General features: G+C 43.0%; 1 protein-coding gene across 5 annotated transcripts; it reads left to right on the top strand.

The window, feature by feature from the left end:
• Window positions 1–22,201: 22,201 nt before the first annotated feature.
• Window positions 22,202–105,495, top strand: PROX1 (prospero homeobox 1). Of its 5 annotated transcripts, none has more exons than XM_053383196.1 (6): window positions 22,202–22,294; window positions 35,250–37,043; window positions 46,999–47,104; window positions 49,107–49,244; window positions 54,563–54,757; window positions 95,704–105,495. In XM_053383196.1, the coding sequence occupies exons 2-6, from the start codon at window positions 35,317–35,319 to the stop codon at window positions 95,890–95,892; spliced, it is 2,355 nt and encodes a 784-aa protein (XP_053239171.1). In that variant the 5' UTR covers window positions 22,202–22,294; window positions 35,250–35,316; the 3' UTR covers window positions 95,893–105,495. The 5 variants fall into 5 exon arrangements, with proteins under 5 accessions (XP_053239171.1, XP_053239170.1, XP_053239173.1 ...); XM_053383195.1 differs by lacking the exon at window positions 22,202–22,294 and adding an exon at window positions 25,720–26,158; XM_053383197.1 differs by lacking the exon at window positions 22,202–22,294 and adding an exon at window positions 25,721–26,158 and having other exon boundaries at window positions 95,707–105,495.
• The last annotated feature ends 16,836 nt before the right edge of the window (window positions 105,496–122,331 follow it).

The raw sequence follows: 122,331 nt of genomic DNA, 5'->3' as shown, positions 1-122,331 counted from the left end.
GTCCCCTTCTCCTTGTGCCCTCCATCTTTCCCAACATCAGGATCTTTTCCAGGGAGTCTTCTCTTCTCATGAGGTGGCCAAAGTATTACTACTACTACTCCTAATCATCATCATCATCATTTTATTTATACCTCACCCATCTGGCTGGGTTGCCCCAGCCACTCTGGGTTGCCTCAGACACAAAGAGAATAATACTTTTGGACTTTTCTTCAGGTAGCAAAGTGTCTTTGAACTGCAGTGCCATGCTATAAATGTGAATGAGAAAGATAAAGGAAAAGAAACCTATATCTTACCAGTTTGGGCTTTCACAACACAAAGAGGAGCAGTTTTTATTATTAAATATATGTCTTTCTTTCTATGGTAGGGGAGGAAAACCACAGTGGAAAATGGGCTGGAAAATGGGCTTTTCATCTGGCTCTCAGGACACTCCTGAAGCCACGCACTAACTCTGTCTCTGTTCTACGCTCTCCTAGCTAGAACGCATTATTGAACCCTGATAACGCCTTTGGCTGCCTGGATCAAAATAGGTGTTTGTATAAGCTCTAAATTTTGTGTCTCTGGAATATAGCCTGTTGTACAAAGGTAAGATTTGCATGCATTGTTCTTCCCACTTTCCCTTCTGGCTCCACCCACCCCTACAAGGGAATATAGCCCTCAGGAGGAAAAGGTGTACCAACCCCTGGTCTAGGGAAATAGCACAATAGCAACCACAACTTCTGGAGGGTGCGGGAGGGAAGCAGACTTTTCAATGCAACCATTATGGGTGCCTCCTTTCCTCAGCTTCTAGTGGCTGAATATGAGGAAGCAGGCAGTGCAGTAGAAGACATCAGACCAGCAATGAAGGCCTGACTCCACTGAGGAACGGTTCAGATGTGCTGAGACCACAAAGTTGTTACTATAAACCTGGAGGTCACAGCTTCCATCCCAGTCTCTCAAACACACATGCGTACGCTTGTCCCACCTGGGAAATGGGAATTGTGGTGGTCTACCTTTTTATGGTTATTTTAGGACAAACAAGTAAATGGCAGAAGAGTAATTTGCAAAATTAAAAGTGATTTACAAATGACTGATGACAACAGTAAAGGAAATGATGGAGCAATGGAACTGATTGAGCCTTGACATACCGCCGAGTGACTTAAAGTGAAATATCACAACTATTAGGCCGTAACAGGAGAGTTCAAGATTAAGCTGAGGTTTGAAGGCATGTCACAGAGTTGACATGCAAAGACTGCCGGGCTTGGGTGGTCACTGCTCTTACTAAAACCGGCTGCGGGCCAATCCTTGGAGTGTCACTTACATCAGCTCCAAAGTAATCTGCTAGCCTGCCCTTCAAGCCACAGATAAGATGTCACCATCAGTTAATAGGAAGTGGCAAGAAGGAATAACAATAGATTGGGTGGGGAGGGGGGTTTAAATGTACCTTTTTTTTCTCCCTTGACAGCCATGCTGCTAGCTATGGCCTTTCAACAACATCCCCTCATTTCTCCACAAAATTGTTTACGTGCTGACTAGCTCAGATATGGTGAAAATAGCTAGTGGTTTGTGCCTAAAATAATAATAATTACCCTTGAACAGAAAATAACTTTTGTCTAAAAAGACTTCAAGATGACTCCATAGAGTCAGGCTGCACCTTGTTCCATAATAACATGAAAATAATCTGATGGCTGGATCAGGCCAAAGGTCTCTTTAGACCAGCATCCTGTTCTCACAGGGGTTGGCATGCAGAACCCCTCCCGCCCATTACCAACAGTAGTAGTAGTAAGTATTAGTATTAGTAGTATTATTTTATTATTTGTACCCCAGCCATCGAACTGGGTTGCCCCAGCCACTCTGGGCAGCTTCCAACCAATTGTGAAACCGCACATCATACATTAAAAACTTCCCTATACAGTGGTACCTCAGGTTACAGACACTTCAGGTTATAAACTCCACTAACCCAGAAATAGTACCTCAGGTTAAGAACTTTGCTTCAGGATGAGAACAGAAATCGTGCTCCGGCGGTGGGGCAGCAGTGGGAGGCCCCATTAGTTAAAGTGGTGCTTCAGGTTAAGAACAGTTTCAGGTTAAGAACGGACCGCCAGAACGAATTAAGGTCTTAACCCGAGGTACCACTGTACAGTCGTATGTCAGAAGTTGAACAGAATCCGTTCCAGAAGTTTGTTGAACTTCCGAAATGTTTGAAAACCCAAACGCAGCTTCTGATTGGCTGCAGAAATCTCCTGCAGCCAATCAGAAGCCGCAAAAGCCCCATCGGACATTCACCTTCCATAACAACATTCGAAAACCGGAACACTCCCGGTTTTCAATCGTTCGGGAACTGGAACGTTTGACTCCCAAGGCGTTCTGGAGCCGAGGTATGATTGCACAGGGATGCCTTCAGGTGTCTTCTAAAAGTTGTATAGTGCTTTTTCTCCTTGATGTCTGATAGGACGGCGTTCCACAGGATGGGTGCCACTACGGAGAAGGCCTCTATCTGGTTCCCTGTAACTTCACTTCTCACAGTCAGGGAACCGCCAGAAGGCCATCAGAGGAGGACCTCAGTGTCCAGGCTGAATGATGGGGATGGAGATGCTCCTTCAGGTATACTGGGCCGAAGCTGTTTAGGGCTTTACAGGTGTACTAAGAGGTGTATTCTGAATAGTGCTCAGAAACATACTGGGAGCCAGTGTAGTTCCTTATGAGCAGTGTTATATGGTGCCGGCAGCTGTTCCCAGTCACCGGTCTGGCAGCCACATTCTGGATTAGTTGTAGTTTCTGAGTCACCTTCAAAGGAAGCCAGCCCCATGTAGTGGCTTCGGTTTCTTTCAGTTTCTTGAAATAAATTAAAAAAATTAAAAAAATTGTCCAGTAGCACCTTAGAGACCAACTACCGGTAAGTTTGTTCTGGGTATAAGCTTTTGTGTGCATGCACACTTCTTCAGATACACTGAAACAGTTTCTCCTTTTTTCAATCTTAAATTCAGTTCTCCTCATTTCCATATCAGTTAAAAAATCCTTTAAAATCAATATCCTAAAAATAAAAAAGTCCTATTGACAATTCATCAGCTTTTTGCTGCAACTTTCTCCTAACATACACCTATTTGCATGCAATTTTACCTAATATGATGCATTTGTGTGTTTCATAGTCACACTTTACCTCAGTATATGCATTTTCAAATACTTTATTTGGCTGAGAATTGCATTTCAAAGGATGGCTGTGTTTCGGTTTTGTGTCTCATTTTGGAAAGTTCAAATCAAACTTTAAATGCAAACGGAATGGACTTTATGCCCCATCCCTAGCGGCTTTCCTCATACATGCAGCTAGCTGCACACTCCCAGTGGTATACAAAGGGGACATTACTGAATTTGGCGTAAAGCATTTGAATAGTTTGTCCATTTTAGTCTTGTCTGTTTTGCTTAGGCTTCACGAAGACTGGGGGTGGGTTGGTTGTGGGGAGGCAATGAAACAGAAGTGGCCCATAGGTTTTAGACAAAGTGCTTGAGAGCCCTTAAAAATAATTATTAGAAACCACAACCAAAGTAATATATAACACAACCATTCTTGACTGCTTATATTAAAGAAGACGCTATCAACCAAGAATCTAAAAACAGGGAAATTAGCATCATGTCAAAGTATGAATGCCTAATTAAAAGTACTCGGATAAAAGAGAATAAAGTTCAAATCAAGGTTACAAAGGGAACTGATTGAGGAAAGCTGTCATTTTTTGCTCGCAATGCGGAGCTGTTTTAGTGACACCGTTTCCTCTGAATCAGAACCTCACAATGAAAAATTACACTACCGGGGTTAATAAAGAGGGTGCACATTTGCTAATGCGAACATCTCAATTAAAATGAAAATGGCTAACGTCTTGCTCCAAGGTGAAATGAATGAAAGGAAAATAAACAAACTCTCAAATCGCTGATAATTTATGGGCCAAATTCAGTCCCGCCGTTCCAAACGCAGTGTCTGTTTTAGATCTTCCCCTAGGGAAATCTCACTTTCTTCCTGGGAAGGGCAGTTAGAAATTCCAGACCGAGATCCACAGAAGCGTTGCCAGAAAGGCTGTGTGAAAGAAAGAAAGAAAGAAAGAAAGAAAGAAAGAAAGAAGACAATATGGGAAGGAATCGTGGTTCTAATTGTTTCCTTTTAATGAGGGTGAAAGAGGAGAGCACAAAATATGGTCTGAAGCTCAACATCAAAAAAACGAAGATCATGGCCACTGGTCCCATCACCTCCTGGCAAATAGAAGGGGAAGAAATGGAGGCAGTGAGAGATTTTACTTTCCTGGGCTCCATGATCACTGCAGATGATGACAGCAGTCACGAAATTAAAAGACGCCTGCTCCTTGGGAGAAAGGCGATGGCAAACCTAGACAGCATCTTAAAAAGCAGAGACATCACCTTACCAACAAAGGTCCATATAGTTAAAGCCATGGTTTTCCCAGTAGTGATGTATGGAAGTGAGAGCTGGACCATAAAGAAGGCTGATCGCCGAAGAATTGATGCTTTTGAATTATGGTGCTGGAGGAGACTCTTGAGAGTCCCATGGACTGCAAGAAGATCAAACGTATCCATTCTTAAGGAAATCAGCCCTGAGTGCTCACTGGAAGGACAGATTGTGAAGCTGAGGCTCCAATACTTTGGCCACCTCATGAGAAGACAAGCCTCCCTGGAAAAGACCCTGATGTTGGGAAAGATGGAGGGCACAAGGAGAAGGGGACAACAAAGGACAAGATGGTTGGACAGAGTTCTCGAAGCTACAAACATGAGTCTGACCAAACTGCGGGAGGCAGTGGAAGACAGGAGTGCCTGGCGTGCTCTGGTCCATGGGGTCACGAAGAGTTGGACACGACTAAACGACTAAACAACAACAAGAAACTTCCCTCTACAGGCTTAGATTCTATCCAAGCACAGAAACGGAACGTCTTCACCAGAAGAAATGGTTTCCTATCTTACATAAAAAAATGTGTTCCTAATACACTAGCATTACCTTTGATGAATAGCCAATGTGGTGCCATCCAAATGTTACTGAACTACAACTCCCATCAGCCTCAGCAAACACAACCAATGGTCAGCGGATGATGAGAATCATAGTCCAGCAACATTTCGAGGGGGGCATGTTGGCTACACCTGGATTAAAGCATCTATACATTAGCAGATAATGTTTGGTTAGAACCTTCCCTTATCCCAGATTATAGAAACCGGGGGTAGGGGTGGGGAACAGGATCTGCAACAAAACATTGCAGCGTGGAGAGTTTCTGGTCAGCCAGCAGTGCCTCCTCTAGAATATCACGTTCTATTAGCCCTGCCATTTTTCTGCTACACACACTGGGCATCCACAGCCACTGAGCATGCGCAGTTCTCGTTTGGCTACTTGGAAGTGGTTAAATTGGCTACTTCTGGTGGTTAAATACTTTCTGTACTCTTGCAAACCTTGGGTTTCCCTTGGTCCATGTGCTATTTCCCTCTTATTTCTCAGTAGCTCCTTTTTGGCTATGACTCTATCAGCATGCACCAGAGGGAATAATATATGTAAAAGGAGGGCAACAGAGTATATAAAAAAGGAGAGCATTTTGAGAAGAAAAAGTGGTGATGAAATAGTTAAACAAAGCCGGCCTCCCCATTCCAAGGAAGCTCCTTTTCATTCATATATATATATATATATATATATATATATATATATACACATATACATTCATCGTGGCTCCTTTAAATGCATTTCAGTGTAAAAGTACAGTTTGCCTCTTATTTAGGCCTGGCTTAATTCTATTATTGGAAAAGAGAAACAAAATGGCCGCTGCAGCAGCAGCAAGGTCCCTTCCCGGACCTGGATTCCTCCTTCACTCAGCCAGTGGAAGTGCGCCCCCTGCTGGCCCATGTGGCAAATCTTAAAGAGACAGGACACATTATATTACACAAGGGATATATTGTACTGTAATCGATTTTAACACAGGAGTAAAATCCTGTGCGGCCCATCAAATTGGGCATGGCCAGGCATTGCAAGATCCTGCCCCCAGTAATAATTGCACAGTGTGTGTTTGTGTTTGTGTGTGTGTAATATATGTGTGTGTGTGTGTGTGTGTGTGTGTGTATATATATATATAATCAAGTAGGAAAAAAGTGTGAAGGCAGGACTTCTCTTGCATCCTCTCTGGACATAATTAAAAACTGATAAGAAAGGGAGAGGAAAGTGAAAGCAACTGCTTTGCCCCTAAGGCCATATCAGTATAACAATACAATCCAGTGAGGGAACATCCCCCAATCCCCAAATGACCACATGAGATAAGCTAAAGGGGGGGGGAGTTTTATTGAGGCCTTGCGAGCCACCAGTGATAAAGAGTGGAATATATGGTGCTGAAAGCATTGTTTGCTGCATCCCCTTCAGCATCAGGCGGGCAGGGGCATTTTATAAACAAGCCTTCTTCAAACTCTACTGCCCTCTGCATCCTGTATTCAAAACAGAAACTTTGTACAAACTTATAAAATAATACCAAACAAAAACAGAGAAGCCTAACAATAAAATTGCTTGTCACTTGTATCATACAATGAAACACCAAGAAGAGAGAACAAAAACTGTAAGTTTGCGTCTTCTGTTTTTTAAAGGTCCCTGGTGAGTTTTACATGCAGCAGCAAAATATTTAATAAAATATTTAGAGGTAGATGCCTTCTTCTAATCTGAAAGTTTTAAACAGCCTAGAATGCACCCAATTGTCCCAAGAATTTCCATAAACGGGGTTCAGTAAAAATCTGATGTCTATCACTATAAAAGGAGCAATATATAAGGACATGAGTTATTGATTCTATGTCTCCAGATTCACAGGGACCTTTATGTTGACAATAGGATTAGTAGTAGTAGTAGTAGTAGTAGTAGTATTTTGAATGCACCAAATGCAATGTTTTTGAACAGAGAGCACGGAGAACCATCTGCAGAGGGGAGCTTGCCCTTAACTGTGCAGTGCTCCCCTGTAATGGGAGTAAGCCAATAGGGAAGTGATGTGGGAGGTGTGAGGGCAATGCCCAGACAGGGATACCTTCATACAGAGAAACGTCCTCAAAAGCTTCACACTAGTCAATCTGAAGTGTTGTGGGATATTGTTTTGGTTTCTCTTTCTGGAGGGCGACGGACTGAATCAGCATCTGAGTTATATACTCAACGTTTGCTGGGCAACAAAATTGCTTTCTATGTGCCTTGGAGGCCTCTTCCTCCTTTTTCATTTCTGCATTCATTTTATTATTATTATTCTATTTATTTATTTATACCCCTCCCTCCACGCCCAGGGCCGGGCTCAGGGTGGCTAACACCAAATATGAATTACAATACAACATAATAGAAAACAAAAACAAACAAACAAACAGTTAATTAAAATACGGCTTAAAATACAGCTTAAAATTTCTCTCGTTCTTTCCTCCATCAGCCTCATGGTCCTCAGGTTTTGCAGGTCTGCTCTTCAGAGCGGCCACTTAAGCTGAAAGATGAATGTGGAGTAAAGACAGATTTGCATACAATTTTATATATATAATTTTTATTGGTTTTTGCACATGTTTTCCAAACATAACATCCCATCTTATACAATATAACAAACCTTTGGCTATCACAGCCTAGGACTTCCGTCAACCTCGACTAATGGTTTTTTTAACTTTCTGATTTTGCATTTTATTTTAATAGTTATTGCTATAAAATCCAAATCCTAAATAAACTCCTTCTTAGTCCTTTTTCGCAATAATTCATATAGTTCTCCTTACAAAACTTCTTGCAACCCTACAAGCGATGTCAATTGATTACAATTGTCTTTCAAATATATCAAAAATTTCTTCCAATCTTTCAGGAAACTCTGGTCTTGCTGATTCTGAATTTTTCCAGTTAATTTTTCCAACTCAGCATAGTCCATCAGTTTCATCTGCCACTCTTCTTTTGTTGGTAGTTCTTCTTGCTTCCATCGTTGTCGCATATAAAAACAATTTTTTATCATGCTTGTAAATTTCTTTGCCTACTATACCAAGTAAAAGGGCTTCTGGGTTTTTTTTGCAAATGTCTATTTCAACATTTTTAAAATCTCATTATAAATCATTTCCCAGAAGTCCTTTACTTTCTTGCATTCCCACCACATATGATAAAAGGTACCTTCTTTTTCCTTACATTCCCAGCATTTGTTATTTGTCTTTTACATTTTAGCTAATTTCACTGGTGTTATATACCATCTGTACATCATTTTCATTATATTTCCCTTTAAAGCGGGATTTGCAGACAATTTGTATGTGCCATTTCACATAAATAGCTGCAAACTGAGAGATAACCACTGTAATCTAAATAGTAATACAATACAGCTCTTTATGGGTAATGTCAAAGTCTCTGCTCTCCCTTCTTACAGTTCTTTATCTTTAAACCAGGCTTGAAATGGACAGTCTTTCAAATAGAGGACTTCCTTCAAATAAATGGACCATCCTCTGCCAGGCCTTAACATACAAGACGCTATGAAATAGAGGACTGTCCTCTGATAGCCCTTCAAGTAGAGGACACCTTCAAATAGAGGACTGTCCTCTATTAGTCCTTCAAATAAAGGACTAACCTCTGTCAAGCCGAGTACAGGATGCCTTGAAACAGAGGACTGCTCTCTGAAAGCCCTTCAAACACAGGACTGTCCTCTGACAACCCGGCAAAGAGGCCAAACCTCTGTAAAGTAGCACACATGGTCAGCCCTACTCCTCTGTAGTATCATTGTTTCTCTTTCCAATCACCGTAACCTGGTTGTATTTCTAGACTCCTTTAAGGTACAAACGCAGCGTGTGTGTGTTGAAAAAAGAAATGCACACCTAATTTATCTTCCTACACTCCTAGCTCTCCAGATTGGAAGAAAATGCTTCCATTGTGAGCAAGGGGGTGTGAAATGAGACCCGTTGCTAAGCCAATGCTTGGAGGGTTGGCGAACCTAACGGCCACCAGTCACCTCAGTCATTCTTTTCCCACGAAGAGCCCGAACCTTTAGGAAAGCAACTTGATGTGTTAAGGAACTATTAATTGGCTGACAGTTAATTATTGACAGATTTGGACGACTTTATCTCTCAATCAAAAGCTGGACCTGGACCAAACAGTAGGCAATTTACAGCCAGGAAAGTCAACCTACCCACGTGCCCCTCTATATATTTTTTTAGCCTGAGTTATAAGGCTTCTGTTCCTTTGCCCACCTTCTACTGCAAACCCCCAACTCTCTCACACACAATTCGCATGGCCTGGTATATTTCTCTGAGGCAGAACCGAGCAGAGTGTCAGCTCTTCCGCTGCCGTATAGAGCATCCGAACCCTGGCAACAATTGGTGTGCAAAAGGCTCCGTTGCAGGCAATCCCCTCAGATGAAAGGGGAAAACATGACCAAGAAGGGAAAAGAAAGCAAACAGCCAATTCTCTCTGAAGGAGAGTCCCTGATCTCTTGGCAAACTCCAGGCCGCGTCGAGGTGGCTACCCTGCTTAACCCCACTTGGCAAGGAGCAGGAATTACCAAGGGGGGGATCCATCTGGAGCTGCCTGAGATAAGAGGTGTCCAGTGTTAATAAACAGGCTTCCTCTACACCTCAGCAGGTCCTTCCTTTTCTAAACAGTCCTCCTTTAATGTTGTAAAATGTTTTTTTCCATCTATTCAACAATCACGCCTTTGGTGGTAGAAGAGGAGGAAGGAGGGGGTTTGGACAAGGAGCGGGGAATATTTAAAAGAGCAGTGTGCGAGCCTCATCTGCACTTTACATTTAAAGCAGAACTTTAAAACAGTCCGGGTTCCCCACAAATAATCCTGAGAGTTCTCAGAAGACCCCTCTTCCCCTCACAAGGCTACAGATCCCAGAGCCCTTCTTCCCAGGGAACTCTGGAAATTGTAGTTCTGTGAGGGGAACAGGAGTCTCCTAACAACTTTCAGCACCCTTAACAAATCAGTTCCCAGGATTCTTTGCAGGAAGCCACAACTGTTTCAAGCCCTTTCCATATTTAAAGCCACTCAAATAGTTCTGGGAACTGTGGTTTGTAAAGGATGCTGAGAACTGTAGCTCTGTGAGGGGTCTCTTGGCAACTCCCAGCAGTCTTAACAAACTATGGTCCCCAAGATTCTTTGGCAGAAAGCCATGGCTGTTGAACTTTTATAAAGGTAAAGGGACCCCTGACCATTAGGTCCAGTTGTGGCCGACTGGGGTTGCAGCACTCATCTCGCTTTATTGGCTGAGGGAGCCGGTGCGCAGCTTCCGGGTCATGTGACCAACATGACTAAGCCACTTCTGGCGAACCAGAGCAGCGCACGGAAACACCGTTTACCTTCCCACCGGAGCGGTACCTATTTATCTACTTGCACTTCATGCTTTCGAACTGCTAGGTTGGCAGGAGCAGGGATTGCGCAACAGGAGCTCACCCGACAGGGGGATTCGAACCGCCAACCTTCTGATCAGCAAGTCCTAGGCTCTGTGGTTTAACCCACAGTGCCACCCGCATCCCTGTTGAACTTTTATAAGAGTGTTTTAACTATATGGTGTGGACTTGACACATGTTTCCAAAGCTGGTGTTTGCCTGCTGGTTCCTTCCAAATACATTTCAGTTCTCCTCAGCATGCTGATATGCATGCTGATGCTGATGCTCCTCCACCGCCCACCTCAGTTCCCACTGCCATCCAACACCCAGCGAGGCAAGAAAGGAATCCGAGAAGCACTGTCAACTCTCCGTGCAATATGTGGAAGGACGTACATTTCACGTCCCACCAAAGGGACGCAGCATCCAGCTCCGGTTAATGAATGAGCGAGGTGCCCTTGAAGGTTGCATGTGCCCAACCGAAAGGTCAAGGGACATCTTCAAAACAAAATATTGATTAAAGCAAGTTAAATGTTTTGACTCGAAGGAGACACGAAGGATTAAACAGAGAAGGAGAAGCCCGAAATGAAGTTGCCCAGATAAGAAAGGGACAGGAAAGGGGGGAGGAATCCACCCACAGACACAAAGGAAATGGTAGAAAACATATCTGAATCAGCTAGTCATCTACTAACAAGCTGTAAAGATTTCCAATGACAAGTTGTCACATTAGTTTAGTGAAACTGAAGCAACACTTATCCCTTTTCCTGTGCTTAATCTCTCCCTGCGGTCCACAGAAACATGCTACTGCGTTTAATAGGATTAGGAGAGTTCACTTTCCCTTCTCCTGAGCTCTTGCCTCTCTTCCACCGCCTCCCCTCCTGCTTTCCATTGGTAATTGTATTTTCACCAGAGCAAGAGTCTTGGATTAAACTGCCTCCTGATAAGCCCCTCCTCTAATTAATCTGTTTCACGATGCATGCATCCACCTGTAAATTTATGGGAAGGGAACAATAAAAAAACAGATTTTTTTTGTTAAAAAAAATAAAATCCACAACTTTGGGAGCACAGGAGTTTTACAATCAAGACTAGGTTACATGAAAAGTCACCTGCCCCTGCAGAGATCTGGTAGATCATCCAGCAAAATTTCACTCAAGACCCTACAGAATTTTACAGGGCGGTAACCTGAAAATTGACATTTTCTGCCACCGCCCACACACTGTGGAATGTCCTTCCCCCTGCCATACATAAAGCATCATCTATCACTTGCTTTAGATGTCCTGTGAATATATTGTGGTTGTTTTGTTTTTCCCATGAGAATGAACCCTGTTATTTCTCAATTCCTGTTTTTACCTGTGTTTTTTATTTAATAATTCTGTTTTACTACTTTTATTACTGTTTTACTGTGTTTACATTGTTTTTGTATACTCACTTAGGGATGTTTGTGTGTGTGTCTAGAAATTATTTTAAATAAATAAAGAATATGTATTTTTTTCAACATTAAGGCTGATGATTTGTGCTTGATTCATCATTTGCCTTTTTTTTTTTAACTTCTTTTTATTAAGTTTCATATAAATAACCAAAAAGAAAAATACTCATGGCTTGCATTCACACACACAGCTCAACCCAGCATTATTGATCGTCAGCCACTCAAGAAATTCGGGGAATGATGGCGATACCAAACTTAACTGTGTGATCTGAGGCTGTAGGTTATCTTCCTTTGTAGGTGGCAAGCTTTCATGTGGCTACTGAATCCATCCTTTGCGTCCACCTAATGGCAACCCAACCTTATCTTGCCTGGGGCAACCCAAAGCGACTTACAACCAACCAACCAACCAACCAACCAACCAATCAAACAATAAATGCCAGATAGATACATTAAAACCAAGAGGAAAGAAAAATACATTAAAGACATCCCACCCACTTCTAAAAGACCACAAATAATTAAAGGCCAAAGGACTAGTTAAAGAAGAAAGTTTTCGCCTAAAGACATTTAGTGAAGGCACCAAGCGAGCCTACCTGAGAACATTCATAAGGTTGCCATATTTCAAAAAGTAAATACCAGAACACACAAAAAGTTGTTGAACTTTTTTTTCTAGAAAACCACCAAAACTATTGAGCTCGTTGAGCAGCCCCAGAAAAGGCCCGTTCTCGTGTCACAGCCTCCAGGCTTCTCACAAAAAAGAGGTACACAAAGAAGGGCCTCAGATTATGACCACAGGGGCCATGTCCGTTCATACAGGAAACTGACCTGAAGGTATTGTAGTCCTGAGCCATTTAAGGCTTTATAGGCCAAACCAGCACTTTGAATTAGGGCACAGATACTAATTGGCAGCCAGTGCGGTGGGACCAAGCTTGGCGTTATATGCTCAAACTGATGTCTATTGTCATTGCAGAAGAAGACAGCTGTTTTGCTACCACATTGCCTCTTGCTCTCTTTTGCCTGCTTCCCCTCTCTTTCCCTCCAATGAGAGAGAGACGGAGAGGATAAGTCTGTGGGTTGGGCTAGTCTGATATGTGAGAGTGAGAGAATCTGTTAAAAGGAGTCAGTCAAACAGTTGAGATAATCAGTCAGAAGGTATTAAGAAGGTATAGGCTGGTAAAGAAACTAAAGTTAAGAAACTGACAAGAATATAATCTGAGAAACCATAAACTTGTTAACGCTTATAAAATAAGGTTCAATTTTAATAACTGTCTGGACTCAGTGTGTACCCTAGAGAAACGGGTTGGTGGCAGCGGGGAAGCGAGCACAGTGGTGGCACAGGGATCAATAGACCGTCAAACGTCCGGGGACCCTGTGTGATCGCCACACCGGTTCTCTGTGATGGCCCTGCCCAGGCCACCTCTTCTGTGCTCAGACATTGCAGTGGTGGTGATGGTGGGGCATTGCTGCAGAGAGGTCGCTCCCAGTCCATTGCAAAAGCACCGCAATCTCAAAGCTTCTCCAGAGTGTCCTTGAAAGGCTGGGCGGCTGAGCAGGGGTAGCAGCCACACACGGAAGGAATTCAAGTGTCTCTCAGCTGCTCAAGCTTCCCCGTACACTTCGGCACCCTCATACCTCAGCCCCTGTTAGCACTCCAAGCAATAAGAGGAGACAAAACATGTCATCTCTATGCAGTCTGAGTAGGTGTTTTGAAACGAAACTTCTCTTTGGCTCCCCGGCTGCAGTTGTTCTTTTGCATTGCAGCAGTCTATTTTGCAAGGATCCAAACCCCAAGGGCAAGGCTGGGTGATTCTGTCAATTTTGCTTTTCTTTCAGTTTCTCATTTCCCCAATGGTAAATTCAGTTCACCTCATTAGTTTGAGGGGTAGGGGTGGGGAATTCAGATCCCCGTGAAAAGTCATCAGTGTTTTAGCACAAATTTCTCATACACATTTTGGTTATTATTATTATTATTATTATTATTATTATTATTATTTATACCCTGCCCATCTGGCTGGGTTTCCCCAGCTACTCTGAGTGGCTTCCAACAAAATATGAAAGTAAAATAATTCATCAAATATAAAACACTTCCCTAAACATGCAAAATTGCATGGTATGCAATTTTCTCCGATATAATCCATTTCTGCATGCTCTTTTCATGAACATATGTGTTTATATGCACATTTTACCCAACTGTATGTATTTCTGTACATGTGACTTGGCCGGAGAACTGACTTGCAGAATTCATTTCAAAGGGCAGCTGTGTTTTCGTTTACACGGTGTTTCATAATGTGCGAATTAGGTCAGTTCGCCTTTAAGTGCGAAATGGATCAAATTTCTCCCCCATACATTCGGCAGGGAAGCATTTGTGTTAATGGTAATGAATAACATCTACCTGAGCAACATAATTATTCATTAGACTGTTATGATATACCATTTCCCACCTGTTTTAACACAGGCTTCGGGGGACAATGAATCTGGAATAAGCTTATGTTCCTGTCTATTTACAGAAATAGGCCTCTCATTCTTAAAACAAACAAATAAATAAAGTGTCCTGGATTTTGCTTCAGGATACTTACATACAGGATAGCGAACCCTCAGTTCAGAGAGGTCTGATCCAGTTCCCCCTAAGCATTTTTTTCTGCACCCCTCCCCATGAGTCAACCAATTTTGGTAGCAATGACAAAAATTTAAATAACATTACATATACACATAGTACTGTGTTGAGTAGAGCAATCCACTTGCATCTTGGTCATCAGATTGCTCATTTGATGAGCAGAAAGGGTGTGATAAGCCTCTCCTCTGTTGATCTGCATAGATCAGCTGAGAAGGGGGCGGCTCTCTGTCCTGGGGGTGGGCCTGCCTCTGCATATGTGTTTGTGTGCACATATGTGTTTGTGCACACATGCATGCATGAGTATCTGCAAAATGAGGCCTGCTTCATAAGCCACCATAGGCTAAAAGAGTGACAGTCCAGAAAGTTGGAGTCAGTTGAGTGACACCATATTGTCCTGCAGTGACTGTTCAGTGTGGCACTTTCTGGATATACTGGTGCCTGTGTTTACTTCTGATTCAGCATGTGAAGTCAAGAAACTGGACAGGTTTGAGCCGTAACATCAAATCACAGCTGCAAATCCATCATCCTATGAAGACAATTGATTGCCATAAAAACCAAAGAGGTCCAAAGAGGAAAAGAGGTGGGGACATTAACATTTTTCCTTTGGTCTGTTTTTGCAATCAGAATTGGCTCTGACCCACCCACAAGTGTTGTTGTTGTTGTTAGTTAGTTAGTTGTTGGTTGTTATGTTAAATTTATATAGCCATTTGATTTCTCACAAAATGATTGGGTTGAATACAACCTGCCCATTTTGTCTCCTAACTTTTCCTCCTATGGAGGATAAGGGAATGGGGGAAGAACTTGATTTAGTCAACTTTGCCTGTCGTTGACGGGCTGTTCTTTGCTCCGGCTCCACCTAGTGGTGGCCTCCCGGTCTTCTTCCCTACCAGTTCCAACACACACTAAGAAGTACCGCCGGGTGGGTTTCAGGTTATGAGGTCCCACGGGGTTCCATCTTATCTCCCATGCTTTTCAAACATCATCATGAAACTGCTGAGTGAGATTATTCAGAGGCTTGGGGTGAGTTGCAATTAGTACACTGATGATGCCCAGTTCTCAATTTCCTCAGATTCGAGTCAGAAAGAGAAAGTTCTGTTGAGTAATGGACTGTATAAAGGCCAAGAAAGTCATACCTCAGGTTACAGCCGCTTCAGGTTCCGTTTTTTCGGGTTACAGACCGCCGAAACCCAGAAGTACTAGAACAGGTTACTTCCGGGTTTTGGCGGTCGCTCATGCACAGAAGCGCTAAATCACACTTTGTGCATGCGCAGAAGCGCAGAATTGCAATCCGCACGTGCACAGACACACAGACGCGGGTTGCGAATGTGCATCCTGCATGGATCACGTTCGCAACCCGAGCGTCCACTGTAACCTGAAGCTCAGTTCAGAAAAGCTGGTGGTTCTGGATGCCCAAGCAGGAATTATTAAATATATAATAATTAATATTTTTATTTCTGGTGTATTTTATTAATTTTATATGTAAGCAACCCTGAGAGCTTTAGCAGAAGGGTGGCAAACATTTTTTCCTAAATAAGTAATAGAAAATGAAAGGTGCTTCGTTGTAATGAGAGACAGGAACTGCTTAACTGTGTATGTGTGTTTGTGTTTAATTTAAACAATCTAAAGTCTTAGTACTATGTTGGTTCCCCCAGAACTTTGGAAAATTTACTAAGAATTTGATTATTTATTCTATGGAACTCGAGAGAGTTATGCTAAAGCCCTTCAAATGACTTACCCTCAAGTAATTTTATTGAAGTTACTGATACTACTCTAGAAGAAAGAAATATGACACTTGCAGGCTGAACCCATTTTGGGTGACACTCTAAACAAACTTACCTTGTTTAAACCTTTACTTTCAAAGAGGTTGGAAACCAACAGTGGCTTCAGGACTCGAAAACCTTGCCCAGGTATCCTAGCATGCTGCTCGGTAGTTGCCCATTGCACAAAGTTATTTTAAATCATTTATTCAATGAGCTGGCAGCTTGCCATTCCTAAACAGCCTCTTTCTGTACCATGTGAAACCCAATTGGCAGGGAGATTCAGGTTGCGGTGGACAACTGCGTACGTACTGTACCTGCTGCAATTCTTTTCAAGAAGTAATGTGGGATTCAATACAGCACAACCTTGCTTTAAATACTTTATTTTAGAAGGCAATCTCTCAACTGAATCATGGCTAGCTTGGGGAAAGCCTAGGCAGACAGACAGGTAGATACTTTCAAGCCGTTGCTACTTTGGGGTGGACTCAATAGGTAAAGGTAAAGGGACCCTGACAGTTAAGTCCAGTCACGAACGATTCTGGGGTTGTGGCGCTCATCTTGCTTTACAGGCTGAGGGAGCCAGCATTTGTCTGCTTCCACAGACTGCTTTTTCGGGTCATGTGGCCAGCATGACTAAGCCAGAGCAGTGCACGGAAATGCTGTTTACCTTCCTGCCAGAGTGGTACCTATTTATCTACTTGCACTGCATGCTTTCGAACTGCTAGGAAGGGAGCAGCTGGGACCGAACAACTGGAGCTCACCCCATCATTGGGCCTCGAACCATCGACCTTCTGATTGGCAAGTCCAAGTGGCACAGTGGTTTAAACCACAGTGCCACCCATGTCCCATAACATACCTGCAATTTCAGGTTGTTCAATTGAAGTTTTATTTGGCACTCTTTCACAACAACCCCACCCCCAAAATCAGACTTTTTCAGTAAGAAATGTAACCGGGAAATGCACTGTAAAGTGTAAGCTATCAATTGCTTGATAACAACATTGTATAACCTCACCTGAAACTAGTCTGAATGAATACTCAAGAAAAAGCTGGCATCGTCTAACCTCCCCACAAACTTTGTGCAGAGAGATCAATATTTGGAAATGACAATGGAGAGATAGAGAGACCGAGTCCACCAGACCCAAGTTTAAATCTGTTGTAAAGAGGCATTTCAATAATGGCTTCTGGGAAAGAACATCTGCTACCACAGAATATTCAGCAATACCATATTTGCCTCTATCTAACATGATGAAGAGAACAGAAGACTTGGCCAAATGATGCACAACAGAGTGCCAGTCAATACCCGTAACCATTACATTTCTCCGGAGAATCTACCTTTCTATGAATGACAGCCTTCAGATTGTGTTGCTGCTTTGCTACAGCAGACAAAGCAGATCCCCTCCGATTCTATTAGGAAATCAGGTCTCTCCTCCACCCTCAGAAAAATCAGGGTCAGCGGGTGGAGGGAGAGAGAAGTGTGTGGGATTAAATCCGATCGAGAAGCTGAGTCCTGCTACTTATGTTATTAATATGGCACAAATCACACTAGAAATATCTCCACAGAGAGCTTTTTTAAGGCAGGGAGCAGGTATACCAGTAAAAGATGTTTGGGTCACAAGTCAATTGCACCCCATATTTAAGTTCCTTGGGCTCATATTGAGGATCACAGTATAGGTATATTTGTGAAATCTTAGATTTACTTCCTGGACGCACCAGCAAAAGAACCGACCTGTACTCTTTCTTCTTCCTCCCTCTCCTCCTCTTCTTCTTCGACATAGTTCACACTTCTTTGATACATGAGATAATCAGAAAGTAGAATGGAAGATCAAGAAGTCTTTTGAGGGAAGATTGGCATTCTTCTTTTCAAATGTGGGGGAAGGGGACAAGCATAGGGTAGCCATTAGCACATTCCCCCCACCCCTGGCCAGGAAATAAATAGGCAAAACAGAGAGCAGAAGAGGGTGCCAAATTATATTTGCATATGCGAATGTATATGCAGAGGTGCACATTTGGAAATAACTTATCATTTCAGTACAAATTCAGTGCAGTTCACCATAATGGGAAGAGTGTGTCCAGGTGACTTGTGCATCTTTTCAGTCTGCTGTCCAGTGCTATCTGCAGATGGGCAATTAATTTCAAGTCATATTTGAGAAGCCAACTTATAAGGGTTATTGTTCTGGGTTTTCTTGTTTGTAACTGGTTTTTATTGCTTTATTGGTGTTTTGGCCATTTTGACCAGCATGTGTTCTGAGGTGATTGTCCTAAAGAGTAGTATACAAGCTTTTTAAATAATAATAAAAGAATAAGAATCTCAAGACCCCTGCTCTTACTTCTTGGGGTTCGTTGACTTTAAACTAGACTTGATCCAGACTGATCATCAGTGGTAGATGGGAACCCCTCTTCAGTCAAGCAAAGCTAAAACGTTGCAGCCCTCCCTATTTCAAAGTTTTTCCTGTTTCAGACTTGTTAGTTCATAGAATCATAGAATTGTAGAGTTGGAAGAGACCCTGAGGATCATCTAGTCCAACCCTCTGCAATGCAGGAATATGCAGCTGCCCCATATGGGGATTGAACCTGCAACCTTAGTATTCTCAGCCCTGTGCTCCAACCAACTGAGCTATCCAGTCATTCCCCTTTTGGTTCAATTCCCAGATGTCCCCTTCTCCTATAGCAGCGGTTCTCAACCTGTGGGTCCCCAGATGTTGTTGGACTACAACTCCTATCATCCCTGAGCTCTGGCCTCGCTAGCTAGGGGTGATGGGAGTTGTAGTTCAACAACATCTGGGGACCCACAGGTTGAGAAAGGCTGTCCTATAGGGACCATACACAGGAACACAAGACAAGCTGTGCTGGATTAGGCCAATGGCCATCTACTCCAGCCTTCTCTTCTCACAGTGGCCAGTGCAACAGTACTCAGCCCACATGATTTCCAGCAATGGGTATTCATTCAGAGGCATAGGGCCTCTGACAGTGGAGGTAGGACATAATCATCATGTCTAGTAGCTTTTAGGGAAACTCAATGCACATTCCCCCCCACTACAGAAGGTAGGCTCAGTCTTTAGCATCTCCAGTTAAAAGGATCAGGGTACCAGAGGATGTGAAGGACCTCTGCCTGAGACCCTGGATAGCTGTGTCCAGGTATTTACTAGATGGGCAGTCTGACTTGACATGTGGAAGCTTCCTATGTTCCTTATAATTGCCATAGAGAAGCCAAAGAGCCAAAGATTACCCCCATACTTCTCTATCAGAACTCTCCTCAAACTGCACCCAGCCACACCTGCTCTCCCCAGACCACATCTTTCTCTCTTTCTCTCACTAACCCCTCTTTGAGAATGCAAGTGGTGTGTGACCACCCCCATGCCACACATGTCCGCATGGGACTCTTCACTAGGCAGAAAAGAAAACTGAAGTGATTCATTCACAGAACATTAGAAAGCGAAAGCTGGTCTCAGGTACCAACAGAGAGCGAGCTATTTGCAATGTTCTCCCTAAGCTGTATATCCACAGCAAAGCCTTAAATTAGTGTAATAGTCATTCTTTCCGCGCCTACCAAAAGGCTCATGGCAAACCGTAGTTCTGAAAAGGGGTTAGCAGCAATCCCAATGAGAAATTTCTTTGCACCTTTACAAAAATCTAGTTTCTTGGATTCTCTGGGGGAAATCACAACTGCAAAATTGGTCTACAGGTAAAATTCTATTGGTATAGCACTACTAGATTAGGCGTTAGCCTGCTGGGCAGTACCAATATCTAGTCAGTTTAGTGCCTTTTATATACATTACAGTAAAACTGTGAACTTTTAACAACTTCCCAGGTCATCATTTAAAGTTACCCTACAGGTAGTTTTCCTTTTAGGAAGTCTTTTTTTATTCTTCCTTATTCCAGGTGATAATGAAACATGAGAAATAATTTCAATAGAGAAATCAAGATCGGCTTTATTATTCCAATCCCAAAAGCTTTTCCAGATATGAGCTCCGAGGTTCACGATCAGAAGGAATAATGAACTAGATGCAGATCAGGTTCAAGCATTTTTAACAAATTACATTGCATGCAAAAGTTTGCAAATCATAGATTTGAGGGGTGGTTTTTAAAAAAAATTTCCTTAGGATGCAGCACTTCTGTCCCAGTTCCCAGGCAATATTATTAGAAATAGTATCTATTCATTTCCTGGCCTTTTCCACAGAAGATCCATTTTTTTCTTTTTTCTTTTTTTAAAAAAGGCATTGCTTTTTATGTATGTAGAAGAAGAAGAGAAGAAGAGTTTGGATTTGATATCCTGCCTTTCACTCCCTTTAAGGAGTTTCAAAGCGGCTAACAATCTCCTTTCCCTTCCTCCCCCACAACAAACACTCTGTGAGGTGAGTGGGGCTGAGAGACTTCAGAGAAGTGTGACTAGCCCAAGGTTACCCAGCAGCTGCATGTGGGGGAGCGGAGACGCGAACCTGGTTCCCCACATTATGAGTCTACCGCTCTTAACCACTACACCACACTGTAGATAGACCTTTTCTTTTGGTAAAATAAACCGAGATCATTGAGTGTCCTTAATGCCACACAAACACTTGGTGGGCCATCATCCCTCTCAGGAAGCTCCCTCCCCCCCCAATATTTTTTTAATTTCTCCAAAAAGAAAAAGATCACGAAGCTGATGAAACAGGAGCAGAAGGGAGATGGATAAGGATGGGCCAAGTGCAGAACTCTTCAGAATACACGGTGTCCTTCTGGGATTCACTCTTTATCGGCTTGAGTGAAATGACTAGATTCTCTCTAAGCAACATCATCTCTCCATGTGGTTGCCACCATCTGTTAATGTCTTGATTTTTGGAAAGTTTGGTTGCCTGAGGCGAAGCCAGTACTGGCGATATCTCGGGTACCAGTCAATTGTGAATTGCTGTTGCATTGTCATGCTCAAAAACATGCTTCTCCTTCCACATACACGACCCCACCCAAAGGGCAATGTGTGGCATGGGGACAAGACCTAGGTTCAAACTGCACTTCAACCAAGGATGTTCTTTGCCATTTATCCCTTAACCAGCCCTCCTTCTTCTCCCCACCCAGCATAGCTCCTGCACCTTTAAAAACTACACAGCAGGCAGAAATCCAACAAATCCAGCCCAAAGTAAAGAATTTCCTAGCAAAGATAGAAAAAAGCTGCACCTGTTGAATGTCAAACAATCATCCCCTGCCATGGGACTGAGTGGGAGAGGTGGTCACTCCAGCATGACCTTGGGCAACTCATTCTTTCTCAGTTTTCCCCATCTGTAAAATGGGCAGTACTAATAAACTTAAGTTTGTTGAAGGATCATGGGAGAATTATTACTGGGGACCAGATAATGCCCAGAACGATACTGTGGGGTGGGGGAATATCTTTTCCCCTGTTGTTTAAAAAGGAACAATTGCTACAGAAGTAGAAATGTTGCAATTTTGTCCCATAGGAATGAGAAGTGGGCAGCTGCGTCCGGAAGACAAGTGGAGAATTTGCACGGATTTATGTTTGGGGTTTTTTTTTAAGTGCGCGCGCGTGGGTATCTTATTTACCGGCTATTGTGAGTTATTGTGGTTTTATTCGGTGGGGAAACGACAGGAGTTCGGGGGTGGGGAGGGGGGGTCCGAGGAGAAGCAGCGCAAACTTTTGGTGCGCGGCGCGCAGCGCGGAGGAGCCGAACTTGGCTCGGGAGAAGCGCTCGTTTTATTTCTGTTTAGACTGGAGCCGTCGGTTAAACAAACAGCGCACTTCAGAGGGGTCACAGCAAAGCAGCCGGGTTCCCGTCAGGGAATTCCTCCTCGCAGCTGCCGCTTTTGCATCGCTTCGCCGCGTGGTCTCCATAATTCCGCCGAGGGGGCGAGGGATGCCCCGAGCCGGTCCTCGGTGGGGCAACCGTCGAGTTTGAGGCGGGGGTGGAGGGAGAGAAAAAGAGGGGAAAAGGAAAATAAACTCTGACAGGCTGCGCGTTAAACCAGGACTGATCGCTTCTCAGTTTGACACAAAGGCCATCAAGCAGCCGCGGGAGTTGGCGCTGACTTTTATGTTGTTTTACAAATAGGATATCTTAAAAAAAAATTTAAAAAATTAAACCATCGGGGGTGGGGGTGGCGAGGGGAGACAAAGGGAGCACCTCGAAGCCGTCGCAAGTTATAAAACCGGCGAGGCGCTCATGGGGTCTCCATTACCTGGAGCCACAAGTCCAGGAAGAACTCGAGAGCCAAAGGTAAGGGAATTTTTATTTCATTTATTTATTTATTTTAAGTGGAGAAGCAGAAGTTGCCCTGAGAAGAACTGGCTGCTTGGAGTTCAAGGACTCGGGCCTGTTTTTCCCACCGCAGTTTTATGGTTATGACAGGCTCTCCAAGAGGCACTAAAAACGGTAGTTTCCTCTTTTCTGCAGAAGATAAGGAGACGGGAGGGGCGCGCGGGAGACGCCTCGATGGAAAGAAAAAAAAGGGCGCCTTGCTTCTCCTTCCGCAACCGAGCGGGTTTTCTCCCCCTCGCCTCCTGACTCTTCTGCCTCACCTAACAGATTAGGAAACAGATGGGAGAGTCGCATCAGATATTCAGGAGTTTTTCTCCAGGGAGAAGGGGAGAGAGAGAGAGATTTGAACAAGTAGATGCAAAGGGCTTTTTGGGGGTGGGGGGAGGTGGGGGGGAGGACACTTTCCGGGTTTCACTCCAGCTGCAACCCCTGCGTCCCAGATCGAGCTTGCTGTGAGAAATCTTGGGGAAAGAGGGGGGTTAGCCCCCTGGATGAAGGGCCGCGAAATGATAGCCTCCCCCCCCCCCGTGGACTACAGCCCAGAAGTCCGCAGTAGGAAGGAAGGAAGGAAGGAAGGAAGGGGGCGTGGACCGTTTCTAAGGGAGAGTTTTTCTTTCTCGCTCACCCCGCCCCCAAATTTCGCTTCCCTCCCGAATTAAGTGCAGGGGACCCCGGGCGATGGGGCCACGACCCAGCCAGTCCTTCTCCCCGAGAGCGTTGCCTTCAAGAACGACTATTGCACCCCCTCTAACCCGGCTCCACAGTTTTCCCAAGCGAGAGATGTATAACAACACAATCTCTCCCTGTTTTCCCCGTCACGCAGTTGCTCTCTGTCATTTTTCCTTCTCTCGTGTTCTTTCCTTGTTTATTTCTTTTTTAAAAAAATGTGTTCTCAGATTTGAGTTTCTGATAAGTTTTGGGGGTGTTGTTATTGTTTTGAATTGTTCCCCCGCTGTTTTCTTTGGGCGCCCGTCTCTTATCCACAGCAGTTTGCTAGTATTTCTGGAGCTGAAATGAGAGAGTGGAAGGGATGGAGAAGGGAATGTTGCACGTGCACGAGAGAGCATATATGCAGAATAAACCCCATGCGCCCTAAAGAAATCCCGGAATTAAAAGTTAGAAAGCGACCAGAAAGAGAGCGCCAAAATCCTCGCACGCTGCGAGCCATTCAAGCAGACTCGGATCTGTGGGCGCGCCAGATTCCTGCGTGTTCTCTCTCTCTGTGTGTTTTAAAAAAAGATTACCTGTGCATCGGCATGGGTTTTTTCCCCGGGTGCCGTAACTAATGCAGATAAGGTTAGGATTTTAAAATTATGTGTTTAAAATATTTTGCACAGATACCTGTCCGAAAGAAAGACAGGGGTGGGATTTTATTTTTCCCCCGCGTATAGGATAAGCAGCGCGCCGTCTTTTCTCAAAGCGGTTTAACTTGCCTGCTCTGATTTTTTTTAAAAAAAATCCCGATAAAGTTAATTTTTTTGCTTTCCTTGTGGTACCAGGTATAGACATACCTTCAGTATTAATAGTAGTAGCAACAACAATAAGGCAACCTTTGGAAGAGGGAGCTGGATGAGTTGAATAAACTATCAAGAAAAGTGTGGTTTGAGTTCGCGGTGGACATACAGATCGTAAATCTGAACTACGATAGGAGTTTTCAAACAAACTCGGTGATCTGATTGTGTTCCAGAGTTATTGGAAAGAGTTAGTGGTCCCCACCCCACCCCACCTTCCAGTACTTAAAGTAGGATTTAATTTAAAGCTCTTGAGTTCATGACCTACACATCATGGATACAGGGAGGCTGGTCCGAACTTTGGGTGAACGCTTTTTGTTGCGTCTGCGCTAAGGAGCCTCTTCACGACCAACAGAAGATTGTATAGCTACAAGATAGGTTAGGAGCAACCGCCAGGTTTACTTCAAGGCTTCAACGCGACTTCCCTTTCCACTTATTTTGTTGAATCACTCCTGGGAGCGGGAGAGAGAGAGAAACATCGATGAACTTCTTTAAATCAGGAGAAAGTGAATTCGTATTGAAGGCTTTGAAGAGGTTTGCAAAAGGGGGAAAAAAGGGAGCGTTGTCCAATTGTTTTAAGTTAGTCACTTGCGCCTTCTGAGTTTTTACGCAGTGCATAGGTTGCTTACACTGGTATTTTGTCTAGATCTAAAGGGCTGTGTGTGTGTGTGTGTGTGTGTGTGTGTGAGAGAGAGAGAGAGAGAGAGAGAGAGAGAGAGAGAGTTAGTTTATATATACCGTGATTAAAACTGACCTTTTTGATGCCCCTACTTCTATAGTTTTAAGAGTCTGTCAAAGACCGAGAACCATTTCCTGGCCATTGACAACCGTGATTGCCTGGAATGGATGGAATGAGGGCACCTTGGCTTCGTTCAGTGCAGCTTATCCAATGCCACCCCCCCTCCCTCTCTCCCCGTGCCTAAGCAATGACACACAGTCCAACCCACCACCAACTAAACCGAAGTACTGGCAGTCGAAGGAAAGCTTTACTTTTAACGATTTCGCCTTGGCTGGTTTTGGCTGTCCACCTACCACAGAGTTGCTCAAAAGGCGACGAAAGCCCCACCAACTTGAAATCTTAACGAGGCTGTAAAGTTTCTTGGGGTGGTGGAGGGTGGGGGGTTGGTATCCTCGCTGCACGTTGACATGCCACCTTTCCGCTACGCGAGCGCGTCTTTACGCGCGCACCTGCTTTCTGTGCGCGGATGGATGGCTTAATTGTAATTAGTCCGCAATCCTGAGCACTCTTACGTGGGAATGCCCTACAACCCTGCGTGGGACTCCGAGGACTAGCGTCGGGTGCGGGGCTACACCGATTGCACTCCCTACACACCCCGGTTATCTCTGCCCACCCGCTATAGAAACGCGCGTGGATATTTCCTCGCACCCACCCCTTCCTTTTGAGTCAGGCGCACCTTTCCACGTTCCTTTCTGCAATGTTGTAACCATACCCAAAACTAAACTGAACAACCAAAGCCAGTTACGTCCAGTAACTGATCTCTGCACCCGGCAAGGCTGAACTCCGCGCCGGGCACAGACGGCTCGTCCGATGCGCCCTCCTCCAAATTTGGGACGAAAGTCTCCTTCCCATCAGCGACGATGGGGGCCAAGGGGTGGAGAAAGGGGACGGCGAGGTGGGGGCAGCAAGTGGGGGAGACCGATCCCATCCTGTTCCTCCTCCTCCTCCCCCAGCACCCCCCCCCCCACGTCTCGCTCTCTTTCCTCCCAAGTTCTCCGCTCGCTATCCCCCTTGAATCCGAAGGAGCCTCCCGATTGGGCGCTGGGCCTGGCGCACGTCACTCAGAGCGTGACGTGTAGTCTTCCTGTTTCCTTCAGCTGTGTCTTAAAGTAAATCTTGTTGTGGTGCGGAGCCCTCAGCTGAGCGAGGCTGCTCTGCTGCCTGCAGAAATAAGAGACAATTACAGGCTGGGAGAGGAGAGCGGCGCAGAAGAGCAGGGTGCTCCTCCTCCCTCCCTCTCTCTGTTCTCCCTCTTGCTTTCTCTCTCTCTCTCTTTCTCTCCTGCACCCTCGCTCATTCTCTCTCTCTCTTTCACACACGCACACTCACGCGCATCTACATACACCCTGGCACGCTCACTCTCACCCTCCCTGGGCCAATTACAATATTCATCAGCGGCAAGATAGCAAGGCTGTGTATTTGTGCGGAGCGTGTGCGCGTTCCCTTCTTGCTCGCTCGCTCGCTCTCCGTCTCTCTCTCTCTCTTTCTCTCCATCTATCTAACCGGCAGGGGGAAAAGAGAGAGAGAGAGAGAGAGAGGAGGGGGGCTCAGTTTCATCGCCTTTGCAACTGAGTAAGTATCTGTCTCCCTTCACTTCTTTTCTCTCTTTTTAAATGGGGGGGGGGGTGGCGGGTAAGAGAGATGGTCTTCTTCGACACTGGCACGGGTTTGCTCCAAATGCTGGATCAAGTTGGGGGCAGGGGGTGTGCGCGGTTATTTACTTATTTATCCTCCTTAGGGGAACCTCCCCCCCAAAAAAACCCTATCATTCTTGCTGATTTCTTCTCCTCGTCCCCCAGTATGAGGTTAATGACGTTAGAGACTAATAAAACCACACTGATAACGGGTTTTTTTTTTTTGCTTTTGCTATGCCCAAAACTCTAAAAGCTTCAGTACAGTCATCGCAATAGTTTGCCCAGTTGGAAAGGATAAGGTTTGATGTTGGAAATGTCTTTTCCCCCTTTCCTGATTGTCTCTCTTCCGTTCTTTCTCCTCTCGACTTTTTTTTATCGATGTTTCGTATAAAGGTTTTTACTTTTTTAAAAAAGGTTGGGAGTGGGGAATGATTCGGCTTTGTATGAGTGTCTTTCCTGAGGCTTCCTTCCTTCCTTCTTCCACCCCCCCCCCATCGCCCCGCCACCCCTTTCTCTCTCTCCAACTCCTGGTCTGGTCTTTCTTCTTTGTCTTGTTTATTAATCGCTGCCTTTCTTTTTGTCTCCTTCGATTTGCTTATCATTTGCATGCCCCTGACTTCTCATATCTCCCACCCCCCACCTGCTGTATTTATAAATACGCGGAGAGAGGATTTGAGCAGGAGGGGTGGGGGAAATGTATGGGTGTTTGAATACTTCTTTTTTGCGGGGGAGGGAGGACTGAGAAGGACGGGCTGGTGGACGGGAAAGGATGAGCTGGAAGGGTGCTTTAAAAAAAAACAAAACCAAAAAACCAGGGGTCAGGTTCTTAGGGCTAGGTTGCAGTCAGACTCACTTTTCCTTGGAGCTCCCGGCTGGGCGTTTTAAGTTAGTTCCGAGGAAATCTATGAAAGGGCTTAATGGGTGGTGGGAAGTTTGATAGGGAGGAGATCCAGAAACGATCAGCGGCACGGTTGCGATCTCCTCCGTGTCTGCTCAAGAGTTCTTGCCTTGCTTGGTTTCTTTTCTCCCTTTCTCTCTCTCGGTGCTGCAAGTTGATCGGCTTGGCTTTGCCCTGCGCGCGTGTGACTTTTCTTTTCGAAAGAACGCTTCATTCTCGAGGAGAATCTCGCCTCTCCGGAGCGCGCTTTCGCTCTTCCTCTCTCCGCTCCCGGCCGGCTTCCTCTAGAGGCGTCGCTCCGCAGCACTTGAGCCGAAGTGCTTCCAAAGTCGCGGGTGGCGGCGGACTGGGGGTTTTTTGGGGGGTGCGCGCGCGCGATTTGGAGAGGTGGGGTGCGGAAGGAGGAGAAATATTTGCCCCCGTAGCGGGACACTTTTCCCTTCCTCGTTTTTTTATTTATTCCTAGCTAGTTGGTGGGATTAGCTTAACTTGGCGCACAAACTCAATATGGCAAAGCTCCTCTACCCCTACCGCACCCCCTTCCCCCCTGCCGTGGTAGCGAAGATCTGGCTGCAAACGGTGCCTGTCGGACGACTGTGCAAGTGTGTGCCTGGGTAGGGGGTGTGCGCGCGCGTGGAGGGGGGTACACGTGTATGTCTGGGTGCTTACGTTTCAGCATGCGCAAATAAAGGGGAAAGAGGCAAAGAGTTGCAAAGAAAAGTGCCCTCCAGCTTGGGAGGCCGTGTCTTAAGAAGAAATAATGCCCGGCAGGTGGAGGGGGCGAGGGGGGTGTCTGGCGATCTGGAGACGGTGGGGTTGGGGGGGGGAGCGAAGGGAGTCCCCAGTTGCAAAGCAGCGACCGAGCAGCAGTTTTGGCTCGCAAGCGGTTGTAACAGCCCCCGGTGGCCTCTTCTAACAAGGGCGGGCTGGCGGCGGCGGGAGAGGCTGCTGGTGCGCTTCTCTTTCTTTGCCTCCGCTTTGGCAAAGCTCTTGAAATTGTCCAAGGGGCGCTTGGCTCCAAGTGCGCATGGGCAGTGCCAGACAGGTGTGTTGTGTCAAGAAAGACAGGTGCAAGTTTCTCTCTCCCTCTCCCCCTCTGTTGAGCCTCAGCACAACGACTGTTGATGAATTTATGGCGCTTTGTTAGAAGATAGGTCTCGCTGAGTAAGGGAGGGCGGGGGGGGGGAGAGACTTGGACCTCTCCTGACACGCTTGGAGGAGCATGGAAGGGGGAAAGTTGGCATTTGTTTTCATGAACTGGCAGGCTGATGCCATGCTTCTCATCTGCCTGGTTACTTGGAGATTTTATGAGATCACTTGATGGTGCTCCCCGTGGAAACAGAAAGGTCTTCAGTTAGGGAAAGTGCTTGTGAACAGTTTGATCCTGCACATGTCTATTCAGGAGTAAATCCCAATGTTTTCAGTGGTAAGTGCGTGTAGGATTGCGGCCTAAGATCAGACATCCTTGATCAGACAGAACCTTTCTAACATATATAGGGAACTTGTAAGTTCCCTAACAACCCATTTCTGGCAATGTTTGCTCAGAAACTAGCCCCACGAAAGTCAGTGAGGCTTACTTGAAAAGCAACTGAAGAACTCCCTTTTAAAGTACGTGGGGCTCACTTCTGAGTGAACACGTTTAAGATCTGGCAGTAGGTCTCAAATCTTGAGGATACCTTTCCCATCTCCATCTGAGGACAGATTAGGTGTCGTTTTGAGTCCAGAGCATGGATAAGGAAGGACTGAGCAGGCTTAGAATTCAAATAAAATAGATGGAAGGTAGTTTGAGTATTGGAAGAAGAATTGTGAACAGGCTATTGGATATTACTTTCTAGTACATCAAGTATGAAATGCCCCATATTTGACTTTTATCATTCCTCCCCTAATCTTCCCACAAATGCATGCCTCTAAAGCTGTAGGTTTGTACCCTGCATTTGAATATACACGTACAAAGGATGGAAGTCTGTATGCATCCATATGAGAGCCTGTAATTTCTTCCAAGTTAATGTTGTCTGCTAGGTTAGCGGAGGGCCATGTGGAATGAACTGTTAGATTAAAAATGGAGCATGTTGTTTGGTTCTTGTTTCCATTGCCTTGACAGGTCTTACCACTTTTGAAATGGATCTAGTTGCATTTGTATGTGTCTTTGATTATCATTTCTTTTGCTTAATCTGCTATCATGTATTTCATAGGTTACAACCCTGCAAGGCCCTTGTCATTATCCATTTCACCTGCTTTTCCTTCCAAAGCTCATCTCTGGCAAATAAAAAAGTTGCCATTTGAGTCCCACTATTGAAGGACTTGAACTTTTTAAAATGTTGCTCGTAAGCCCATGTGCTTCACAGATTGCTGACAATGGAGATTGCAGACCACACATTCAAAGCAATGATCTAATACAAAACTTTGAACTGCAGTTCAAAATTGAAAGAAGGCCTCTCTGTCACCATTGGGGATTTATTTTAATGATCAGCTTAAAATTAAATTTGGTATATTTCAGATGGTTGGATGTTGCTATTGGTGCTTTTTTTTGCAGCACACTTTCCAAGTGCACGAAAGTGTCAGGTGATGGATAACTTAATTGTGCTCCGTTACAAAAGGCTTGAGTGATTTTTCTGAGTATGTTTGGTGGGTGATTTGAGTCAGTGTTCTGATTGGAGGTTCTATACCTTGATATAACTGAGAAAATCTGGGGGGAAACTACGGTAGGAATAAATGTGCAAGTTTTGATTTCGCTGGAGTGCTATTTTTTTCTAGTGATTCTTTGAAGCACTGGCTTGTATGGAGAATATGCTGGCATGGCTTTGGCTTTTGTATATTGCTTACCCAAATAGTTTATTCATAGGGAATAACCTTTAGATGCATTCGTATAGGATGGCTCCCTCCCCCCTCAAAAAAGATTTCTAACGCCAACAAAGCAATAAGATAGCAACTCCTTTTCATCACCAGGACACTTTGTACTTTCTATATTATGTAGGAGTGAAAATGCTAAGCACCTCACAGCAGCTTCTTAATACCTTGCCAGATTGGTCCCCAGTTTTCCTTCCTTCCTTTAACTAAAGATGGGTCCTTAATTTGGTCCTTAATTATTATTTTTTTAACATAATGCCTTAATTTAAATGAAGCAGAAAAGAAGTAATTGATGCTAGAAATAACCATTACTTCTACTCCTAAATTCCTTCACAACATTTTAAAAAGATGGAGTATTTGACAGGAATGTGTCATCTATCTTACAAGTACTGAAAACATTGCCATTGGAAAAATGTCAATGTTGTATATCTCCCTCCGCCTTTTGTACTTCTCAGAAGTACAGTAAGGTGACTTAAAGTGGATCTGTACATTATAATGTTCTGTCGACATTTAACAACTTGCGTGTACCGCTGTCATTGTCTTATGCTCCTTAAACTATTATACCTAAACCCAGTGCAGTAAGGACACTTTCATTATCACATATTTCCCCCTTCAAAACATTTTTTAGTTACATATGGAATATAATATTTATGGACCGTGGAAGAGAGACAATAACTGAGTTCTGTAAAAAGAACAGAAAATACAGTTTCGAACTTTACAGAATGATTTTTTTCCCTTTCAAATTTCTCATTCTCCAGTCTTCACCATCGGCAGCTTTGATTGAGAAATTGCACCAGATAATTCTGCGCTTCTTAAAGCAATTGATTTCTTTTACCAAAGTAAAAATGTTATTCAACTTTTCGCTGTACCTGCTATTTAAATCATTCCCTTTCCCCCAAATAACCCACTTTAGCCATTTGGGAAAGCAGTTTAGTCTACACTATCTAAGACGATTACTTTGCAGGCAAGTCCATCGACGTTTGTATTTGAGCCGTTCTAAACATTTCTGGATTGCACATCTAAGCAAGCTAATGTTTAGGGCTAAGGACTGGGATGCCTTAAGGTTGTATAGTTGACATGGTTTTGGGAAAAAATTGTGTCGCACCTTGTGGGCACCTAATCATCTCAAGGGGGGGTTTGTAAACTAAACGCCATGTATTTGCTACACTACGCATAATTTCTCAGTATAGCATATCTGAGTGTTTGAGATGATGGTGAAGTGCAGGAGAGGACAGATTATAGATCAGCAAGGTGTGAGCTGCAGCATGGGACCTCGCTAGAAGAGAACTAAGTCCGGTTTATGATACAGGCCATGGAATTGAGAAAAGGCGCTCTTTGCTTTCCATCTGCGAAAAACAGAGCTCACAATCAAGCCCTACATAATTTGAAGGTTCAGATAACAGAAGCCACACCAGGTCACCGGGTGAAGGGTCACTTGTAATGTATATTGAATTCAAAGTATCGTACTGAGCAACAGCATTTGTGTACATCGCAATCAAATTTAGGATTTCACTGATTTCTAGAAGTCTAGAATTGATCATGTATTCCAGAACAGAAATCTGTGAAAATCAAAGCAGTTTCCTTCCTCCCCTTAAAAATGAGAAAGGAGTACAGTCTATAAGTTGACCATCAGTTTGTCCTTCCATATATATATATATATATATATATATATGCATGCGCGTCTTAATAGGAAAGACTTCATCATATCAAATGTGTGCGCTCTTGCTGACTCAGAATCTCACATTCTGCTGTATGCGGTATTCTGTTTCTCTCAGGATGTCAATTCACGTTGGCAATTTTTTTTTGAAACTAAGAGGTTGAGCCACTGGCATTCTTTGGCTGCAGGAAAACGCATTTCTCGTCATTTGGGCTGAAAGTTCAAAGCCGGAAATTCTGCTGTCTAAAAGCAGTTGTAGTAAGAGATGGCATCAGCTCAGAGGGTCAATGGGAGCAGAGGGTAGAGCCCCAGGGAGAGTGGAGGGGGGCTTTGAGGAGAGGACTAATTGTGTCATTCATGAGCAGTCGCTCCTCAGGCTTGCTGTCTATTGAGCCAATGTGGTCTTCCCTCCTGGTGGCAGAACTGTAGGACAGAGCACTAGTCAGTATGCATACAGGAGACGAAAATGGATAGTGGATTCGTGACAGTGACCTTATGATAGCATTTCCTCGGTCAGTGCCATACACATGCACCAGGCCTGTCTGTCTGCCGGCCTCTCTCTCTCACACAAATTATCATAGGATGCTGCAGTATACCAATTCAGACCATCAATTCATGGTCTGAATTATCTCCACACGCTAGTAATGGCTGCCCAGGGTTTCAGGCAAGGTTCCTTCTCAGCGCTACCTGGAAATGCCAGGGATAAAACCTGGAACCTTTGGCATGCAAAATGTGTCTTCTGCCACCATGGAACCATGGCTCTTCCCCTTGTCCTTAGCTTCTTTCCCTTCTCACCGCACTGCAGCCAAGGAAAGCTGTTTTTTTCAAAAGGCATATATGTGGAACCCTGTGGTTGGGTTTGTGGGTCAGTAGGAATGGACGGGAATAAAAATATACAAAGTAAAGAAAGACAGAAACCCTCAAATGGCTGCCAATTGGTTTGATTTCAGAGTCAAATGCCATTGCCTTCTTTACAGGCAAAGGTAACGACTCTCCCCCTCCTGTTGCTGCTACCTTAAGTGAAAACACTTGCAGCAACGTTGCAAATGCTCAGCCCCATTTTACACCTCATAGTATATTTCCTATAGCGAAACCTCTCTTTCATTACAGTGAAGCTCATGTTGATGAAACACTTGGAGGGTAGTCAGCAGCAGCCAGGCATTTTGTATCTGGTGATGCAAATGAGCTGCGGATCCAGTCCCTTCAAAGGACTATTTCAGCGCTGCACATTTTTGCCCTTTACCTTCATGGAAGTGGTCATTCAGTTATACTTAACCTAAGGAGCAAAGGAGGTGTTGAGCTATTCAGCTGAATTCCTGCCCGCCCGCCCCCATTAGAATAAACGGAATAGTGAATAAATGAGAGAGAGAGAAATAACACTTGCCAACTCCACAAAAGATTTGACTCTGCTCCATGGTCACACGAAGTAAGCCGAATAATAAGACCATTGCCACCTATTATTCCCTGACTTATACGAATTCACAGCGAACTTCCTACATAGAAATAATAACTCTATGTAAACAAGCCTCCTGATTGATACCTGAACTTCTGATTATCCCAAGCTAAGCTTTGCTTCTTAGGCCTTCAGATAAATCCAGTTCTACCATGCCATCAAATATTAATTTATTTTCTCTCACTGGAGAGAGAGAGAAAAGAAAAAGAGAGACTACTTTTTACTTTTGTTGTGTATAAAATGATTGTGGAAAAATAGACTTATTGGTTCACATTCATCCAGCTATGCCAGGTCAATTGTTTATTTAGTTATTATTATTATTTTTACAGTATTCTGCATCCCTTGTATGTGTATGTTTAAGAAGAAATTTTGACTAAAATACTAACAATTGTGATTGATTCTAGCTTCACAATTTATCTGAAAGAGAGTCTATATACTATTATGCTCTTTTGGGTGCAAAATGCAAGGAATGCAGATGAGCATCCTGCAGTTCGTGTGAAAGCAAAAATCTTTTAAAGAGTTATTTTAGTAGGTGCAGAATATTTGGGTTGGGGGCTCAGCCTTCAGATGATTAAAAACAAGAGCCATGGTTTTCATTCTTTCAAAAAGATTTTTCATTTTGCTGCTGCTGCTGCTGCTGCTGCACTTACAAGCACTGGCTACACACTTGATTGTACAGATTATTTCATGCTGAAATTATGCTTATTTGCATGGGTAGTCATTCTTTAAAAACTAGCCACAGATGCAGTCCTAGGGAGCACGTAGATGTTTTTACAGGTGAACCGAAACAGATGGGAGCAGCTCCAAAAAGTCTGCGTGCTGCCTTTGGCAAGAGACCCTGTTATTGTGAAGATTGTGCTCTGTTAAGCAAACGTGAACTTTAATATTAGATAAACACAGTATGGGGGGTGGGGGGTGGGAATTAATTTTAACTTGGTATAGCTTTCAACATGAAGGCACCGGAAGAAGTCTGTAATGCCTCACGTGCAATGTGAGTTTAGCATCACTAGTTAATAAGTCAAGAGACTTATATATATATATATAATGCAAGGAAATGTGTTATCTGTCTCCTTTTTTATTCTGTATTCCTAGGAAACAATGGTGGTTCCTATAAAAGAGAAGATATCTTCCTTTCTCACGCTGTTGATTGATGTTGTTTTCTTTCATGTCTCTATATTTTTCTTTCAGTCTTCCTCTCTCTCTGTGTGTGTTACAGGAAATAAGGTTCTGTGTATGCAAAATGTTGTATGTAAGAATGATTTCACTAGGCACCTGAGATATTATCTTTGGAAGCTGTTCTAAGGGACAGTGTCACAGTGCTGAAAATGCCCTGTTTCTGCTTATGCAAACACCTTGGTGCCATGTATCATAGTTTATGAAATGTGAAAATACTCCAGTCGTCAAGGGTGACAGGTTCTTTCCCCCTCCCCATTTAGAACAACACATTGGGGTGTTTTAAAAAATGACACAATTTCGGTAACTTGTATAGACTAGGAAATATAGCAACCATTTTCTTTATATTAGTAATAGATCTTTTTTTTTTTAAAAAAAAGAGCATTAAAAGCAAAATGTATTTCTCCCCTAAATTGTAGTTCCTATAACCATTTCTGAAATTTTGTGCAACCCAATCGCTGTTTACATGCATCAAAATCCTCGTAAAAAAAAATTCCAGTTTTTTCTTCAGCCTGAAAACTGCTTTCACCTTCTTGCAATGAAATTGATTTTCCTTTAGTTCAAATTTGATATGGCTGTCTTGTTTAACAATAAGACCTACTTTCATCTTCTTTTGTAACATGTATCTCAATACCCTAAATTTAATCAATTGGTTGTCAGAGCCTGTGTTCTTCTAATCTACTGTTTCTTCTGAAGATAAACAGTATCATTTTAGGCATTTGTGCAAGGGAATCCTATATTACTGGTGCTTAAGCAATACCCCCCCCCATCCCTCTCTTTCTCTCTCTCTCTTTTAAAAAAATCTTAATCCATCTTAAACCAGTGGAGCAGAAATATTTAAAATGTTTCATTTCAAGCAGAGTGCATAATAAATTGCAATAATTGTAATGTGCCATAAATCCCAGAGCCTATGCATTTTGCATTTGATTCAGGATTGAGGTCAGGAAATTTGGAGAAATTTAAAGAAAATGATTCATCAGTCCTTTTGTTCTGTTGGCCAGGGTCCCAGGATTCTTGAGCTGTGCCCAGCTGACAAGCTTTTGAAGATGGCACAATAACAGTCCAGTGATGCCTGACCATGACAGCACAGCCCTCTTAAGCAGGCAAACCAAGAGAAGAAGAGTTGACATTGGAGTGAAAAGGACGGTAGGGACAGCATCTGCATTTTTTGCAAAGGCGAGAGCGTCGTTTTTTAGTGCCATGAATCCCCAAGGTTCAGAGCAGGATGTTGAGTATTCAGTGGTGCAGCATGCAGATGGGGAGAAGTCAAATGTGCTCCGCAAGCTGCTGAAGAGGGCGAACTCCTATGAAGATGCCATGATGCCTTTTCCAGGAGCAACCATAATTTCCCAGCTGTTGAAAAATAACATGAACAAAAATGGTGGCACGGAGCCCAGTTTTCAAGCCAGTGGTCTCTCCAGCACAGGCTCAGAAGTGCATCAGGAGGATGTGTGCAGCAACTCTTCAAGAGACAGCCCCCAAGAGTGTCTTTCCCCTTTTGGCAGGCCTACCATGAGCCAGTTTGATATGGATCGGTTATGCGACGAGCACCTGAGAGCTAAGCGTGCCCGGGTTGAGAATATCATTCGGGGGATGAGCCATTCCCCCAGCGTGGCATTACGGGGCAATGAAAATGAAAGAGAGATGGCTCCGCAGTCTGTGAGTCCCCGGGAAAGTTACCGGGAGAATAAACGCAAGCAAAAGCTGCCTCAGCAGCAGCAGCAGAGCTTCCAGCAGCTGGTTTCGGCTCGGAAAGAACAGAAGCGAGAGGAGCGCAGACAGCTGAAACAGCAGCTGGAGGACATGCAGAAACAGCTGCGCCAGCTGCAGGAGAAGTTCTACCAAATCTACGACAGCACAGATTCGGAAAACGACGAAGACGCCGGCAATCTGTCCGAAGACAGCCTGCGCTCGGAAATGCTGGACGCCCGGGCCAGAGATTCGGTGGGCAGGTCAGATCATGAGATGTGCGAGCTGGACCCGGGGCAATTCATCGACCGCGCCCGAGCCCTGATCAGGGAGCAAGAGATAGCAGACAACAAGCCCAGAAAGGAAGGCCCCAAAGAGAAAGAGCACGGGCACCACTCTTTCCACCCAGAAGGCAAGCACCTTGCCGAGACCCTCAAGCAGGAGCTGAACACTGCCATGTCTCAGGTGGTGGACACTGTGGTCAAGGTTTTCTCATCCAAGCCCGCCCGCCAACTTCCTCAGGTCTTCCCGCCTCTCCAGATCCCCCAGGCCAGATTTGCTGTGAATGGGGAGAACCACAACTTCCACACAGCCAACCAGCGCCTCCAGTGCTTTGGTGATGTCATCATTCCAAACCCGCTAGACACCTTTGGCAATGTGCCGCTGCCTAATTCCACAGACCAAACGGAAGCGCTGCCCCTAGTTGTCCGCAAGAATTCATCGGACCAGTCGGCCTCTGCCCCTCCTCCCGGCAGCCACCACCCGGCTCTCCATCAATCTCCACTGGCGGCTACCGCAGGCTTCACTTCCTCCTCTTTCCGCCACCCCTTTCCGCTACCCCTTATGGCCTACCCATTTCAGAATCCCTTAGGCGCTCCTTCGGCCTCCTTTCCAGGGAAAGACAGAGCTTCCCCAGAATCTTTAGATTTAACAAGGGAGACCACAAGTCTGAGGACCAAGATGTCATCGCACCACATGAACCACCACCCTTGCTCACCAGCACACCCTCCCAGCACCGCTGAAAGCCTCTCTATATCTCTCATCAAGTCCGAGTGTGGTGACCTACAAGATATTTCCGAAATCTCACCTTACTCGGGGAGTGCGATATCCTTTACGACGCAAAGCCCACATTTTGCATGATGGGGTTTCTTTCGTTTGGTGGTAAGGGGTTAACTGATGGGCGGGGACAAGGGAAATGACATATGCATAAGGCCCTCTTGTCCTAAATTTCTCACAAAGTGGTGAAAAGGTAAACTATGCTTGTTCCGTTGTGGATCCAATCTGCGCAGTTCCTCACTGGCACAGTTTTAGGAGATAATTTTAATTCAGGTGTGGGGAACCTCCAGATGGTACTGAACTACGACTCCCATCAGCCTTAGCATGCCCGGTCAGGGATGATGGGAATTGTAGCTCAGGAGAATCTGGAGTCTCAAAGGTTCCCCATGCCTGGTTTAAATGGGTTGTCTTCTAATGTTTATCCATTAATCCTGATATAGAGAATGATAGATTTATGGATGTGAACATCTTGGTGATGTATATTGGGGGGAAAACCTCATTATAACTATAACTGAAGCCATAAAAAAGACCCAAGTTTGGAAGAGAGAGGGCAAGTAGCCCCACTTCACATTCTTCAATTCCTGACCTGTCAAACTGTACACATAATATCTGAGGCAGATCAGAGGCAGCTTAAAAAAAAATATGCAATTTTGTAGGCACTCCCAACCACAGCATTTCGGGCCTAAATTTGACATCTGCATAAGGGAACAAATGCAGGTGGCAGGTGGGGAGGGAGTCGCATTATTAGCTCATGACGAAGCAGAGCATCTACTTGGCTGTGATGTTCAAGGCAGCTTCATTGCTGTCTTTCCCCAACCTGACAAAACTCAGAAGGCAGCAACTGGCTTTTATCACTTTCCTGGGTAGAAGTTTCCCCTCGCGTGAATTCAACTGCTGTCAAAGGGAGGCAAGTTTTCCTGCTGAATAAGCCCAAGCTTTTGGTACCCATGTCAGCTGCCTGTTTGAATTGTCCAGCAGTGTGGAGCTTTTATTTGCGAGTGGTTCTATAGATATCTAAGTAACCCCTGCGCTAGTTAAAAGTCGTCACCAAAGGCAGTGATGAACTGGTAGGGAATTTTCCATAAGACCTGCTACTGTATTGTCCTGTTACCTTACTATTATTTTATCTTAAAATTCAATAAATAAATAATTAAACAATAGCCACCACCTTACAATATAGTTCTGGAAGGGTTTTTCCCCCAGTTCCCTTCCTTTCCTATGCCTGTATCAAAATATCCTAGCTGCACTGACAGGGATGTTCCTTCTCAAACTATTTCCAAAGCTCCAGTGTTCACTAGCAGACAAATAACGTCGCTTATGTGTTTATTTTATTGGCTGGAGTTCTGCAGGCATAGATATGTCATTCCACCCTATACATACTTAGCTGGGAGCTGGCCCCATCCAACACAACAAACCTTTCTTCTGAGCAGTAATGTGTAGGATTGCGCTGAGAGGGATGGAGTTTCTTTTCCTGATAAAACTTCCACATTAAAGCCGAAACGATATTTCCCAATTTCGGGAGGGGAAAAAACCTGGGGAAAATTTCAAATTTGGATGCCAAAACGAGAAAGAAAGAAACAGAAAGGAATTGACTTGTGATATTCAAAACCAGAAGGCTTCTGAGAATCTGATGTGGGGTGGGGGAAATAATTTCCGATCAAATCCAAACATCTTATTTTCTTAAGCAATCCTAGTGAGTCTGCATGTGAACAGTGCCTTTGCTGCATCTCTCCCAAAGGACAAGTGATGCATTTGTAGATCTCCTAACTTATTTTCTCAAGTGGGTAAACAAAGCAAGCACAAAAGAAGATAAAGATATACAGGTACTGCTGTATTTAAGCTAAATCAAGTCCTTCCCCACCCCCCCTTCCTTCTGATCGGAGTCCCGTTCTCGGCTCTTGTGCAGCTGCCGGGTATGCATGGTTAACCTCTGCTCAGCCATACACAGAAATCTTTTGTCCTAACATACAAAAAGCAAATCATTTGGCAAAGCTTGAGAGTATAATTAGATATAAGACTTCAGCTGGATTAATCTTTTAGGGCATGTCTTCTTCTTTTCCTCCATCCTTAAAAGAAAAAAGAAAAGAATCCTCCACAATTTTGAAGCCTTAAATAATATTTAGTTGAGGGGAATGACACTGTTTTCTCTCTTTCCTTTTTAATCTAAGAAAGATGATTATATTTTCATAATGGCTTTCAGTCACTGGCCTACCAATCCTATGCACTTAGAAGGAAGATATTTCGAGTTCACTGGAATTTGCTTTCCAGGAACTATGCTAGGATTGTGACTCTAGTTCTATTTAGTTTTTTTATAAAATTGCCCAGTCCCTACCATCAAATGTCTACCTCAGGGTATATAGGGATGTCTTCAGATAAACTGAAATGGGCCATTTTATTGAAGGCCACATAAAATCTGCCCTGTCTTCAACAGAGGACTTGAAATAAAGGATAAACTGATCATCTGAAATTAGATAGTCCATTGCAGAATATGGCTGACCTAAGTAGGCTTAGCTTCACCTACTTGGAAAGGAAGCTATTGTAAATGGATAACTGTCTTCACCCTTGTGCAATAATAGCAGCACTGGTACAGTTACTGTCAACTGCCCAAGATGGTGGTGGGATCTGCTGAAAGTCTATACATGTTTTTCTTAAATATACACAAGGTTTTTTTTATATAATTATTATTGCAGAATCATTTGCTTCAGCCAGAATAATTCTGAACGTATTTTGCTTCCAAATTGGTTTAAGCGAAAGTTTTAATGGTCATGGAGAAAATGCTTTTTAAAATGTTTTGTTCTAGGCAATTGATAGAAGGGATTGAGATCCTGTCTCTACAAACCCTTTCACAAGCCCCACTCACTTAATGTTTCTTCAGCATTGTAGGATTTGGTCTGTGGAAGCTTTCGGCATTAGTTCACTGGCTAAGACTGAACTTTGGATGGCAGTTAAGTGTCTTTGAATGTTACCCTTGGGTAGAGGGGTATGAAGATTGAGCTGGGCTTATTCTGCATTAAGCCTCAAGGGATATGAAGAGAACTGGACTGGGAGACTGAATCAGTTTCTGATGTTAATTGTGGAGACGGAATAGGAATGTTTAGAATGGCCTTGCCCAACCTGGTCGTTGAGTGAACTGTGTATAGCCCATGCACTGTTCACACAACACGTTTCCCTGCATTGCTAGTCATAGGGACCCATTCATGGAAGTCATTCCGCTCTGGGAATCAGCCATGCTAAAGGGAAAGAGCCATTGTAGGGAAGGAAGGGAACAGAACCTGAGTGGAAAGAGGGGCTTAGTGGAAAAGAAACCCAGAACACGAGGAGTGATGGATTCGGTTCCAACCTCTTTCTCCTGGCTGTTGTAAAATTGCAAAGTGTAGATCATAAGCAAGCATAGCAGGAGCCCATGAAGCAGGTGTCAAAAATAAGAAACAAAATCAAAACTGTGAAAATATAGCTAAAATGGGTGGGAGGCTCAGGCCCTTGGGCCAACTGTGGCCCTCCAGTCATCTCTGTTCGGCCCTTGGAAAAAAAACCAGGCCACACCCACAACCAGGCTGTTCCACATCTCCTTAAGTGCTTTTGCTTGGCTGGGATGTGTTGAACTGTGAGAATGTCTCTGGCTTGCCTGGATGGAGAAGTGTGTGAGGAAAACCCACCTTCTCTGCTGTGGACATACCCCGCTCCTGCCATGCCCATGGCAGCAGTGGTGTGTGCCCATGACAGAGGAGGCAGGGACATGGTTGCTGTGGGGTTATGACAGTGGTGTGAGTGGTGCACCCCTCAGGCCCAGGTCTGCCGCCTGAGGTGGCTGCGCCACATCACCCCATGGGCCCTGCATGTGAGAATGTAGAAATCTCTGTCTTTTGGATAGACTGCTGTACAAGGTAAGAGCTGTGTCCTTTGCCATGCCTGCTTTTCTTTCTGGAAGGAAAGTTTCCCACCCATGGTCTAAAATATAGCATTCTGCGACTCTGCCTTGATGCAGTTCTGCTCATAGTTACTGAGGGTATCTCTTTAATTTACTACTACCAGTTGCTTTCAGTGGGACTCTCCTGAAATATGTAGCCCCTTAATTGATTTCTTCATATTTCTGAAGCTACTGTTGCATGTGATTTTTGTTTGGTTTTAATCTTTCCTCCTTTCCTATTATCATCATCATCATTATTATTATTATTATTATTATTATTATTATTTTATCATTCCTACATTTGTATAGTGCTTTCAAGCATTCAGATCACTTCACATGTATTTTCTAGTTGCAGTCCTCACAACAGCCCTGTGAATTAAGCCAGTATTATTGTTCCCAAACCCGTAAAATGGGGGATGAGGCAGAGACTTGCCTAAACCCAACTATCAAGATCACAGGCAAATGCAAACTGAGATCTTTCTGATTCATAGCTTCTCTTATCCACTGTGCTCCGGACAGTCTTGACTAGGTTCTTTGTCCTTCTCACATTTTCATAGCTTGGAACTTTTGGAGAAATTGAGATCTTCAGACCCCCTTCCGCATGTCACTGTTACAGCTCGGGGAGTTAATTTGTGAAATCAGATTTTAACTGGGGATTATCCTTTTCTCCATTGATTGCATCTTTTTTTAGACATCACAGAAAAACGTCCCATTCACATGATACATCTGGGGATATATCAGATTTGAATCTCTGAAGAGAGTCTGCATGCAGGCAAGTTGTCCAAGCATAAGCTCTGGCCATACGTTAAATTCTGTTTCCTCCACCCCACCCCATCCATGTGCTCATATCCTCAGATATGTCCCACGGACAACCATAGAGATTCCTTGACTACCCTGCTGCTATTCCAGTCCTAAAGATGTTACTCAAAATGCAGGAGACTTTGTGCACTTGGCTATGAAATTGCAAAGCTGTACAGCAGGCCTTCATCATAATGCTCACCTGGGCCTAGATACCTTCCTCTTTTTGCTGCCTGCCTGGGTGTGCCAAAACAGGGCATTTGACACCTAGTAGACCCAACATGCAGCTGATGGACCATATTCATCATGGCAGGTCACCAACAGTGTAGGCTTGCTTGGCGGCTGCTCCCTGTCAGCCTGACGGCCTCCATGCATTATGGACTACAATTCCCATCAGCCCCAGCTAGCACATCCAATGGGAGGTTGGCAAAGTGTTTCTACTTTCTGTGGTCCCCAGTGGAGGATTCAGTTGGAGCTGCTTACATGGGACTCCCACTTCACCATGATCACAGGAATTGGCACCACCCAGACCATTAATTGGGCCTGTATGTAAGAGGTATGCCAATCAAACAAACAAACAAACATGTCAGAAGCAGCCCACAGCCCTTGTTCAGTAGAGCATCTTGCGCGCGCACACACACACACACACACACACCCTGTTGGTGCTGGCTGCAAGTATATTTCAAAAGCTATTGTATTTCCACTGGGAGCCACCACTACATCTAGAATTTGCTGCTCTTCTTATTTTCTCACAGCTGCCTGTTTGTCTATGTTATCTGGAATCCATCGTAGGCAAAACCAAACGGGGGAGAGAGAGAGAGGCATGTGAAGGTCTGTTTGTTCTCGACCAGGTTTTTGTTTTTGTTCCTCTTTATTTCACATGGCTGAATATTCCGATATAAAGAATCTTAAGAGCAGCCGTTCTTCTTCCCTTTGGAACAGAAAGCAACATCTGTTTCCTTGGAGAATCCATCCAGGATAAGAACACAAGCCTTGCAGATAACAGCCAAGTTCAGGTTTTGGTAGCGAAAGCTCTTCCTGGTATTTTTGTTTTGTTTTTGCTTTAGTTCCCAAATACGTCTCGCTGTTCCCGTAAAAGGCGTCTAACCATTATCCTCCTTGTTTGAGGGCGAAAGGAGAGAGTTAATGTTTGTATGCTGCATTAAACAAGATGAGAAGATGCACCTGCACCCAGAGTTCCTGCCTTGTTCGCGAGTGTATTGTATATCTTTGCAAACTAAATACGTTTAATCAAATATTTTTTCAAGTTTTTATTCAAATTGCAAAAGAAACAGACAGCCAATTGTTTTGCTGCCTGATCTTCCTTGTCAGGCCACCCTCTTTGCATCTCAAGAAAAATAGCCTTGTGCAGCCTCGGGCCATTTGCATAGAGAATATTGAAACACAACATTAGATTGTGGGTTTTGTTTTGTTTCTTGTTGTAATGCATGAAGATTATCTTCCCAGGTGAAGGCTGTAATCTTTTTCTCTTCAGAAGGGTTGTCTTCTATAAAATTCACAAGGAGAGGGGGGAAAAACTTTTTTTGAAGTAAGACAGACAGTTCTTGTCCAAGCTGTGCAAGGATGCAGTATGGACAAACAATGCTTTATGAATGACAGCATTTTGAGTTATTTTCTCTGGCCAAAATAAAAACACTTGCAGCAAATCCAAGCCTTCTCTCTCTCTCTCTCTCTCTCTCTCTCTCTCTCTCACACACACACACACACACACACACACACAGCTGTTTGATTAAACTGGGGGTAGCTTGAGTTCAATATGGTGTCGCATTATTAAACCCAATAAATATATGCAGCACAATTTCTATTAATCTGGGGATATATGACTGAAAGCAGGAAAGGTGTTGGAAGCACCAATCTGCCCATAAGATATATATTCTTTTCACTTGGCAGGTACCCTCGGTTATGGCACCGAAAAAACACAACAAAACCACACAAGAGGCCATAAGAGGATTTCAAAGAGGAAGGGATAAAAATAAAGGCATCTTCATATAATAATTCTGACAATGATGCTTCCAGACCTGATACAATCCAGATGCCAGTCCCCCCTGCTCCCCCACCCCCCAAAAAGTATCTCAAATCAAGAGCAACAATCCATATTGTATACCTACAAGGAAAACATGAGCTGGAAAACTGCATACAACAATACGTCTCTTCCTTTATCCTCTCTCCACTTCCTGCTCCTTACATCTCCTCTTCTGCTGTTGTGTTAAGCAGGGCTGCGTTGTGCTTTGTAAATAGATAACACTCGGATTCTCACGTTGTTTGAACACTGTTTTAGGTTCAGCTGCAGTACACAGTTTCTCTGATCTTTTATGTTCCTGAGCAGATGTCTTTCATTAATTTATGGATTTATCATCTTTTCTTTTCTTTTTGCCCCCCTCCTTCTCTTCTCTCTTCTCTCTCTCTCTTTCTCTCTCTCTCTCTCTCTTTTACACCTGGCAGCTGGCTCAAGTTTCAGCAGTTATTGTCTATTTTGCATTACACATAGAACTGAATGTCATCTGTCTTCACAAAGCTATGGCAAAGAGTACGGAGGCAAGCCACATCAGCTGCTGGGGCAGAGCCTGTTTGCGTTTTTATTTGCCGTCTCCTCCTCCTCCCCCCCCTTCTACCTCCCCCTCCCCTTTTTACCTCCTTAATATTTATTTGTGCTCATTTTCTTTCCTGGCCTTGAATGGAGCTTAGCTCGTGTTCAGTACAGCTGTATGTTTACTGAATCTATTCCATCATGAGTCATTGTGCGTGTGTAAGTATCCTGGAAACAGCCAGTGCTTTCTTGGAAGAACAGTTGCTTTTCAACACAAGCACTTAAAAAGAAAATTAACCAATTGGTCAGCTCAGATTTAGCAAGGGGGTCATCTCACTATTGGCCCTTTTAGCATTTTGTTGGCTCTTTTTTTAATAGTCACTATTAGGGATGCTTTTCAGCAATAATCTAATCTGTTTGAAACAAAATGGAAACGGTGTATGAGGACTGTATTGTGAACGACAGGCAAGGTTTAGGGGAACAGAAGAAGGGGCTTCTGAAGATTTACATTTGAAATAATCAAGCCATACGTGTAAACGGATATTTCTGCCTTGTAAGTACTGAGAAGTGGAGGTGGTCTTGTGAACATGTGTTGCGTGTCTGAGTTCAAATATACCCTCCCAAGGCAGAATGAAGTGCACTACCTGACCTTGCGTAACTCATCATCTCTCTACCTAACCTACCTTATGTGTTCGTTGTTGAGGATAAAATAGGGAGAGGACTGATGCCCCATTGTGAACTCATTGGGAGAACTGCAGCACACAAACCTAATAAAAAATAACAATGCAATAAGCATGATTATAATTGGGGTCCTTTCCTAGCAATGCTCTTCTAAAATAGAATGAGAGCTCTGCTTTTTCATGTGTCACTTGTTTCAATGGGACCTGCCTAGGAGAAGTTCCCAAGAAATTGTGTCTTGGGTTAACCACTTTAGAATTATCCATTACTTAGGGCTTTAATACAGGTTTTTTTTTAAAGTGTTGATATATTTGTGTGTGTGTGTGTGTGTGTGTGTGTGTGTGTGTGTGTGTGCAGGCTTCCTCAGGACAATTGCATAATGAAACAGATTTCTATTGGAGAAGTTTTGACTTGTCTGAAACTCTTATTGCTAAGCAATAGGTGACAGCTTGCTACTATTATTTCACTTATGCATTTTGACAGATGGCGGTTCCTAGCGCAATGCTCTTTTAGACTTCTCTATCAGTCTAATGGAGGTAGCTGTAGGTTCTTTCAACTCTTCTCTTGGCACAAGAAGTATGTCAGTCATAAATTATCTTCTTTGTAATCATTAAGCATCTGAAGCTAAAAAAAAAAAAACCTAGTTCAGCCAAGCATGTTGCAGTGCGTGTCACATAAAATTAAGAGCTTTAAACCACAACATTTTCTATATATCCTTTTAGAATTAAAACAAAGGGTTTTTTGGGGTTTTTTGGCAACATCTTGTGTTTTTAAAATAATAATAAACCTTCCTCCATTCTCCTGCGCATCCAGGAGTAAAATTTTAAAACCTACTGTTAGATGCAAGGGCTCTATTTAAAAAGAGGCTTATTAAAAAAAACAAAAAACCATAAACCCTCCAAGAGCAGTATATAATGTGTGTTGTATCAGTGAACCTCATGTGTCTTGTCTCCCCATTATGCTGTTAGGAGAAGGTGCTTCAGTTTCTAGATCACGTTGAACTTGTTTGACCTTTCTCTGCCGTAACGCATGTTATATTTAATAAGTGACATTTGTGTGCATGTGTGTGTGGTGATTGTCTTTAAAGGAAACAGCCCTCCAAGAAGCTACTGGGAGCATTCTTAATTGATCTTGTGGGGGCCACATTGATTTTGTCACGTGCATCTTCATTTCTGATAAATTATAAAGCCATTAATTTGCAGAGGAAATGGCAGGGCCAGCCTGCCGCACAGATGTGACCAAAACTGTCCTAGCAAACAGTACACAAAAGAGTGCCAAGAAGCCCCGAGAAGGAGGGGTGGCGGAAAAACCCGTCCCGAAAGCCTAGATTGTTATGGTTAGTTTCACATTCCCTTGGGAATGCTTTTGGTTATTTCTGTTTACAGGCCTGAAAGGTAAAGATGTTTGAAGAATAAATAGATATCCTTGCAGGGTAAGCAGCCATGGATCAATTGGCAGTTTTCCACTTCTCGATATTTGCTGGCCCCCAAACACATTTCTGTGCACCTTTAAGGAAAACTCTTATTTATTTCTAATTGGGAGAAGGGTTCTCTAAACATTTCCCTGCCCCCTGCCCCATTCTTGAGGAGCTAGAGCATCAGAGATATTGGAAAACATGGTGTATACCCAGCGAAAACATTTCTATTTTTACTCTTAGCATAATTTGATGTGAGTGATGTGGTACTCAGGGAAGAAAAATGCATCAAAAGGTAACTGCAAAAAGGGAGAGGGGAGTCTTCTTCTTGGAAACATATGCATTGTGTGTTTGTTTCCTTAGCAACAGGTGAGCGCACACCTGGCGTTCAACCTTGCACCCACAAAATTTCCACCACCATCTCCTAAGAAACAAATGAGGCCCAGTTCAAGATTTGCATGGAAGTAAGTTCTGTTGTTTTCTACAAGAATGGTTCCCAAGAAAGCATGTAGGTTTTCTCCAATTCCAGTTTTGACCCTTCTGAGGTGTGTTGCAACTTGAACGTTAATTTGTCGGTCAGTTCCAGGTACAACTCTTCTCCCAAAAGGTCTTATCAGTTTCCAAGCAAAGCGTTTTTCCTTAACTAATTTCATCCTACATGCAGGAAGGTCTGTCTCCCAACCACTTGAAAAAGGCCAAGCTCATGTTCTTTTATACCCGCTACCCAAGTTCCAACATGCTGAAAACGTACTTTTCAGATGTAAAGGTAGGAAAAATCCTTTTATTCATTTATTTTTATTTCCTCTTGCTTTTGGTTGCATGTTTTAACCCCCTGAATGCTCTTTTATTAATTTAAATTTGATTTCGCTAATAATATATCTTGGCAAACTGTCGTTATTTTTTCTGATGTTGTTATTATTTTGCTGCTAAGTCATTCTTAAGGTCTGTGTTTATGCTCTCCCTGCTCTGTTTATCTCCTTTACCCTGTGGACATTAAAAAAAATATCACAGTAAATTTGTAATTTTTTTAAGCACCATTGGACAGCACACTTTTGCATCTGTGAAATGTCTACTGGTGGCATTAGCCTACTACACAAGAGCATTTTGAAAGTGCTCCTTTAATTGTTCCATTGCAGCCGGGTTCCTCCTATTCCGCTTAGATTAGTGCCCGCTGCAGAGACCCGTTTTTCTTTCCGTCAAAAAAGAAAAGCGGGAAAAAAAGAGAAATACTACATTGAAATTCTCCGTGCAGTAGCTGCTTAAAAACAAAAGTGATGATTGTCTCTTATTTACAACTTAATTTGTTGTTGATGCAGAGTACACTGAGCATAAGGAGGATGAATAAACTGACAGATTCAGGCCACATTATTCAAATGAGGATATGAAAGCTGTCGACGTACAGCTGCATCCTCCCTTCATTTTACAGAATATTAGGACCTCCTGGTTTTTTTTTAAAGTAATTGTTCTTTCACATCAACTTGATTTTTTTGTGTTATAATCATCTACTTTTTTTGCGGGGGAAGAACCAAGTTTGGGTTCCAATTATTATAATGATACACATGGTATCATTTTGTAAGCCTTTAAAAATAAACATCACATTAGTTTAAATTTGCCGTGTTAAAATTCTTCTCTTCTTGCCTCCTCCCCCCCCCCAAATTCTACAAAAACTTTAGCCATGATCACCACCTCTCCTCCACTTTTGCAAATTTGCCTTCTCTGTTCCAGGGATGTTCTTAAACTGGCCTCCTGTGAAACTGGCCTGCTGTTCACTTTTTTAAAAAAACAAACCAAAAAGAAAAAGCTGGTATTTTGTATTTTGTTAACTACCTTTCACTTTTTTCTTACTTTTTTTTTTAAAAAAAAAAGAAACTTGGTCTATCTTGTTTAGTTAATTGGCTTCTATTTAATCAATTTAAGAATCGGGGTGTTTTGAATTGCACACCCTTCCTCCCATTGGGTGCAGCATTTTACTTAGAAATATTTGTGCTTTGTGGGCTGTTTTTAATGGGTTCTTCTTTCATTTTTATTTTTGCATGGCATCCATGTATACGTACATTCAACATATTCTGCCCTGCTAGAGTTTCGGGTGAAACTGGTTTTCTAGGCTTTTTCTTACTTCTGCTTTTTTTTTAATTTAAGAAGTGCTTTGAAAACCGTTTTTGTCCAGAAAGTCAAGTAGGGTGTTGGCGAAGAAAACTGAATGTGTGTATTGCTGTTAACGACTGCTCTGTCATAGGCTTTTGCTTTAATAATAATAATAATAATAATAATAATGCATCATCCATACAGTGCCTATGCCTGGTTAATAACCTGCCATGACTCATCCAATGGGCCAATGAAAATGCTTCTGTGGCAGTATTACCTGCAATGCAACAATGTAAAGAATTCTTGCTCTGGAGATGTTGGAGCCATTGGTGCAGCTTGACTGCAGTATGGCTCGAGGGAATCCTCCTAAAGGCTCTCTCTGATGTTCTCTCTGCTCCAGGGTTTCCGACTGTTTTTGGACTACAACTCCCATCGTCCCTAGCTAGCAGGACCAGTGATCAGGGATGATGGAAATTGTAGTCCAAAAAGAGCTAGAGGCCCAAGTTTGAGAAGCCCTGCTTTGGTGGATGCCGATGTAGGCAGCCCTACAGAAAAGAAAAAGTCTCGCTAGTATGTAGTGCCTGTTGTCTTTTTTCAGCATGTGACAGCCGAAGTCGGTCTTCTTGCGATGTTGCCGAGTGATATGAAATATTTTGATGTTATGCCACCTTATATTTATATAGCATCATTCATCCAGAAGAAGCCCAAAGTGCTTTACAAACAGCCAATATAGGGATCATTCACCCACCACTGAAAGGCAGCCACTTCCGTGGTGGAAGGCAACAGCCATTCGGGGTCAGCAACACCACACACCAGTAGATGTAAATATTAGATACATTCCTCTTTTCTTGGGGGAGCGGGGTTGGAGGGTGGGTTTCCACGTTTAATATTTTTGGAATGTTTTATTTCATGGTAACAGTTTGTGGGTAAAGTCAGCCTCTCCTTTAACCTGCTCTGTAAATTTGGTTGGGCTGAATGTGTGATCCGGGCTGGGTTAATGTTTATTTTAGGAAAGCTGCGAAGTAGACGCTTGTGGGAATTGTGCACATAATTTTCTCTCTCTCTTTTTGCATTGAGCTCCTTAAAAAAAAAAATGTCAGGAGATGGGAAAGGGTTACTTATCTCAAGAAAGGAGATTGATGTCTTCAGTCTTAGCCAGACAGAATACTGGTACAGTAGTCTGGTGGAATAAGACCAGTACTACTGCTTACTGCAAATAGGGTGTAAGAAGGCAGTACCCAACCTGGTTCCTTCCAGATGTTTTGGATTGCAATCCTTTCATTCCTGACCGTTGACCAGGCTGACTGGGTCTTTCTGATGAGTCTAGAACATCTGGAGGACACCAGGTTGGGGAAGGCTAGTGAAAAATATTGACCATTGGCCTTTCTCAGTCAGGCTTGTTCACGTTGACTAGCAACAACACTATAAGCTCATCACAGCCCTTCTGCCTGATGTTCTTCAAATGGCTATTCCAGGAATTGAACCTGGAGCATTCTGTGGGCTAGCCATTCAAAGGTGTCATGCACAGGTCAGGAAAATGTGGGTGGGAATGAGGAGAGGCTTTTGTGTGGAGGAGGGAGGCCTGCAGGCTCCTTTTGAGTAGATTCTTTCCATGTGTATGGAGGTAGTTTTATTTATAAAAGAAGAGAGAGACCCTGTGATAATGGCATGCTTTGGGAGGCATGTTTACTTTCATCTGGATTTGCAAAGGGGCATGGTGTCACCCATAAACTTGTGTCTGGACAGTTGACCCAACTTACTTTAAACCAGTTCTTCTATTTTTTAAAAAAATCAGTGTATCCTCCATCTCAAGTCACCTTTATATAGTATTTAATTAACCAAACCATGCTAGGCAACAGTAATTCAAAATCAGCTTGGCTAAACTTTAGTGTCAAACTTTTCATTGGTATTCAACCAACTCTTACTCAGAGTGGGTCCAGTGCTATTAATGCATGTGGCTATTAGCTTCAATAGATCTACCCTAAGACATAGTTGAACACCACCCTTTAAAAAAGAAAGCTTTAAAAAGATTGCAAACAAACTTTAAACAAACAAACAACCTCTCATGCCAGCAGATACAGAACAACATGTATGAATCACTACTTCAGCAAAACATTATAGATCACAATATGTCAGTCTTACCAGATATCCCTGCTGGAACAATAGGTTGGGGTTTTAGTCCCACTGAACTCCTTGGTGTAAATGATCAATAAATTGACCTCCTAAGTATTTGCTATGTACACAGGCCGATAGTTAAGACAGGTGAAAGAGAAACCCAATGCAACTTAATGCATGAATTTAAATAATGTATTATAGCCAAAAAATCTAGACACAATTAGACTAACATGAGATACCCTGGTCTAACTTAGCTGCATGAAAATGTTGCCCGTACTCTCAAAGACCAAAACCAATGGGTTCAGGAGTGCCAACTTAGCCCCGTGACTGTGGGTGTCCAGGGCCGTGGGTGCCATGCCAGCGCTCATGGCCCTGGCACTGAAATTTGTGGGTGCTTGGGCACCCAGGGCCTCATGGAGTTGGCACCTATGGTGGGTTTGATAGTGTAGCTATTCATGTTTCTAGATAAGAAAGAGGTCTTGAAGAAATTTCTGGGTCAGATGCTTTTAGTTAATGTGAAGGAAGAACCAGTGGAAGGACTTCATAATGTACGGTGGCAGAATAGGAACTCTTTCTGTTGTATTAGCAGTGCCTATAAAAAACCTCAAGGAACACGCTAACACTAATGCAATCAGGGAAGAAAGGATGGATGGAGCCCATCCTCCAGGGTCCTTCTTTCCACCACAACCCCATGTGCCCCATTAAAAATCCATTCCAAAAAATCAAGAGATCATTCAGAGTGGCCTCCAGTGCGGCATGTGAATCTATAGTTGGAACAGAATCCCTGGAAAACACACAAGGGCTCTTTGGAACCCAGCCCATGCACTGCAATCTATCCTAATACGTTGTACAATAAATATACAAAGTCCAGTTTAGTGCTCTGTGCTGGTCTTGTACTCAAGGGAGCTTACTCCCCCCCCCCAAGAAAATGCCAATTTAACCAATTTGAAAAGAATAAAATATTTTTCATACGCAGATAAGCCCCCAAAATCTTTTGTTTGTAAATAAATCCAAACTGATTTCTGTGGATCCATCTTGCTTACTTAGTTTATTTGAAATTGTCCCATTGATTTTTTATTTTTCCAATCACTTATGCATGAATCACTGTACCCAAATTTCACCCTTGATTTTTCTGCTGCTTTACTTAAGGAGCTGCCATTAGTGAGGCTGAATAAGATGCAACCATCTTATAATTTTGTCCCTAAACTGGGGGAAAGGGGAAATCTCCTGAGTCGGTATTGTGGGAACAAAAAAGGATTCTCCTTGTATCATCTTCTTTCGCTCCACTTGATGCCGATTTTAATGTATAAGCTAATAATTCTAAGACTACTAAATACAACAGATTCAGTGTCATTTTAGCTTTGAAGAACAGGCGCTTCCAGGCTTTTCAACCCAGCAGTGTTAAATGATGTATCTCATTCCCTCCACCCCTTGAGTCAACTGCTGCCTAGCCAGATTAAGGTGTCAGATTGATTTGTTTTATACATCTTTTGACCATGCTCATTGAATATTTAGGAAGTTTCTTCAGCCCATATTGAGGCTGAGGTATCCCGTGGGAAGCATTAATCAAAGTCACAGAGACTCTTACACTGTGGAAACACAGACTCTTTATTGTAGCGATTAGTTTTTGCAGTAACACATTAACACACTACAGAGCTTTTCTTTTATAGAACAATTGATCCTTTTCTTGTACTCCACTAGAGAAGGGCGGGGGGAATAATTAACTCTTTAAAGTTTAGCAATTTTAAAAAGACTGATTTATCTACACCAGAATGTTGAGGCGAGAGAGGGCATTTGTCTCTGTGTTTGTGTGTGTGTGTTGCGCACACATTCATATGTATGCACAATTAACTCACTCTCTGAATGTTTCTATACTATTCGAGCTGATTAGTTTTGTTCCTTAAGCGCTTATGTCTGTAATTTTTGCATGTCTTACTCTTTTTTTGTCCACACTAAAACTTTCTCTGATGTTTCCATGCTGCAGCAATAAGCATTAAATCTCTCTTTCTGTCCTATTGCTAAATAATGACATGAGCACCTACTTTTTGTTGTTGTTGTTGTTGTTGTCCACATTAGGTCATTCATGACCATTCTAGAAAAAGAATCCCCTTTCTATTTTCCTCCCCTTCTACAGTACTCTTGCCCATATGAGACAATGTCTTGTAACAATGCCGGGGCCTAATCTCCATGTCAAAGCAATTTTCATTCCCCAGTGCACACCCTGCTATCATTTTGTAATGTTTTGTTTCTTATTCTAAAAGAATTAAAAAGGAACAGTAAGCCGTCACGGGGGCCTGTAGTCCTTATCTCAGTGTCTGGAAATTTGGACAGTGTATTTTACTGCTGAGATAAAATGGAAAGAACTCCAAGTTCAGCAAATCGTAATGGGTTTAAGTTCTATTGAAATCGGTAACCAGAAGATCAGATAACGGGGGTCCTTCAGTTGTCTTTTTAATCAGGTTCCCCGCAAGGGCTGAATAGAGACAGAGCAGACACACAGAGTGAAAATATAATTCTTGGATAGGTTAAGTACATGTTTGAACTCTTGCAAGCAGAAGCGATTTGATGATGACTTAATCATTTTCTGGTCAATTATCTGTAAGGACCCTTGCAACTGCATGGCAATTATGATGCAAGTTGGCCTTTTGGGAGAAACACCAGTCTCCCTGCTTCTGTTTCCTTGTTACTTAGATTCCCTGCCATAAATTTTCATTCGTTTATTATCTTTGCTAGCATGGAAACAACTTTCTGTGTAGTAATTACAGCCCCAATGCACACTTTAGCTGTCATCTTGTTGGAGGCCTGGATGTTCTCATGGCCAGCATTTGATAAGTGTTCTTTGTTGATTTTTGATTAATGCACATCTCTTTCTGGGGGCCGGGGGAAGTGAATGCCTGTGATGACAAAAGGCAGGGGGTAGTATATCAGCCTGCCAGATATATAGCTATGGATTTATTGGTTTTAACTTGGCAAGTTAAGTTGCATCTGTCCTTTACACGTAGGAAGGGCTGTCAATAAGAAGGGATCAGCTGCAACGCAGCTTAGGTGACATCTTCAGTTCAAAGGTCAGAGGAACAGTAAGGAAACTTGTCCTGAGAGATGTGGGCACTTTTAACCTTGACCTTCTGACTTCTAATAAAGGGATCCAGTGCATTTTCCTCCATCTTACGGATGAGCTCGAAAACTTTAAATTTGCTGGATGGAATGCCTAGGGATTAAAGGAGGATTTGCGGATTTCGATACTCAGGATATGATAAGCATCTACAAGTCACATGCAAATTTTTAAATTTATTTTTTGCAAAGTGAGAGCAACCCTATAGGAAGGCCCCATTTTTGTTTAGAGTGTGTGCAATAAAGAGAGAGGGGAATTCTTTTTAGCTTGACATAGAACGAGAAAGGAATTTTGCATCAGATCTATGTGACACACTGAAATGTAACCAACCTCAAGTTACTTATGTCCGTTACACCACCTGCCCATAAATATTTTCTAAATTGATTTCACACTTTTATTTGTGGGGAATAACTGCTACATAACAGGAAACACATTGCAACCCCACCCATCTTATATGTGGCTCCATAAATAATTGCCTTCAATGGGCAAGACATAGTCACATTTTACTGTTTTGGCCACTCATCTCTTATATCGGACAAAATACATCAGCACAAACCTGGAAAGTCCTGGACATCTCCTCCTGTAAGAGCCTAGAAGTTTGCTAGTGGTGACTCAAAATTTGAAAGTGCTTTCTATGCGTGATACATAACTTGATAGAACAGCAGTGCTCTTTAGCAACCTTAGGAACGAGATCCAATCCTTTCCCGTTAAAAAAATTGGTGCAGCATTTTTCTATCATTTGACTCGACCACTCAAGCCTCTTTACCCCTTGGGTTTAAAAAAGGCTTTTGAAGCTTGGCTATGGGGCGGGTGGAAGAGAAGGGGTGGATGTAAGAAAGGATGTTGTGAAATGGGGAGGAAAGAGAGAACGTGTCAACGCTCTAATCCTTCTTGCTCTTCTGATTTCCACAGTTCAACAGATGTATTACCTCTCAGCTCATCAAGTGGTTTAGCAATTTCCGTGAGTTCTACTACATTCAGATGGAGAAGTATGCACGTCAAGCCATCAACGACGGGGTAACAAGCACTGAAGAGCTGTCCATAACCAGAGACTGTGAGCTGTACAGAGCCCTCAACATGCACTACAATAAGGCAAATGACTTTGAGGTACGCTGTGACCTTTCTGGGTTTCTTCCTCTTCTATGCATGCATATAATTGAAATTTTCCCCCTCCCTTTTTTATGCATTTTCGCTTATTTTGGAAACTGTTTCTTTTACAGTGCCCACCTTGCGAATGATGTCAGTGTGTTTTCTTCTATGTTTTGTTAAAAAGGAAAAAGGGGAGAAGGTCATTTTTGCCTGCCTTATCAGAAAGCAGGAAACTTTTCTGTCTCGACAGCAGAGCGCTGCATTTGGGTCGCTTGCATTTTCGAGAGCTATTTTCTTGAAAAAGCCACCCTACTCGAGATCTTTTGACTGTAGCTAATCGTTTTGCAACCCGGACAGAAAACGCAGCTCGCGAGCGAAACAAAAACAAACAAAAGCGTGACTTAGTTGTGTCTCGGTTCCATTGAAATCAACGGGGACTAGGCCTATCTAAATGTCTCTGGATTATACCCCATGGATTGGCAGCTTTGATTGAAACTCTTCCTTACAGGCCAACAATGAGCGGGTATGAGCCAATCACCGAGGCCTTGGCTCAGCAAGCGATTGTTGCTAACCTGCTGACCTTCCGTAAGCCCCACGGTGGCAAATTCCTCCGTGCTGATGATAAGCGTTTTGCACTGTCAGATGCAGGGATGAGGCGAGAGGGGCTTCTGGGAGTTGTCACTCTGTGGCATTGAAGCCTTGTGGCAGTGCGTTGGTATTATCTGCTCAAAGGATGGGCCACATTGTTTGGTATAAGCTGCACAGTGGCGTGGTCAGAAGGGGTGGCAAGGGCTTTTGTTTCTTTCCCTATGGAAGTAGTATTGCGCTAGGTACAAAAACGTGCTCTGAAGCATTTCTAAAGTGATTGCCATCACCATCATCACCACATCTAAGTGATTCAGTTGGAAAGGGACACAGAAGGTTAGGATGCAGATTTCACTTCTACTCTTACTCATTCACCAGAGCTTTTTATTTCAGTATGTGTTGCCAAAACAAAACAGCCATGGCCCATCAGGCTTATTCTTTATCAAATGTGTGCCCTACCTTGCGGTCCTGGCTACTGAAGATCCCTCTAGATCAGGGTTTCCCAGACTCGGGTCTCCAGTTGTTTTCGGACTACAACTCCCATCATTCCTAGCTAGCAAGACCAGTGGTCAGGGATGATTGGAATTGTAGTCCAAAAGCAGCTGGAGACCCAAGTTTGGGAAACCCTGTTCTAGATGCTGCTGGACTGTAGCTCCAATCGTCCCTGGCCTTTTATGGGCCATGCTGACTGGGGCTGATGGGAGTTGGAGTCCAGCAACCTCTGGTGGGCCAATGACTACACTACTCTTGGATGGAGCTTCTTCTGAAGAAACCAAGAACCAAAACAAAAGGAAAGTGCATTTGACACCCTCCTAATAACAATTTAGCAGAAGATGAATAAGGGTTATATGTACAATTTCACAATATGAGCCTCTTCTCATAAATCACGTCTCTGTCTGAAAATGTAAAAGCATTAATATGCATTTTTATATTGTGTTGCCCTCTTTCTGTCTTTGAGCTACCCATGTGAGTCTTTCTATGTTGCACAGCTTAAAGCATGGAGGAAATGGCTTTTAATTGGAGCAGCCTGAGGCTGCAACATAACACCTATGGTATATTGTTCCCAGTAGTTTGCAATTATCTGATCTGGAGATTGCAGCATAAGTTTTGCCCCCCCAATAAGTTAATTTCTTATAACACAGAACCCCTTTCACTTGTGTTCAAATGCATGGCTATGAAATTCCTAATTCATACAAACAGCTGGATGGCAGCTTTAAGACTGCTACCCACTAGGCTGAAAACCTGGACCTGAACAGGCCATCACTGCATATCGTATAATCTGAAGGTATGCATTATTGCCTGATCAGCGGCCAGCCCAGGTGACTAGCACTGAAGCAAAAATGACATGTACTGTGGTGTTGAAATTGGATCTGAAGTCCTTGAGCAAATGGAGCGTTTTCCATATTTAGCATCATCAGAGTTCCTCCCCTTCATACTTTTATTGCTGATCCTTTAATATAATTGAAGCCTGATATGCCTTTCATCTTAAATAATTTAAATGGATTTTCCTAAACCTTTTCTGCTCGCTTCCTCTTACGGAGTTAACATTCATAACGTATTGAAGAAATGGGGATAAAATCTCATAGAAAAAGGGGGCTCTGGGTGAATTATGGAACCTGTTTTCCTTAAGATCTGTTACTCAACATACACCTGCCAGAGCCACATCACACATTGTGCAAGCGGCGTCCCTGTGGACAACACACATGCTTTTTAGACTCATGAATGTCCTTCAGCAGTTCATACGAAACACATCCTCAATCCACTGTGGAGCTGCTGGGGCCTGCCTTTGCTCTAACATATGAGCTGGCTTTTCTGACTTCCTTTCACAATGCCTTGGAGCCGCCAGCAGCTGTTAACAGAACTCAAATAAGATCCTTAACAATCCTCATGCCTCCTTACTTTAGATTTGTCACAATCGCCTCAGGCTCATAGCCAGAGGTAGCTGAAACACCTTGCCGAAGGATTTGGTGACTGAACAAGTAATCTCTCTCTGTTTGCGAGAAGTGTACCAATTTGTTTCTGTGCTTCTGTGTGCTGTCATTGGAGGTCAGTTGAAATTGTGAAGACATTAGGCTCAGCTGCAACACAAAACTGAACCAAATCATCTTTAGAAGTAAGCAAAACTTACATTTTGATGAATTAAAGATACGCGTGCTGGGGAAGGAGGATTTTCATATGTCCATCCTTGCGCGTTACTGTTTATCACAAATGGTAACTTATAGAGAGCATCCTATACCACCCTAATTCATTTATGTTTTCAGCACACATTAAATAGAAGCTCTCCCTTCTAAATAAACAAAACAAAAAACACCTCAGCAGCTATGTGTGCTGTTTGTGTAATCTCTAGTATGTTTTAAACTCAAGCATCTAAAGACTGCAATTCTAGACACACTTAGAACAAAGCTCCATTGAACTTGCAAGTAGACATCTAGACATGCACTCCAAATGCGATAGAAACATACTTATCCTGGATGGTTTGCAGAGGATATTTTAAAGGGAATCAGAACATGAAAGAGACAGCAGCTTTCTATGGGTTTCTTACATAAGTCACACACGCACACATATTATTTGGTTTTAATATTTAATTGTTAGGGTGGATTTATTTAGCTCTTTGTTCTCCCACCAGCTTTCCCCCAGTCATCTAGTGGTAGCACTGGACCAGTTCCAGTTTATCTTCAACTTCCTTGCCCACCTAAAGATTAGGTAGGCTAGCATATCAAACTTGTGAATGGCCACTGAACATTTTGGGATTTTGCAGAAATCTAATTGCTTGTAGGCTGCGAGTGGCAGATCAACTCAACCTAGATGAGGAGCACTTGTTCAAATTACACTTTGTTCCAATTGCACTTAGATGCAGCTTTCCCCATTGCATTTCATACTTGGGCAAATTTATCTGAGGATAAAAGAAGTGATTGTGAAATGTACTGGTGGGATTCAACTGAGTTGTTATGTGCATGGAATGAGGTCCACTTGTGAATGAGACCTTTCCCGCTTTTTTACCCATACTCTTTAAATCTGTTCCAGAGGTTGGGGTGTAAGAGGTGGAAGTCCCATTGCACAAGCAGACCTCGTTCTGTGCTGGCATAGCCCACTTGGCACTATGTTGAATTCCACCCTATGTACCTGTGTAAATTGCTGTTTCCCCCCTTTAAAATATACAGAATTGGCATTTGGGAAGCAAATTAGCTGCAACCCCCCCCCCATCAACATGCATTCCACACCAGTTGTGGTTCACTGTGAGCTCCTAGATATAAAATAGATACATTGCATAAATACTCATACATGGATGCTTCTGCTTTGCAACTAAAAGTAGCTTTGGGAAGTTGATTTGCATTTGGGAACTGGCATTGAAAACAAGAGTTAAACTCTCCATCCTGCCTTACAAATATCAGGGCCTTCTGCAACTGCTTTGAGGAAAGAGGAGGAAGTTGTCTGGAAATCCAATAACAGAACTCCCATGTCATGTGGCCCTCAGTTATCACGTGCCTTGAGAAGCATGTAGTTATGCCCATGGTGGGATACAGGAGCGAGACTCACGGCCTTCCCCTTATGCATATGTTCTGTGTAAATTGGACTTGCTCATGTCAGTCACTCAGCCCTTTTCCATGGTGTGGACCACATCTCCAGAGCCAACCTGCATAGGCACTCTTGCCTGTATACCTGATTAAAGGCTATAACATGCAGTATGGAAGATGAGCCAAAGGCTGACTCATACACCATACAGAGTGTGGAACCTACATATCTGGTCCACATGTCTCTGCCTTGTTGTATTTAATTGTTTTGTGGATTAAACGGTATTGGGGATCAACCTGCTAAATACTGTAGCAAGCTCTATGCTTACAGTGAAGGAAAACAAGGTGAGTGAGGAGAGGCCTTCACCCGGACATCGATGCATACAGTGCTGTGCAAACATTTGAAGGAAGGGAACCTTTGCAATCTGGATCCCTGGTTGCTCAGGGTTCCAGATCATGTTCTATATCCCTATAGGTGTCTGTGCAGATTTGGCGTGGCCCCACTTCCCCACTTGTGTATGTATTAACTGTATGTAAAACCCCTGAACAAGGCTTGCAGTGTTAATTTTATGGGAAGAGACAGCTGAAAGGTCTTGTGAGACATGCTGGGAGGATCCTTGGAGCCAAAAGGTAGGCAGCTAAGGATGCTAGTTGTGCAAGCATCACCTTGTTGCAGTGACTGCCAGTGTGTGCAGGTATTCCTTGCAAAGTCTACCCTCCCCTATTCAATGGAAGTGTCTGCTACATGAGCCCTTAGAAGCTGACAGTTGCATTGAAGCGAGTGGTGGAAGGCTTTCAATGGAGGGGCTTGCTGGTACACTACTGCACACATGGTGTTTGAAATTAGAAATAAATATATACAATAAGAATGCACGAAATAAAAAGTGGACAGTATAGCCAGTAATATATGCACCTGTTTTACGAGCACTGTTGTTTATAATACGGACATTCATAGTATATTTAAATACAATAAATTGGGATATACTTTCATAAATGGTGTTTCAGTCACTGTCATCTCTGACAAGTGGGTAGTCTCTGTTTGCCTTTCATAAGCAATTACTTAGAAATGTAAGCTGAAAAGTCCTAAATTCCACAGTGATGGATGTATGAACCTGCCTTTTACTAAGTTAGATCATTGGTTCATCCATTTCTGTGGGAGAGGTCTTTCCCAGCCTTGCCTCCTGTGATATTTTTAACTGGGAATGTCAGGGATTGAACCGGGCATCTTATGTATACCAAAAAGGTGCTCTACCTGTTGATGTAAAAATCAAAACTCTGCCAATGCACTATTGTGAAATCTTATGGCTGAGTTTTTATTTTGAAGGGCATAGTAATGAGATCTGGGATTTCCGGAAAAGCAGAGAGGTTGTCAGGAAGAGGGAGGAGTAGATTCATAATGGGGACATGTACATTCCCGTCCACTAGAATTCTCCTGTCAAATGGCCTGGTTTGCCCATAACACTAAGCCATGGTTTGTTTAACAGATCATGGGTTCCTACAGACAATCAAATAAACCTATGGCTTGTTTCTCCAAAGTCTTTTTTCATCTGCTCTTGCCTTGTACTTTTGTAGTCAGGTGAGTGTCTGGGTAAAAGTGGCCAAACAAGCCATAGTTAAGAAAGAGTGCTGGGTTTGCATGTAACATCAATCCATAGTTAAAATCAAGATTTGCAAGCCAACAGCAAATCATGGATTCAGTGGGTAGATTGTTTGGTAACCCAACTATAGTTCAGCCTCTTGGCATGAGTCAGACAAGCAAATAACCCATCATTTAATAAATGATGGCTTGGTGTTATGTGCAAACTATGCCTCTATCCATAACTTCATTGTCATACCTAGTTCCATTTCCTTAAGAGGTTGTAATTTAGGATTTTAGCCTAGCAGTTGACACATTCCTAGGTGTACTTATTTGCTACATTTGTTTTTAAATGTTGTGGGCCAGAAACTTGCACTCACATGTGAACTTGTGTTCTCTCAAATATAAGCTAGAGAGTTGCAGTAGCCTGACTAGTAAACAGTGGTTGTCATGTATAAACCTTTGCATCCTGGATACCTTTGTAAGCTTATAACCACCCAAGGGGTTCTTGTGGGCACAATACCATCTTTGAGGACTTTTCTAGGTATTCACAAAATCTCTGAGGCCTCCCCCTTCCTCATTGCTCCCTGTGTCTTGTGATGGGGGCAGAGGTTCACCCCCCTCCAAAAAAGGGAACTTAAGGAGGAGGTTGAAAAAGGGCCACACTTTTCCACTTCATTTTCTAGTTGTGTGTGTTTTCCAGTGTTCAGATTAGTAGCTGAAAAGGAAGTTGAATGGCCAAGAGAAGAGAAGAGAAATGGGAGCAATATTGGATGCTCAGGCAGGAAAATGGAATAACTAAGGGAGAACCAGAGAGAGAAAAAGTGAGATCTGTAGGGGATGAGGAGAAAGAAATAGAGTGTGTGTGTGTGTGCGCGCGCGCACACACACACACATTAGCTGCAGTAAAACAGAGTCTCTTAAATTGTGTTTTTTTTTTCATCCTCTCAATATCATATAACAGAAACATCTGTATCCATTGACTGAAATGGAAAAAAAAACCCCAATGACTGGTGTTTTCCAGCACTGCCATGACTCAAAAACATGAATACAAGGCATGTATCCTCATAACTTTTACAAGGGTTATGCTGAAAACTACCACCAAATCATTGGTTACCTCTGCATTCAGAGGTGTAATTTCTTGGTGCTTTGGTTTTCATCATGTGTAAATTTTGTGAAGAGCCGTGACAATCTTTGCCTGTAACTTCATCAGTGTTTTGGTAGCGCTGGTAAGCACCAGCTCTGTGACTTTTACTGTGTACTGTACCAACGCAGACCTTCAGAGCCGACAGGAAAGCCCAGTGTGCGTGCACTTGCTCTCTCCGTCAGGAAGGGGTGTGTCTGTGTGGAATTACCAAAGGGAGGGGGAAGAGAAGGAAGAGGCTGTGGCACCCGTGGCACCCTCTCAAAACTTCAAATCTGTCATGGGCCCCCAAAGATTGGAAACTTAGGTGTAAAAGAATAGATGTAACATTGTGGGCTGGTCATTGTCTAACCAACTACAGTGCGCTATTGTTTCTCGGATCTCTCACAATTCTATAATCTTTCAAGTGTATCATTTTCTAAAGTCATGTCTATCGATGCTGATTTAAAATCTTCAAACACCCCCCCCCAATACAATACATGCAACTTAGCATTAACTAAAATGCCAAACTGCTGATTGTTCTACCCATTATATAACGTACGTACTATTTTGCTTTAAGTCTGAAAGTTAACAACAATCCACATACAGACTGTAGAGCATTTCATACCCCCCCCCCGGCTTTTAGTTTGCTTGGTTAAAGCCTCAGACATATCCCTGTGACATATGTAAGCGACTTTCACCCTAATGAAACAACGGGTCAAAATTAGCTGAAGTTGATTAATTGGTTGTGGTTCTGACTTCTAACATCCACGGCATGTTTACCAGCAATACTGTTGCAAACATTCTGAAAGCAGGCTGCAAAAACTATGTGGCACTGTGCATTTAACCGCTGGTACCACCTAGGCTGAGTGCCTGTGCAAAGGATGCCTTAAAGCTAGGCTTCACATTTTGAGTGAGAAAGTTCTAACAGGATGCAGTCTCCCACACCTCCTACCAGGGCTAAAAATATTATTTTAAAGTATGCAACAAAAAAGTGAGAGGCATCAGTTTTAAAGATGCATCAGTTTGATGCAACAATGATAGGACATTAGTTTCCACTTTGCAATAGGAGTAATAGGACTTCATTTGTTATATATTGAAAACGCCTGGCTACATGTATTCTTCAGACATTTGATAGCAGTCTTATTTCCCCATGCACATTTATTATTATTATTATTATTTCATTATGAGCTCTAATTCCTCTGATGTGCAACAGAATAATTTGAAACTTAAACATTGGGGTTTGAAAATAATTAAAATATTCCTGCTGGGCTGATTAATTATATCCGAAATCAATGAATGGGAAGATTGCAGAATGGGATTTGTGGTAGAACTCTTTTCCTCTATTTTCCATTAAAAATATAGAGACGTTGTAGCTATCTCATTGCATCTTAAACAATGTTGATTTTTATTTCTTTAAAAAGTATGAAAACATCCTTCAGGAAGACAGTTTCCCTCAGCTCAGCCAGTATATCTCATTTTATTAAATTCATTTGCAAAAGTTATGCAAGTATAAAGTGGGCTGTAACAATATTGTAAATGCCACTTTTAATTGTTAATGAACCTGGTGTGGACCCCTAATAATAATTATACATTCAATTGTTGTTCCTGGTTCAGGAAGTATTTAATCAGCTGAACCAGGCATGGCAATTGAGGGTATATGTAGTTTTTGAGTCAGGAAACTCTCATTTTGATATTTATCCCCCTTGGATTCAAGGTGTTTGCTACGACAATGAGATAGGCCCGAAATGATGTGCGGGCTATTTGATTTAATGTCATTAGATTTTATAGCTCCCTCTGACCATTTTCCCCCATTGGGTTACATTTAAGCACAGCAAGATGAAGTTTTTAAACCTCCTTACTCAACAGCTCTATTAGTTATAATGTACCGTGACCTCTCTCAACATTCTTAAAGAAAAAGATACAGTGTAATGTCACTTTACTTTCCTTATTGTTCTTTGTTGAGGTGAACAAAGCATTTTCTACAGTGGTTATAGCACATAATTATACAGCTTTCAATAGTGGTGTCTTGGCACATATCAAAGTTCAGAAGAGCCTTTAGGAGAGAAAAAAAAGATGTTTTGTGGCAGCCTAGTGAGGGTCTCATCTTTCCTTCAGAAAATAGTTCAAGGCTCTTCTGTCAGGCTTCCTTACTTAGAGCTTTTTCCCCTCCTGCTTCATAAAGTTTAAAGGGGATTCAGTGGAGTTCTGTGATCTGTTTCCTTTGAAAGATTGTTCCTTTGCACAGAGAGGTCCTTTGACTTCAAGAGTTCACAGATTCATGTCTTTAGGTATCATATGTCTGACCTTATCAGTTACTCTATTTAATGTCGGAGAAAAAGTCTCAAACTCTTTTGTGTTTGTCTGTTTTTCTGCCTCTGTGAAGTGATTTGGCGGAGAGAAGGGGTGGGGGAGAGAGAGAAAGGACCATCCTTTTTAACGCACCACGGCGAGGACGTTTTTTCCTGACTCCAACCTACCCTGTGGCTTTTTGGCGGGGAAGACGGGGCGCAATTGCCCTTGCCTGCTTTGTGTGTGTGTGCATAATTCCACGGCGGTAATAGAATGATACAGGGCCAAGCTCACGCACACTATATCTAGCTAGGAATCGTCCGCTTTCCTAGCCACCCACCCCTAGATGCAATCTATTGCCTTGTTTCTGGTGGCTGCTACTTTAGCTTTCCAACAGGCTGGGCCATTTAGCAAACACAGAGAGCGAAACGGCTGGAGTGCTGGGCCAGCAGTAGGCTTTCCCTTTGCTTCGACCTGCCCCAAAGGCTTTGATAATTAATTGTCCTTCAGAGATGAGGAAAGTTCAGAGACAGTGTGTGCAGCAACGTCTATTGTCTGACCTTCAGTTCTCCTCCGTTCGGCTCTTTTCCCTCTCCCCTTCACACCACAAAGGGTTATCAATGGGAGCAGAGAGCAGCCGCTCCTTCTAAGGTCCGTAGGTGGCAGTTGTGGCGCTCTGACAAGAGCCCGATCATTGTGCTTCCGCCGGCGACAGATGAAATGGGCTCGGAAAAGTTCTGACAAGCCTTTTCAGAACCCTTTCTCTCTCTTCTTTAATGCCATATACATTCTAGCAGAGCTATTCTGCTAATTCTTTGGGAAATTTAATAGGGTTTCTCCCCGCCTCCCGTTCCCCACCCGCCTGCCTGCCTGTCAAAGCGCATGAAAAAAGTTATCATTATGCACATCGGCTGCAATCTTGTATGGCGGCCTAGGCCAACCCGGAGCCCTCCAAGTGTGATTGGACTACAACTCCCATCAGGCACAGCGGGAACTGTAGTCCAACAACATCTAGAAGGCATCAGGTTGGTGTAGACTGGTGTAGCCATTTAATGCAGGAGGGATTTTTGTTGAATTCAGCATGGCTCCCTTCTGAGCAAGCTTGCATAGGTTTGCATCACGGCTTTCATTTTTTTAGCCATGCACAGTTTTAAAAAGGAAGACAGCTATGGATCCATATGCAGAAAACGTGGGTTCATTAGCTGGCTGCGGGGGGAATTGCTAGGTACTTGAACAACTCAGGGCACATGCATGGAAGTTGTGTACAGTGGTACCTATGGTTGCGAATGGGATCCGTTCTGGAGGCCCGTTCGCAACATGAAAAGAGCGCAACCCGCAGCGGTGCGTCTGCGCACACGAGGGTTGCGATTCACTGCTTCTGCCCATGACGTCATTTTGCGCTTCTGCGCATGCATGAGCGGCGAAACCCAGAAGTAACCCTTTACGGTAGTTCTGGGTCGCCGCGGGACGTAACCTGAAAGAACGTAACATGAAGCGGACTTAACATGAGGTATGACTGTATGCTAATTTAGGTGCAGATTTAGGTCTCTGAGCAAATTAAGATGGTGGGTGGTGCCTCAACGGCACTGTGCTTTGCTCACAGGTCTGTTGGGTGTTGTTTCTTGAAAAAAAAATAAGTTGGGGAGAAAAGGGTAGAATAGACAGGAGACATGGGACTCAGTGAAAAAGGTCCTGTGGAACACCCTCCCATCTGATGTGAAAGAGATAAAGAACTATACAGCTTTTAGAAGACATCTGAAGGCAGCCCTGTATCGGGAATTTTTAAACTTTTATTATGTTTTTATGTGTGTTGGAAGCCATCCAGCCATCATAAGATGATGATATGATGGTGATTTGGGCTCGGGGGCCCTGATCCACCCCTGCCCGCCAATAATGCCCCTGTCATTAGGTTGAAGTAAGGGTTGCAGTTACCTATAGGGGGGAAAAACTTTTAAGACCCTGCACTGACAAATACGAGAATATTTCCAGTTTAAATTATTTTTTATCTCCACCATAACAGCCAGCAACACACGAAGGGGAAATGTTTAAGGAAAATACTGACGGAATAGTATTGAAAATGTCTAGTTTTTTAAATAATAATAAAATGTTTGTTTCTGTCTGTGGCAAACCGTTGTCCTATATTAAAGATACGTAAACACACACAGGGAACATCTTTTGCTAGCCTTTCAAAATTTGGGTATCCTCAAAATTCTTCAGGTATTTCACCTGAGGAAGAATTCATCATTCAGTGGTGCAACATCTGTTTTGCTTGCAGAACGTTCAATCCACAGCATCTGCAGGTAGGGCCAGCAAAGTCACCAGTCTGAAGCGTTGGAGAATTGTTGCCGGTCAGTGTCAGCAATACTGAGCTAGATGGACTAATGACCTGACCCGATATAAAGCAGCATCCTATTTTCCTAGCTCCGAATTCATCACAAATTTGCTTTTGTGAACCTGTAAATGTTATGGTCCTCCATTGAGTTGGCTAGTTGGGAATGTTAAGTGCCTTGGTCAAACCTCATTACTAAGCTAACTTGCATGGAGATGGTGAGTGGAGATGGAAAATCATTTGCTCAATCCATTGCTGTTGTAAATAAGTAAACAAATATGGCCTGTCAGTTTTTGGTGTCAAAATAACTAAGGCTATGTTAACTCTGGTATTTAATTAAGGCAGGGAATGCAGTGTGGTTCTCACTAGATGGTGTTGGACTACAACTCCCATCTGCCCCAGCCACTAGTCAGGGATGATGGGAATTGTAGTTCAACATCTAGAGGGAACTACACTGGCTGCAGCTGCCTTAATGATATGGTTTACATAGCTTTATGGTAAATGGTGTGCCACTTCAGGCTCCCTGAGAAATGTGTGCCTAATTAAAATTGTAATAGCCTAATAATATCTATCAAAGAGCAAAGAAGCTGGCGTTTGCCGAGCAGATTATTAATATTGTTTTACCGTCTGTGATTAATTTAGAATCCTCTGTGGCATAATTATTAGGCTCTGTAAAACAAAATGATATACATGTTCTGTTGTTTTCCCTAATGATACAGTAAGCAAAGATTTAGTTAGAAGATGTAGGGAAAGTACACAGAACAGAGCATTGCCTATTTTAATCAAAGTAACAATATAAGGGTTTTCAATACAAAGAAACCGAGGTGGTAGGGAGGGAATATGGCACTAAATTATCTACCGTACAATCTCTCCATTAATTTAATTAACTTTGTATGTCTGTAGAGTTCTAAACACTTGGTTGAAGCTCACATAATCATAATATAAGTGAAGCAGCTGTGAAAAATGTCACTCCCCACATATGTAATCCTCTATTCACTTCCTCAGAAGTAAACTCCATTTAACACAATGACAATTTTCCTCTGAGTAGGATTGCACTGTAAGTAAACCAACTGGGTTACTCAGATCCTTCTTATATAATGATTAACTTTCTTATGCAAAAACCTTTTGAAACAAGTTTGTATCATCATCATCATCAGTATTATTATCATTATTTTAAAAACAACATGGTAGCAAACTCTCTAAAATTTCTGATGAAAATAGGGACATCCTATTCTATTATTATTATTATTATTATTATTATTATTATTATTATTATTATACCCCGCCCATCTGTCTGGGTTGCCCCAGCCCCTCTGAGTGGCTTCCAACATATATAAAAATATTGAACATTTAAAAAATCTCCCTATAAAGGGCTGATTTCAGATGTCTTTTAAAGGTTGTATAGTTACTCATCTCCTTTGCTTCGTGGGTCACACAACTCCATACCTTCCAGCATTTATCCGATGTAAATAGGGGCACCCAAAGGGAAAGCGGGACATTCCAGGATCAAATCAGAAACTGGGATGGCTTTTGTAAATCCAGGACTGTCCCTGGAAAATAGGGACACTTGGAGGGTCTGCTGTAGGTGAAGCAGACACAGCTTACGCAATTAAGGGATCATAAAAATTTAAAGTTAATCTGATGAATTTTTCATTAGACCCAGATGAAAAGGGCCATGTTGAAGCAGAGAGCTTCGCTTGGAGTCTCTCCTAGAAGATGCCGACTTGCAGTACTTAAAGAACACAAGCAGGTTCTTATTTATTGATTCCCAGTTGTGTCGATAGAGACTGCCACAGCAAAGAGTTTGGGGGACAGGGACCATAGGCTGTCCACCGGGAGAAAAACTGTGTGCATATTCATAAAGCTCTTGGGATTTCCTCTCTTAGTGCAGAACAGTACCCTGGGAGGAGCTGCTAATAAGTTGTATATTTATAGTAAAGCATTGGAAGTGTTCTGCTCTGTGTAAATACGAAGTGCTTCAGATATATTATCCCAGTAGTCACTGAATCAATGCTGCAGATATTATCCCTACATTACAGATTGGGCTGCGGTGGTGGCTTGCCTCAGGTTCTCCAGTGGTTTATTATGGAGCTACAATCTCACAAACTCTTAAACTGGGACAGAAGTACCATTGAAAAACAAAGGGACTTGACTTCTCCATAAACATGGGACTGCCCTGCGAATAACGAGAGATTTGGACTTTGAAACTCTCTAGTCATACACTTAGCTACTATTACAGTTTGTTGTTGTTGTTTAGTCATTTAGTCGTGTCCGACTCTTCGTGACCCCATGGACCAGAGCACGCCAGGCACTCCTGTCTTCCACTGCCTCCCGCAGTTTGGTCAGACTCATGTTTGTAGCTTCGAGAACACTGTCCAACCAACTCTTGAAGTAAGAGACAATAGTGATGGGATGGGGAGAGAGAACATTTTGCACATCCAGTCAATATTAGGCACTTTAATTAATTGTACTTCTCACCAGCCATTCAATGAATAGTCCCAAACAGGTTACCAAAAATGTCCCAATTACAACAAGTGCAATTTACATTGGAACCAGAAACTGAAACCACCAAACAATGGATGGCAATGAAACAAAACAGTAGCACTGGGGAGCAGTATAGAGCAATGAGGAGGAAGAAAGACATTCTTTGCTACACCTCAGTCAGTAGAGCATAAAATCGTAGAATCATAACATGACACCCTTAATCTCAGGGTCATGGGTTTGAGCCCCACACTGGACAAAAGTTTCCTGTATTGCAGGGAGTTGTTCTAGTTGGCCCTCTTAGTCCCTTCCAACTCTGCAATTCTATGATTTTATGGCCATGGTTAAATCTTTCTTTACTGAAATCAGTGGCCTTGAAAATGTCTTGCTGTGGATGGCTCATGCCCACGTTAAATATATTGAAGTCACAATTTCACAGTGTGTACTGAATGGTTGCCATATTTAATGTGCAATCTGGCTTGCATTCTCCTCCCCAGACAATTTCTGAAGATGAGAGATGATAGATAGATAGATAGATAGATAGATAGATAGATAGATATAGATAGAGGTATAATTCTTATTTAAACCAATCATTTGAAGATCATTTGAGCAGCTGCAGTCTATAGTGGGTCTTTGATATGTGTTGGACATAGTGGTTATTACCAATCCTTTACCCCCCCTTTCTTCTTCCCTTCTTTGCCTCTTCTTGCAAAAAGGAGCTTGCCAGACACTGTGGAGCGTTGCTGACATTTCACTTTGCATGCAATGAGGGCAAGGGGAATTAAGAAATCAGCAAGAGGCGGAAGGGGGAGAAACTGCACAGCTAGTTGTGCCGGCTTTGGCCTGCTGAAGATTTCTTTTGCTTGCCTTCTACATTGTGCTCCTGACTTCTCCCAAACTGCCTGGTGGCGGCGACAATAGTGAGGAATGGTTATTCCACCCCCCACTCCCCCATGTGTGTACTAGATGCCTCTAAAGACTCTTATTTATTCCCTCCCATGTCACCTTGTGTACAGTCTGGCCTGTGACACTTATGGTGATTATGTCATTATTTTGCTCTGGGGGCTTTGGCACATCTGCAGAGCTGATGCACATCTTCTTTGTTACACTGGCAAACGTCCCATATTGCAAATGCTTCATTAGCCTTCCTGCCTGCCTGCCTTGCCAGACAAGAATGCCCAAACCCAGGCTTCTTTTCGCTGTGTTCTTTTGTGTACTGTGATGAGCCTTTATTCATCTTCCCAGTTCTTCTCTGTTTTTCCTGAACTCCAGATGTCCTGAGCTCAAGTCTCCCTTAAAAGGATTGTAAGGCAAAGTGGAAGAGGCGGAGCGGATTGTTAACCTCTTCTGACTCAGCCGGAGCTCTCTGCGTCTCCCCACCTTCTATTTTCTTCTTCTTCTGTGTTTTTAGGGTGTGTGCTTTTTTGAGAAAGGAGTGCGCTTCAGTGTGCCTTTATTCACTGCATTTTGCAGCCACTGCTTCCTTGAAAAAAATATATCTAAATTTTCATTTAAAAAACAGGCATGTTTCTAGTTCTCGTGAATGTGGTGGGGAGGTAGGGACTCAGTATGGACTCTTTCTATTAAGTCAGGGGTCCCCACACTTTTTCAGCAGGGGGCTGGTCCACTGTCCCTCAGACCTTGTGGGGCTGGACTATATTTTTTGGGCGGAAGAACGAATTCCTATGCCCCACAAATAACCCAGAGATGCATTTTTTTAAAAAGCACACATTCTACTCACGTAAAAACACCAGGCAGGCCCCACAAAGAACTCAGAGATGCATTTTAATTAAGAGGACACATTCTACTCATGTAAAAACATGCTGATTCCCGGACCATCTGCGGGCCGGATTTAGAAGGCAATTGGGCCGGATCTGGCCCCCGGGCCTTAGTTTGCCTACCCATGGACTAAGTGCTTTGAAGCTGAATAGTGCCTGATTAGTGCTTATTACAGGGCAATGGGGGAGGGCTTTAATCATGGCAGGTTGCAATGCTGTTGTGTCCCAATGTATCTGGAGCCGTAGAAATGAGATATGAAGAGTGGCAGGTGTCAACGATGCGTGTGAACACAAAAAGCGTGGCTCAAATTGCACTTCCTGTGTTCACACACACACACACACACACACACACACAATTACTGAGGCTTCTAGACTGCCCAATAAACACTAGTTCCTTCTCTCACTGCTCCTGCCCGTCTAGTGCAGTCTGAACCCACCCTGCTACTACTTAATGCTTGAATGATAGAGTAGACCCATCCATGAATATTGCATCCATGAAGAAGCATCTTCCCAGTTTTTGTTCCTCTGGCTCTGCACTTCCTGCTTCCTGCTCATCTTTACCTTTTTGCCCCTCACCTTCTTAGCTCCAAGCAGGGAAAGAAGTGGAAGGAAACACCCAATTTGGGGGGGGGGGCATTGTATGAAAATAAATATGGAAGTAAATCTATACATGTTTTAATCACTAATTACAATTGACAATTTTTAAATTACAGAATGAATGGTTTTTTGGTCCCAAAATTATATCTGCTCTCCGCTTTATTTTGGTGCTTAGATAATCACTTCCCTAGTTGTTGTTTTTTTTAAGTACTGGCTTTCGAAAGCATATTTTTCAGTATCTGTTTATTTTTATTATATATAATGCACCACACACACAATGTTTTCATATTTTGCTGATAATGTTTTATAAAGTGCTGCTTATTGTGAGCAGCAATTTCCCCCAAAAAAACAAAACAAAACGCTATTCATGCAGTTGCTGATCTGTAAAACTGCAATGTGCTTCTACTTCATTTAAGATTCTAGATATTTGCAGTGTTCCACAGTGTATGAAAATTCAATTCTCATCCTATTTGTATGAACAGGCTGGGGAACATGCTCAACTATTTACTTTCTGAGTGCTAGCATTCTCTACCCTGATTTATACCCATTAGAGTGATTGGGGCACCACCACGCTTCTAGCACACCACCACCCCTTGAGTTCTTGCACATTTGAGCCACAAAACTATTCTGGTGGCTCACTGACTTGCAATGAAGCTGTGATCTTGCCACTGCTAACCACACTTGTTGATTCATATAAACCAAATACACAGTTAACATTAAAATGCAACGTTTTCCCCAAGTTGTTTGTTGTACTACAGCTGTAAACTGATTAAAAGAATTGTAGTGAGCTAATGAAACCCATTTTAACGAATTAAATTTGCATGTGATGCAGCAATAGTCTTCAAGAAAAGCAGCACCATTACTTGGGGTTTTTTTAAGATGGCATTTTAGAAGAGGCATTCTCTCCTGTTTGAGAGTGAAAGGGGAATTTCTCTTCCCAAATGGTGCCTGGTGCCTGCAGTATGCAGAAGCTCTTGTTTTAATTAATTATTTTTAATATATGTGTCACCTGGTTAATTGGGAACACCTTTTTAGTTGATAAAAAAAAGGATTTTAAACAATTATTCTAATGAATTAATCTATTGTGATCGTGTAGCCTAAGTGTCTTCAGTTTGGCCTTTGAAGAGCCAGTATGTATTTGAACAGGGGTTTTTTGACATTTAAAAATGTTATCTGCATTTTAAAGTTTTGAGAATTTTTCTGAATAAACTGCAACCCAGCTAAGATTATTTGCATTTGCATTTAAACACTTTAATCCCTTACGCAGCAGGGTCCTAGTATAGCTAATTTCTGCGATCAAAACAGCAGAGTAAATTATTCAGGTTACAGTCTAATTTTGCTGCTACTGTGTGGTTTCAGTGGCAATTATTCCTCCCAAGCATTGGGTTCACAAGGCCTGGAAGTGTTGAGCTTCTCAGTGCTCCTATAAATGGGATTAAATCATTGTAGGCTGAAGTAGTTTGTTCTAAATAAATAGGTTATGGACTGAGCTGGTAGAAGAGTAAACATTCAACTTAATCCTTGCCCTCCCCCCCTTCTTTCGCTGGTGTTTTTACGAACTGATTCAAACAGGAAATCTATGAAAACTCAATATTAGTATAATGCTGATAAGATCTGGCATATGGTATTTTAAATTGCGAGATCTGTTGGGATTAGAAAATACGAGTTCTATAAAAGATACTTCTTAGCGTGGGTTATCATGCCAGACAAAACTTGAAAGAGAAGTTCAGTCCATTGGATGATTTGGGACTTTGCTCTGGAGTTAAAAAGTACTGGCTACAGATGGTCTTGTGCAAATTATTCTTCCCTTCTTATGTAATGAATAAAATAAAATAAGCCTGGGTGCTTTTTACAGCCATTGCAAACAACTCAGTGAGTAGAATATCAAGATGTAACACGTCTGGAAACATATCAGAACATGTATTTCTGAATGATTGATTCTAATTCAAAATAGCTACCAGAACCCCAAGGCACCTTCTACATTGCAGTGTGAAGAGACATCTTTGTGCAGAAGAGCTCCTAATCTAGTCTAAAGTAGTACAACCTAGAAACATTAGTGAGAATTAGGTATTAAATTAGGCTCAGAGTTTCAGGGAAAGCCTACAAAGTGTTCAAGTCCTTTCTTCTAGTATTATTGCATCTGGTTGGTTGGTAATGGCTTGGTTCACACATAAAGCTAAACCATGATTCATTAAACTATGGTTTAGTGTTATGTGTGAAACCTCCCAACTTAACTATGGATAACGATAGCTTGTTAACCACAGTAAAGGTCTATAGTTTGGGTATAAAACTTAGTTAACATTAACCATAGATTACCATTACATGTGTACCCTGTCCTCCTCTTTAATTAAAATTAAGAATCTGATATTGTTCAAAAGCCTCAGACCCCTGAGTCTTCCCTGGTTTTCCCTGACTTGTATCTCTTTGAATGAGGGAAGGGTGTGTGTAACAAACCAAGGTTTAAGGGATTGTCTTCTAGACATCCCAGCCTAATTATGATTTATTAACTATGGTTAACGTTATCACTACAGTTACAGAAAGGTAGCCGTGTTGGTCTGCCATAGTCAAAACAAAAAAATTTTTTTCTTTCCAGTAGCACCTTAAAGACCAACTAAGTTAGTTCTTGGTATGAGCTTTCGTGTGCATGCACACTTCTTCAGATACTGTATGTATCTGAAGAAGTGTGCATGCACACGAAAGCTCATACCAAGAACTAACTTAGTTGGTCTTTAAGGTGCTACTGGAAAGAAAAAAATTTTTTTGTTATCACTACAGTAAACCATGGCTTAGTATTATGTGCAAACCAGGTCTGGTGTGGTTTGTGTGCAATAACCATTAAACCGGAGCAGAACAGAAGACTGAGGAAAATATCATTGAATGCCAGTCAAAGTACACTAATTGAAATGACTGAGTATGACTTAGGGCAGAACCACATCATACATTTAAACTGTGTTGACTTTGGGTCACTATGGGTGCTGAGAATTTTAGCTCTATTAGGGGAAACTAGAGTTCCCAGGATCTAGTTGGGGGAACTCATGTGCTTTCAATGTATGGTGTGGATCTTCCTGAAGTTAACCCAAAATATTGACAATTCAAGCAATATCTGTTTGCACCTGGAACGCTAGTCCTGCTGCCACTACAACACAACTTCTTTCATATTTTTAAGAAGGACATTGAGCAACTGGAGCATGTCCAGAGGAAGGCAAACAGAATTCTGTAAGGTCTGGAAACCTTTGAAAGAGGGAGTGCATTTAGCATGGAGAAAATAAGCCTGGAGAGAGTGGGTGGAGATGACTGTTATCTTCAAATCTCTCAAGGGTTGCCATGCAGAAAAAGAGCAGACTTGCTCTATGTTGCTCTTGAGAGGCAGGACGAGACCTAATGACTATAAATTGCAAGGAAGCAGCTTTTGACTAAATATTAGGAGAAACTATCTAGCAATAGGAACTGCTTGATAGTGGAAGACTACAGGAGGTGATGGGCTCTTTTTAAGAAGAGACTGGACAGCTTTTCCAGGCATGGGATAGTTGTACCTTGCAATCAGTGGCTGCTAACCACTATATTCTACCTCCACGGTTGGAGTTGGCATGCTTCTGAAAACCAGTTGCTATAAACCAAAGAAAGAAAGAAAGGTCCTGCTTGCGGACTTCCCACAGGCATTTGGTTGGCCACTGTGAGGAAAAGGACGCTGGACTAGGTGGGCCACTGACCTGATCCAGCAATTATTTTGCCAATCTTCCATTGAGCAATGGGTTGGATTTCAATCATCTACAATGTTCCTTCCAACTTTGTGATTCAATAACAATGACCCAATTGCAGTTTAGCTTTTAAGTTGGGGAGTTGCAGTCTAGGAGGTATTCGGCAGAAGATTAGTGAAAGAGCGAGGGTCAATTGTCAAGGGATTTTATCTGTTTCCCCAGGCCATATTGTAAAGCAGAAATGTGGAACAACAACCAGTGGAACAAGGGTTACCACTGTGGAAATACATCTACGGTGCTTGGGATTTACTTGCTAACTGTAATGTACCGTGTTGCCATATGGGGCACGTAAAGAATCCTTCTGCAGAGAAAAAGCTTTATTAAAGTTCATAAACATAATCTACTGTAATGCACCATATCCACTTTCACTGTGGGCTTATCTTTTCTGATCGTATCGGGCACTTTCAGACCCTGCCTTTCTCTGTGGGCCAAGTTGCATTTCTGTTGTGAGAGAAGAGACAGACCCCACAAAAGCAGAATGATCAAGGAACATACCCGAGTCACACCATAATGATAAAAGTAATAATGGTTTTATTATTTATACCCAGTCCATCTGGCTGGGTTACTCCAGCCACTCTGGGCAGCTTCCAACACAAGCAAAAAACATAATATAACATCCAATATAAAAAACTTCCCAATACAGGGCTGCCTTCAGATGTCTACTAAAAGTGTAGTTCTTTATCTCCTTGACATCTGATGGGAGGGTGTTCCACAGGGAGGGTGCCACTGCCGAGAAGGTCCTCTGCCTGGTTCCCTGAAACTGCACTTCTCACAGTGGTTCAGTATTGTCTCCACTGACTGGCATCATCTCAAGGATGGAAAAGCTTTGTCTAGGATCCTCTCCCTGCTGCACCTCTCTTCTGATTTGACTCTGGGCCTGCATTGGTTACCTGCGGGGCCAAGCTGCACATCCTTGTGCATCCAGAAAGCACCTCCACCCATCACACAGTGTGAAGAGGGACCCACACTCACCAGCCAGGGACACATTCTTTTCATACTTATTGTAATGCCAAGAATTGCTGGCCATTGACCAGCACCGATATTAGAACAGTCAAGCAGAACTGGCTACAGCTGCTGCTGTAAATGGTGAATAGAAAAATTCCAGAGAGGCAGGTATGGGAGATAAGAACTGTTGGGTTAGCACAGGGAACAGGGTAGCTAATCCTTTTGGGGGGGGAACCCAACCTCAATAGTTGTTAGGAAATCACTAACAGTTACTACAGTTTTCATCCAGCTGCTGCTGTAAATTTTCAGTACCTTATTCCTCTTCCCTGTCCCCACCCATGATGAATATTGTCTCAGGAATGCTGAGCGGGTGGCCAATATTCTCATCCCCATATTGCAAATGGCTGATAAATAATGGCTTGCCTAAGGCCACCCAGTGAGTTACTAGCTCAGCTGAGTTGAACTAGAGACTTCCCGCTCATAAGGTATGCTCTTAATGGCAATGTTACACCATATATATATATATATATATATATATATATATATATATGCTTTTCTTTCCTTATTTTTCCTTTTGCTAAACTCATGATGGTCTTCCATAGCTGTTTATCCCTGTCATTTTATTCACCCACTTCAAGATCCTAGTCTTTCCATGTCAATACCCTTCATCCTTGCTCTGTTATGCCTTGGGACACATCCTGCCCCAGGCTTGCAGTCTCATTCCCTCTCTTTTCCACATAAGAATGGCCAGCTGGATCTGGCTGGTAGCCTATCTAGTCCAGCGTCTTCTTCTACAGTGACCAGCCAGATGCTTATGGGAAGCTGGCAAGTAGAACCTGAGTGCAAGAGCCCCTCTCCCCACTTGCTATCCCCAGCAAGTGGTATTTAAAGGCTTTCTGCCTCCAACAGTGAAGGCAGAACACAACTGTCAAGAGTTAGTAGCTATGGATAGCCTTCTCCTCCATGAAGTTGGTGGCCATATCTTCCCAGAAGCCATTTCTTCTGTAAAACTTTCCTGTACCACTATAGGTTCATGTTCAGTTCCAGGGATAAGGAAGCTCAGGCCTGGGAGAAGGGATGCTCTTTAGGCCACACCCCCTCTCCCTAAGCCACACCCCTCACCAGCCCAAATTGAGCAATTTTGCTAAGATGGAGTGTGTCCTTGATAAAATTGCTTGCCTGGATTGGAGGATAAAGAGGGCTGTGTGTAGAAACAAGTCTGCAAGTCTACAAAGGTGAAATTCACATTTATTGTGCTGCCCACTTTCGCCTCTTGGCCCAACCACCACCATTGACATGTGGCTCCTAGAAGGTTGCTCAGAAAGGAATGTGCCCCTTAGGTGAAAATGGCTCCTCATCCCTGTTACCCTTTTCCATTTTTATTTCTTTTAAATTAATCTTCTTGTCCTGCTTACTCACTTTGTCTTTACCATCCTATTTAGACTTTAAGGTTTCAAGATAAGAATGGATTTCTCTTCCCAGGGCAACATTTGGCACATTGTTAAAACTTTAGTAGTGGTAGTAGTAGTCTCTCTCCCTCCCTCCCTCCCTCCCTCCCTCCCTCCCTCCCTCCCTCTCTTTTAAAAAGGGACAAAGCTGGCCCCAGGCCAGTCTGATGTCCTCTGCATCTCATAAACACAATTGCATCGTGAGTAGGTGGCAAAAAATTTCCCTGGCCTTTGCAAAACAGTTGTGATAACCTAATGAATAATTTGTTGCAGGTGGAACCCTCTTTTGTCTGTGGAAATGCGGGGGGAGCATATACAGTACTGCTGGAAGACCAGCCAAACCTATAGAACTTTTGCGACAATCAGTGAAGCAGCGCACAAGATGTGCGGAAAAAGCTCCGACTCTTAAAGGCTTCTAAATAGGATTACTCGATCTTAATCCTACCCAGATCACACTTCATACCTTTTAAAAAGCTTTATATGTCAATACTTTTTGAAAAGCTTACAGGCAGCAAAAAACCACTCACTACAGCAAATTCTTTCCCTCTTTCACCGTGGATTTGGGGTTTTTCTTTTCTTTTTCTTACTTTCCTCTCCTACCTGTACTAGCTGGGATTCAATTCTTGCTCGCTACAGGTGATAAAGGGGAGTTGATATCAGAACTAATGGAGGCAAAGGCGGGAGCTAACAAGCAACAATTGTTATGTTCTGGCTACTTTCTGACATTTATTCCCTCTGCAGGGGGAAGCAGTAATGCTTCTGGAAATCGCAGGAAGGCAGAGCGCTCTTGTGTTTGGGTGCTGCTTGAGGGCCTCTGGTTGGTGTGCTAGACTGTAGGAACAGGGTGCTAGACTAGATGGGCCATTAGCAATTCTTATGTTCTTAGATGATTTGTAAAATGAAAGAAAAGGCACTTGCACAGCCCCCCATCCACCTCAAAAATAAGGCAAGCACAACGAAAACCCTACACGCCACCTTTGAGGGTTTCACCCATTATTCCCTGATTTATTTACTTGGTAAATATATGGACTGTTTGATAAACAAAAGAAAGAAAACCTCTCAAAGCAGTGCACACATGAAATTATAGATAGATAGCTAATCTTTGATGATTTTTGACTGCAGCTTTTTCTCTCATTAATTTAGAAAATGGAGAATTGTCGGGGTGTGTGTGGAAATGCAGTATAGCCCTGCTTATTTCACACACATCCCTCCCCTCATACGATGATGGGAAGGGGCTGGGTGTATGCTGACTACCTCAAGGCCTTCAAACTACATGAAAAAGTTTTGCTCTAATGTTTTATTTGGATTTAAAAAGAAGCCCCCAAGGCAGCAAGCTTTATCACAGGAACAGAGGGGGAGTGGAGAATACCCTGCAGTAAGGAAATCAGCTTGGGGGCAGCTTTGACTGGGAGGATCACCAGAAGGGAAAGGTGTCAACAAGCCGCTTCCATTTACAGTCTATTGAGGCCGCTTTTCATTTTTAAATTAGAGAAAGGATACATTCCGTTATATACCATGTCTTCCTGGGCTCTCTGAATGTTCATACTGGATTGTGGAGTAGAACATTCTCATCAGAGCCTCCTCCTGCTTTATTTTTAATCTGTAATGTTTCTAATAGCCCTCCTTTACCCCCATCCCTTTTTATCCAAATTGTGGGGATCCATACTCCCTTGGAGCTGCTTTACCTCGGAACGCCACCTTCCCTTTCTGCTTGGTCTCACACTTTTTTCCCTGCTGCAGAAGTTCCAAGTCAGCTGCCCCTAATGCACCTTATCTGCGTTAAGAGAAACCCCTATTGCAGCATCCAAGGAGAAGACTGCCAGCCTGCCCTCCCCGCTACCTGTTTACCTCCCGTTGACATGACCTTGTGCGGTTCAGCTCTGCAACGTGAGCAGCTTTCACCAACCAGAGACCTCTGATCTCCAATCCATGAGAGATCTGAGCTTTTCTGTTTGGCAGGACAGCATGTTGCCCACCAGGTGAACATGAATAAAGATGGACCCGTAAACTCTCGGCTGTTAAAAACAAAACGAAAAAGAGGTCTCCTGTTAAAGCGATAAAATCTCAAACCTTGAGCTCTTGAAATTGGTTTGTTGAGAATTGTGATTTGAGAGCAAGTGTGAGAAGCTTTCCAGGCTAACAATTCTACTTTTATATAAAACTGCTAAGCAAACGAATCATGGCCAGTCTTATCATATTTAAAGTATGTTTGTCCAGCTTTGTAGTAGGAACAAGCAGACTGTTTGAAGGCCACATAGCTTTCAAACCTTGGTTGCGACACGTTAGCCCCATTTTGAAACCATCTTTATCTGGCCGAGAAAACTAAAATCTGTTTGACCAACTAGCTCTCGGGCCAGTTTATCTTGTAATATGCCTTTAGCTCACAGAGCTTATTGATTTCCTTAAATTAATGTTTACAGAATGCTGCTGAATTTTACTCAATGGGACATTGTTCTTTTGAAGCTTTGTAAAATATGAGACAGAGTGTTATTGCTCTTAGTTCTTGTGCTAAGACTGATGAAACATTCAGGGTTTGTTTTTTCAAAGAAAGGCTAGCCTTGAACTATAGCTGTTTCCTACAAGTGTGTTTACCCTGGGTACATTTGTAATGCAACACAGCATTAGGCTACAATTGTATAGTTTGCTTAGTTTTGCTGTTTCTAGAGATTTTCTAATACAGCTCTAAAAACGCTAAAACAAATCATGGTTTGTCAACATGAGCCTTGGGCTTGCACACTTTCTTTGGCAGGTGAGAGTATGAAATTTTAAGCTTCTCAGTGAAATCTGGTGTTAGTCAAAATCAATGGACTTAAATTCATTTGTTTGTTACTCTGAATATGAATGGATATCACTCTCTAATCCTGATCTGTTGTAAACCACAGTTCCCAGTTTCATCCCAACTCAGGAAAGTCTGGTTTCCACAAACCATAAGAGCTTAAGACAGTTTCTGTGTGATAAACTGAAAGGCCCATTTAGTCCAGCATTCTGTTTCTAACAGTGAGTAACCAACTAGCCTCGAGAAGCCCACAAGTTGAGAAGTCCACAAGTTGGATAACAAACCAGGAACCTTGTTCTGGTGAGGCAGGATCTTGCAGTTTACAACAAACCAGGGACAGAAACTTTAAGTCTCCCCTTATATGTGAATGGGAGACAGGCGTTAATGTTTGAGGCTTGTGCACAAAACAACAAACTATATAACGTTTCTGTTTCCTCTTGCATAATCTGTTGATCTCATGATGAAACTCTGTGGTCTTCAGGTGTAGGCACCAAAGGTTGTGATAGCAAGACCTATTCAATCATTTGGACTTATAGGTGAACAGTTTATATTATCAGCACAATGGACAAATCCTTTTCTAGACTGTGATAGTGAACGGTTGAATTTCCATGAAAGAAATCTTTTTACGTGCCATGAACAGTGCTAAACTGAACCCTTCTCCCTGATATGTTTTGGATTTTAAGGGATTTTGTTTTGGTTTTTTCAAATACAGAGGAATATTTACATTCTGCCAATGTCACGTTTGTGGTTTGAAATTATTTTGCCCAGCTGCAAGGAGGAGCCTATGACTCTCCTGATGTTGTTGAACTCCACCTCCCATCAGCTCCAGTCAGGGATGATGGGAGCTGTAATCCAGCAACGTCCAGAAGGCCATGGGTTCCCCATCCCTGCTATACAAGGAAGGCACTTGAACTTGATGTTGCTAATGAAATCAACTGGTCCTTTGATGCAGGCCTTGCGAACATCCCTGGATGCTCCACCTCAAAAAAAGATAGTTTATTTCTGGTTAAAAGTATACAAAGATACAACTGAAATGATCACGGCCAGTTATTTAGGGAGCCTGATTTAAAATGTTGATTGGTTTAGGGGGTTGCTAAACAGAGCAATTGATTCATATGAGAAGAAAACGAGATGTAGGCTAAGTATTAGGAAGAGCATGTCTTTCACGGTCTCGCTGAGACCAACAGGGCTTACAAGTTCTTAACAGTTCAGCTTGGTTTAGCAGAGGAACAAATTGTCTAGAAAGGGGGTAGAATTTCCTTTCCACAAGGTTGTCACAATAAGGCTTGACATGCATCTGTGCAGGCTTCTTTTTAAGTAAAGTATGTTCTGCCTCAGGGCAGAGGGTTAGACAAGGTAATCCACTGATTCCTTTCCAACTCTGTGATAATATGGGGGAAACAGAGAAATTCTTTAAAAGATTTCTCAGACGGCCATCAGTCATGAGGGCTGCATTCATTCAGGAGCAACCTGCCTAGGACCATATGCTGGGAGCCAGAGGGAGTCAAAGTCAGTGGGTGTAGGGAGAGCTGAAACTGAATGGGCCACCCTTTGTCTCTCTTTCTCTCTCTCTCTCTCTCTGCCACCCCATTCTCCATTTTCCCATACTTGCCACCTGCACAATATTAGACTGAAAGCTGCATCCTTGGGCTGCAGGTTGCCTGCCTCCATTCTATATGCTGCTGAGGCAGAGAACTGGGTTTTATTTTAAGAGTCAATTTTACATTTGACACTTAAGCTTTGAACGTCTGCTCAGTTTGGAACAACTGAGCTAAAGGAGTTTGGGGTGAGGGAGCAACTAAACTATTTTTAGTTTGCATCCCGCTCTGTCTCCAAGGATCTCAGGAAGCTCTTGTGGGGTTTCTCCTACTGTATCTTCACAACAGCTTTGTGAGGCAGACTTGGCTAAGAAATGGCCACTTGGTCATGCAGCCTCATGTGTAGGAATTTGAACCTAGGTCTCCTTAGACCAAATCCGCTACAGTGGTACCTCGGGTTAAGTACTTAATTCGTTCCGGAGGTCCATTCTTAACCTGAAACTGTTCTTAACCTGAAGTACCACTTTAGCTAATGGGGCCTCCTGTTGTTGCCGTGCCGCCGGAGCACAATTTCTGTTCTCAACCTGAAGCCCTATTTCTGGGTTAGCAGAGTCTGTAACCTGAAGTGTATGTAACCCGAAGCGTATGTAACCTGAGGTACGACTGTACAGCATGCTGGATCTCTGAAATAATTGAAATACATTCTGTGGGCTACTACTGGATCATTTGGCTGGAAATGCCAGGCATGGAACCTGGAACCTTCTGCTATTGGCTATAGCCCTTCAACTGAGGCTCTTCCTCTATTCTTTCCATCTTTGCCAGTGACAAATCTTGTACAGCAAGTGGGATGCTTTGAGCCGATAATGAAATTATCTTCTCTGCACTTTGGAAAAATGGAAGCATTAGGTCTGTGCAAATAAGAAGATGTGCAGCAAGGAAGAAAGCACTTCTTCACACATGTGGACTTATTCCAACAGGAAGTCTTGATGGCCACCATCATGGATGGCTTTCAAAAAAGATTAGACAAATTCATGGAGGATAAGGCTACCAGTGGCTATGAGCCATGATAGCTATGTTCTACCTCCATAGTCAGAAGCAGAAACACTTCTGAATACCACCTGATGGAGATGGCAGGAGGAAAGTGTGCTCTTGTGCTCAGGTTTTACTTAAGGGTTTCCCCCGGGCATCCGGTTGGCCACTGTGAGAACAGGATACTGGACTAGATGGGCCATTGGCCTGATCCCACAGGCTCCTCTTAAGAAACAATGTTAGGTCATGAGAAAGGATAGAACAATGAGTGCAACTCCTGAAAAGTAAATGGGGGAACTATATGTGAATTGTCCAAATCGGGGGTGCAGCAAGAATGAAAATGGCTGCAGCTCAGGCCTGTGAGATGGGTTCTAAGAGCCCACTTCTCCACCGTGCAATGGAGTTTTGCACAAGGTGGCACGTTCATCTTGCTGCTTGAAAGGGACCACCATGCATCATTCTTCCGGCAAACTTTTTTTTAAAAAAATCTTGCTGGATGTGTGGTAGCCGCAGAATGCATCCCATAATGATGGCTCCCTTAAGATTTCAGTCCTTCTGAGGGGATTCCTCTGGAACGTGAATGCAAATAACTGCTTGCATTTAGTTTTTGAAGCGCCGATAAATGGGAATTCCTTTTACGTAGGGCTATGTGGTCGCACTGTTTCTTTAAAGCAACGCGGTTCAGCGGGGCAATGAAGAGATTATCTGATAACTGAAGTTCAGGGATTTCAATTCAGTTATTTCTGCTGTGCAGATTTTGTAGTGCCTAAGCGCCCACGCATTCAGGAGAGACCATTCACAGCCCCCATCCCTTCAGATAGGAATCCATTACCACTTCAGCGGTAAGAAGGAGGGGGGCACAAGACAAGCCACTTTGAAGCTGAACCTCAGACCAATTAAACTGGCAAACTTGATTTTAAGCTGACCTAATCCCATGCATGGCCTAAATCATCTTAAATCGGAAGACTTTGATTTAGCGGGTTTGTGAATCAGGCTGTTAGGCTTCCAGTTGCATGTAAGCGAGGGCAATGCTCCCCGGGATATTTATGAGCAGAGAAAAATCTCCCCCTTTTCTTGACAATACTCTTGGAAGGAGAAAAAGGGTTCCTCCTCCTGCCTCTTTACCTAACACTCGGGGTTGCTTAAGCTTCCAAGTTTATCTGTTTTAAGTCCACTCTGTCTGTAGTGCAAGTCCCCAGCTTGTGTCACTGCTGTCGGGAGATAGATCTCTCTCCTTGATCAATATTTGCTCAACAAACAGCAGGGATAGGAGAGTTTGTTTAGAAGAATCATGTGCACACAAGGGTGAATGAATGCTCGGTAAAAAGTACTTCAGCTGTTTGCCTCTTTTCCTGTGCCTCCCCCCCCCCCCAACGCACAGGCTTCTCTCTTCGTTTCATACCACCCCAGTGTGACTTCACTAAGGTGGTCGGTACTAAAACAGTTTTAATAACCCTCACTGAAGAAGAACCTGCGTATAATGGCTTGTGTTGAGAAGAGTAGCCAAGAGACTGAGCTATAAACAGGGAAGCTCCCAGTTTGAATCCTGCCTCGGTCATAAAGGGCAGATTCACAGCACATTCAACACACATTTAAAACACACGGCTTCCCCCCAATGAATCCTGGGAACTGTAGTTCCCCCCTCACAATTACCAGCACCCTCAACAAACCACACTTCCCAGAATTATTTTGGGGAAGCCATGTGCTTTTAAATGTGTGGTGTGGAGCTGCCCAAAGTCACTAGGCCCTTCTGCATGCTTCTCTCTTTTTTCAGCCACAGCCTGAGGGACTTACCTCACAGGGTTGTTGTGTCAAGATTACAACTAGATGATGCCTGTGAAGCACTTTTGATACTTGGAAGTGCTCAGCAGATATTCGGTTATTTTATTATTCATTTGTTTTGAGAACAGCAACACTTACCTCTGTCACCCCTTGATGTGCAGATTTTGGGTTTAATGATACCGACTTATCCTACATGGTTCTCGCTAAGATTTACTGGGGCATGGTAGTTTAAAAATACTTTATACATGTTAAATTATTATTCTTAAAAATTAAGTATTTATATTTGAAGGAATGCCCGTTTCCCAGTATTCAAATTTCACTTTCTGGAAACCAGCAACTCATGATGCCTGGCCTGGCTAAAATAAAATAAAATAAAATAATGTCTAATTTGTTATTAATTTTGGTGAGGACAACCATGTGCATGTATGTGGAGGCTGTGTATGAAATTGTGCTGGTCATATCCCTGCAGGGTGTCTTAAATGACCTTGCAAATATATAGAGATATAGTCTGGTTTTTGTCCTTTAGAAAAAGATTCTCCAAGGACTCCCATTGATACCTCACACAAACCTTTCTAAAAAGGTGCTCAGGACCGGGTGTGTTACTGAGGGAAACGGCTTCCCTAGTTGTGGACCTGGCTTAAACCTTTCCAGGCCCAACATGGCACCTAGACACATGTGCTTCTATGCAAACAGAGGTCACTTCCCAGTAAATGTGTTTAAAATGAAGGTGCAACTCCCCTAAATACAGCTGTATCTAATTGCACTATATTTCTTCTATTTTTAAATAAATTCATTTGCGAAAACACTCTCTCTCACACATTCCAAATTAATACTGTGAAACTCAGCCACTCTATCAGGAAACCATTGACCCCCAAAGGGACTTGCTTCTGAATAAACATGTATAGGATTGGACTGTTAGACTACAATCCTATATCTCTCACCTGGGAAGGAAGCCTGGGTGGGACTTGCATTTGAGAAGATTTATGTAGCCTTAGACTGTGAAATGTTGCCTATTTTAGAAAATAAACAAATAAACCGCTTAAATTAAAGAAAGCCAGCCCTCTAAGCAGCATACATAAAAACCACATTATCTAGATCTTTTTAAATCTAAAGAGCTACACTCAAAAGTTAAGGACAGAAAAGAGCAGCTCTTCATTATCTACTCCAAAACAATTGAAGTGGCCACATGCAATTAGCTTTAAGGCATCCAAGTCTAGTTTTGCGTTTGTGCGTGTGTGTGTGCTTTTTTATTTTGTGAATCAGAGTTGTAAAAGCCATCTGAAATATTCATGCAGAATTGTCTGAGAAGCAGTTTCTGTTTTATTTACTGCACACTAGAACAGCCACAGTGGATTAGTTTGACAATACCCGTAACAAAAGCACAACAGCTGATGCGTGTGATGTTAGGAGGTGACAAAACAGTTAAAGTATGCTGCTGGCTACAGGCAAGCAGTCAGCAGATGCAGACAAAAGGGTTTGTGACAAGAATAACTCTCTCTCCAAGGCGAGCAGTCAAGAGTATCCAAAATACCAATACCCTTTTCTCCTTGACATTGTCTTCTTACAGTCAGCATTTTATTGCCCTTTTATAGTCAAAAAAACAAAATGCAGTTCCCCAGGAGATCAGTTTTGACATGACGACGATCTTCATATCACCCTGACTTTTTCTTTCTTCTGAGTTTAATGACAATTAAATCTAGAGGGCAGCGCTAGTGGTGGTGGTGAGTTTAAAAGTGCAGTGGGAAGGTCTCCTGCACAAGCAGTCCTCAGAATGCATAGCCACTGCACATTTCAGCAGAGGCTGCACACCACAACTGGTCCATAAAAGAGTGACATGTGGGTTTAAAAGGAAAATTGTGGGGGGAAGCATGTTAATAATCTTAAGGAGGCAAGCTCCACTGTTTAAGCGATAAAGCGTGTTAACTTTGTGAAACAAGTTCATTCTCCATAAAATTACAAAATTGCAAGCATCTTGGGGCACCAGTGAAAAGACAATAAAGGCATGAGTGCCTAAAAATAGGCACAGCATCAGCCCCCTTTCACAAAAAGAAAAAGCTTTGTTTGACAGTGAAAAAGTTTTAAGGGGCTGAGTAACGATTCCCTGTACAAGCTGATGTTTCTTTCAGGAGAGTGTGAAAAATCAGTTTCCAGAAGGGGAAAACAAGTGGGGAGCCTGGTGGAGAGGAGAGAGGAGGAAAGAAAGAAAGAAAGAAAGAAAGAAAGAAAGAGAAAGAAAGTGAAGGCGAGGCTGTCTTCCCTCTAACCTTTGTAATTCCCCTTCTATTCTCTATGACATTCATTCAGCTGCCAAGCATGTTTGGCAAAGGCTCGAGCCAGCCAGCACACTTCCAGTGACCGCTAACCTTGGTATGTCCTGACACTTATGATGAGTATCTGCAGGACACAGAAGGCAGGCAGGCTGCTATGTCAGGCTTTTATTATGTACTGCAGAGGCTGGGGACAGTCAGTTTAATAAAACAAATCATCCTTGAAGGTAAAGCAACTGGGAAGAGGAGAAGGAGGGGGGCAGAGGGGGAGGAGGGGGAGAAAGTCTTTGCTGCACAGGCAAAAAATAAAAATAAAGAAATAACAAGAAAACAACTGTCGGCAGTGAAGGCTCAGTGCCAGCCTGTGGAACATCATAAGCACACACACACCCCAAACTCTCACCCTGTGTGCCCTAATTTTAAGTAGGAGACACTGTTTATTTTTTGGCAAACCAGGGAAATGTAACCCTTTGCTGCTTGATTCATTGTGGGTTCCCCATGTTGAGTATGATGTCAGTGAAATTCTGTGCCAGTTTACACTCTTTGTTCCAAACCTGGTGACTTAAAACGGAAATTCTACTTCAGTTCGATAAATTTAGCAGCGCAGCCACTGGATAAGTGTCTGAGCACATCAAATTGTTGAAGTGAAACCCTTTTTTCCCCTCTGGAAAAAAAAAGGCATTCAGCACATATTTGAAAACTTTTCCCTACAGCGGCTCCAAAGCCCTGTGAGGTTTAAGAGACAGATTGGCTCGAAAAGTTACGTTTTGTTAGGAAAAGAAGAACAAGGTAGCTTCGGGCCGATTCATGCAACTAGTTTTAGGAAAAGTGAAAATTACACATTTTCATGATTTTTGACGTTTCTTTATCATTTTTATTTGGCAGCTTATATCCCACTCCTCTTCGCGAAGCGAAGTCAAAACAGCTCGCAAAATATAATATATCAAAACAAATGTAATATCATATACATGACTGATACTGTTTTGTTTTTGGTAAGAACGCTTAACACAATGTGATGAGCAGGTCTTGTGAAGCCTCTGGCAAAGTGTTCAGGGAGACAACCTAGAACAGTTTCAAATAGTGCAATTAATTTTATACAGGATGTGGCAAGTCAGATTTTGGAGAGACTCTCGTATCTTAAAGACTAGTTGATAACTTTATAAGAAAGTAAAGATAAAGGTAAAGGGACCCCTGACCATTAGGTCCAGTCGTGGCCAACTCTGGGGTTGCGGTGCTCATCTCGCTTTACTGGCCGAGGGAGCTGGCGTACAGCTTCCAGGTCATGTGGCCAGCATGACTAAGCCGCTTCTGGCGAACCAGAGCAGTGCACAGAAACACTGTTTATCTTCCCGCTGGAGCGGTACCTATTTATCTACTTGCACTTTGACGTGCTTTCAAACTGCTAGGTTGGCAGGAGCAGGGACCGAGCAACAGGAGCTCACCCCGTCGTGGGGATTTGAACTGCCAACCTTCTGATCGGCAAAGTCCTAGGCTCTGTGGTTTAACCCACAGCGCCACCCGTGTCCCTTTTATAAGAAAGTAAGAAACGCTTTACTCCGGTTTGTTTGGTTCCATGTAAGGTTGGAAAGAGAAGCTCCATAGCTCATTGGTGGAACATCTGCTTTATATGCAGAAGGTCCCAGGATCAATCCTCAGCCTCTGGACTGCGAGATACTCCTCCCTGCAGTCCTAGGAGAGTGGACAATATGAAGCAATGTTGAGTGGACAATATGAAGCAATATGAACCACTGGCCTGACCAGCAGAAGGCAGCTTTCTAAATTCCTACTCTCCCCTTTTTATTAGCAAGTGTTTTCACTCATTTGTGTGTCGTTTCAATTGGTTTGCTCTCTGATTGCCTCCATGCGCACCCCTTGAGGTATGCCATAAGATGACTGACAAGTAGGGATTAAGAGAGCCAGTTTCTCTGCCTTGTAGCAGTGGAGTAGACTGTGTGGCACGTAGTCTGAGAGCCCTAGTATTCTGTATCAAAATGGTAGAGTCAGATGGGCTTTTTATCTAGCTGCAGATGCAAGCAAGTAGTCCTAACCAATGGCCTTATAGGAAATGGCAGGTTCCCATTGTACAGCAAACGGTATATCCAGACTGTACAATGGAATATGGCTACTTCAAGTATTATTAATAAGCATTCCTATAGAACACGTGTGTGTTCAAAGCACTTCACTTGCATTAACTTGTTGTAAGCTTGCCTGTAACCCTGTAACGTTGATTAGCACAGTTATCTCCATGTTGGCGATTAGGTGGTCTAAGGAAGTGAGAGAGTGTTTCTACCCCACCCTTCCTTGTAGAAGCAAAGGGCAGCCTAACAATAGAAAAATAAAACAGCAATATCAGTATTTATAGTTTAAAAAACATATCAAATCCTATTGTGCTATCTTGCAGCAGCAGAGCACTATACCAGAACTGCACTCAGTCCAAAGGTCTGGATAAATAGAAATGTCAGCTGCCTACCCACAATGCTGTACCAACTCTCATGTCAGGGTGTACCTCTACATTGATTCTGCACATGGAAGTCTAGTTATGCATACAAATCTGGCTTCCTGGATTGTGTTTCCATTGCTGGTTGACATTTCTACCCAAACCATCCATGTGGGGGGGGGGGGTTTGGATGGCGGAGGGAAAAATAACACTTAGCATTTAAATAACGCTCATGAGCTGGGATGAGGAACTGGTGGCCCTCCAGATTTGGTTGGACTTCAACAGCCAGCATGAACCATGGTCAGGGACGATGGGACATCATCCAATGATACGCAGAAGGCCACAGATTTCCCCTTAAGAGGATTCAAAGCACTTCATTTTATGAGATGCAGCTCCTGTAATAAACTAACAAGTAAGCAGGGCCTTTACTAGGCAACCCATCTCCTCCCTCCTCGTGAGAAAATAGTGCATCTTAAGTGGGACTTGGATGATTTGTAAGACTGGATGATAGGCAATTGCTGAACCAGCTCATAGGTTATAACCATTACCAGTGCACACTGGCCAGGATGTTCCATCTTTCGCTTATTCAACACTCCCTAAATAATCAGTAGTTTTTCACCAGTACTTTCACTGCTGCTTTCTCTGCCATGTTGTAGACATATATAGCCATTTGTCCCTGGGATCTGCTGGTTACGTGGAGCAATGTGTGGCTTCTTTTCTGAGACAACCGTGTCTAAGTCTGAAGTCCACCACCTAGCTCCCCCTCTCAGCATTGTCTTTCCTCCTGGCGAATGTCAAGTATTATTACTTGATTGACTGCAGCCACCTGATGCTAGGAAAATGTTCTGGGTTCATACTAGGGATTGTTGTTGAGTCTATAAAAAGAAATCTGGACGGGGGTCTTATTTGTCACTGAGGCATTGTTTCTGCAGATGTTTCTGCTGGAGAGATGTTCAATCAGTTAGGTGTAAAGACGTACTTAGTAGGTCACCATCACTTAGGGTCAGGCAAAAGCTACCCCCAGATGCACGCAATTAGCACAGCTGACTGCTTAATTGCCCACTTGGAGAAAAAAAATATCTATCTAGCCACCCATCCATTTAAACAATTAGATGCTTTGCCTCAGAATGTGCAGTTCTCTTAAGAAAATATTGTACTCTTCATGATTGGGAATGGGGGGGTCAGCTACAACTGAGGTGGGAGGAGTGCTTAACTTCAAAAGATAGTCTCTCAGGCTCAAAACAAGCCTGGGAGCTGCATCTCCTGACCTGGAAATTTTGACATACCGGTTGTGGTTAGTCAGTGGTGAGGGAAAGGCATTCTGCATAGGCCCAGAAGCTCTTTTTTGTTAAAAAGAAATAGCAAAATCCATCTAATTCACATGGTATGGAAAACAGGTCGCAGAGCTTAGCTCTGCTGAGCCCTGGCTCAAGCTAAACCCTGGCTATTAGGATAATATGCAACACAAAGGAATAAGCTAAGGCTCCCTGGCATGAAGAAGCAAGCTGGATGGACAATAAAAATAGACCAGGTCTGGAATGGCTGAAGACTGTTGTAAACCTTTGGAAACATAGGGTAGGCAGCCACTCATTTTGCAAATGTTTCCTCAGAACGAAGGAGGGGAGTTTGTAAGGAACTCAGCTTTCGGCAAATTTACCTATAAAAGCTGTTACTGCTTGATATTTTCTCAAGCTATTTGCAGTCCCAAGGTACCTCCCTCCCTAGCTCCCATATATGCATCATATGTTTCAGTCAACTCTGACGTTGTCCTTTCTGGTTTTTTATCTGTTTTTATTTACAGCAGGAGTGGGGAATAGATTTCAGCCCCAGGACCATATTCCCTATGGGGCACCCTTCCACTGGCAGGCAGGGCAAAAGGCAAAAGTGGGCACAGCAATGAATGTAAATTTTATCTTTGCAAAGTAGGTTAGTTTTTTACACACACACACACACACACACACACACACACACACACACACACCTACCTCTCTGTCTTCCATCCAGGCAAGCAAGAGGCGTTACCAGAGTTCAAGGACACTTTCTACCCAGGCAAAAGTACTCAGGGAACATCTGAAGCAAGGCCAGAGAGAGTCATTGCCTGGAGAGTGAGTGTGTGGCTGGGGAAAATCTCGTGAGGCTTGGAGGGTCACAGACCTGTTTTTTTACAGCACTGTGTTGTTCTTTTAGAGATGAAGCAACTCGAGCTACATAGATGAATCTAAAACTGGGAGTACCATATAAGTCATGAAATCGGGCATCTGATTCTTTCGTGTTGTATGAGTTACTTTGAATTTCATCTGAAGCTTGAAGCGCTTCATCTGTTCCGAAGAGAAGCTGTAGGAGCTCTTAATCATCTGCTATAATTGAATAATCTGGGGTCATCTCCAAACCTGGCTACCTTACTGTTCACCTCTCATCAAGTTAACAGTGAGAGTCCGCAGACCCTTGAAGGGCCCTGCTGTTTACACTTCACATAGCATCCATTTATTCCTGCCCTCTGTTTCCTACTGTTCTAGCGGTTCCTGTAAGCAGCAGCGGCCGGCGTGCAGGGGAGAGGCGGTGCTTACCTGACCTCCTGACAGCTGAGCTGCTGCTGCTTACCAGGAGGGAGAGGGGCAAGGTGGCAGGGAGGCTGGCACAGTGAAAACCCTCCAGCGGAGTCAATCCAGCCCTACTGTCAGTGCGTTTGCATCATGCTGACCTCCCCACAGCCTTGGCCCTCCCCTTCTCCCTCCTGGTAAGCACTAGTGACTTGGCTTTTAGGAATTAAAGTGAGCATTGCCGCCCACAACACCATCGACTACAGACTTTATGTGGCCCTGTACCCAATCACTGTCACATTTGTTTGTCACATCCTCTGAATAACCTCTAGCAAACTATACCTGGCATCATTTGAACAGATTAATGAATAAAATCTAAATTTTAAATTTGCTTACCAAAAATGGTGTGTGTGCATGCGTGGGGGGGTGTGCACTGAAATATCAAAGTTCTTTAGGAACACTTGGCCAAGTGTTATTTGGCTCTGCAACCTTTGTCACTTCTCTTTCCCATTGTTTCCCTCCAACACGTTCAGTGAAAGTTATTGCAAAGAATCCATTCAGCTTTTCTTCCTTTAGAGCTCTTTTTTTTTTTACACACATTTGTTCTGTAGGAGTTTTCCTGTGAAATGCCCTGAGACCTGCAGGTTGGGACGCTATGTAAATTCAACAAACAATTAAATAGGAGTTCCATATATTCTCTGGAATGATGTCCCGCCTCTGTGATACTGATTAGCTTGTTCATTTGCTTGTCTAGCATGGCCTTCTCCAAGCTACCACATCAGCCCAAGCCTTTATGGCCAGTGGGTTGATGGGAGTTGTAGTCTAGCAACATCTGGATGGGCACAGGTTGTGGAAGGCTACTGGCAAAGGGCTGGGTGCAACAAAGAGCTGTAAGACTCATCACCACACCACAATCCCTGCCAATCAAGACTAGACATTGATGGGCTGGCTTAGTATAAGGCGGTTTCATACCGCATATGGGGAAGCACCATCACAGCTCAGTGCTAGAGCATCTACTGTACCTTGCATGCAGAAGGTCTCAAGTTCAATATCTGGTATCTCCAGTTAGAAAATAACCCTGCCTGAAAACCTAGAGAACCACTACCAGTTTGTGTAGACCAGTGTTCTTCAACCCTAGGTCCCTGCCCTGATGTTGTTAGACAACATCATCCCATCATCCATGACCATGGACTAGATTGGCTAGGGATTGTGGGAGTTGTAGTCCATCAATATCTGAGGACCCAAGGTTGAAGATCACTGGTGTAGACAACATTGAACTAGATAGACCAATGGTCCAGCTCCGTATAAGGCAGCTTCCTGGAACTGGGATGGGGAATTTGTGACCTCCATATGTTCGACTCCAACTCCCACCAGCTGCAACCAGAATGGCCAGTAGTTAGGGGTCATGGGAGTTGTAGTTCATCCACATTTGGAGACCACATCTTCTCCATCCCTGTCATGGTAAGTTCCCTTGCCTTTTCATGCCATCCTTGACTCCATTTCTTTTTTTATGAGGGCTCTTAAGTTCTCTTTTTTAATCTGTAGCACAACTCTGAAGGGGAAAATGTCTGTTGTTTTTGAATACTTAACCAAACCTACAGAAAAATATTTGACTTTATTTATCAAATATTTGTTATCTTTCCATAACATTTGGCAAATACCTCCCACCCTCCCCAAACTCCCAGCCCTCCATAATCAGATTTGGACAATAACAAGAGCTGTCGTTTTCAAGGGAAGGATTCCTAGAACTATACAGCCTCTGATTGTAGACCCCTACAAACACCAGCATCAAATAGTTAGCATATTTAGTGTTTATATGACACAGCGGTGTGTTGTCGAACTATTTTTCCCTAGAAAAGACGGACATTTTTTTCAATCCTGAATATTGAATCCCCCCCCCGTCTCTCTTTGCATATCACGCCTTCAGTATTATGAGTCAATATGCCATTTGCAAATGACACTCAGTGTTTGGGTCCAAATTCCACCCTCTAGCGCATGCAAGCGACTCCCACTGACTTCAGCAGCAGCTGATCACATGTCTGCCTCATGGCAAAACCTGGCTCCTAGATCACTGCTGTGTCATCTGCTACAACGGGCGAGAAAGCTTTTGGCGCTTTGTTACAGGAGGAGACGTTTAAGGTTTTCTGTATGAAGTGTGAAGAAGGTGGATGAACTCCTTCAAGAGCAGCTGGGAGGAAAGGGTTTTGTTAGCTGGATCTGAAATTACAGATAGTTGGTGGTCCCCGTCTTCAGGAAAGTCCTTTGAGTGGGTTATGCCCCAAAATGCATAGAGAAATGCTTGAGCTGAAGATAAAAAGTTGGCTTAATCAGGTCAAAACTATCCATCTGGCTCGTCGACCAGATGACACACCGGCCTGGCAATTGTTTATGCCCCCACCACCCACACAAGATCTCACCAATTTTGACAAAAGGAAATAAATCTAGATTAGACCCTGATCTAGGGTGGACACAGAGAGGTTTAAGCACCCTAATGAGGAGGCAAGTTGTCCCTTCCCAGATGTATCATCTGCTGAGCGGGGAGGGACAGTAATCCCCTTCCTCAGCTCTTTTGCACAGACCATCATCAGAGGAGGGGCGGTAGCTGTGTGCCTTTGGCCACGCCCACTGCTGACATGTGCAGTCCCAGGTCTTCAGAAGCTCTGCTGACAAGAGTTGCATTGTGAGTGGCCACTCGCATGGGATGACATGACAAAGTGGGCTTGAATCTGCAATAAATAATACCGTAAGTGTTTCCTGCGGGAAGTAAGCTCCATGACACTCGACAGCACCACAGCCGCTTGGCTGCATAGATTCAACTTGCAAAACAAATGAATGAAAAGGAGATGATTTAGAGGAAGTTGCCTTCATGGCAAGGGCACTTTTCTCCAACCCATAGTTGCAGAAGACGCTGGAAGCCGCGCATCCGTGTGCAATGATTTCCAATACAGTGGTACCTCAGGTTAAGTGCTTAATTCGTTCCGGAGGTCCGTTCTTAACCTGAAACTGTTCTTAAGCTGAAGCACCATTTTAGCTAATGGAGCCTCCTGTTGCCGCCGTGCTGCTGGAGCACAATTTCTGTTCTCATCCTGAAGCAAAGTTCTTAACCTGAGGTACTATTTCCGGGTTAGCCACTGTACGCCAGATAGACTGGGTTGTCATTTAGAAACTTAATAGGTCAGAATGAACCTGGGTCCATGGTCACAACACAAACACACATCAGAAGCATAGGGGTGTTTTTTTTTTTTTTGAAAACTCAGGTTGAAGGGGGGCTATAATGTCTGAGTGCAAGGAAATGTTATGGGAGCACAACAAACAAAGCAACTTCTCAACCAGGCCATTGGAAGGGAGCTTGACTAGGTGCTCCTTTTAAAACAGCTAAACATCATTATTAGATACCCTTATTTCTTTGATAGGCTTTCAGAATTAGCTGGGACTAGAACAACAATAACAAAATTTATTTATTTATACATACATACATACATACATACATACATACATACATACCCATCTTTGTTGCCCTAGCCATTCTGGTCAGCTTCCAACATAATATATAAAGAAACAATCACAACAGAACACAACAGAACATCACACATTAAAGAGTCCCGATACAGGGCTGCCTTCAGACGTCTATGGAAGGTCGTATAATTATTTATCTCTCTGCCATTTGATGGGAGGGCGTTCCACAGGACAAATAATAAAAAATTATTAATTGAGTATGCTGGAATTAAGAGGCAATGTTCTTTTCAGCACGTGCTAAATTCTCAGAGAAAAGAGGAAGAAACACATCAATATTTGGGCAAAAAGCTCCTGCAGATCTTCAATAGCTGTGTATTATTGCTCTTTGTATTTTTTATTTTTTTACTCTTTCCATTGCCTTCCTCTGCTAATTATATCTTATAAATCCAGCACCCACTAAACCCAGATGTTCATATTTTAATACCTACATTCTGTGGTTCAACTTTGCAAAGCTAGCTAACACATGTTTTAAAAGTTATTACTATTGTACTATATATAACAGCCTTGCCTAAGAGAATAGAGGCCTGCCGCATTTAGAAAATGCAGGTGCTATGTAAGCTCCCTTTTGAAAGCAAGAACTTAGCTCAGTTTCCTTTGAAGACCCAGAGACTTGAAACTGAAAACTTTTATTAATGCCATTGTCTCCTTGTATCAGCAGGTTCCAGAGAGATTCCTGGAAGTGGCTCAGATCACATTACGAGAGTTTTTCAATGCCATTATCGCAGGCAAAGATGTTGATCCTTCCTGGAAGAAGGCCATATACAAGGTCATCTGTAAGCTGGACAGTGAAGTTCCTGAGATTTTCAAATCCCCAAACTGCCTCCAAGAGCTTCTCCATGAGTAGAGATTTCAACCACTATTTATGAATGTATAAAAAATTAGCAGACCCCATTTTTGATGCCCATGTTGTGCATGTGAGTGTGTGTGTGTGTACGTGTGTCTATATTAATTTCATATATATATATATATATATATATATATATATATATATATATATAGAATCAAATAAGAATCCACCATGATTATTTTTATTTGATAAGTAACAAGTTGATAATTATTTTAACTCCAAGTTTTGTTTTACTTTTGCCCATGATTTTTAATATTTGGAAGGGGAAACATTTGAGTTACTTTTCTTTTTCAGGGAGAAGAATGTTTTGAAGTGTGTGCAAGCCTGTTTTAGTAAGTTTAGGGCATTACATTTTGCTACAAAGTGGCATTTTGTCTTAGAAAGACAAATGTCGCAATCCTACAGTGATGTTTTCTTCGTTTGTACGAAGCTCGCAATTCTAGAGAGGCATTTTACAAGCATAGAGCTTTCTAAATTTTAGCTCAACTGTTCATTGAAGGCGGTAGATTTTTTGTGTTATAGTTTAGAAGACATATAAACAACCCTTTCAGTTACTTGAACGTCAAAGGCAGTATCTATCCACACCGGTCTTCAAGCTTTTCTCTTACAAGGACAACATATGCCCTCCCCCCAAATCATTTTGCCCCGTTTTCCAGTGCCCCTAGATGCTGCTGCAGCCATGTGCATCTTCTGCCATATACCCCACTGCAATGTTCTTCAACCTTCTGTCCCCAGATAGCGTAAGGTCATAAAACCATAGAATTGGAAGGGACAACATTCATCATTGGACAACAGTTCTCATCAGCCACAGCCATTAGCCAATGGTTAGGGAAGATGGGAGTTGTAGTCCAACAACATCTGGAGACTCAAGATTGAAGAAAACTTCTCTACTGCAGTGATTTCCCCATCTTGTCCATCCCTTCAGTAAGGTAGGGAATGGAGAGGAAGAGTTTCTGTGAACCCACTGCAGGCCTGAAAAGGCTCTATTTTGGATTGGACCAAGATTCCAGCAAGGTTCGGGTTCAAACAGATTAGGGAGATGGAGTTAGAACCCCAGATTCCAGTGCTGAGAGTTTTGCTTGCTTTTGAGCTTTGCTCCCACCACTGTTCACCTAAATCTTGCCGCCACCACCACCCAACTGCATTTCAAACAAAGCAATACTGCAAGTAAATTAAGGCAAGGGGTTTTGGTATTATCGAAGAGGCTATACACAGCATTCTAGGAGTGATTTTAAGTGTCGTAATAATACGGTCAGCTTATAAAAGCAGTAGTATTTCACTCTCCGTAGAGCAAAAAACAAAACAAAACTCTTGTATGGCTCTCAGCCATAGCTGAGCATTTTTAAGTCCCTGTATTTCACCAGTAAATATTGTGGTAACTCTCTCCTGTGGGAATCGGTGTGCCTTTAAGGTTACAATCCTATGCACACATACTCGGGGAGGTATGTGCCATGGAACCTAGAACTTACTTCTGAATAATTGTTGTTAGGATTAATCCGCTTTATTAAGGTGTCCTTTCCCTTTACCACACTGAACGGTCAGGTTTCCCCCACATCCTGGGAGCCATCTTTATCAAAATACGTTCCTCTGTCCCAACCAGACCCTCAAGTGGTGTATATATTTGATATTTCACATTTTTACCTGAAAAGTAATGTTTGAAATTACCCTTTCATCTGAGAAACACTGTAACATACCTTTGCTTTATTCTAAAAATTAATTGCTGAAGAAGCAAAAAAGAAAAAAAGAAAAATGTAAAGCAAAGCAAAACAAAAAGATACGTCGGATCAAAGTACAAGAAAGCTTGTATTTTTCTGGCTGGGGTTGATGGGAGCTGACATGTGGAGGGCACCAGATCAGAGAAAGCTGGCACAGAGACATTTAAGACATTTTTGTTTAAAGGAATAAACACAGCACAATACATAGAGAGAACACAACTCCAGCAAAAATGGGCTATTCCAAGTTTCATTGAACCCAGCAGGAACTTAAGTGGTTAACGGTGCTTTCTCACTTCCTTGGAGTTGAGGAGGCTTCAGTGCCTCTGGGTTTGTTGCCTATAAATCACGGAGAAACTTTATCCCTGTCTTTTGGGCTAGGGAAGCAGAAGCTAGCCACTTTTATTATTTCCTCAATCGTAAGTGATTCATTAACACGGAAGTAAACTTGATCAAACCACTTCTCTTCTACAACAAAAGTCAGCGGCATAAAATAAAAAAAGAGCGTAGTGCTTACCAGAATGGGGCTTACCAGTGCTTTTCTGTCACTTCTCATCAAGAGAACTTTCCCCTTTTCACCACCACCTTGCGTTGAAGAGCCACATGCATCAATGCGAGTCCCAGCTGCAGACAAATATGATTTCACCAAGGCCAAACGAGACATGATTCTTCCTTGTAACACCCAATGGAAATGGCCACCATATGCATATTCCTGCCCCTCTGTAATATCTACTATACATCACTATATGCAGCCCATAATGTTCTATGCTTGTCCACCTGCATGGGGCAGGAAGATACCACAATAGCCAATTGCTTTATGTTGTTGCTGTGAGGAGATAGACACATGGCGGCCATTTCTGGCGCCGAGTGGATAAAACAATATGGGTCTGAATATAAGCCATCCCCAAATCTAGCCACTCCCTATATGGATTTGTTAAATCAAGGTATCTCTAGCTATAAGAGCACAATCGTAGACTGTATTCAGGTTTATACAAGCCAGATTTGGGGGAGGGGCAGGAGAGCGTGGCCTATATTCAGACCACTGCAGCACTTAGCGGATCTAGTTGGCCCTGATTTTTGACATTTACTGAAACAGAATTCATATTTTAAAGCAGCCACAGATGGAATTTCTCCACAAGGTGACCAAAATAAGTTTACCTTAGAGTGGAAAATTAGTAATAGGAGTTGAATGAATACAACTGCAGTGAATTGATACAATAACCAGCTTTTTTCTTAAAAGCTTGCTGTTAGTTTTAAATGCTTTCTTCAGTGGTCTCCTTTTTACTTTGGGCATTTTTGCAAAGGTGTAGTGTCTAGTAATGTTTTCTTATATTCTATGGCACTATGTATTTGTCGTTTCTCTGTTGTCTTTTGTACAGATGCAGTAAGAATTTATTGTTATCTGGGCTAGCAGTTTTCCTTATCCACCCCTTACTGGCAATTTGATACAGATTTGATACCAGTTAGCCAAGGTATCTTTTTTATAGCTTAGCAATTTAATTTTTTTTAAAGGACCCTACCTTTTACTCCATTTCTTGAACTTCATTTTTTTTTCTTATTAAACAATTGTCTTTTGAGTTTGAAGAGTGAAAGTTTACCCCATGCAACATTATATATATTTTGAAAAAGCTGACCTAGTCATTGCGAAGATGCTTCATTTACAAATACTGCTTGAAGAGACAGAAATGGATGAAAGTAGTAGTCAGTGAAAGCCTTAAAAACCTGCTGATTAAAAACAAGCAAACTAGGACACCAGGACCACAATCTAGCGACCCTCTTCCACATGCAATAACAGAATTTATCCATGCTGAGTACCCATTTTCTTGGTGCAAGACTTTTGCACAATAATACAAGCAAATACATTCAGGCAACATACACTACAAGCAAAGCCCAATGGGTCTTTTCATATGTAACATCCCTGGCCCAGTAAACCATGGTTTTTTAAACTAGGAACATGGCTCTCCCCTTGCATGTCATCCTTAGCACTTCAATCCTGGTTTGTTTAAAATCTAGTTCCCAATCGTATCCAAACTTGGGAGCTGTGATACCAGTTTATTAACCAGGATCTTAAACTACAGTTTGATCCACATTCAAGAACCTGGCTAGTAACCTGACATCAAACCGCAGTTCCCTGTTTCGGACATGAACCATAGTTTATACAGACCAGGATATAAGTGCCAAGCAGGTGCACAAAGTGAGGAAGCAAGGGCAGAGCTTTCTGGCTTGGCACTTGTTCCTATCTTCATAAACTATGGTCTATTGAATGTCTGAACTGCGCCTAATTGTACATAAGCTTCTTTTTTCACTTGCCACTCTGTGGATTGCAGCCCCTGCTGTTATTTTCAGATGTGAATTGTGTCTATGCAGTGTAGGTGATTTAGCCAATACCATGGGATAAAGGACCACCAATTAGTTGTAGTATGCTCTGCACTCAAAGCAAGCCATGCTGCTTCTAGACTTCCTCTAAAGTACTTAGTACAGTTTTGCTTTTTGCATCCATACAGTTGACAGCATAATTGCCACTTTTAATTTGTGCACAATGGGCAGACCATTGCATCCATTGTATATGTCGGATTTTGCTGACGATCTCCTGCAACCCCACGTTCAGGATGTTTGTCCCTGTTCCAAGCACTGCTGGCCTAGATGTGCTTAGTGACATTGGAGGCAGAGCTACTGCCATGCCCAAATAATGACTGCAGCTCTAGATTTCTGCACTAGCAAGTATCTCTTGCTTGAAGTACTTACTGCTGTGCTTTCTGTCCTGCTGTGCCATTGCTTCTCAGAACATCTCAATATGCTTCTTCATTGAGTAATGGGACTATTCCATTTCTGATTCAGGACACATTTCTGCTGAAGCTTTCTGGAAATGTAGAGGAGGCCTTCAAGAGCTATTCCCCCCCCCCAATGCTATCACAAGAACAATTTACCATTGGGCTGTGCATATACTTAACTTTATTAATTGGGGAGGGGACCCATTTTTGTAGCGATCGCTTACATACAGAGTCTGCTGTTTCATTGGCCAGTTTCACATGTAATCCTAAGGTAAACCATGGCTAAGCGTGAACGTGCAAGTGGGGAAAATTCATAGTTTCTTCACGCCTCTCCTGGTCCTGCTACTGTCATGTTATGACATGGTTTAGTTTTGTGTTATGTCTGAACTCAGGCTAATGGTTTGTCTTGCTCCAGACAAACCACAAGCTGTAGCCATGGTTTGTTCTTGGCTTACGGAGGGAGACTCAGCTTTAGACATAATGTTGAACCAAACCATGTTTTACTTTTGGGTAGTGCAGGATTGAAGCAGCCACACTTTACATCTGAGTATTGACACAATTGTTCACTTTTGCTAAGCTATGTTTTGCCTTTGCATTATGTGTGAACTCAGCCACCTAGAAACATAAAAAACCCCACAACTACCATACTAAAGCCATACTTCACATATAATATATATTAGATGCAATTCTAGAAAAATTTTCCTTATACGTGTTTTTGTTTTCGCTGTTAATTGTTAGCATTACTGGTTTTGTGCGATTATCACTACTATAATTATTATTGACTGAAAATGTGATTATTTGAATTTGGTTGAACACTACAGCTTGGGGCATTATTTTATTTATTTATTTATACGTAGCATACATCAAATCACTAGTGAATGACACACAAGAATGCTAAGGAAGGAGAAACAGGCAAGTCTTGATCTGATATATTGACATATACAATTCAACTAGATTTATGGTGACTTCATTGCATTATATAGCCATATTGCCTTTGTGCCTTCCAAGGCACATAAAATAAAATAGAAAGCATCGATCTTTGCTGTACTTCAAGTAATCTTCATCATCATTGCTCTTTAATATTCCCCATATATATATATATATATATATATATATATATATATATATATATATAATTTGATCTGACCCTGATCCTACAAATGTCCATTGCCATGGAAGTCTTTTGTGCGGAAGGGGTTTTCCCCTACTGTGCTGCCCATTATAATCCCATTATGAAGAAAGCAAGAATGCTAAGCCTAAAAAAACACATAGGATTGCAGTTGAGGCAGCTGCCTCTGCCATGCCCCTAATAATGGCTTTGTAGGTGAGCTCCTCCAGATATACAGGGTATAGCAGTACTGGCTGGAATATATTCCTGGGGAGCAGACCTGAGTGAAGACCATCGCTCACCCCAAAGTCGGTTAAGCTAAGCTTACCAGATGTCCCCGTTTCCTGGGGACAATCCCCGGATTTACAAATCAGTCCCCTGACAAAATCCATCTATTTAGTAGGAAGTTGAAAAGTGTCCCTGGATTCATTGAAAAAAAATCTGGTAACCTTAGGTTAAGTGGCCATGCCCAACCAACCAAGCAACCAACATCCCACCCATAAAAACTGGGAGAATTCAGTTCCCAGTTGCAGGAGAGCCATTGCCTTTGCAACCTCTGCAAAACCAACATGAGCTTGTAGTGCAGATGTGCTTTTGCCATTACGATGTGTCTTTTGCGGCAGCTTTGCCTAGCGATAGCAGTTGCTGGTGTCGTATTGCCATAGCTGTCAACTTTTCCCTTTTTTTAAGGGAAATTCCCTTATTCCGAATAGGATTCCTCACAAGAAAAGGGAAAAGTTGACAGCTATGCATATTGCTGACCCTGCGCTGCTGAGCCTGGGATGTCAGCAAACTACCGCAGGCGTGGCATGGAGCAGGGCCCGCAATAATCACACCCCCCTCTCTCACACAGACACACACACACACATCAGCTGCCATGCCGTTTCTGAGCAAAACTGTGCATCGGATTGGGTCATCAGGCTGCTTTTGTTGTGGTAAAGAAAGGTTTACATGGGGAAAGGAGTTCAGAAATAGCTGTGATCCAACACTGGCCCTTCCACCTCCCCGATCTGTGTTGACAAAGGTGAGGTTATAGTGAGTGCCTAGACCTTACATTCACCAGCAGAAGGATTAGGGAACAACAACACAACAAAAATCCTTCAAATCACCAGTTTTTCCTCCCCTTCACAAGTACAACTGTTCTTGTGCCTTCTGTGGCTTAACAATTTTCATCTTTTTGAACCTTTTCCTGCCCCTTTCCTCACAGCCGCAATAAGCTAGGTTCTTTTCTCCCACCCTCTCCCACCCTGTTTTTTCAGCTCTTTGACATGATGTTAGCTATGCATATTTTGTGTCTTTTTAAAGAAAAAAAAATTAAAAAGCAGGAGACTAAGTTTTTGAAGAAGAGAATTTTTAGAACAGTTTGATAATGCAAATTATTTTTTTCTCAGTCCTTTGGGCGGCATTCAATTTTGGAAAAAAACAACAAAATCTTGTAGAAAGCCAACTTTTTTGTAATAGTGGTGCAGATCTTGTGTTTTCTTAGCCTAATAAAAAGTAGTATAGAAGCAATATTTCATACGTAATATATATATGTGTATACATATACATACATATATACCCACATATACATACGATAATATATATATAGATATATATATATGTATATAAGCTTATACACACACAATATGCGTGTGAAGTGAAAAGCTTACCTTTTTCCAATGTAGATTAAGAACCTATTTTAGACATTTGTTATGTTTTGTGAGAAGAATGTTCTATTTGAAACTATGAAACATTTAATTCTTACTGTATCTCTGGTTGTGTAATGGGAGCGCTTCACATTAAATGGTTTTTAAAAAGTGAAAGATATTAGAATGTAGTAATTATTTAATGAAGTGTTCGCCCATATAATCCTGAGGTTTGCTTTTGTGCCTCTGAGTATTATTTAATTTAAAGTGTTTTAAGTTTGCAGAATCATTGTTACTGTACCAGGTATGTGGGTGAACATCTATAGCTGAGGGGAACTTTTATAAAGCAATGTATATATTCAGCTTGACGGCTTTTCTCAAATAAAAGGCACATGATTTTAATAACTACACTCTGAGAACATCTGTTAAATTTATAAGAAACGCTGCAGTAACTGTATAGATAGTTGAAAGCATTCTTTAAAACCCAGCTCAATACTTTTTAAAAGAGCTCTCTCTCTCTCTCTCTCTCTCTCTCTCTCTCTCTCTCTCTCTCTCTCATCATGTGTCCAGGACATGAGTGATTCAGTTTCTGTAAAATTACTGAATTTCCCCCCCTTCCCATGTGCACAAAATAATTTATTGGCAAAGGGTTCCCTCCCTCCAGGTTAATAGTAACTAAGAAATAAAAGTGAAGATTTTGTGGCTTTAAATATAGGACTTTCACCAGCAGAACAGAAAGATATAAATATATATAAATATATATAAATAAATAAATATAAATATATATAAGAAGTGGTTTGCAAACCCCCTCAAATGAGCATTGTACATGAAAATGAATCAAAAATTAAAAAAAATAAATCCTCCTCTATTTGTCATGTGTATTATATAGTAATTATTGATGTTCTAGTGCAAAGACTTCTTTTGGGTATCTCTTCTGTGTTTTGACATTTTTTTATAAGCATTGTTTTCAAAAAGCTCCCCTTTCAAGAATGTAACTGATTTATATGAGTAAGCAGTTACTGTATTGCACTTAAATGTTCTGTTGAAGGAAATGCAATTTTTGTTTTTCTGTGGAACTGTTGGCTGTAAAAAAAAACACAAAAACAAAAAAAAACCATTGAAAATGCTCATATTTTCAGCTGGGATTAAAAAAAAAAGCTGGTGTTTAACTTTTGTGTCTTCTTAGGAATAGGTCTGTTTCGAAGTAGGAAAGGTGGTGATTTCAGGCATTTTTCTTGTTTTCCTTTTGCCATCTGAGACCCTCAGTTTATGTTCTCAGCTGTCATCAGAAATATTAAAAATTGTACAAGATATATACAGTCAAATCTGGATGAGACTCAACCTTGAATTCTAGCCCGAGTATGTATGGCCTGGACTTTCACAAGGCATTAATAACAGTATAACACTGTAGGTCAGACTTTCTTCAGCCTGGTGTCCTTCAGGTACAGATGGACTTCAGTTCCCATCAGCCCCGCCAATGGCTAGGAATGATGGGATTTGTAATCCAGTTAAACTTGGAGGGCACCAAATTGAGGTATGCTGCTGTAGGTTTTGACACACACACAAACACACGTTCGTTTAGTGAGAAGATATTTGGCCATATAGATCTGGACGAAAGACTCAGAGAAATTTATTTATTTATCTGGAAGAATCAAAGGTTAAGGCATAAACTTCTCTTGTCCCAGCTACTTCTCATATGTATATAGTTAGGAAAGTGACAAAAACACTGCCTTTATATTATTTAGCAATATGTTGTAAATAGCATTATTAAACTTTTTTTTGTAATAAAGACCCTTTAATTTGAACTTAGTACAATAACTGAATTAATAAAGTCAATTTTTGAATTTTTTTTTAAATTTATTTTTTAGCTAGAGGCAATTTCAACTGTGGAATTTTCTTTTTGTTTGTTTGTTGATGTTGTTGTCTATTGTTCTGAAGACTTTGCATAATTTATTGGTTTAATTTATCCTAATTTATTTGATGGTGTACAATTTTGTATTGCCAAGGATGTACTGTAATATTAATTGATGATGTGATAAAACATGAAGACTCCCCTGTCTGTATGGAGGGAAAAAAAGGTGCAGTAGACAATTGATTTTGGGGGGCGGGGAATTACAATTCTAGCTTGGCAGCTACTAAATTGAAAAGAAATCAGGAAAAAAATGTTTTTTGGGGTTGGGGGGGTTGGGGTGGGAGGGAGGGAATCTTATTTTGTGTGTTTTAAGCTTTTGTATACTCTCCAGACCTTTACCTTTTTGCTTTGTACCACTTAAAGGATACAGTAGTTCAATTGCCTTGTGTGCCTTCCATCTTCTCTGAACTGAATGTATGTGCAGTATATATGCAAGCTTGTGCAAAATAAAATATAAATTACAAGCTCATTGCCATGGTTTATATTTCTTTCTAAAAAGCCTCTCCTCTGGTGCGCCAAAGGCTGAACCACTGTTAGCAAGGTATTCTACAGAACACACACAGCACACTTTTTTTTCCCTGTTGGGGAATCAAAATAGTCCCCCCAACATGTCGTTGAGAAGCATCAGAAGCCAGGAGAGTTTTGTTGGGATACTGCCAGGGAGATAAAGTCCATCATAGCCCCCAAACCGGCTGCCGGACGATCCATCGATCTCTGGTAGACACGCAGTATCAGCAATTAGCGACACGAAGCCTCAGAAATAGATTGCCACATTCTTAGGCTGATGCACACTCTATCAGCAGAATTCACACAGCGAAAGATGCACAGCAGGAGAGCATTTTTCCAAGTTTATTCAGCGGTGATCAGAACAAAGAAAAACATGACTGCCTGCTTGCGTGTTCAGGCACCGAGAGAGAAACGAAAGCAAAGACACAACAGAAACATCCTGTGAAACAGGAAATACGCAGACTCTGTGACTCACAGCCTGCTCCCTTTTAAGGTGGAACGGAAATATCCTAACATCCTCCCCCTTTCTGTGTAACCTGTAGTACCTGTGGTTCAACCCAATTGCAACCTTTGTACGTAAACCTTAAGTTGTTCTCTGTTAACAACCTTAGACAACAGATCAGCAGGAATTTCATTTCCTGGCATGTAGGACACCTGAATGAGTCCTTTCTGAATACACTCTCTTGCACGATGTAGCTTAATCTGCAAGTACTTGGTTCTTTGCTTGCAACTCTCTGAGTTCAGCAAAGCCAAACAAGATCTATTGTCTTGATACACTTGTATAGGATATTTCACAGAAACTCTGATGTCCTTAAACAGTTGCATCAACCATTCACAATCCATGAGTGAAAATGACAGAGCATTGAGTTCTGCTTCACAGGAACTTAGGCTTACTGTCGTCTGCTTCTTGCACAGCCAGTCAAACAGACAATGGTTGTACATGTAGCATACTCCAGAAGTGCTTGTACCATCCGTGGTGTCACTTCCAAAACTAGCATCTGCAAAGATTTCAAGACCTCCAGTCTTCTGACTGGTGAACCTCAGCCTGTAGTGCAAAGTCCCTTTCAAATACCGGGCTATGCGCTTCAGAGCTTTCCAATCCTGAACAGTAGGATTGTTAGCATGTCTGCTAAGCAGGTTAGTGCTTACAGCTATGTCAGGTCTTGAACATCTAGTAATGAAATTCAACTTTCCTAGAATGCATCTGTACAGCGTAGTGTCAGAAAATGCTTCAGCAGTACTATCTACCTGGTAACCTGTCACCATCGGTGTGTCTGCTGGATTTGCATCAACCAAATTCAACCTGGTTAATACATCAGCAATTTTCTGTGTTTGGTGTACCAGAAAATTACCTGCTTGGTCCCTCTCCACCTGCAGAGAAAGATAGTTGGGTACCTCACCAAGATCCTTCATGTCAAAGTGCTCCTTCAGCTGAGCTAGGGTGCTTTGGTACAAAGCCTGATTCTTCCAAAACATCAGAAGATCATCAACAAAACATAAACAATACAGTTTGTTTTGCCCCTCCTCCTTGACAAACACACATGGATCAGCTTTGCCCTGGTGAAAACTTAGAGAAAGCAATGTCTCAGTGAGTTTTGTGTTCCAACACCTGGCACTCTGCTTGAGACCATATAAGGATTTCCGCAGTTTACAGACCATTCCCTTCTGTATCTGCATTCCATCAGGTGGAAGTATGTACAGCTCCTCCCCCAAAATCCCGTACAAAAAAGCTGTATTAATGTCATGATGGGAAACATGCAGTTTCTCCTCTGCAGCTATCTTGAGCATCAGCCGAATGCTCTCATATTTGACGGTGGGCAAGTAGGTCTCGTGGTAATCCTGTCCTGGTACCTGTGAAAAACCTCTGGCAACCAATCTGGCTTTGTGTCTGACAACCTTGCCATTCTGGTCTGTCTTGGCCTTGAAGACCCATTTGCTGCCAACCAGTCTCATTCCTGGGACTACCGGTACCAGCTCCCAAGTTTGGTTCCTGTTCAAGGAATCAACTTCAGCCTTCATGGCATTAAGCCAAGGCTCAGCATCTTTAGAGGTTAACTCCTGAACCTCTTTGAAGCTTGAAGGTTCCCACACCTTCTCTGAGCTACTAAGAACAGCAGTTGCCATCTTAGCAAACTCATCAGCAAATCTCTTTGGAGGTCTGCCTTTGGTCGCCCTTTCAGACCTGCGAACCAGACGCAAGTCTTCTGGACTCATCTCCTCCTTCTTAGGAGAAAAGTGACCAATGGTGAACAGTGGTTCTTCCAGTTCATTGTCAGACGCATCAGATGGTCTGACTGAGGCCTTTGCGCTCTTGTAGTCTGCTGTGTCATCACTGTCGCTGACACCAGCAGCAGCGCCACCCATTGAGCTGGAATCCGAACTCTGATCATCATCATCCTCATCATCCTCAGCTTCCTCAACATCATCTGTTTTTTTCACATCACCTTCATCCTCCTCTGGGTAACTCTGGAAAATTCCCACATTTCCCCCCCACTTAGGATTGTACTCAACACTCTTTGTGAACTTAATGGACTTAGAGTTAGTCATCCATACTCTGTATGCACCTTTTTCGTACCCCATGAACAAACCATGTGCCCCACGCTTCCCAAGCTTGTTGCTCTGTGGGGTGTGTACCCACATGTCAGAACCAAAGATTCTCATGTGCTTGACGTTCGGTTTCTTACCAAACATCTTCTCGTAGGGAGTACAAACAATAAGTGATGACAATCTGCGATTAAAAGCGTAAACAAAATTCGACAGAGCTTCCCCCCAAAACTTTTCAGGGAGATTGGCATCATGCAACAAGGTTTTCAGTCCTTGCAGCAACATTTGATTTGCTCGCTCCGCAAGTCCATTCATCCATGGCGATCTAGGCGTTGACAAGTCATGCTGGATTCCCTTCTCAGTCAGGAAAGCTTCAAACTGCTGAGAAGTGAACTCCCCGCCTCGATCAGTAAACAAACACCCGATACGTTTACCGTGAACATTCTCCAACCAAGCACAGAATGCCTTGAACCTAGGAAACGCTTGCGATTTCTGCTCAAGCATAAACACATGAATGTACCTAGAAAAAGAATCAATTAGAACCATGAAGTACCTTGCTCCTCCCAAAGAGGGCGCAAGTGGACCAACCAGGTCTGCGTGCACTAGCTGGTAGGGTTTGGAAGCCTGCCTGCTAGACTCCTTGCCTTTTGGAGCAACCTTCACCTTGTTCTCTGCACAAGATACACATTTCATGTGAAACTTACAGGGTTTGATGTTCAAACCCTCAACCAACCCAGGCATCTTGGCCAGCGCTTGCCAAGACATGTGACAAAATCTTCGATGTGCTTCATGAATACATCCTGCATGAAGAACTTTGTTAGTTTGTGCAACACAACAAGAATCAACATTTGACACAGCAACAGCATTGTCATCATAAGTTATACAGAATAAACCATCCATAAACTTTGCATGCAAAATGTCCTCTTTGCCTTTTCTGATGACACAGACGCTCCTCTTGAAGGAAATCTCAAAGCCACGCCCAGTCAGCTATGGAACACTAAGCAAATTGTCCGCAGCACCTGGGACAAAAAGTACATCTCTGATGGTAGTGTGCAGACTTGCAAGTTTCACAGTCCCTACTCCTGCAATTTGCAACGTCCTTCCATCAGCCAGGTGGATCTCTCCGTCTTGAGGTGTGAAGGAGATAAACAGGTGCTGGTCTTTTGAAAGATGGCAGCTGGCACCAGAGTCGACGATAAACCTGGCCTTGGCCTTTGGAGCAGCCTTTCCAGCAAGCAAAACCTTGTTTTCCACCGGCGTGGGCTTTTGCAGCTTGCCCCCCTGCTCCTGGCCATCAGACTCGCCTTTAGCCTTTGGTGAAGCAGTGCCAGCAAACAAAGCCTTGTTTTTCCCTGGCTTGGGCTTTCCACCCCCCTTCTGCTTCGGGCCATCTGCAGGCGTCTTGCTCTGTTTACCTCTGGCCTTCCGGCCTCTGCAAAGGCGATGACCTTGGTTCCCACGAGAAACAGAGCTCTCAGCTGCTGACTCCTTGGCTCCCCCTGGAGGCTGGAATGCTGCCTGGGATGGCATCACAGTCAGCTCCCCCTGCAGCTTGCAACCGGTGCCCTCAGCATCCCTGCATTCACTCGCATTCTGGGAAACAGCCAGGACCTCCGATGCAGTCAAACTCTGGCCTGGGATGATTGGCAGATGGGCTTTTTTCAAGGCATTCCACATCTTACGTGCAGTCACGTTGCCAGCAAGCGTTTTTATTTCCTCCAGAGAGACGGATAAGACTATTACGTCAATGGCCCTCGAATTCTGGGCTCTCCATCTATCTGTCAGAGGAACTGGAGGGGCTTCAGACACAGTATGCCACACTCCAAACTGACGCAGCAAACTCTCACACCATTTTGCCCAGGTCTGATAATTGTACCCATTCAACTTTGGGCACTCAGTGGCCTCAGAAGCTTGGAAAAACTCCATTCCAGCTTTTTGCTTTAGCCATGAGCCTTTTATGCCTTCAAAGACGTCTTATCTCGGCAGCTCATAAATCACGAAGCCTGCTTGGCTCGGCACCCAGGCCAATTAGCCGGCCGGAATTCAAAGAGACTGCGGCGGCATTCAGAAAAGCCTCTGCTTTCGCTTTTCCAACACATACCTCAGCAGTCTGTCGCAGTCTTACTCTCCTGTAAGTGCCGTGAATCTGGGCCCGAAACCTGTTGTTGGGATACTGCCAGGGAGATAAAGTCCATCATAGCCCCCAAGCCGGCTGCCAGACGATCCATCGATCTCTGGTAGACACGCAGTATCAGCAATTAGCGACACGAAGCCTCAGAAATAGATTGCCACATTCTTAGGCTGGTGCACACTCTATCAGCAGAATTCACACAGCGAAAGATGCACAGCAGGAGAGCATTTTTCCAAGTTTATTCAGCGGTGATCAGAACAAAGAAAAACATGACTGCCTGCTTGCGTGTTCAGGCACCGAGAGAGAAACGAAAGCAAAGACACAACAGAAACATCCTGTGAAACAGGAAATACGCAGACTCTGTGACTCACAGCCTGCTCCCTTTTAAGGTGGAACGGAAATATCCTAACAGGTTAGTGGGGATAGGGAAGGGGAAAGTTTGCAACTATCTTACTTTTAAAAGACATCTAAAGGCAGCCCTGTTTAGGGAACTTTTTAATGTTTAATTCTGTATTGCGTTTTTAACATTCGGTTGAATAGTCACTTGTCTGAGAGATAAAGCAGTCGATATCATAATACCTTTATACAAATCTATCGTCCCACTGGTTTTGGATTTGTGTACGATTAATTTTTCGATGTGTTTTCGTGTTGTGTAGTTGTGCCATCGAATAAAGCCGGATGTTGGAAGATCCAGGACAGGCAAACTAAAATACTTCTTCATGCAGCACATAGTTAAACTACAGTGGTACCCCGGGTTAAGAACTTAATTCGTTCTGGAGGTCCGTTCTTAACCTGAAGCACCACTTTAGCTAATGGGGCTGCCACGCCGCCGGAGCACAATTTCTGTTCTCATCCTGAAGCAAAGTTCTTAACCTGAGGTACTATTTCTGGGTTAGCAGAGTCTGTAACCTGAAGCATCTGTAACCCGAGGTACCACTGTATTGAATTTGCTACCTGAAGCTGGTACAGACATGGATGGATTTAAAGGGGGTTAGACACAGTCATGAAGGGTAAAGTTATCTATCAGTACCCACTAGCCATTATTACTGTGTAGCACACAGCATGTGTCCAGTATGAGAGGCAATCTCCCTCTCAATACCAGTTGCTGGGATCCTGCTGGTTGGCCACTGCGAGAGCAGGATGCTTTTTCTAAATAGGCCTTTGGTCTGATTCAGCCACACTGTTTTTATTTCGCATATCAAGACATTGCACCAGAACACAAGGGAACAATAATTGCTATGCAAATGTTCAGAGTCCCAGTCGTAGGGCACATATTCCTGAAATCTCCCCATACTCCTGATTCATGTAGTATAGAGTCCAAAGTGTATGTGTGGGAAAGGGTATTATTTCTGGGTGTAGCGAAGAAAGATATAATCACACACAGAGCTTCCTGTGTATTTTGCCAATTTTAATTTATTTTTAAGCAACACAGGCTTGAGCCCCATAGATTTGGCATGATTGTTAAGCAATACAGTCGTACCTTGGAAGTCGAACGGAATCCATTCCGGAAGTCCATTCGACTACCAAAACATTCGAAAACCAAAAGAAGCACCTGCAGTAAATCGGAAGCCGCGGAAGCCCTGTCGGACATTCGGCTTCCAAAAATAGTTTGCAAACCGGAACAGTCACTTCTGAGTTTACGACGTTGGGGAGCCAAAACGTTCCAGAACTAAGTTGTTCAACTGTATATTTTTATACTACTGTTCATAGATCTCAACAGTCTTCAAATTTAAAAGGCAACAAAATGTAATGCACACCTCACTAAAAGGTAGAGAGAACACTCCCAAATAACCAGAAAACACAGGAAGCAGAAATCACCTTTGGTTTTTGATGTGCAACCATAATAAACAGGGTAAGCTTTTTTATCTGGGGAGACACCAGGGAGGAGGAGGTGGCATGAACTTCCCTTGGAACAGAATTCTATAGTGTGGGGGCTGAAACAGAGGAGGCCCTGCTCATGGCAGAAACCAGCTTCCTCGTATGCTAGAGGAGCGGTTGAAACTCATCAGAAGATCTCAAATGCTGCGAAGGCTCTTAAGCACTTTCCATAACACTTTAGACTCCTCGAAGCATTTTCCATCTCCCATCTGCCGTGCGGATTACCATTTGGACAGCGCGGCTGCTATACAGCTTGCGTGCGTTGCCATCAATGCGCAGAACGAGTGCCTGAAAGGGCTGTGGGGAGGAGACCAAGTGGGGACACTCCTAGTCAAACGGCACACTTCAGATTAGACTTTAGCCCAGATACGTATCCAGACGGTTTGCTCCGAACCGTTAAATGCGACTCGAGGATAGCTCCATTTGCGCTGCCTATTAATTTCGGGAAAGGCAAGCTTGTCCTCGGAAAACATTTACGCTGAAAGAGAGAGCCCTTAATAAAGAGCGGCTGCTCAGTCCAATGCAAATGCCCTGTTTTCCTTTGTAATAGGCACACCAGACAGGCAGCTGGGGGAGGCGACAAGGGAGAGCACTTGATGGGGAAAATCTTGTGGCAACACTGGCCAGTTTCATTATGTCCACTGCCAGACTATGAAACAACTCTCGGGGCCTGAAATCCTATTGCCTATTAAAACTGGGCATGACAGCTCTTTTTTATGCTTCACCAACCAGAGATGGAGCCAGATCCTGGGGGAAATAAGGAAAAATATTTATTACAAGTGTTTAACACCTTTTAGTACAAAACAGCCCTAGTCATCGGCAATTTGTGCCAGCACGATATAAAACCAAAGGGAATCTTTCATAAATCGAATAAACGTCTGGAAGAAGAGAGGGGAGACCTGTCCCCCCTCAAATCCAAAATCTACCAGTCCTGAGATATTTGGGTTCCTTCTCTCACTCTCAGATTTATGTAGAATTGCAAACAGTGTTGCCTGCAAGGCTCAGAATAGGTTAAGGACTGCTTGGGAGACACATTTCCCTATTTCTGAAGGTAGGCTTCAAAGGTTCTTCAGCAGTTCCGGTCCATTTCTGAACCTAATTTGAAGTGTTGGTTTTGTTTTTTAAAGCCAGGTTGACTGAAATACCATTTTCTCCCACAACTTGAACTTTAAGATCTTAATTGGAGTCCCTGTGTATCCTGACCAAATGAAGTGAGGCAAGTAACCGTGGAGGAGAGGGACTTTTCAGTACTGGCACCAACTAGTTATGGAACTACCTAGACAGGTTTGCCTGGTGCCATCTTTGTGACCTTTTGGGTGCCTGGTGAAGATCTCGTCATTCACCCAGACTAACTCCTGCAAGCCACCTCTTATACTTTATTTCTTTGATTGGGAGCCTGTACAGATGTCCAAAATGAGTTTGTTTTCCCTGGGGCAGTTCAGTTCTCAGTACTCCAGTTCACAATCCCACGATGGCTTAGCAAGACTGAGCCAGTGGGGAAATTGTGGTTGTGTTGTTCCTCCCCTGTTCGCCTCCTACCATGCTACCCAGAGCTAAGCCATGGTTTCGCATAGCATGTTGTCCAAACTCAGGATCGTGGTTTGCCTTGCTTCCAGCAAACCAAGGGTTCTTCTTGGTTCATCGCTTGTGGGAGAAACAAACCAGAAGTCTGGGTTTGCATGCAGTGCTAAGCCAAACCATGGCTTAGCCTTAGTAGCGAGGCAGCAGGAGGAATGGGCAGGGGGTGGAAAGCAGTCATAATTTCTGCACTGATGCCCACAGGCTTGCTCACTCCCTCTAAGCCATGGTTTGACTCTGTGTTACGTGTGGCTAACAGCATCCTGCAGAGGAGCTAAGGACTTTTTTTTTCTTACCACACATCACATGATGTACATGTATTTTTAATTATTTGGCACCCATGGCACACAAAGTGTGTATTGTGCCCTGCAGAGCAAGGAGGAAATAGACCAGGAAGCAAGCAACACAGAAAAAGAGTCTCCCAATCACAAGAGCACGAAGGTCATAATGGCTCATCACAGAGATTAATGGTTCCTCTTACTTCTCCCCCAGCTTCTGCTAGGTGGTTTCAATGTCAAAAGAGTATCTTGAGGAAGATGAGAGGGAATCACGCAAGCAAAGCTTTTCGCTGCCATACATGGCCGTTGAAATATACTCAGAGTCGCAAAGTGATTTCATGCTCTTTATTCAGCTCATAGTGGTGAGGAGGAATGAATGAAAGTCCCCTCAAAGTATCTGCTTTATATACATTATTTACACAGTGGGCTGCACATGTTTGGCTAATTCCGGAATTCTACTGTAAGCCAATCAGGTTGTGGATTCACTTCTATCTGGAGCATGATTGGGTAGTTCCTGCCAACCAATCATACTGCTGCATTGTTCTAGGACCAATCAGACTGCTGCATTCTGAATCCTATTGTTCTAGGACCAATCAGACTGCTGCCTTTTGGATCCTATTGTTCTAGGACCAATCAGACTGCTGCAGTTTGGATCCTATTCGACTCAGTACATAACAGCCGTGGATGGGCATTGCTTTACCCTCACTAAGGCCCAAGCTAGATGTGACTTTAAATGCCCAGATTTTCCAACAAATGCAAATAGCATCAGCCTGGAAGGGTGATAAGGATGATAAGGAAATTCCTTCTCATTCTGTTGAAATGAGGGGAAACGTACCTCTGAAGTTAGTATTTGTTTTTCTTTTTGGGGGGAGGGGAATCCTCTAAATAGAAAACAACTACACAAAATAAAAGCTTTGCCAGTTAGGGTTGCCATATTTTGAAGAACAAAAAAGGGGACGCATTTGGTGACTTCTACTTTTAACTATGAATCGCTATGATGACTCCACCCATGAAAAAGAGGACGTGTCCTGGAAAAAGAGGACATATGGCAACCTTATCTTGCATTGCACCCTCACTTATGCTCAGGTCGCCCATGCATTGTCAGGTTGTTCATCGAAAAGCCTAATTATATGCAAAATTATATGCAAACATATAATTTTATATAGTAGTAACACATGATACATAAATTGCATAGTATTAATACATAGGGTTTTTATGCCACTGTATGCTCTGCTGCACCTATCTGGTTATGTGCTGGTTACTTTAGGAAATTTGGAATGTATACGTGTGTAATATTACATATATAATAATGCAAAAATTGTTCATATTCTTAGTGAAACTGGTAAAACAACAACAGCAACAACCCTTCTCATCATGATCAAGGAGTCAGATGGAAATCTGAAAATATCTGTGCAGATCAGCTCAAAATCAAAATTTGCAGAAAATCCCCTCACTATTTGTTTGTTTGTAAAAATATTTACATACCGCTATATCACAAAAATATATACAAGCAGTTCAACAATAAAAACAAAACAAAACCATTCAATAAAAGCATAAAAGGCTAAAAAAACCCACAGTTTTTCAAAAAGTTGAAAACACCCCTAACCACCTCGTTAGTGACTGATTCTTCATGGCAAAAATGTTGTGAGAATTACTAGCTCCAATTTTTCCCCAAGGACACGCAAGAGGATGATTTATGCTTACGGTGAATGATTCAGAGAGCCCACCACCCGCAAACTTTGTTGCAAATGTGCAAAGAAAAAGAATAATTTCATCATGACACAAAATATCCCAGTAGCTGAAAATAATTTTTTTAAGCCCTAATATTTTGCTTTGGATGCTTGTTGCAAACAAACTGGTTGTGGATACAACCAATAAAAGTGTGTCTTACATAACGTTATTTTGTCCTTTGTGTTCCAAAGGCAGGCGTTTTGTGAAAAGGACCTGGTGTTAGTAAGCAGGACTGGCAAGACCCTTGTCTGAATCCCTGGGGAGTTGCTGGCAGTCAGGCTAGACCAAGCTTTTCGCTGAAACAAAGGACAAGATGGCACTACCACCCTTCATTTCATGTACAGAAGCTGATGGGGCTGGAAGTTTGATCTCACATTGACGATGAAAATGCGGCAGCATTGGAAAGCTGCAGCCTGTTTTAGAGCGGGTAGCAGTGGCCCTGAGGCACTCATAACTTTGCTCTCCAATAAAAGAGACTGGCCTCAGGAAAAATGGGGGCAGGGACTGGAGCAATTGCCTCAGAGTGGACCAATCTGGTGCCCTTCAGATGCTCCTGGACTTCAAATCCCAGCCATGGGCCATGCTGGCTGGGGCTGATGGCATTTGCGATCTCACAACTTCTTGAGAGTGTTGCATTGACTACCCTGGACCAGACAGTATTAAGTTTTGATAGTCCAATTGCCTGGCACAGTATAAGAGCCAGTGTGGTGTAGGTATTAAGAGCGTCTGACTGGGATGTGCGAGACCAGGGTTCAAATCCCCACTCGGCCATGAAGCTCACTGGGTAACCAGCCACTGCCTTTCAGCCTAACCTACCTCATACAGTTGTTGTGAGGATTAAATAAGGAGTGTGAGGGAGAACCATGTACGACACCTTGAACCCCTTGGAGGAAGAGGCAGCAAATAAATAATAAATAAATAGTAAGGCCACTTCATAGGGACGCGGGTGGCGCTGTGGGTTAAACCACTGAGCCTAGGACTTGCCGATCAAAAGGTTGGCGGTTCGAATCCCCGTGACGGGGTGAGCTCCCGTTGCTCGGTCCCTGCTCTTGTCAACCTAGCAGTTCGAAAGCACGTCAAAGTGCAAGTAGATAAATAGGTACCTCTCTGGCGGAAAGGTAAACGGTGTTTCCGTGGTCTGCTCTGGTTCGCCAGAAGCAGCTTAGTCATGCTGGCCACATGACCCAGAAGCTGTACGCCGGCTCCCTCGGCCAATAAAGCGAGATGAGTGCTGCAACCCCAGAGTCGGTCACGACTGGACCTAATGGTCAGGGGTCCCTTTACCTTTACTTTTAAGGCCACTTCATGTATTCATGTAGGAGGAGAGTTTCCTATCCAGATCACGAAGCTGGGACACCTTCCTCTGTTTCCCCCTCAATGCGCATGGCTCTATAATGGTACAAGTGTACGGTCTGCCCGTTTATTTGTCTTGTTCATAATCAAGGTGGCCCATGTCTGCCCTCACTAGGTTTAGGAAGTTTGGGAAATGCCTGCTCTGGAAAGAGCTGGGAATTCAGAGAATCGCAGAGTTGGAAGGGATCCTGAGGGTCATCTAGTCCAACCCCCTGCAATGCAGGAATCTGAACTAAAGCATCCATGACAGATGGCCATCCAACCTCTGCTTAAAAACCTCTAATCAAGGAGAGTCCAGATCCTATGCACAAGATATAGAGGAATAGGACTCCTTCCAGGGCTGACGGGACACCTTTCCCCCCACCCCATGTGGAGCTACGAACCAGTAATTTCCACATGATCACAAGCATGTATAGCAAGGGGACTGATTTCACAGCACGGCATGGCAGAAGAACTACATGAACAGAGGTTGTTCAAGCAGGAGCCACTGGTGCTTTGTCTACAGTCACTCTTGCCTGCCACTTCACATCCTTGGACTTGGGACAATGAGAACATGGTCCAGAACTTCCAGGAATTGTGTTAGGACCAGAGCAGCAGTTTCTCCGGACTCAGCGCTTCATACCAGCACGGTTAGAGATGGGGTGAGGTGGAAGGAGGAGTATAATAATTTTGTAACGGCAATGCAGCAAATCAGGACAGCACTTACCAGAAATATGTCCCATCCGCCCAATGTAAATTAGCTCCCAAGTGTTGCTAATGGTTTGCCATTCAACATTAGGAGGAACCTTTGGAGGGGAAAAGCTGTTCGACAGTGGAACGGACTCCTTTAGAGGTGGTGATCTCTCCTTCCTTGGAGGTTTTTAAGCAGAGGTTGGGGGGGCATTAGTTGAGATTCCTGCATTGCAAGACTAGATGTACCTCAAGGTCCCTTTCAGCTTTACAATCCTACGGTTTTGAAGGCCTTAGTGTATGTCCCACTGGCTCCAATGGAATTTGTCTCCAAGTATGTGGAAGGTAAGGCTTCCAGTCGTAATTGGAAAGAGCCATAGTTGAGCTTTGCATGCAGAATCTCTCAGGTTCAGACCTCAGCATCTCCAGGGTTCAGCTGTAACCCTGGAGAACCACTGTCAGTCAGTGTCAACAGTACTGAGCTAGGCGTACCAAGGGTATGACTCGGTATAATGTAGTTTCCTAGGTTCCTCTATGTACCAGTTGCTGTGAATCAAGAATGGGTGAGGGCTACTGAACGCATATCTTGCTCGTGGGCAAGGTCCTTCTGGTTGGAGGATGCTGGACTAGGTAGACCTTTGATCTGACCCAGCAAAGTTCTGTCGTTCTAATGTATGTCAGACTGCTGTTAAAAATGCCCTTTCTCCCATCACATGGGGGTAAACCCAGGTTTGGCTTGGTGAAGACACTTGGCTCGTGCATTTGTCACATTCACACATTACATTTTTACATGCGCTTTAAAAACATTCAAGCCGTGTGTAGCAGGGTTCTCTCCATCTTCACTCTGGTACCCCTAAAGAGAAAAAAAGAAACAGATTTCAGTTAATAATGAAAATGTGTGAGAAATAGAGCAAACTACTGATGTGTAGACTGATAAATAGTTATCTGCACATAGAAGTAAGCATCCAGATCTAGAGAGCAGGTTTCTTTCCATTGAATAACGCCTGACGCAGTGCTGACTTCCTTTAAAGACGAAGCGCTTGTGTAACCGAACGAGGAATAATAAGGGAAGGGGGAGGAGGGGGGAGAGGGCATTGCCGTTATCAGAAGAAAATTATCCCAATTTCTAATGCTGCTGGCGGAAAAAAATGTTAAAGTTATTGCCACACAAAGAACCTCTTGAACTGCTCTGGCTTCCAAAATTTCTACTGCACTCTCTGCGATTACTTGTGTATGGCAGAAGCAGCATCTTTGTATTATATGAACAGTCTGCTTCATAATCAAATACCATCTGTCGGTACATCTGAACTTGTTTTCAACATCTGTGCGTTCTGGTCTTAACAAAGCTTTAAAAACTAATTCAAAAACTTTCACAGATCACTGGCTAAATATGTACATTTACCATCTTTCGTATTGCTTTAAAATATTTCTTTGCCTTCCCTGCACGCCCGCTGGCTGGGAAACGGGGAAGATGCCTGCCTCTTAGAGGCTTTATTAAGCTTATTTTCTAACGGCCTTGGGTAGCCAAGTGCAAAGAGGGACTCTTGCTCAGGCACCGAAAGGACCCATCACATCCTTTCTTGGTGCCAATAGCAGTCCCTTTCTGCCAATGAGAAACCTGAAAGTTGATCAGCTACCATACCCCAATTACTCAAAATGACACTACAGATAAAACGGCAACCAAGGGGAGAATCAACTCTATGGCTTATATGCTGCTAAAGTGCGTCTGAACAAATGGCGAAGTAAAATCATGAGAGCTCTCCGGAGGATTGGGGAACCGTTGTTACTTTGCACATGCTTCAGAAATGTGAAGTACATCTTTACCGAACTTCGGGCCAACCCACCAGCAGATGTTGACCAGTTTTGCTTATGTATACATCAGTTGCAGAACACTAAAACAGAGATTAGAAATTTTAATTTAGTCAAGGCAGTTGGGCTAAAATGATGGCTTTTGTTGAAACCATTAAATAGAGCTGCCTAATGAAGTACAGTACGGAGTTGGCAGAGGCATTCCTGATGGGAACACGCCTGCCGTTTCCAAACGGCAGCCTTGGAAAAGGGAGAAGGAGGAAGTGTCAGAGTCTTTAGCTTAAGTGGAACAGCGTGGCAGCCCTTGTAATAGCTGCGTCCGATTTCGTGTTGGAGGGCAGGGCGGCACTTGGACGCCATTACCCTGACATTTTAACCATTAGCTGGAAATGCTCCACCACTCCCCCTTCCCAATCTCTACCCTATATTTCTTATTCCTATTTGTTAGGAAAGGGAGGTGATACAGAAGGTGATGAAACAGCCATAAATTCGTCTTTCAAAGGTCATTTGGGTTCAGAGCCTAAAGATTGAATATGGCCAATTTCTTAGGCATAAGGAAGGCGGTGGGGGGCAAGGACGGGGTCATCCCCACTGATGGGTTCAGTGACTGATTTCCCTACACAACAGCATCGGCCATTTAGTTTGGAATAGCTATTACCAGTTCCTGGCCCCTTATTCCTCCACTTCTTAGGGTCAGTACATAGAGTTGAGAAAAATATCACCTTGGCAGCAATAAAATACACATTAAGATTACTGGGTGTTCAGCAATTGGAAGGTGTCTTCGTTATTAAGGATATCTAAGTTTAATATCTCTATCGATATATCTGGGGAAGTTCTTTTGACACATTTCAGTACATCTCGTAGTGGTCAAAAGAAGGATACCCGCACAGTGTCGTTGCGGCTTCTAGAATCGGTCTTTTTAATAATGTGTGTGCTGACACAATCTAGCAGAGCCTATAAAATTTCACATGGATGTTTCTCAGAATCCATGTGTCTAATAATCCATGTGATGTGCTTCTGTTATGTGATTCTTCTGCTGAGGACTTGCCCTGCAGCAGAAATGAGCAACCAGGTCATCATTGTATGGGGTGATGGGAGGTGTGGTCCCAAAACCTCTGGAGGACCATGGCTTCACCACTCCTGTCCTAGATCAAATGGCAGCAGACATAGGCATCGTTCTTGGATTCTGTCCTGGGCCCATTGTTGTTTAACGTCTTTAGACATGAAAGGGAATTGAGGGGATGCTCATCTTTTGGGAAGGTAAAGGTAAAGGGACCCCTGACCATTAGGTCCAGTTGTGACCGACTCCGGGGTTGCAGCGCTCATCTCGCTTTACTGGCCGAGGGAGCCAGCGTACAGTTTCCAGGTCATGTGGCCAGCATGACTAAGCTGCTTCTGGTGAACCAGAGCAGCGCACAGAAACGCCATTTACCTTCCCACTGGAGAGTTACCTATTTATCTACTTGCACTTTGACGTGCTTTTGAACTGCTAGGATGGCAGGAGCAGGGACTGAGCAATGGGAGCTCACCCCATTGCGGGGATTCGAACCTTTGACCTTCTGATCGGCAAGTCCTAGGCTTGGTGGTTTAACCCACAGCACCACCCACATCCCTTTGGGAAGGTAGAGGTTTTAAATAAATGCATACAAAAGGGATAATTACAGCCCAGTCTGGGACACAGTCTTAGAGTGCTGGAGATCTCCCTCTTCATGGACGGAGGTGGAGATTTGTGAGTGGAGCAGGACGCTCACTCACAAAAGCCAGCTTGTTGCAATGGCATAACTGGTTGCAGCTGCCCATTACTGCTGTCAATGGTCTGACAGCAGCGAGGGCAAAGATGAGACTGTCTGGGGGCATGTCATTGTGGATCAGGGCAATCTGAGTGGATCTCTCTCCCCCCCCCCCCCTCTCTCTGTGTAAGTGTGTCACTCCTGGAGTTGGCATACACATTTTCTTTCCCATTGGGACCAATGGGAAGATTTTTTTTAATTAAAAAAAACAACCCAGAAAAGGAAGGATGGAGAGAAACACAGCCCTGCTGCCACCTTCTGCTCTGCTGGCACAAGCCCAGCAGGCCTTTACAATTGAAGATTTGTCTGCCTCAGCCACTCCCTCCTCTGACCTGTTAGGGTTGCTGTGCCAGATATAAAGATGGTGGGAATGGAAGGTCAGCATTTTTCAGACAGTCTTACTTCTGCACGTGTTCACTCATAAGTCTATTTCCACATTAAGCTGCACCAAAAAAATGCATTAATCTGTATTAAAATAGGGATTGTTTTCAACACATTTTCCCTCAAAATGCACATTTCTAAACACATTTTCTCTCAGTCAATGCATTTTTAAACACACATTGGCCTGTGGGTATCTTTGAGCCAAAAACTACATGGCACAACCGTTTGGACTATTGGCATACAGAGGATGCAGAGTGCGGCTTGTGAATTTGGCTAGACTTTGCCTGTTGAGAGTCCCATGGACTGCAAGAAGATCAAATCTATCCATTCTGAAGGAAATCAGCCCTGAGTGCTCACTGGAAGGACAGATCCTGAAGCTGAGGCTCCAAGACTTTGGCCACCTCATGAGAAGAGAAGACTCCCTAGAAAAGACCCTGATGTTGGGAAAGATGGAGGGCACAAGGAGAAGGGGACGACAGAGGACGAGATGGTTGGACAGTGTTCTCGAAGCTACCAGCATGAGTTTGACCAAACTGCGGGAGGCAGTGGAAGACAGAAGTGCCTGGCATGCTCTGGCCCATGGGGTCACGAAGAGTCGGGCACGACTAAACAACTAAACAACAACAATTATCTGTTGCAACAGATATTTGTAGAGT

Source organism: Podarcis raffonei, chromosome 3, assembly GCF_027172205.1.
Source record: "Podarcis raffonei isolate rPodRaf1 chromosome 3, rPodRaf1.pri, whole genome shotgun sequence".
In the NCBI taxonomy this organism is placed as follows: Eukaryota; Metazoa; Chordata; class Lepidosauria; order Squamata; family Lacertidae; genus Podarcis; species Podarcis raffonei.
This window is presented reverse-complemented; position numbering and strand designations above follow the sequence as displayed.

Excerpts from the sequence above, each read along its gene's own strand:
- PROX1 (XM_053383196.1), top strand. The coding sequence starts at position 35,317 with ATGCCTGACCATGACAGCACAGCCCTCTTAAGCAGGCAAACCAAGAGA. Across the intron at positions 47,105-49,106 it reads CGTACTTTTCAGATGTAAAG|CATCATTCATCCAGAAGAAG; the intron begins GTAGGAAAAATC and ends ATATTTATATAG. Across the intron at positions 54,758-95,703 it reads ATAAGGCAAATGACTTTGAG|CAGGTTCCAGAGAGATTCCT; the intron begins GTACGCTGTGAC and ends TCCTTGTATCAG.